Source organism: Anastrepha obliqua, chromosome 2 (genome assembly GCF_027943255.1).
Source record: "Anastrepha obliqua isolate idAnaObli1 chromosome 2, idAnaObli1_1.0, whole genome shotgun sequence".
Lineage (NCBI taxonomy): Eukaryota > Metazoa > Arthropoda > Insecta > Diptera > Tephritidae > Anastrepha > Anastrepha obliqua.
Window position 1 is genome coordinate 110,103,218 of NC_072893.1, and position 144,179 is coordinate 110,247,396.

At 37.1% G+C, this 144,179-nt stretch overlaps 2 protein-coding genes across 2 annotated transcripts; one reads left to right on the forward strand and one right to left on the reverse strand.

The window, feature by feature from the left end:
* Positions 1 to 39,263: 39,263 nt before the first annotated feature.
* On the reverse strand, positions 39,264 to 108,860 carry LOC129238828 (MAP kinase-activating death domain protein). Its single transcript, XM_054874021.1, has 23 exons — positions 108,738 to 108,860; positions 107,612 to 107,985; positions 106,900 to 107,446; positions 106,456 to 106,817; positions 106,264 to 106,390; positions 105,534 to 105,566; positions 98,126 to 98,220; positions 97,879 to 98,062; positions 96,893 to 97,813; positions 96,642 to 96,830; positions 93,234 to 93,299; positions 85,891 to 86,224; positions 85,436 to 85,830; positions 84,885 to 85,370; positions 76,144 to 76,260; positions 75,549 to 75,806; positions 74,276 to 74,515; positions 73,931 to 74,203; positions 73,691 to 73,858; positions 62,638 to 62,646; positions 55,143 to 55,215; positions 48,356 to 48,402; positions 39,264 to 39,841 (listed from the first exon to the last, which is right to left on the reverse strand). Exons 1-23 carry the CDS (start codon positions 108,858 to 108,860, stop codon positions 39,635 to 39,637), a joined length of 5,628 nt encoding a protein of 1,875 aa, XP_054729996.1. The 3' UTR covers positions 39,264 to 39,634.
* Positions 108,861 to 120,688: 11,828 nt separating this feature from the next.
* On the forward strand, positions 120,689 to 121,796 carry LOC129238829 (zinc finger MYM-type protein 5-like). The gene is made up of 3 exons (XM_054874022.1): positions 120,689 to 121,062; positions 121,146 to 121,202; positions 121,269 to 121,796. Exons 1-3 carry the CDS (start codon positions 120,882 to 120,884, stop codon positions 121,736 to 121,738), a joined length of 708 nt encoding a protein of 235 aa, XP_054729997.1. The 5' UTR covers positions 120,689 to 120,881; the 3' UTR covers positions 121,739 to 121,796.
* The last annotated feature ends 22,383 nt before the right edge of the window (positions 121,797 to 144,179 follow it).

Consider the following 144,179-nt stretch of genomic DNA (forward strand, 5'->3'; position numbering starts at 1 on the left):
TTCACCTTCGCTGCGCAGTTGGAATTGAAAGAGCAGATTCCTTTAAAACTTTCACAATTTTTGTACGATTTTCTGTTGCTGGCAAAGAATGAAAAATAAAAATTGGGTTTTAATTTTGATTTCACTACTGGTTAATAGATATCACATTCAATACTTTTCAACTAACCTACCGAAGGTCTTGGGTGACGCGCGTTATCAGATATTGCCTCGTTGTAGATTATGAAATGCACTTTTATTGGCGTAGCTTTGCTTTTCTTTGTTTCTGATACAAAATATCTCACTACGAGTGCAAAATAATAAAATGTATTTTGGCACATACTTGAACCCTGCTTATGCCGAATTTATGATAAGCGTTTTATTGAGGCCAGGCGGCCGCCGTAGCCGAATGGGTTGGTGCGTGATCACCATTCGGAATTCACTGAGAGGTCGTTGGTTCGAATCTCGGTGGAAGCAAAATTAATAAAAACATTTTTCTAATAGCGGTCGCCCATCGGCAGGCAATGGCAAACCTCCGAGTGTATTTCTGCCATGAAAAAGTTCCTCATAAAAATATCTGCCGTTCGGAATCGGCTTGAAACTGTAGGTCCCTCCATTTGTGGAACAACACCAAGACGCACACCACAAATAGGAGGAGGAGCTCGGCCAAACACCTAACAGAAGTGTACGCGCCAATTATTTTTTTTTTTTTTTTATTGAGGCCTCACACTTGGGCGGTTCTACGGTTTATTTTATTTGAAGGTATAAAAATGTATGGAATCTTACAATTTTATGTATAATATTTCGAGGAGCGACCAGCTTTGCTATTTTTGAATGACTGCAATGACATTAAATTTCTATGTAACCGGTTTCAAACTTTTGTGGGAAATTTTTTCGATTTTTTGTGGTTTTGATGAATGTCACAATTTGATGCCATCCACATCTTTCGATTACAGTCAATTACAGATGGCGTTTTGTTTTCGTTTTTTTTTTTTTTAATTTAGGCTCAAGTGCACATGAGCGTAAAAAACACACTCATTATTTCTGTTCATTGCGATCCTGCAGGTATGCAAAATGCTTATGGAACGTGGAAGCGAGGGAGATATTAACATTTTTTCCGATAGTCAAGGCGTGATTAAGGCTCTGATGACGCTATGGTGCAGATCCAAATCCTGTAAGGAGGAGATCAAATATCTTGGGTGTGCAGGTAGCATATTTTTGATCTTGGTTTCAGGACATAGGAACATAGAGGGAAATGAAATTGTTGATGAGCTTGCTAGGAAAGGGACTGAATTGGCCTCAGAGACCTCCTATCCGGTCATCGGCAGTTGTTAAAGGCGCACTACACAAATTATTTCACAGGTAAGCGGGAAAGAGGGGAAATGAAATTGCTGATGAGCTTGTCACAAAGGGTAATGAATTGGTCTCAGATACCTCCTACCCAGTGATCTGGGGGATCTGTTGTTAAAAGGGAATTACGCAACTTATATCTCAGGCAAGCGCAGAAAAGATAGAACTCCACTTTTTCGTGTGCTATTTCGAAAACCCTTAAATATATATTAGGGCGGGTCGATTTAAAAATCGCTCATTGCTTTGTGAAAATTGTATTCTAGGGATCAAAATAAGAAACTTTGCCGAAGAAACCATACCTCTAAAACGAATTCTAATGTCCCCCAATTTGGGTCGAACGTAAAATCCCACTTTGACCCATTTAGAGTGCTCCAATCGAGTCCAAATGTGTGACCGACCCCCACTAACTTTGGACGGCCGATCCACCCATGCCAGTGGCACACCCCGTGGAACTCCCCTGGGGGATTTCCCATACAATAATTTCAAAATATCACCATTTTTGGTCTTTACATGAGAAAAGAAACTAAAAAGTTCGACCCAAATTGGGGGACATCAGAATTCGTTTTAGAGGTATGGTTTCTTCGGCAAAGTTTCTTATTTTGATCCCTAGAATATGATTTTCACAGAGCAATGTTTGGCCGAAGCTCCTCCTCCTATTTGTGGTGTGCGTCTTGATGTTGTTCCACAAATGGAGGGATCTACAGTTTCAAGCCGATTCCGAACGGCAGATATTTTTATGAGGAGCTTTTTCATGACAGAAATACACTCGGAGGTTTGCCATTGCCTGCCGAGGGGCGACCGCTATTAGAAAAAACTTTTCCTGCATTTTGGTCTTTCACCGAGATTCGAACCAACGTTCTCTCTCTGAAATCCGAATGGTAGTCACGCAAAAATCCATTCGGCTACGGCGGCCGCCGGTCGAAAACCCTAGTATAATAGACGGAGGACTCGAAAGTACTGGGGACTCATCGCCATTCAATTTCCAAACTCGTAGCTGTGTTTACCGGTCATTGGACGATTAGCTCTCATGCGCGAAAGATAGTATTACCATTTCACACCCATTGTAGAAAATGTGGGAAGTGTAAATGTCCAGGTTTGCCAGCTAGACAATTAAGGTCACTGGATGCACCTTCCTTCGATAGCTTGGCGCAATGCGTCAACCTAAATCCCATCAATTTTCTCCATTACATCAACAGCTTTGGCTGGCTGTAGATATCTGCCTGTTGGAGGTCTTATAATGGTATCAAAACGGCGCTATGGGGTTACTTGGAGAGGGCCAGAGTGGTACTTCAACCATTTCACCTACCTGCCTACCTATTCCTTTCAATGCAGATTTTAATTAAGGACTTATGTACATGTAGATAGAAGGTGTACGGCACGAGATCCGGCGAACAAGATTATGTTCTAACACTCACTTTAAGCCCATGGCTAGAAGCCTCCTGAAAAATAATGAGAAATAAGCTCTCTCATTAACTTGTTGCCAAACCTATGACTTTTTCCTCCTAGTTCACGTCGTTTAGTCCTTAAAAATTAGAACAACTGATTACCATGTAAAATTAGTCACTAAGTCCGAAAAACACGATCTTTATATCCGCATACTTGGGGAATACCGAATAATATAATTTTGTTCACATAACGGTTGCTGGGTTTCTATGTAACATCATAAAAAATTGAGATAGAGATAAATACAATCAGATTGATGAGAGGAGTCGATTTACTTATGTCTGTCTGTTCGTTTATCAATGTTCATGCTGGGTAGGTAGGTAGCAGTGACAGTCGGTCTTTAACCTTAGATCTCTAAACTGAAATCAGAGTTACTCTGTCCCAGTGGCGTAGATAGCTTTTTGTGATGGGGGGGATATAATTTGACAATATCTTTTTTTTAGATTCAATATATTTTTATCGGTTTTCTTTTTCCATAATCATGGGAATCACTTACCATACTCTATATAAACAAACAAAAAATTACGAATAAATTTTTTCACTTGGATGCCCTCAATATGCAAAAAATGCTTGCATCAATTAAAGAAGAAAATCAAGTTTTCGGGATTTTTTCGATAACTCATCTATGACTTCATCAGCTGTGATTGGAATATCATGATGAATAGCTGGAGCAGTCAATCCGTTCAAGCGATCAGATTCCACCTGTCGATCCACCTAATTCACCCTGATGTTGAAGAAGAGATGAGAATCTCATATGAGTTTTTGATGTAAGATTTTCACATGTGATTCTGGTATGTCGTTCTCATATAAGAATTTCGTGGAATTCTCATGAAAAAATCTCACATGAAAATTTCACATATGAGAATAAAGGACCAAAATTACATGTGAACATCTCGTAAAAGAATCTTTTATGTAATTCTCACTCGTTTCTAAAATTCTGGGTGGTGCTTCTAAAAGTATTTTTAAAAGGTGATAATATCATACAAATAAAATGAAATCGATACGAATTATTTGACTGGGTGAGTTCAAAGAATATTGAAAAGTCATGGATAAACTTATCAATAATTTATGATTGAAAAGACATTATGTATTTTATGCTCGAAACCTGCTTCCTTTGCTTTTTTCCAATTGTCGAATTTCGTTTTCACTAACTGATCCAAATTTTGCGATCCCTTGCCACCACATTTAGCAAATGCTACACACGAAATACAAAATGCTCCTTGGTGTAATTCTGAGTAGGCAAGCCAGGAAAATTCTTCCAGCCATTTATAACAAAACTTTAATCCTCGAGCTTCAAACTTTTGCAGCAACGGAAGCACATAATTTTTAGATGGGACCCAAACATTTTTTAATAAATCGAACCTTTGGGAATCATTGAAACGTGTGTCGACAAAATTTCCGATGTCATTTTTATTTATAACTTCTTGAGGGATGCATTGTTCAACACTATCTCCACTCTCATCGAGAGAATTTTCTTCGACTGTATTTTCACTGCCTGACGCTTCACAACGAAGTTTCTTCGCAGTCGTTTCAGCAGATAATTCTGCATTTTCTTCATTTTCGCTATTCTTAGCAAAGGGTGTTCTTGCCACTAAAAATCTTTTCATCATAAGATGATAAACAAATAACAATGCAAACGTGATTATGGAATAGGTTATAAATCCGCAATATTGACTCTATGTTCGATTATCGAACTTCAATACGTCCTTATCGATGACAGCGCCATTTAATGCCTTTCAATTGGTAAGCCCGTTTAGGCGCGGAAATTCTATTGTGTTCAAATTCAAAACTATAATATTATAAAAAGATTTTTTCTTTCTCTTCTTTCTTTCTTTTAAAGTGGTTTAAATGATGTCATACTGCAAAAAGGTTGAAGACATTTCGAGAAATGGACGCATATACCTGCATGTATAAGTACAATTTTTCAAAAATTTTAGTTTCAATTTCTCATGGGGGGGGATTGATCCCCTTGATCCCCCCCCTATCTACGCCACTGCTCTGTCCCGTAACCATTCGTCTCACAGACTACAAATTAAAACCAAGTACATTTCAAAAACTTTATTGTAAATAAAGAGAAGCATTATATTCTTTCTATTAGACGAATGTTTAGTGATCCAGGTTAACTGTTTATCTGCTACTCCTCGTTAAACCATTTTATTTTAAGTGCAAACCCATTGAACTGACTGACACTTATATCCCTAAGGCCATCAGTATCATACAAGAACGATGAACTAAAGCATCTGAACCTAGTGGCATGCCAGTAACAAAGAAGATGTCTGACAAACTCTTCCTTTTCCTCTCCCTTAGAGTTCTGCAATAGTCGAAATGAGGTACTTTGAGCATGTCGACCTAGAAGGCAGTGGCTTGTAATTCAAGCAACTAACATAGAGACGGTAACGGTACATGCCCAACTCTCAACCCCTCTTGTTTGCTAAAATGACAGTACTATATGATAACTCTAGCAAGAATTAATATATTTCACTTGGAAAACAAATTAGTCTTCGTCCAAGGTAGTTCGGCATTGTAAATGGGCAAAGCCGCTCAATAACCACCCTCTCCCAACATACTATGTATAATATAATCGTTTACTCAGAAAAATGCATGAATTTTTTATTTAAATCGATAGTACAGTCCATATAATTTACCGTTTGAAGAATATTTCATGCAAATGTTGGCCGCGACTGCCCTTCAAATGGTCCATCCGCTTAGTCCAATTTTGGTATACTCCTTCAATGTTTCGGCCGGTATCTCATATATAAATGCTCTAATGTTGTCTTCCAATGCGTTAATTGAAGCAGGCTTGTATGAATTGACATGAGCTTTAACATAGCCCCACAAAAAATAATCTAAAGGCGTTACAGCGCACGATCTGGGTGGCCAATTGATAGGTCCCGAACGTGAAATAAAATGTTTACCGAACTCGCCTCTCAACAAGTCCATTGTTACGCGTGCTGTGTGGCATGTGGCACCGTCTTGCTGAAACCACATGACATGCAAGTCAAGCTCTTGCATTTTGGGCAAAAAAAAGTTTGATATCATTTCAAAGTAGCGCTCATCATTCACAGTTACGTTACGATTCGCAGCTTCTTTAAAGAAGTATGGTCCAATGATACCTCCAGCCCATAAACCGCACCAAACTGTGACCTTTTCTCGATACATTGGTAGCTCTTACAATTCTTCTGGCTGATCTTCACTCCAAAATCGACAATTCTGCTTATTTACGTACTCATTGATCCAAAAATGAGCTTCGTCACTGACCACAATTTTTCGACTTTAAACTTTTTTAACAGAACACGCATTTTTATAACAAAATTCAATGATTTGCAAGCGTTGTTCGTTTGTAAGACGATTCATGGTTAAATTATAGACCAAACTGAAGATTTTTGACAGTGAAACAAAACACGAAACGTGCGTCAGCTGTTTAAACCAACTGTTTAAAAAGATAATAGCTAAAAAATCACCCTTTACTTCTGTTATGAATGAATCGAAATTCCTCAAATTTGTTGGAAATATGAACTAAAAAAAATTAATAAATAAATACTTTGGAAAGAAGCGGTCAAAAATAAACGATGCTTGGCAAAAATATGAAAATTTTTGATTTACGTTGTAAGAAGTACAAACCAAACCTATTTTCGAAAATTTCTTTTTGCTTATTTAGAAAAAAATTAAGATGTAAATAAAAAATTCCTTCAATAGATAGCTGAAGCTACTGTAAAGAAGACTTCACACTAAACAATTTGCCCTGACATTGGTGTTTGGCGCATGCCCCCTACTTCTAAAGCCATGGTGCAAAGATTTTTAGAGGTGTGCTCTTTAGCAGACCGTTTAGGCTCTGAGCGAACTTGGCAGAATTAGGTGATGGGCTGGCGTCACTTGGAATGTGTTTACAAAAATACTGAGATGTGTTGGTGATATACGAAAAAATCAAGATTGCGCCCATAAGAGAGTGCGTGACGTCACGTTTTTCCGAGTTGTGCAGTATTGCCAACCATTTACTCTTCGCAATAAATTTAGTGCTTTTTTATACCGAAAATGCGAAAATTTTGAAGTTTCGTGTTTGTTTCTTTTTTTTTAATTTAAAGGTATCGAAACTTAAAGTTATAAAAAAAGAGGATGTCTGTAAAGTCGGTTTACTGACGATAGTTTAACGTGATAACGTCATAAGAAAATACTGATTGAATGGTTGCATTTTTCAAAAGAAAATTTAAATTTTATTTGTTTGGTAGACATTTTGTATGGATATAGATAACATAACACAACATAACATAACATAACATAACATAACATAACATAACATAACATAACATAACATAACATAACATAACATAACATAACATAACATAACATAACATAACATAACATAACATAACATAACATAACATAACATAACATAACATAACATAACATAACATAACATAACATAACATAACATAACATAACATAACATAACATAACATAACATAACATAACATAACATAACATAACATAACATAACATAACATAACATAACATAACATAACATAACATAACATAACATAACATAACATAACATAACATAACATAACATAACATAACATAACATAACATAACATAACATAACATAACAAAACATAACATAACATAACATAACATAACATAACATAACATAACATAACATAACATAACATAACATAACATAACATGCTGTTCAAGCAAGGTAACGACGCATGAGCAAGATAACGACGAATTTTTTGGTGCGTGCAGCCAGCTACATAGAATTATAAGACGTTATCACGTCAAAAAATAATAATAACACTAAAACAACAGGTATTATTAACAAACTTGGTTTTATTTTAAATTCTTCAAGTAAATCAAATTAATAATAATCAATAAGAAGGCATATGCAAATATAAATACGTGAATTTATATATGTACATATGCGCATATACATACATATATACGCTCACTTAAGTAGGAGAGAGCAAGATGTCGAACGTTGCCGTTCGTTTGCTTTGTTTGCTTTGTCGTTCGTTCCGTTCATTCAAGGTAACGGCAATGAGCAAGGTAACGACACATGAGCAAGGTAACGGCAATGAGCAAGGTAACACTAATGAGCAAGGTAACGACACATTTTTTCGTGCGTGCAGCCTGCTAAATCGAATTATAAGACGTTATCACGTCAAAAACTGTATTATTATACAAAAGAAGGTTAAAAAAGGACACTCTGAAAAGATTTTAGTGCTAATGAAAATTAGTTGGTTTTTATAAAATTTGATATTTTGAAAGTGTAAATTTAATTTTTAACTCCTTTTAAGGTTATGCAAGAATATTAAATGTCCCTCTCTCAACTCTTCTTAAAATTGAAAACCTTTTTACACATTTTAAAAGGCGTTTGAATTTACTGAATGCGAATTAAAACCATAGAGGTGTAATCGTTTCTTCCGGTCATCAATCCTTAGTAGGACATAAGGCATCAAGAGGTGTATTCATTGTAAAAATAAGCCACAAAATACCAGAAAATACTAAGGAAACCATACTGGCATTTTTACAAAAAGAGTACCTTATCTAGTTACATAACCTCAAATATAGCAAATAAGTCGTTCCCTTAGCAAAAAAAGGCTCGCTTAACAAAAAAAAAACTCATAAATTAAATTGTAAATAAGCATAACACATTTATTTAAAAAAACGCACATTCTGAAGACAATTTTTCACGTGTACAAAGTTCTTTAAGTGATTCAATAAAAATTTAGTATTTTATTTTCTTTAACCGTTTGAGTGCGATTCGTCGATATAGCGACGATAACTAATTACTCCAAATTTGCGGCGCGTCGCTATAGCGACGATTGCATTACTGAGCATTTGGCGTTCGGCTAGGAACGTGTTGAATATTATTGTGCGATATTTATCAAAAATTTATGTCATATAAAAGTATAAATTAGTTGAGACCGTTAAAAACAATTTTTATTTTTCGTTCAATATCGATATTTTGAAAATAATTCCTGACCATGTCTAGTAGTGAAGAATTTACTGACGTGGAAGATACGATACCGGATTCCGACAATGAAATGGACTATGATAGTGATTCGAGTTTAAGTGAAATTAGAGTGTTTACTACCCGGAGGATGCGCATTTTTAGTGATAGTTCCGACGAAGACGAGAATAACATGGGGGATGACCTTGAAAATAACATATTTACTACTATATCCTCTATATCTGCGCAATTTTCGTATGTGTTAAAGAAAATCGCTTAGCACTCAAACGGTTAAATGGGCCTTTTAGTGCGTTTTTATATCCAAAGCTAGGCAACACTGCAGTAGCGAGAGAGAGAGAGAGATTTGATTGCCGAAAGCAGAAGAACACCAACAACACCTGCAATCGCGGGCAATGCCACCAGATGTTAAAAAAAAATAAAGCTAAATAAAACTGAGTGAATTATTTAACTAATTATTAAAAAATGTATATTTTATAAAATTATAAACATTAGATTTTAATTAGAATAGGCTAGAAAAATGTCATGAAGAAAGAACTAGAGCTCCGACACTAAATAACAAAAAGAAATGCTAAATCAAGTTACGAAAATGGTAATCTGGCCATACTGGTGCTAAAATCACGTAACTCGTTGTCAAATTCGCTGAGAGCAAAGTAACGGGACCACGATAGGCGCCATCTCATTATTCTTTCCATCATGCGAAAAGATCAACCAATGACGTTTCGTTGCCTTCTGAACAACGACTGATTGGATAAGTGTGTGGATACATGTGATGAGATCGTGCAGAATTCGGCTGCCGAATCTCTCAAGTGTTGAGGTAGCCAAAGTTCCCCTCCCAATTTTCTTTTTCACTGTAGTGTTAAAGAGCAAACTTGTTAAGTGTATTACCTCGCCTTGTTCTAAATCAGCATTGGTTTCCCCACACTTCCTATATATCGAGGGTGTTTTTAAGAACTTGGGAACTTAAAATAATAATGCCAAATAGAAATATTTTTAGAATGCATTTTTTTATTATAATCTGATAGCTAATGGCATATGTCCGCCGCGGCTACGATTTGCATGGTCTATTCGATGAGCCCAATTTTTGACTACTTTTTCCAATAAATCTGGCCGTATGACGTCAATGGTGGCTTGATTATTGCAATAAATTGATTGTTAAGCGCCATGTATGACAAGATGCGCTGTCTTGTTGGAACCAAATGTCGTCGATGTTTAGCTGATTAATTTTTAGAAAAAAAATTCAGTTAGCACGGCTCGATAGCGCTTGCCATTCACTATGACGCCAGGACCGATGATGCCGCTAGCGTGTAAACCGCATGCAAAATGGACAAATTTTATGAACTTATCGAACAGATTTATTTTTTTCGAAGTAAATTTATACAATTTGGTTGCCTTGTTTTGGCGTTAAACGTTTCATGATGACTTGTTAAATCTTTTTTTTTTTTTTTTTGTCGGGACAACTAGCAAGGACTTCACTACCCCTGATGTGGTTGGAGGGCTGTCTAAGGCCATAAGCGCAGCTTGGCTGTCGCTGCAGACACATAGTCTGCCTCTCCATCGTTTTTCCACAACAAAGTTCATCGCTTCTTGAACTGCATACACCTCCGCTTGAAACACAGATGCATGCATTCCAAGAGCAAAGTGCAGTTTTGTCCCGCTGGATGCCACGTAGACCCCAGAGCCAGAGCCATGCTCGGTCCTGGAGCCATCCGTAAAAATGCGTAAACAGTGTTTACCGGGCTCATTTTCTGAATCTCCCCACAACTGAGCCTCTGGTAGCACTACACTGTATCTCTTTTCAAGTACGACTCTTGATGGCATGGAGTCAAGGGGCATGGAGAGAATCGTTGGATCGATGTCCATGCCTTCTCTGTGTTCCAATGCCGGACAAGGGCCGTACCAGTTCCCACTGTGTTTCAGTCTGCAGATGGCCTTCAAGGCCTCTCCTTGGATGAAAGCATCAAGTGGTGGTAAACCAATCAGAGCATCTAGTGCCGGGCCTGAAGTAGTCGGAAAAGCTTCGGTGCAACAGATGGCCACAGTGTGTTGTAGTCTCGATAAGGTCCTCCTGACTCCCACGAGAGATAGTTTACTCATCCAGACCACTGATGCATAGGCGATAATAGGTCTTATGATAGCCGTGTAGATCCATAGGACCTTGCTAGGAGAGAGACCCCACGTTTTCCCAAAGACACCTTTGCACTGCCAGAAAGCTGTCAGTGCTTTGGATGTCTTTGTTTCAACGTGTGATTTCCATAGGAGCTTACTATCGAGGATTGCTCCAAGATATTTAATTTCCTTGGATAGCTGGATTGTGACTCCTTTTAGCTTTGGCAGAACGAGTCCATCAAGCTTCCTCTTTCTGGTAAAGAGGACAATACCAGTCTTGGCGGGATTTGCCGATAGCCCATTCGCACAGCACCAAGTGTCAATCCGATCCAGAATTTTCTGCACTTTCCTGCAGATGTACATAAGCGAAGGGCCTGTTACCAAACAAGCAACATCGTCCGCATATGCTTATGCGTAGACTCCCGAATCGTTTAAGGTGGTGAGTAGAGGATCGATTACCATGCACCAGAGCAATGGAGACAGCACGCTGCCTTGGGGGCAGCCTCTATTAACCCCAGATGACACGAGCAGATCTCCCTCTGCTCTCACCGAAACGATTCTTTGGGCCAGCATCGATCGAATCCAATTTACTAGCACCCGGTCTACGCCGTGCCTACTAGCAGAGTTACACATACTATCAAAAGTGGCATTATCAAACGCCCCCTCTATGTCTAAAAAGATGCCCATAGCGTAGTCCCTCCTGTCGATGGCCAGCTCTACCCTAGCAACAAGGTTTTGCAGTGCCGACTCGCAGGATTTTCCACTCTGATAGGCATGCTGAAATAGAGACAGAGGGTGAGCCTTCAGCGACTTCTGACGTATGCGCAGTTCCACCAGTCCTTACTGAACAATAATGTTAACACGGTTTGCCATTCTCAGCTCCTCAAAAAACACCCGTGTGCTATAGAAATATGTTTAGTAAGAAAACAACGTAGTAATGTCAGAAATATTTATTATACCATTTATCAACCACTGAAACAATTATCCTTCATAAGTTTTAATTTAACAGTTATTTATTGTTACAGTGTAGATGTGTTGTATTGTATACTGTAATTATGATCTTCCAGCTAACAGCATTTCAGCGATATGCTTAATATTTAAAAAAATACTTATAATAGTTTTATGTTTCATGTTGATATTTGAACTCCATTTTCATGAATGCTTTGCGAATTTAGCTTTTGAACTTTTTCTTAAACGTTACAATCGAAACAAATTACGTTCAATAACATTTTTTTTTATTCTGCTAATATTGTTTTTACATACATACATATACGAAATGGATAAATAAAAAACGCATACATATATTTTAATAAGTTTTTTTCTGTAGTGATTTTAAGTCATTCGATTTCTTAATGTTTAGGCAATTATGTGCTTCATACAATGATTTATAAATGAGAATTATTTTGTGTGCAATCTCTGCGATTCCCGCGCTGAGAGCTCATAACTCATCATGCAAATCTTCACTTAAAAATCGTTTACCTTTTTTAATAGTTTACTCAACTCTCTTTTCCAATTATCTGGTATTCCCTGACAATTCCTTTGCAAAGCTTTATGGTTTTATAAAATTATTATTTTCATCGCTAATATACATATAACTTTCATAAATAAATATTTTATTTCTTTTTGCGCAGAAATCGTAACTATAAGAAATTAAAACACATAGACCGCATTTAATTGCAACTACATACATACATAGTACAAGTAGTTCATTACATTACACTACATTCCCTATCTAGATTGCCTTCAATTGCATTTTTCAGTTTGTGCTCTTTTGATTTATAAACTATTTGCTATTATTATCGACTTTCAAATTTTTATTTTTACAATTTTTTTTGTAGGATACTAAGTTTCCGCTTAACATTAAACAACAGAACATATACTTGCCTATACATACAGTTTAGTATTTGTCATTTATGTTTATATTAATATTTATATTTTACAATTTGCATAGAACTTCTCAAGCTTGCGGGAAATGATGATATTTACGTAAAAAAAATTGCAAACAGCAGATATACAGTAGCGGGCATTAAGAATAGGGAATACGTTATACGTTTTCATAACTTCAGTCAGTAAAAATAAGTGAGCACAAATGTAAATCGATAGATAGATATAAAAATAGAGCCATGCCATTCGCTCTTAAGGGGGGCGGGGGGGGGGGGGGGGGGGGGGGTAGGGTCACAAAATCGAAATTTTTTTTTCTTCACTCATCTCATCATTTCAAGAATGTTGTGTCAAAATTTTAAGTGGACCGGAGCAGAACTCTCAAAGTTATAGCCTTTGTAGGCACTCTACCTCGAATGCGGAACATAGATAATTTTTCAGAGTCATTTTTTCAAACGCGTTTTTCCCGAAACGACTTCTTAAAAGTCGGTGCCAATCACAACTCCGAAACTATTCACAAACTATTCCGGTAGGGTCACAAAATCGAAATTTTTTTTTCTTCACTCATCTTATAGTAAATTATTTCAAGAATGTTGTGTCAAAATTTTAAGTGGATCGGAGCAGAACTCTCAAAGTTATAGCCTTTGTAGGCACTCTACCTCGAATGCGGAGCATAGATAATTTTTCAGAGTCATTTTTTCAAACGCGTTTTTCCCGAAACGACTTCTTAAAAGTCGGTGCCAATCACAACTCCGAAACTATTCAACCGATTCTTTTCAAATTTGGCACACGTTTTCTAAATCAAAAATACCTCCCCCCCCCCACACTGTTTTTTTTATTTTTTTTTGTAAGGTTGTTTTTCACTTACAAATATGGCGAAATTTTTCGCCAAAAATGCTCGTTTTACGTTTTTTTGCCACCAAAACTACAAAAATGAAAAAAAAAAATTTTATTCATGTGGGGGGGGGGGAGCATTACGTCATACTTTAACTGAAAAATTCGACTTTTTTGGTTTCAGATAATTCTACGACGAATGCCGATTGGCACCGCAGAGCCCCTCTCGAAAAACATATCTCCAAAAAAACTCTGTCATGGGCTTATTTGTCAATATTTTATTATTAATATTTTTTAAAAACTTATTGAAAAGATGTACAATAACATGCAACTGATTTTATTAAAGTATCTTAAGCCATATTTCTGTAAAAAATTAAAAAAAAAAGTGTTTTTTTTTAGCGCTAACCCCTACCACCCCCTTAAGGCCTACTCTTCACAGTATCTCTTACTCAACTAGTTCTTTTAATAAACTTTAGACGATACTGTGCCGAGCTGATATGTCATCGCCTTTGAGACGAAAGATGCCCATATCGACAACTTTATAATGGATTACGATAAGACAAACTGGAAGATTTATCGATCCTCATTAAAAAATTCTTTACGTACTTGGTCAACCAACCTTGATTTAATTGATTCCACGGAGGATATTGATAAAAACGTAATAATGTTCAGTGAAAAAATAATAGCAGCAGTACGAAGTTCAGTCACACTTAAAACTTTGAAGACCAATTTTCTCAAACTACCCCAATACATTTTAAATTTAATAAAAACTAGAAACTATTTTCGCAGACAATGGAGTCATTACAGACAGCTCTCTGACTACGAAACAGTAAAACATTACTCTGTGCAAATGCGCAAACAGATCTTTCAGTATAGAAATGCCAGCTGGAATAAGAAACTTAGTTCAATTGAAAAGAGAAGTAAGCCATTCTGGAACATTTGTAAAATAATGCGAAGAAAACATTCAGAAATCCCACCTCTGCGTGAGTCAAATAAGACATTAATCTTAAATCGCGAAAAAGCAAATTTGTTTGCATATAACGTTTTAGAAAATCATAAGGTGTCCAATCAACTAGGATCTCCACACGTCTCAAATTTAGTTGATACAGCTATAAACCAACTAAATTCGCAAGAAGTAGACACTCCACTAACTGAATACGTGGATTCAGATTATGTTCAGGATCTTCTGCAGGATGCACCACTGAGGAAATCTGCAGGGCATGATGAAATAAAAAATATTATGCTCAGACACCTACCCAAAGAGGCCGTGATATATTTTACTTTTTTGATAAACTCTTGCATCAAATTGCAATATTTCCCTAATGCGTGGAAAACTGCTAAAATAATTCCAATTCGCAAGCCGGGCAAGCCAGCAAATGCAGCTGTTAGCTATCGCCCTATTAGTCTTCTAAGCAGCTTAAGCAAGGTTTTTGAAAAAATTATCAAAAATAAAATATCCCTGTTCTTAGACACCCATAAGATTATACCAAACGAGCAATTTGGATTTAGACAACATCATAGTACGACTCATCAGATTAAACGAATCTATAATCACGTCAAATCTCACTTCGATCACAAGAAATCAACCGGTTTAATGCTTCTTGACGTTGAGAAAGCTTTTGATTCGATATGGCATGATGGTCTTATTTACAAATTAATAAATTTAAAATTTCCGTTACCACTAGTAAAAATCATACATTGCTTTTTAAAAAATCGTTACTATTGCGTGTCTCTGAATGACGAATACTCTGACATGATCGAATTACCCGCTGGAGTTCCCCAGGGATCGGTACTTGGTCCTTTACTGTACATTATTTATTGCTCTGATTTTCCCAAATTAGCCAATTGTTCATATGCCATGTATGCAGACGACATTGGCATATTTTATTCGCATGCGTTTGGTAACCAAATCGTAACCAAACTTCAAGATGCACTACAAAACATGGCAGACTACTTGTGTACTTCGAAAATAAAATTAAACATTGGTAAGACGCAAGCTATATTTTTCACTAGAAAAAGAAGTCATTGCTTTATACCAAGTACAGGTTTGAAATTAGGTAGTTACGATATCCCGTGGGCCAATACCGTACGATATCTGGGGGTGATTTTTGATAAAAAAGAGGTTGTCTGTAAAGTCGGTTTACTGACGATAGTTTAACTTGATAACGTCATAAGAAAATACTAGTTGAATGGTTGCAAATTTTAATTTTATTTGTTTGATAGATATTTTGTATGGATATAGAGAATGAGTTAACATTAACATAACATAATATACTTTAACATAACATAACATAACATAACATAACATAACATAACATAACATAACATAACATAACATAACATAACATAACATAACATAACATAACATACCATAACATAACATAACATAACATAACATAACATAACATAACATAACATAACATAACATAACATAACATAACATAACATAACATAACATAACATAACATAACATAACATAACATAACATAACATAACATAACATAACATAACATAACATAACATAACATAACATAACATAACATAACATAACATAACATAACATAACATAACATAACATAACATAACATAACATAACATAACATAACATAACATAACATAACATAACATAACATAACATAACATAACATAACATAACATAACATAACATAACATAACATAACATAACATAACATAACATAACATAACATAACATAACATAACATAACATAACATAACATAACATAACATAACATAACATAACATAACATAACATAACATAACATAACATAACATAACATAACATAACATAACATAACATAACATAACATAACATAACATAACATAACATAGCATAACATAACATAATCACGTCAAAAAATAATAATAACATTAAAACAACAGGTATTATTAACATACTTGGTTTTATTTTAAATTCTTCAAGTAAATCAAATTAATAATAATCAATAAGAAGGCATATGCAAATGCAAATACGTGAATTTATATATGTACATATGCGCATATACATACACATATACGCTCACTTAAGTAGGAGAGAGGAAGATGTCGAACGTTGACGTTCGTTTGCTTTGTTTGCTTTGTCGTTCGTTCCGCGCTTTCGCTTGCAGTTCATTCAAGGTAACGGCAATGAGCAAGGTAACGACATATGAGCAAGGTAACGGCAATGAGCAAGGTAACACTAATGAATAAGGTAACGGCAATGAGCAAGGTAACACTAATGAGCAAGGTAACGACACATTTTTTCGTGCGTGCAGTCTGTTAAATCAAATTATAAGACGTTATCACGTCAAAAGTATCTTTTTGCGATTATGTAAAGTACATACAGGAGAAAGTAAATTTGGCGATTAAAATGTTATATCCCCTAATAAATAGACGCTCAGGCTTAAGTGATGAAAATAAGCTAATAATTTATAAGTCTATATTTCAGCCAATAATATCATATGCCTGTCCAGCCTGGAGTAATATCGCAAAGTCACATGTTAAGAAACTGCAAATCTGCCAAAATAAGGTAATGATGCTACGACTCCCATGGCATTTCTCCACCAGAAAGCTTCATGATGAATCAAAAACTAAGATTTTGTCAGATCAAATACAAAATTTGACTAAAAGATTCAAAATTCGTTCCAGTTTTTCGGACAATCTCCTAATAACTGAACTTTCTTAATGTTCAATCAGGCCCTGGTACTTAAATGCGTATAGATTAACCCTAGCTTGTAAGATGTATAGCGGAGGTTTTTCATAGTAGTTTTTTCCTTCGAAAAAAAGAAAAAATCGTTTAAAAAACCAAATCTGTGATAAATATACAAATACAGGGTGGCTGATGAAAGCCGCTACCAAAAAAAAATTGAATAACTTTTTTTCTTTTTAAGTTATCTGTTCCATTTTTGTTTTAATTTCCAGATTGATCTTTAAAATTTATTAAAATGGATAACTGGGACATGCAAACAAGAATTTGGATAGTCCGCCGCTATCACGCACTGGAGTCCGTAGTTTTGGTACAGAGAGAGTACAGGCGGATGTTTGGCGGCGATCCCCCGAGCAGATGGACCATAATGAGACTGGTGAATAATTTTGCTGAGCAAGGAACAGTCCCAAGAAGGCCTTATCATCGAAACCCACCAGTTCGGACGGAGGAAACGATCGCTGCTGTAACTGCAGCTATACAAAGCAATCCAAGGGTTTCAACAAGAAGCTTATTTGCTCAACTTGGTGTCAGCCGACAGTCTTTGCAAACAATAATGCACAAAGATTTAGACTTATTTCTCTACAAAATTCAAATGGTTAACAAACTGAATGCAGCAGACTTGCCGATTCGCTTGGAATTTTGCCAGAAGATCCTGCAAATGGTGGAAGAAGACCAAAACATGTTAAACTGCCTTTTCATGTCTGATGAGGCCCATTTCGATTTAAACGGCAATGTGAACAAACAAAATTGTCGAATATGGCGTACTTCTAACCCACAGATATTCCACGAGACGGAATTGCATCCTCTTCGCGTGACAGTGTGGTGTGCGGTTTCTTCACGCTGTATTGTCGGCCTTATTTTTTTGAAGAAAATGGTCACACCGTTACGGTTACTGGAGACCGTTATTTGAAAATGCTGAAAGAATTTTTCTATCCAGAACTACGCCGAAAGAGAATTCCTTTCAACTCTGTGTGGTTTCAACAAGATGGGGCAACGTCTCACATAGCCCAGACTGTTATGACAGAGTTGCGACGAAAATTTCCCAATAAACTGATTTCAAGAAACTCCGAATTTCGTTGGCCCCCCAGGTCGCCTGACCTTACTGCACCTGACTTTTTCTTGTGGGGTTTATGTAAACAAGAAGTTTATAAAACAAAGCCAACAAATTTGGATGAACTAAAACAATCCATTCGGGCAACAATTGCGGCTATTCCTGTCGCAACTCTCAAAGCAGCAATGAACAACTTTTTACTAAGATGCCGCACTTGTGTCAACGAGCATGGGAGGCATTTAAATTCAATTATTTTTAAAACTAGTTAAGCTACATTTAATAAAATTTAATGACCTTCAACTTGAAAAAAAAAAATAAATGAATTCCATACACTAAAAAGAAAGTTATTTGAGTTTCTTAATGTAGCAAAATTCATCAGCCACCCTGTATAATGATGTAGAATTAAGATTTATATCGTATTCTGTAAATTGTGCGATAACATAAATATTGTAACGTTTTTCTACTTAATAAACTCGTATCTAAGATGCCCATAGAATGGACAAGGAGGAGGAGGAATGTTATAGTGTTAGTGGGAGCATGCCTCACATACCACTGGTGCGATGGCGCCTTTGATGATGTTTCTGACATTTTGATTTTAACCTCCTACCCAAACAACAAAAAAAAAAAAAAAATAAAATAAAAAAAAGGCTGGCTGGAAGGGAACCCGCAGGGCTGGCTTGTAGGGTTAGTAACTCCTATTCACAAAGAGGGAATTGAACTACCGTAGAATCACATTCCTAAACAGTACAAAAAAAAATCTTCTCTTAACTCCGCGCTTCCCGGCTAACTGCCTTTGAGACAAAAGATGCCCATAGAATCGACAAGAGTCAGTTATTATGGAAGGTTATAAGGTCCTGAGCGGATGACTTCGCAGTCTGAAGTGACCGATAGAAGTTCGTTTATGTGGCCCTCCTGGAAAAAATCCCACATAATTCATCATCTTGTTGTCGATTATAGGGCTGTTTTTGATAGCCCGATTAGGGACCGCCTAGATGCTACGATGTCTGAGTTCGGTATTCCGCAAAATGTCACAGGCCACTGTCTCCTAGGTCGACATGCTCAAAAATCGAATGTACCTCATTTCGTCTATTGCAGAGAGAAAGAGTTTGCCAGACACCCCCTTTGTCCCTATACTGGGTGGCATGCCACTAGGTAGGTAGGTATAGTGGTTGTCAGTTGACACACTTAGGTTTGCTGTAGGCTCATTGTGATACCAGCAGGGCTGTCCGTTCCCCTTACTCTACATTGTCCTCATTGAACCAACCTGTGGCTTGTTATTTTTATATTGTCTACTTCTGGAAAGTTATTCGGGGAACATTGTCCTTTCCCGAGAATATTTCTCATGTTCTTTCTGTTCAGTTTCAACAGCCAGTTTGTGCGCCCATGTTCCATTCGGGCCACGTCATTCTACTTGTTGCACAGGTGAGGGACTGGGTCCAAAGCCCATTTTACAAGTTGATAAAGGTATAGGTATGTTCGCTTTATCTGGTTGGATCGGAAATGTGGTATCCAATCTCGTTAGTTCATATGCTTTGCAGTTGCCTTCTATGTCTCTATGACCCGGCACCCAGAGCAGGTTTATTACAAAGTACTGTGATATACCATATATATATATATATATATATATATATATATATTTGGTGCGTGCATCCTTTCATGGGTGTTTGGCAGAGCTCCTCCTCCTATTTGTGGTGTGCGTCTTGATGTTGTTCCACAAATGGAGGGACTTACAATTTCAAGCCGTCTCCGAACGGTAGATATTTTCATGAGGAGCTTTTTCATGACAGAAATACACTCGGTGGCTTGCCATTGCCTGCCGAGTGACAACCGCTATTAGAAAAAACTTGTTCTTAATTTTGGTGTTTCACCGAGATTCGGTCTTACGTTCTCTCTGTGAATTCCGAATGGTAGTCACGCACCAAGTCATTCGGCTACGGCGGCCGTACAAAGTACTGTGATAGTTCTGTCAAAACGTCGACACATTCTTTTACTGTCTTTGAGATAATATTAGGCGATTGTAAAGCTTTCAGGGCCGATTGGCTATCTGAATATATATGTATTTATATCTTTTGTGGTGAGAACACTTTTATTTAGGGACAGGTATCGTGTGTTTTATGGTGAACATGATTAGTTCTGTTTTGTTGGGATTTACCCCAAGACCAGCACACCGGCTTACATCGTTCAAAGTATTTTGCATTATATTGCAGAGCGTATCTGGAAATTTTCCTCTTATTAATATTGTAACATCATCTGCAGAGGTCACTACGTGTATCCCCCTTTCCTCTAGATTCTTTAACAATTGATTCATTGCTAGCAGAGGAGAGAGTACACCGAACTGAGGGGTACCCATCCTGACGGATCTTCGTATCGTCGAGAGGCCCAACGTCGAAATTACGAACCTGCCTAATAGCAACTGTTCTATAAATTTACAAGGCCCTCGGCGACACCCAAATCAGTCGTCGTGCTTGTTATGGCCTCCGGTAAGATGTTGTTGAAAGCGTCTTTATGTCTAGGAAGGCTACCAGAGAATACTCTTTATCAGGCCCGACGAGAGGGGGGAATCGGGTACTTTTTCCCCCGGGCCCGGAGTTTTCAAAGGGGCCCGGACTCGAGAGTAATTCGAATTATATGAATTAGACATAATTTGAAGGGGCCCGAATCTCAAGTTTCCCCCGGGGCCCGAATACTCTCTCCACGGCCCTGTTCTTTATTCTCTATTGATTTCTCTGCCACTGAGTTTACATACTTTGGCTCAGCGTTCTCGAATGATACTGATGATTTTAGGGATATAACAAAATTGTTTAACGAAAAGTACCAGATAAACTGCTTCTGTGGTATCACCACGGATCGACAACGATTTAAGTGAGATGATTTAAAGGCCGACTACCAGTTCTACCTACCTATTTACCTAGTTCTGATGGTAAAAGCTACATTCTGGACATTCTGTCATATTAATATAAGCTTAGTTATTACTTAATCTAAGGCGTCCGCCGTAGCCGAATGACTTGGTGCGTGACTATCATTCAGGTGTGCGTTGGTCACCTTTCCGGAGGCAATGGAAAATCTCCGAGTGTATTTCTGTCATGAAAATGTTCCTCATAAAAAATCGTTTGCCAAACACCTAACAGAAGTGTACGCTCCAATATTTATTTTTATTTTAAGACGGAAGAGCTTTTCGATGCTGGACATTCCAGCTTAAACGTTAAGACGTCAACAACTCTGAGACATATACGTATGTCGCACCTACAAAAATAATTATGACTCTATAAAATCATAACTATAATCGTTGTGGAAAATATACAGAGGTGGCGAATTTTGCGAACCGCTATGCTGCTCTCAGGGGATTTGACAGAATGAGCTGATTTTCTGGCGTATTACTTGCATGCATTTTATTGCTTGTTATTCAAAAGTGAATTTCTCTACTCATACTCATATAGCGCCGTTCTCTTTCTTCCTTACCAATTTGTTACGAAGCTGCCCAAAATTACTCTCAGGGTTGTGGTCATCTTGAAAAGGGTGTTTTAATGTTCATTCTTGACTTATTCTAATTTTTTCATAAAAGAGTCTGGGTGTTGTTTTTACAAGTGTCAAGTGAAGCAATTTTACAATCTCGCACAATATCTTTGTAAGCGGACGCTATTTTTTAAACGCTCTATTGTTCATTAATCTAATTTAGTAGCAAAAATTATAAAATAACTAAGATTCTTTTAAAATTCTCCAAAGTTCACATGTTAAATTTTACGTGTGCAACAACATTCCATATTTTAATGCCCAACACTGTATAGTTGTGTGTATTGAATCTTTTCAACAATTGTTTGCCACTTGCGATGAGCCTTCTTATTCCATGATATCTTAATATACAATTTTTAGTTTTATTAAGTTACTCGCAAGTGCATTTAGATATCTATTAACAGAAAACATTTATACCGATTGATTTTAAAGCTTTTTATGGAACTATTTGGTGATTCATATGAGGATTTTTATTATTTTATTTATTTATAGTTCATTTAAATGTTTCATGTTTTTAAATTTATATGAAGCGTTGGTTATTAAGTTAAATCAAATGTTTTTCAGATAGTTGGCATATACCTATATTGGATAAAGTCCGATTGAAAAATTACCGTATTAATAGCGGTATTTACGATCAAGAGAAGTTGGTCTAACAAAATAGTGGAGAAGTGCTGGATAAATGCGGGGCACATAGTAAACACCCCATGGGGTTATCTTATCAAACTATGAAATCTTATGCCCCTATAGAAGAAGAATTCAGCTTTTCTTGCTAATGCAGCGCTTAAACCTACCCTAAGTTTCTTAGAGCAAAAAAAATAATAATAAATTTGCATTTTTTTGAGCTAAGTGTTTAGCTGTTATACAGCTTCTTTGTCAGACTCCCTGCTCTTGATGGTGAATGCATTGCAGAATTTGTTCACTCTATTGCTTCTGCGGCTCTGATTTTTTGTGATTTTTCTTTTGTAGTTTTTTTATTATTTTAAGACTATATTTGTACCCTCTTTTTAGTAAATGTTGCCCTTTAATCTTGTTAGTGTATTTTTAAGATGATTTTTAAGTAAATTCCAAGAATTTGGTTTGCCATTGTTTGTGCGCGTTTAACTATTATTGTTCTTGCAGTACTATGTTATAGTATAGGAGTTTAGTTCCAAGTTGGGTGTATTACAAATACATATACATTAGGCCGGGTCGATTTGTGGGGAGGCAAAAAAATCGCCCATTGCTCTGTGAAAATCATATTCTAGGGATCAAAATAAGAAACTTTGCCGAAGGAACCATACCTCTAAAACGAATTCTGATGTCCCCAAATTTGGGTCGAACTTTTTAGTTTCTTTTCTATAACTCAATTAAATTAATTTTTTCATTTACATATAATATGTTCTGACTAAATAAATTTCTTAAGAGAAAAAATAGATATTATTATAAATAAATAATAAATATTGTTATACAATAAATAAATAAAAATAAAGAAAAAACATAGCCATTTAGCTGATTTTTTCATATAAAGGCCAAAAATGATGATATTTTGAAATGATTGTATGGGGAACCCCCCAGGGGAGTTCCAGGGGTGTGCCACTGGCATGGGTGGATCGGCCGTCCAAAGTTAGTGGGGGTCGGTCATACATTTGGACTCGATTGGAGCATTCTAAATGGGTCAAAGTGGGATTTTTCGTTCGACCCAAATTGGGGGACATCAGAATTCGTTTTAGAGGTATGGTTTCTTCGGCAAAGTTTCTTATTTTGATCCCTAGAATACGATTTTCACAGAGCAATGAGCGATTTTTAAATCGACCCGTCCTAATACACATGCACATGAATATTTAACTATTTAATTTTTCCAAAATTTGCTTTGAGAGTTTCTTCTAATAAGAGCGATTGCGAGAACATGCAAATGCAAATATTTTCACAGGTATTTTTCTCGTATGCATAGTCGGGGTATTCACAGAAAGGTATAGCAGCAAGTGCTCGGTAGTTTCTTTTGAATTTTTACGTTAATTAAATTAAAATAATATTTAGACAACAGTAAATACAGCTCGTAAATGCAACAGTCTAGTTCTAGGCACAACTGCAACGCGAATAGTTTATGTAGTAACTACAAGCATTAGGCCGGGGCAATTTGGCGACCGATACCGCGCCGTTGAAACTATGTTTCCTCTTGTTAATAGGCACCAAAAGGAATTCTATGACATAGACCTAAAAAGAATTTGAGGCTTCATAATATGATTTAGATGGAGCATGTTTGTGTGGAGCATTTCATAAATACATTTTTCTATGAAATTAAATTTTCTTAAATTTACTGGTACAAACAAGGCACCTCAACAAGGTAACAGCAGTGAATCAGCTAATTGGACTTATTTTAATTTTACGTGCTCTCTAAGCTGTTACATTGTCTTTAACTTTTATTTGGTTATTGTTTACTAAATTCAAACAACATCAAAATAAACGCCACTAAAAAATTTGAAAATTTGAGATTGATATTCTGGAGCTTTCAGCACTCAAGAAAAAAGGTGCAAACCCAATATTAACACATTGGATAAGCCAAATGCTTAATCAGAGGATTATAAAAGCCTCGTTAGGCCAAGTTGAGCTTAATGTCACAACAGTAAAGGGATGTCCGCAAGGAGGAGTTCTTTCTCCACTGCTATGGTCCCTACTAGTTGATGACTTGGTGCAGCACCTAAACAATAAGGGATTTATAACCATTGGTTATGCAGATGACATATCTGTTATAATAAAAGGCAACCATGAAAGGACACTAACAGACTTAATGCAAAATGCCTTGAGTGCAACATGGGAATGGTGTAAAAAGGAGGGGCTGTCGATCAACCCTAACAAAACCACAATAATCCCCTTCACAAGAAAAAAAAGTTCGAGTTTCCTACATTGAAAATAAATGAAACAGTGATAGAACTAAAGGAAGAGGTCAAATATCTAGGTTTAACCTTAGATAAAAAACTCTCTTGGGAATCACATATAAATAATATAACAAAAAAAGCCACGAAATCCTTGTGGACAACCAAACAATTACTAGGGAGATCCTGGGGCCTCAGCCCTAGTATGGGCCTCTGGATATACACCCAAATGGTTAGACCAATCATACTGTATGGGGCACTAGTATGGTGGAGCAAATTTATCCAACAAACAGCGATAACCAAACTGGGAAAAGTACAAAGGCTTGCTTGCCTATGCATCACAGGGGCTATGAGAACTACCCCAGCAGCTGGCATGGAAGCACTCCTTAATCTCCCACCACTTCATATAGCAATCCAAGAGGAAGCAGCTACGCAAGCACTCATGCTACACATGAAAGAAAATTTCAAATTGGGCAGCCTCACCGGTCACCTAAATTTCCTAAATAAAATCAAAAACACCATAAGCATGGCTCAAGTTTCAGACCACATTGACCCAACCCTCTGTTTCACAAAAGGATACACAGTTACCTTTCCTGAGAGAATCGAGTGGAAAACAAACCCGAAATGGATGAATGATGATTCACAAAAATGTTACACTGATGGATCAAAAACACCTTATGGTGTAGGAGCAGGAGTAGTGGGGCCCAGAATCCACAAGTCATTCACTCTCACCAGGAACACCACTATCTTCCAAGCGGAACTATACGCAATAATGGAAGCAGCAAACATCATGCAACGTAGAAACCACAAGAGAGTAAAGATCAAAATACTCTCGGACAGCCAATCAGTTCTAAAAGCTTTAGATAGCTATACCTACAACTCAAAAACCCTCTTAGAATGCCACAAGGCACTCAATAACCTGGCATCCAAAAACAATGTTTCATTAATTTGGGTACCGGGACATGAGGGATATGACGGCAACGAAAAGGCAGACTTTCAAGCCAAAAAAGGGGCAGATGAGAACTTCATCGGACCTAGTCCTATGTTCGGATTCAACAAAAACAACGTGAAACAAAAAGTAAAATACTGGGCTAAAACTCTATTAAATCAGCATTGGAACAACGTAGAGGGTCTTGGACACTCCAAAAAGTTCCTAAGTTTCAACGCTAAAAGAGCTAACATAGCCCTCCCGTTAAACAAAAAGAGCATTCGCACTCTCACAGGCACCCTCACGGGTCACTTCACCTGCAACAAACACTTACATAAATTAGGCATAACTAACACCAGCACCTGCAGATTTCGCTGCGAAGATGAGGAGTCCATTGAACATCTCATTATCGAATGTCCGGGGTTGATGCATAGAAGGAAAATGTTTTTAAACAAGTTCATGCTTACAGATGAAGACCTTCACTCACTCCCTCCTCAGAAGGAGCTGGTACAATTCATAAGCATACTTAACAGTCAATAGACAGCATAGGGTGCACAATAGATCAATATGGTCGCAGCGCTAAAGGGCCATACCTTAACCCTTTACAACCATTAACCATTAACCATCTGGAGCTTTCAAGCAACATCAATATACACGCCATTATTCTTTTGCTCTATTGTTGCTACCCCAGCAATGAGCCTTGAGCTTAGGTAAGTCATCTCTGATATTTAATTTTATTGCAGGTGTCTGTTATGATTCGGCCATCGTAGTAGAATGGGTTGGTGCGTGAGTACCATTGGGAATTCACAGAGAGAACGTAAGATCGAATCTCGGTGAAACACCAAAATTAAGAACAAGTTTATTCTAATAGCAGTCGCCCCTCGGCAGGCAATGGCAAAGCTCCGAGTGTATTACTGCCATAAAAAAGCTCCTCATAAAAAATATCTGCGGTTGCATCCCGGAAGGCTGGCTTGTAGTGTTGGTAACTCCTATTCACAAAAAGGGAGATAAATTGTACTACACATTCCTAAACACTACATATAAAATCTTCTCTCGAATCCGCGCTTCCTGGCTAACTGCCAGCTGAAAAAATCTTGGTTGAATACCAAGACGGCTTTCGCCCAGGTCGATCAATAACAGACCAAATCTTTGTGCTAAAGCAAAATCTTGCTATGAATGCAACCTAGACCTACACATCCTGTTCGTCGATTTCAAGCACGCTTTTGACAGTATTATCCGAGACAAAATTTCAGAAATGTTTGCCGACTCGGGTGCCAACGGAAATCTTATTCAGTTAGTAATAGCAACTCTGACTAACCCTACTGGAAAATTAGTTTTATAAAAAGCAGTGTCAAATCCCTTTGAAATTTCCTGTAGCGTAAAACAAGGCGACTCGCTTTTTACATCTGTCTTTAATCTCCTTCTTCGCTATGTGATAAGAAAGAAATAAAGCCAAGCTTGGAAACTTTCTTAGTCACTCAAGAATCACAAGCGCGTATGCTGATGATATCACAATAGTGACAAGGAATAAAAGGTATCTTTTCGAAACCTTTTGCAACATTGAAAGTCGTGCAAAAGCAGTAGGCCTTAGATAAATGAAGGCGAAATTCAATATCTGAAGATCACGAAATTTGAACATTTGCCTTTGAGGGAGTTCAACACTTCAAATATTTGGGACAATAAAAAATGCTAACAGTCTCTACCAGTCAATAATACTGCCGGCCCTGTCGTACGGCTGCGAGTGCTGGAGAATGACAAGCAAAGACGAAAGAAGCTTAAGGTGTTCGAGCGAAAAGCGCTTCGAAGGGTGTTTGGCTCCATACGCTGCAACGATTGAAAGTACCGAATATGCTACAACGATGAGTTGCTCAACTTATGCTGGGGAGAAGCTGTCGTTTAGCACTTTAAATCCCAAAGGACACATTGTGCGCATGTAAGATAGCCGTCATCAAAAATCCTTTTTAACAACAAACTCCCTAACGCCCGAGGGGGCCGAGGATGCCCAGGGTTAACCTCGCTTGACCAAATCATAGTCGATCTGAAAAAGCTTCGAGTTAGGAGCTGGAAGTCTATTGCTATGAACCGTGCAGATTGGAAGAGAATTTTGGACGAAGCTAAAGCTCACCCTTAGCTGTAATCGCTACATGATGATGGTGATGATCTGTCGCTTTCGAACAATTTTTAATACTCCATACAGTTTTCAGCACTGAATTTGCTTAAAAACACACAACTTCATTCATTTGTTTATGTAATTCACCATATAAAAATATGATATTTTTTCTTGGTCTACATATGAGTTAATTTCTTTCGGCTTTCAGCACAACCGCCATGATACCTCCGCGGATTTTATGAATTTATCGTTTAGCTACGACCGGTTGGTAACCAAATAATAGGGGTAGGGGTGACCAAATATAGATTTCATATTTAAAACACAGTAGCAATTTATTTTGTTGTTTTATTTTTAAACCGTCATTGAGCTCATAAAATAAAATTAGGAGAACTTAGTAAAAAAAAACATTTCGAAAGCGAATGCCTGACGCAACAACAAATATGAAATGAATTCCTTATACCAAAAAAGCCTTGAAAGTTTATTACCATGGGAAAAATAATTAAAAAAAAAATCAAATGCCTTGAAAATTTTAGTTAAACTAAACAGGTACAAATCTAATTATGGAGACTCGAAACTCATTTTAGACCGATGACGCAGACAAATTTTTTGTTCGTATTAATAAGAGGAATCAGAATTTCGGAGGCGCGGTATTAAACTGTATTTCATACAAATCGCCCTGTCCTAACATACAAATTTATATAGATGCACATATATTTGTAGGTATGCGCGTACCCTGTAGGGAATTTCGCTGTTGCGAACTGGTATACTTCGAGTGAACTTTCGTAGAAAAAGTGGCAACGCAGCTGAACCGTCTAAATTTCATAAATTAAATGCACTGACTCAAATTTATTTGAATGTCCTAAGTTTTTATCTCAACTATAAAATGTTTTAGACCGGTTGAAGTGAATATGAACAATTTATATTATTTGATAGCATTATTTTCAGAATTCAATAAAACTCAGATTTATATATTATATAATACTACTGTGGGCAAAAAGTAAGGTGAATTTATATCAGTAATATATTTACGCTTGTGTTTACCAAACGACCAAGAGTGCATTTTTCGATTTTTACAATGTCTGATTTGATTGAGCAGAGAAGTGCCATCAAATTTTGTTTGCGGAATGAAATTTCGGCTGCGGAAACGTTTAGCATGCAGAAGGCATTTGGTGATTCGACCATGTCGCAGAAAAATGTTTATAAGTGGTACAAAGACTTCAAAGAGGAACGAGAACGTGTTGATGACTTGGAGCGCTCCGGACGACCATCGACGTCAACAGATGACCAACACGTCAATAAAGTGAAGGAGTTAGTGCTCAAAAATCGTCGGTTGACTGTTAAAGACCTTACTGATATGATCGGAATATCAGAAGGATCTGTGAAAACCATTTTGAAAGACCATTTGGGCCTACGAAAAGTCAAATCTCGTTTGGTACCGAAAACTCTCAATTTCTCGGAAAAAAGTCGTCGCGTTGATGTGTGTGAAACAATGCTTTCAGACTATCAGGACAAGCTCAAATGCATCATTACGAGAGATGAGACTTGGATTTATGCTTACGACCCTGAAACAACCGACCAATCATGCGAATATCGTGCTAAAGGCGAGGCCAGACCGAAAAGAGCACGTCAAAGTCGTCCAAAAATAAAGCTCATGATGACAGTTTTTTTCGATTTTCGTGGTGTGGTGCACTATGAATTCCTTCCACCTCGCCAAACTGTTAATAAGGAATATTATTTGAGCGTTATGCGTCGTTTACGTGAAGCAATTCGTCTAAAAAGACCAGAATTATGGGCCAACAACTCTTGGTTTTTGCATCACGATAATGCACCGTCTCACACTGCACTCGTTCTTCGAGACCATTTCGCCAAAAATTCCACGCATATCGTTCCGCAACCACCGTATTCGCCTGATTTGGCTCCGTGTGACTTCTGGCTATTCCCCCCCGGAGTGGGCGAACGCGTTTCGAGTCGATTGAGGAGATAAATGCTGAATCGAAGAAGGTGCTGATGGCTATACCAGAAATGGACTATTTGGCATGTTTCGGGGATTGGAAAAATCGTTGGCATAAGTGTATTTCATCGAAAGGGGATTATTTTGAAGTGGATGAAATTGATTTACAGGAATAAATCAAGATTTTTCATTTTACAACCAAATTCACCTTATTTTTTGCCCACAGTAGTATAATATTTAAGCGCGCGCTAAAACTGATTTAAAAAATAAATTACAAGTTAAATTTAGAACACTTTTATAAATTAGTGGCATATTTGTGAGTTATACTGTAATGTGAAGCATAAAAATTACAATCATAATTCAGCAGTAGAAATTTCCTAACCCGGATGAATTAATTCGTCCCCTTAGTATTAAAATAGCCTATAAATTTTTTGATGTTTTGAGAAAATGAATTTCAAACTTTTTGTCGAAAGTAGCTCTCACTCAAATCTCATTATGTCTGTAAATATTTATTATTTTTTGACTGACGTTTTGGTCCACTTTGTGGAACTAGAATTTGACAAAATTTTGACCACATATAAAATCGACGATGGAGAATCCAAAAATTCAATAAAAAAATAATAGCCTATGAGCACATAGGCTTTTGTTATACTAAGGGGGCGAATTAATTTGTAATATTTCTTAGAAGTGTTTAAAATGAAGTCACACTTGTTTTATGAACTAATTTTCTAATTAGAGCAGTGCTGTGAAGTTTCCAGTGAAATTAGCATTTCGAGCTAAATCTAAAGTAAACTTTCTCAAGCTCTAAATCACCAACTTTTACGTGATTGAAAATAATAACAAATCGCCTTGGAAAAAAACCAGAAATATTAGTTAAAATAAGTGAAAAGTGCTTTGGAATTTTGCTAGAACAGCTCACACCGGCTTGCTGATCACCGAATTGCTGGGTGGGATGAATTAAATAATGGAATCTCATATACAACTTTGCTCAGTTTAACTACATTTCTACACCTTTTTAACTGCTTGCAGCCCGTGTGCATTTTTTGCCACTTGTTCATACTTTCTCTGCAGGGTACTTACATGCCTGCGTGCATTGCAATTAAAGCTCAGCTACGTAGTAGAGAAATTCAGCAGCCCAGATTTGCTGCTGCCAGCTTAATTTCTTCCATTTTCGTTTCACCCTTTCAGAGCCACGGAATGCAAATGGTACGACAGATCTCGCGCGAATGTGGTTCGACCCCTGAGTGGCCGCCACCACCGCCAGCACCACCTCCACTAAATCGGAAGAAAGAACTCCTTCGTCAGTGCTTGTTCCCACTACTGATGCTCGGGGACTGCTGCTGCTGCTGTTGTTGTTGTTGTTGTTGTTGTTGTTGGTGGTGTTGCTGATAGTAATGCTGCTGTTGTTGGGACGCACCCATGCTAATAGTACCATAAGATGGACGCTGACTGCCTCCGCTGCCGATTGCACTCGTTGTTTGTGTACCTACTGGCCCCGAGCACGCAACTGATGAGGCACGCGACAAGGAAGTGCGTCGCTTGGGTATAACGAACGGTGGTGGCGGTTGGGGTGTGTACTGTGGAGGTGTCGAACTAGCGGATATCTGACGTACGAAATTCCGTGCGCCCGAAAGGGCGCTGCTGGCCGCCGAGGACGTCGCTGTCGCTGCGGTGTGCACTTGCAGGGAGCCAGCGCGTGCAATGGCGCCGGTTCTTGGTGGAATAACAGGCGGTGGGCCAGTTGGGGGACCACGCGATTTTACGGCTGGTGGAGAAGTGTGCACACTCTCGGTTGAGGTTTGTGAGGGCACGCGTGGTGGTAACTGTGGCAAAGTGCCAGATGCGCTGCCGCTGCTGCTAGTACGACTAACTGGACTGTGAGACACCATATAATGGGGAGGCTGAGTTTGCTGATGCTGCAGCGGTGAAATGGGTGTAATATATTGATAGCTGAATGGTTGTTGTTGTTGTTGGTGGTGTTGCATTATTCCGCTGGTTGTCGTTGTTGCTGTGTGTGGTGTGGCGGTATTTGTGGCTGGCGAAGCCATCGTAGCATGCGGCAATTTCGCTTGGGGCTGCACGGTGGCTGTCGTAACCGTTGGCTTCTGCATTGGCATTGTGTGGCGTATGGTTACTGTTGGGTTTTTCCCGTTCATTTGTGGAGGCGGCAAATGTGTGGACTGTGTTATTTGCTTTGGTGAAGTCATTTGTGGACCTGAACGAGGACTAGTAGCGCCGCCGCTGCTCGGATGGGATTGTTGTTGTTGCTGTTGATGTTGTTGTTGTTGTAATTGCTTTTGCTGTTGAGCATGCTGTTGCTTTTGTTGAGCGTGAATGTCCTGTATTTGTGGTGTGATAACAACAGGATTCTTCTTTTGCTCCTGTCCAGCGGCGACGTAAGAAAAAACGCACAGCACTGCGTAACAAATCTGGTCGGCCTTGTAGATTTGAGTAGAGAATGCAGAAGATTGAGAAAATTTTTAATATTAGCATAATTAATTAATGGTTGCCGTATTAATATTTACATCAATAAAATTATATTGAAAACAATTCTGTTTTTTTGCGTTTATTGCGTTTGGAATTGATATAATTAAGGATTTGGGAAGCTTTTAGTTTATTTGTAATCAATACGCAGTTGATTATTTATGTATCTATTTCATTCTTGAACACATTTTAAATCACTTCTTAGATTAATCGAAACCTAAATAAACTAATCATAAATGCCTCAATAGTGGCTTAATGTGGCCACTTTTGCGGTATCAGAATGCTTATGGAGCAGCTGTTACACAAATTTTAAGCCGACACCCTAGCATTGAACTACAATACACATAAATATGTACACGAGTATTATATACAATATGAATAATTATTAACTGTAGTCAGGTAGAAAACTAGTTTTTGCAAGAATTTGAGCTCTGCTCAGTTGAAGTTCTTAGAAATTGAAAACACCAATTCGGCATGTCGATATCTAATTATGAATAAAATTAGTCCCAAAAAACAAAACACACTTTCAAATATTATTACAACTTTTGCGGCGGCACTTTTCCTTGGCTAAGGTGAACAGTAAGATCACCCAAAAACACTTTTTTCCTTGATGCTCCTCAGCAAATTTATTCTATGGCCAAAAAAATTAGACACCCATTATTGTTTTTATTTAATATTTTTTATTTAATTATTGAACATAAAATATATATATATTTGTTTTTTAATTTTTGTCCTTATTAAAATAGTTTAAATTAGTTTCTTTTAAATAGAATATAGGGTATCACTTTTCGGACTTTTGTGAAGTAAAAGTAAAATAGGAGATTAAATAATATCGGCCTGCAAACATAATACTTATACCAAATTTATGCAAGCGTGCATTTTCTCTTTGGGAATTTAACCCTTTCGCTACATCTTTTAATTGCGCCATCCAAAAAATCCAAATTTTTGTCTGAGTATTTATTTTAGGACCAATAACAATACAAATAAATTTTTTTTTTATTTTTTTGGTTAAGTGGGTTTTTTTTTATGTTGCCATATGGCAACAAATGTTTTGTATTGGTTTCAATCGCAAATAAACTTCTGCAATCTAATGCAAGTTAATACCTTACGAGAAATTTGTTGCCATATGGCAACAAGCTTAGTTTTAAAAATTAGCACAGCTTTTAAAGCTGCGAGCGAAAAAATATTTATATGCCAAATGACAGATTGAACATTTTTCTATATACTTTATTCAAAAATAGTTGAAAACATTTGCCCAAAATGCCTCAAAAATCTAAAAATGCAAAATACAAATTTCAGAGTGAAGTGCTATATGCCAGAAGGCTTTCTTTAAAAATGTTGTATTACCGATATATAATGGGCGGTTATTATTTATTTTATTTCTGTTTCAATTTTTGAAAATATGTAACAAAAAAGTTGATATTTTTTACAAGAGAGTGTTCACGGCCTTTTAAAGTTTACTGTTGCCATATGGCAACAATATCGCGAAAGGGTTAATGGTAATTTTAAATGCTTTGGCAGCACGAACAAATATTATATACACAAAAAAACAAAAAAAAAAAATGAGTGTCTATTTTTTTAGTTATACAACTAAATTAGGATTAACACCAAAAAAAAAATTTTTTTTTGTGTCATCTTAGTGACCCGATTGGGGAATTTCGTATTGAGTAGAAAATCTGTCAAGCGGTTAGTTCTTATTTTTATAATTTCGATAATTGCCCTTTACGCTCTAGTAAAATCTATTAAAACAATGAATCTATTAAAATGCATTTATGAGAGCATTCTTTAAACCTTTAGCGCCTTGGGCAAATATGCATATAAGTCACACATTATAGCAAAATTTTATTTTGCATTCGCTACTCCTTACTGAAAATGTATATTCTTGTGGTTTTAACCCTCTACCGCATATGGGTCCTTGTATGTAATTGCAGTTTTGATTCAATTCTATTTTCATATAAAAAAAATAATTTAAACTATTATCATCATCCATCAATCCATCAAATGTATATTTAGCGATAATAAACCGCAAAAAAATTGTCTATGATTTTATGACAATTGGAATTAATCTCACTTTTGTGCAAATAAGTGAAAAGCAGAATTGAAGTGCACAGATAACAGAGTAAAACGTAAATACTTTTTGACAAAAAGAAATATTTTCATGAGGTCGACATACTCATCTTTTTCTACGAATCATAATATTTCCTCTTTTCAACTGTTTTTTATACTTTACTTCTGCTCAAATATGAACGAGGCGGTATCAATAAAACGGTCCGCGGATGACATATGGCAAAAATAATTTTTTTATTTTTTGGTAGGACTGTTATAAGCTTACATGGCAAATTTCAGCGTGATATGTCACATAGTTTGTTTTCTGTGCTACTGTAAACAAGTCAAGCTCGAGTGTGTTCTTCGAATTCTCTTTTATGACTTCAATTGTCTCAAAATGTTTTCCACGGAGCGGCAACTTGAGCTTGGGAAACAGGAAAAAGTCAAATGGAGCCATATCAGGCGAATACGGTGCTTGCGCTCCGATATTAACATTATTTTTGTTCAAATAATCGCGAACAAGACGTGATGTGTGAGCTGGTGCAATATCGTGATGCAAGAACCATGACTTGTTGTCGCACAATTCCTTCCTTTTAAGACGAATGTTCTCGCGCAAACGCTTTAAAACGTCTAAATAATATTCAGCGTTAACCGATTTTGCGATTTGTGCGATTTTCAAGCACAATTTCCTTTACTTTTCCGATGTTTTCGTCGTTTACTGATGTTGCTGGACGACGTTCATGAGGCAAGTTTTCAACCGATGTACGGCCCTCTTTGAACGATTTGTACCACTGGAAAACACGTGCACGCGATAGAGCAGAGTCCCCATAGGTTGTCTGCAACATTTTTAAGGCGTCTGAAGCCGAAATTTTGTTGGAATAACAAAATTTCAAACAAATTCTTTGTTCAACTTGAATTTCCATCGTTAAATTCGAAGAACACACTCGAGCTTGACTTGTTTACAGTAGCACAGACAAACAAACTATGTGACATATCACGCTGAAATTTGCCATGTAAGCTTATAACAGTCCTACCAAAAAACAAAAAATTTATTTTTGCCATATGTCATCCGCGGACCGTTTTATTGATACCGTCTCGTTCATATTTGAGCAGAAGTTACAACTAATTTTTATATGCAAATGGTTCCGCAAAAAACAAAAACAAATAAATGAAACGTTTTCATTATTTTTCTTTCAATATGTCTTATTGATAATCAAATAAAGTTATTTCCACCGTAAAACAGTTCTTTTTCGAATCTTTATTAATTCATGCAGTAAAGGGTTAAGTTATCTGATTACGAATCTAAATTCAGGTTTTAAAAAATGAAAAATTGTTCAAAATGCAACCAAAGTTTCTAGTGAATTCGCAATTAAAAACATATACAGTGTACTCTCTCCTAACGGTTTCCCCAAAGCGACCAAAGCCAGTAATCGGAATCAGTTCTGCAGGAATCGTGAAGGGGATCAGCGATTATGTATGCAATTTACAAAAAAGAGCGACAGTTCGGTTTGGAACGTTGCAGAACTGCAAAGTGTTGTGTGACAAGCCCGATTTACCTGTCGTGCTTAGAGCTGGCGGATAGCACTGATCATTTTCTCTGTGCGTGTACCACATTTACTAGAGCAAGGCTACGAATTATGGGTTTTGATGTCAAAGAATCTGGAAAACTCTAACAGGTATAGCTACGTCTATGTCTCTATTCTATCTTATCGTTTTCCTTCCATTACTTCTATCCTTCCCTCCTTGATTATCTCTGACTCTTTCACTTTCCAGAGCTTTAAATATAATGGGCTTTTTAGCCTGAGTGTTTTAGGAATTACCAAATCTCTCGGGGCTTCTTGGCTCAACTTTTCAAATTTGAATTACAAGTTGGCTAAAATCTTTGAGCCCTACATTTGTTAGTCAACATAAAGGCACAAAGGAAAAAGCTTAAACAGAAGATTGGTCTAAATTTTTCCATATCGGATAACGGTAATTGCATAGAAAAAAATTCTACCATAAAACAAATAATTGCGTCAAATGAGCTCATACGTAAAACCTTGAATTAATTCGAAAAAAGTTATTGTATTATAATTTTATGCGTATTTATTTACATTTTTTACTCTTCTTTCAAACTAATTCATTTATTTCAGTTCGAGGTGTTAAAAAAATGTGAAATGCGAAAAAGTCTCAATAAACCTGAGTCTGCAAACTAACGGTTGTGGAGACATGTGAAGTTAGAGTTTTTAGCTCCTTTTTACTTGGATATTCTTATCATAGTTATCATACAGTTACTGATAATTTGTGAAATTATTTAGGTTGAATTTGAAGAAAAGTATCTGTACCCAACCTTGTAGTGAGAGGCTTTCACGAGCCATCGAAGTAAGACGTTCCAACTATCAAGGAAGTGCTTTGGAGTTCTTTTATTCTAGAAGCCGTTTATTCACCTTTTCACTCATAATTTCCATGTAAGCAATTTGACTATGGTTATTTATTCGCATGCAGCATTAACAGACATGCATTTCTTGCATCATCGGGCTAAGATCGATGTCGAAGCGTCACGCCTTTATGCTAAAGCATATGTAGATCGCTAAATTTCTTCTTATCGTACATACATATATTCGGAAGAATTCGCGACAGATGGTGTGATATCTGTGCATTGAGCAAACAGTGCTATTTATCCGAAAGATCAAGGTCGGTATCTAAGTGCTCTTAGAGTAGAAGATGAGACTTTAGTACGTACAGAGAATAAACCGTGAATGAATACTTGGAAATTATCAGAATATCTCAGTTAAAGCAGCAGGTGCGAGACGGAAACATGCTCACCCCTGTTGCACAGCCAAAGCAATGTGACCAGTGAGGAACATGGGAAGCTCGTTAGTAGAACTCGAACTATCCATAGCCATAGGATTACTTGCAGGTTGCATTCTAATTGGGAGGGATGTTGTTGTTGTTGTAGCAACAAAACATTGCTCATACATGTACGGGGAGTGCTGCTGGAGTGACAGTCCTTGATCGGATATATAGTAAATCCGGGCCGTTGCGGTAACGTAGAACCGACTGTCGGGGGAACGCACTTTGGGAGGGGTGAAAAAAGGCCTGCCGGGTGCCTGTAATGATTTTTCTAAAAACTGCTTGAGTCAAAAATCATACATCTTTGGGACTGTTTTGGTTTTTCTACGAAGAACAAAATATTCTTGGCTACAGAATTCTTAAGTGATTTTAATGCGACAGCTGAGTTGAAACTATGGCAATGACTTAGGTTACTTGATTTCAAAGACTGACTTGAACATTTTTGGTATCACAGTATAATTGGTATAATTTGAGTTTGTCATTTCCAATTTTAATATTTTCCATGCAGTTTAGGATTTAAACTCCTTGAGACTTTCCATGTGAAAAACTTTCATAAGCTTTCTTTATATGAAAATTGTTGTAGCCGAAGTGAGCGCAGTGACAGTTCTTAAGTTATTCACCTACGCGGATTGACTTGTTTCGGGGATTTGTGGCTGTTTGAGTTTATGCGGTATTAAAAAGAAATTAAAAAACAAAACTTAAGTCCGAATTAAAAATATCGCACTTTACTGGGAATTGACGCTGTGGTCCTTTCTCTACCATTTAATTTTTGACAAAACTTTGGCCTCACAACGTTGGTGAACTGCGTTATTTTGGTAACCTAAATTCGCGATGCAAAACTACGTTCTGACCAAGGCACATCAATAAGGTAGTAGCAGATGCTTTCCATTTCAATTCAACCGGGCTATTCGGGTCATGTTCTTCGATTTCGATGTAACTTAAATATGTTGCTCTCTGGTCAAAATAATGAGACACGTATTTTTTTGTTCGCCCGAAAAAAATTTTTTTCAAGCTTTATCGGCAATTTTGTTTTTCGACTCAAAATCGATTTTTTTTTAATAATATAAGAACATTTTTTTTTAAAAGCTCATAACTTAGTCAAAAATGAACCGATTTTAATAATTTTGGATTCAAAATGATCGTCATTACTTACACGAGCGATTTCATGTAGAAACAGTTGCAAAAAAGTAGTCGAAAATTTTTTATTTTGCAAAAAACAAAAAGTGCGAAACAGGTTTTTTACTCAAAAATTCATTACTCAAAAACAACTCATTTTAGCTACTGGGCATTCAGCTTAATTGAAGTTTGAGGTGTCCTCTTGATTTGGAAAAAGTTATAAAAAAAAAATACATTTTTTGAAATATTGAATTTCGAAAAAATTTCAATTTTCTTTCTTTTTGCTAAATAAAAAAAGGTCAACTATTTTTTTGCAATTGTTTCTACATGAAGTCGCTCGTGTAAGTAATGACGATCATTTTGAACCCAGAATTATTAAAATCGGTTCATTTTTGACTAAGTTATGGGCATTTAAAAAAAAATGTTTTCTTATATAATTAAAAAAAATCGAGTTTGAGCCGAAAAACAAAATTGCCGATAACTCTTGAAAAAATTTTTTTTCGGGCGAACAAAAAAATACGTGTCTCATTATTTTGACCAGAGAGCAACATATTTAAGTTACATCGAAATCGAAGAACATGACCCGAATAGCCCGGTTGAATTGAAATGGAAAGCATCAGCAGTATAGTAAGAACAGCTGCATTCCCCTATATTTTGTTGTCGCTTTAATTCACTATACAACCACAAAGTAAAAAGTAAATAAAGTTTGACAGTTTAGAGCGCACTTCAAGCTAGAAAATAGTCAAATAGTCAACGTGCCTTAGTTCTGATATCGGCCGCCGCCAGAATTGCGAAACAAAAGAAGTTTTGAAAAAATTACTTTGGTGCTCTGTGGAATCTTTCAAAGCAGAAATGCAAATGACGCCTGAAATACTGATATCCTGTCGATAGGTATACATATTTACAAATTTACAAAACATATACACAAAAATGTGTGCACTAACACATATATACACAGTTATGTATGCCCATATTTGCATTTAAAACATTAAAAAAACACATTTGTGGCTTTCTTATGTCGCTTGTGGTTTTAGTTTTTACAAACATTTATTTAATATCAATTCAATCAGCTTAAATATTTATTTACAGAATCTATTGTATAAACAAGGCATGCGAACAGAGTGAAAAGTTGCTGTGTTAAATTATTCCTTACATAACAGTTGGTATTTTTATAAATAGTTTGCAGTATAAAATTTTATTATAAATATGAGTATAAGTAGATTTTTTAGGGATTGTATCGTTTCTTTGTTTGGCATTAAAAGGCAACTACGCTTAATTTATATTAGTTTGATTGAAGATTTTTGTAGAAAGTTAGTTTTAAATAAAATAAAGTCGGCACAAAATTAGGCAGCATTTTCAACTTTACTTATTGATTCTTAATTTAATTTAATTCTTATTATTTGGTTTTACTTTTTTGTGTTAGCGTAAATAGTGGACTGAATGCCTGCCAGTACACTTTGGATTTATCACAGTTGAAATACAAATTTATGTTAAGTAATGATTTCGGCTTCATTTCGTATGAGCGCAGGCCTACTTTGCTTCTCCTCTTCATCTGTCTCAGTAACTCTTGGCTGTTTGGTCGTCTCATTCGTGCTGCTGAGCCTTCGTCTTTCGCGAGCTTCCCGGTCGCGCAGATGAATGTCGTAGGCAATGGAAAGCACGCGTATGAAGTGATGTAGAATATATTCGACAGGTACCTTTTATCCGTGGTGTTGTTGTCATACAAAGTACGAGTAATTGTACGAGGAATATGTGCGTATGTGTAGCGAAATTGTTGAAATATTTACAAACATCGCATTGATTTATGAACAATACATACACACAAACACACAATTGCACATAATAAAATATGCGTATGCCAATATGCAGAATGAGTTCGTTACAATAACGGTTTTTATTTTAAATATGATGTATTTAAGTATGTACGAGTATGATTTTGTTGGTGTTAGTGGTTGTGATGTGGTGGTTGCAGAAGAGGTGTTAGTGAACATATGGACATAAAAAAGAAAAAAAATAATGAAAAAGTACAAATGGATTAATTTGAAAGTACTTGTGATACGACGGAGCTGCTTCAGCAAATCCGAAAAATTTATTAGTCGATTTTTTTGCTAAATAATTATTATCTTGCATTAAAATACAGTATATTATATTCAATTTATTTACTATTTTACCCGGTTTGTAACATCTGTAAAAGAGGAGAAGGTTTAACAGAGAGTAGATATGAAAGAAGCTGAGTAAAGAGAACTTATCGTTTGAGAAACTACAACTGAAACCTCACCGATAATCGTTTATTGGTACAACTTATTCGGAATTCTGGAGCAAACCTCTTCGTGACTCCCGCATCGTGCGACAGTAAAAGTAATTTAAGAAAAACTTCATATACACCTACGTGAAACCATAGATTCTTAATTTTTCATCAACTGAATTCTTTAAAGGATTTTAAAGTTCTAAGAACTGAATTATTGGGAGGTTGAATTAGTTTTAAAGGTTTTTTTCGAAGATTTGGGGCTTTATTGTGAAAAAACGGTACAAAATAAATAAAAAAGAACAATATTGATTTTTAGTTTAAAATTCTAAGCATTGAATTAAAAAATAATGGCGTTAAGTAATTATACTCACTCTTTGATATTAAAATGGATGTCAAACGAAACACATATCCATCCAGCTATTAAAAAAAAGGCATATTTTCCCCAGCACAAATATGGTACAATAATGCCCTTTGGAAAAGGTATCCATAAATATATATATATAAAAATCAATTGCTGTTCGTTAGTCTCGCTAAAACTCGAGAACGGCTGAACGGATTTATCTTATCTTGGTCTTGAATTATTCGTGGAGGTCTAGGGAAGGTTTAAAAGGTGAGAAAAATTCGAATAATTGCCGGGAAAATCCTCAAAACAGCATTTTTGTATTTCCCATACAAACGTTTACTATGCGAGTTAATTACATAAAATATGAGTCGATTTACTTTTGTTTTTTAAGTTGTGAGGAGAAAAAAAATAAAATTTTCTTTGAACAATAAAATAAAATTTTCTTTGAAGAATAAAAGAAAATTTAAGTCGTGCGCGTTGGAGGATCTAATATCGCGTTCTGAAACTCAACAAAAGTGAAAGTGAATCGCGAACGCGACAAAATTGTCATTCGTTCGTCCTGCATATGATAACTCTGAGTAAAAAGACATACTCGACGACAAAACATACAATATAAAATCCATGCCTGCATACATAAGTAAGTACATAATAGTTTTGTTCCCAGATAAGTTGGTTAAAAAATGCGGAATTTAAAGATTTCTACCAGTTTTGATTATGTATTTATTTTTTTAATGTTTTTTTTTTCATAAATAGTGGTCGCATTTCAGAGCACGGAAAAAAGTATTATTACGATATTATATCTATCTTTGTGGCTACGTGCGCGAGAACTTTCTTTACTTTGGTGATCCTTTGTGATAGTGACATTCCAAATAATGTGCTCTTTTTTGTGATAGTGACACTTTACTGCTAAATGAGCGGGAAATTTTCTCATTTTGATTAATTATAATTTACGATTCCGAGGAGAAGACGACCTGACTTAGGTCGTCGTAGTCAATCAAATGTGCGAAGAGCTACCTCACGTGCTAACCGCACTGATGACCAGAGACAGACAGATCAAGAAAATAGTCGCATTGCTATGTTAGAATTGCGTTCTTTAGTGAGTGACAATGTAGGAGATAGGCTTAGAATGCAACGAGTTCGTGCACATCAAACACAACAACAGCAAGCTAGACATAATGAAATTGAGCGAATCCGCAGACGCAGTGCTCCTGTGATTCTTGAACGAGCTGCATTCCACTATAATCCGTCAATTGATTATTGTGCCGACAAATCGGTAACAATTGGGGAAATGAAAACAATTTGTAAATATTGTAAGGCATTAAAATACACTGGTGAATCTACTGGATTATGTTGTGCTGAAGGCAAAGTAAAATTGCCACAATTGGTCCCACCACCAGATCCTTTACGCTCTTTAGTTTCTGGGATTGGAAATGATTCTAAGCACTTCTTGACCAACATTCAGAAATATAACAACTGTTTCCAGATGACATCATTTGGTGCTACACATATTATACAAGACAATTTCATGCCCACTTTCTAGGTATTATACAGTAGGTTCTGTTTTTATGCGGTTTTGAAATAGTGCGGTTTTTTTTTAAATTACAAAATGCATGTCGACCTATCTGGAATTGTACATATAAACAAGATTCTAAACCAGCTAAGCAAAAACTCATCACAGATTACATCAGAAATGCTAACCCTACAAGTATAGAACCGCCTGTATAACTATCTAGATCAGACGTGTACATTTCCTCAAGTGACGAAAGTGATTTTACGCAAAATCCTAAACGAACGCGCAACATGTGGGTATTGTCTGATTCTATTTCTGACTTAAATTTATTTTTCGATTCTGACGTTTCTTAAATAAAGATAAAATTTTCAAAAATACAATATTTTGTTTATGCGATTTAATTTAATTATTTCAGATTCATGCGGTCTATGGAACGTATCTATAGTTATAATATGGGACTAGTGCCCTTTTTTATGCGATTTTATTACATTATTTCAGATTTATGCGGTTTTAGCATTTGAAACGTATCTATAGTTCTACTATAGAACTAGTAGCTTTTTTTATGCTGTTTTTTTTTATGCTGTTTCTTGCGGAACGTATATACCGCATAAAAACAGAACCTACTGTATAAGAATATTTTTTTATATTATTCAAGTTTGTACTAAAATATATATATCGGAAATAATTAATGGACAAATTTTTAAAAATTACAGATACAAGGACAAATTTATCACTTACTGGGAACTCTGTTACCACTACCTGATGCAGATCATCAATTTTTACAAATTTATTTTATGGGCAATTCAGATGCGGAAATTAATAATCGTTGTGCTCACAATCCAACAGTGAAGAGAACCATTGTCCAACAATTACAAATGTTTCTTCATCAGTATAACAATTTACTAAACATGTTCAAAATAGCATTGGATCGGATGCCATCTGATAGCCATAATATTATTATTCGAGCTGACAAAACACCTGCCGGTGAACACACAAGGAGGTTCAATTCACCTACCATTGATGAAGTGGCTGTTGTCATTGTGGGAGAAAATTTACAATCTAGAGATATTGTGCTTCACCGTCGGAATAGTGATTTAAAACGTGTATCTGAAACACATAGGAGTTATGATGCACTACAATATCCTTTGATCTTCTGGCAGGGGGAAGATGGATACCATTTTAATATCAAAATGGTAAATCAAGTAACAGGTAAATGAATTGAACAAGATTAAATAATATTTTTAAATTCAATTCATCTAAGTAACAATTTAAACATTTATCATTTTTGATTGCAGGTGCTGAAACCAACAAAAAAGTTAGTGCTATGAATTTCTATTCATACAGACTCATGATCCGTCAAGGTGAAGTAAATCATATTTTGATGTGTCAACGACTTTTTCATCAGTTTGCAGTTGACATGTATGTCAAAATTGAGACTGACCGATTGACATACATCCGTTTGAACCAACGACGGCTACGGTCAGAGGAATACATCCATCTCCGCGATGCTATAAATGCTGATGGCAATGTGAATAATGTAGGAAGAATGACAATTTTGCCAGCTAATTATATAGGAAGCCCACGCCAAATGCATGAATATGCTCAGGATGCTATGTCATATGTTAGGCATTATGGCCGCCCAGACTTATTTGTTACATTCACATGTAACCCAAAATGGTCCGAAATCGAGAAGGAATTACTACATAGCCAAACACCAGTTGATAGACATGACATAACTGCCAGAGTTTTTAAACAAAAATTAAAATCTCTCATGAATTTCTTAATAAAGCATTGTGTGTATGGCCGAGTCCGTTGTTGGATGTACTCTGTAGAATGGCAAAAGCGTGGATTGCCACATGCGCACATTTTAGTCTGGTTATATATACAAATTCAGCCGTTTTTCGCGTTGTGATGAACTTTACGGAGAGTGGCTCAACCGATTTTAACCAAACTTTGCCACATTGAAGAGACACATGTGGAGAAGGTTTGTGTTTTGAAATTTTAAGAATCAGATACCAGGGTCTCGAGAAATAGGCCAAAACGTGGACCCGGGTAACCCTAGAATGTGTTTGTACAATATGGGTAGCAAATGGAAGCTGTTGGTGATTTCTATAGTATAGAGTATTTTTCATACCGTTCCGTGGCTAGGGTCTCGAGATATAGGCCAAAACGTGGGTCTCGAAATATATGCCAAAACGTGGACCCGCCGTGTCTTTGCACCGAATTAAACCAAACTTACACACATTGTTAAGTAAGTATTGAAAATGGGTTTCGTAAAGTTTGGTTGTAATTCGGAACACCGGCAACGCGTACAGCGTTCTTTTGAACCAGCCATAATGTCGTTTACTTTTTTAACGCTTGGGGCGGAACTGAACTGTCAAATTGACAGTGTGAGTTACAATGTGTCAATATTTCTTTCTGATTTGGACGCCATAAGGAGAAGACGTAGGTGCAAAGTGTAAAAATTTTTTGTGAATTTTTTTGGAGTGGATTTTGGAACAGTGAATAATTTCTTACGAAATTTGAGAATTTAATGTGAAATCCGAATGTTCAAATGAAATTATGTTTTGTGGATTTATTTTTTCGGTCCATATGCGATAAGCTACGATACACCATGAGTGAAAAAAATGGTAAAAAAAAAATGGTAAAAAACAAAAGAAATTGTTAAAGGATGCAAAAGAAGAGCACGAAAAATGCGTAACTTTGATGAAAAAATTAATAGGCTTATCATGCAAATTGTCAACGATTTTCAGAAGAAAAGAGATGATTTAAGAAAATCACAACAAAATAAAATAATCCTGACCATGTGGACTTGGGCTTTTAAACACATATGCATCGAAAATATAATCCACAAAATTGAAAAAAAAACATGTTTTAAAATCTCAGTACACCATAATTACAATCATGTTTATTACAGTACAAATGCCAAGACAATCACGTAATCATATTGGTCGTTCGACAAATAATAATAGGCGCATAAGAAATGACCGGAATAACGCGACATCAGAAGAACGTCAAGAACAAAATGAAGTAGTCAAACGATTGATGAATAATGTCATCCAAGCAACTATTTTAATTGGCAAATTCAAGAATGAAGACGTTCTAATACCAAGAATTCCAATGATTCCACCTGGATTGCCATTTGAATTCAAGTGTTTGCAACTGCCCATTCGTTTAGCATTTGCAATAACTATCAATAAATCACAAGGGCAAACTTTAGAAATATGCGGGATGAATTTAGAAGAACCAGTATTCACCCATGGTCAACTATACGTTGGCTGTTCACGTGTTGGGAAGCCAACAACATTATATATTTACTCAAAAACAAATAGAAAAACAAAAGATATTGTTTATGCCAAAGCGCTTGGATAAAGAATAAAGATATAAATAATATGAAAACCATATCTTTTCTGTTCTAAACCATATCTATTCTATTTTAGTGTGCCCAGCGAAGCGGGCCGGGTTTGCTAGTAAATTATAAATAGAGTGGCGTTCGATATTTTCGGTTGGTAAGTTTAAAATGTTATCTTATTGAAGTGAAAACTTCTTTAGAATCGTTGGGAGTGATTTGAGAAAAAGTGAAACGAAAAAAGCGACACTCTTGGCTACGAATATTACATATAAACGTAGCGACGAACTAAATAACTTTTAGGCCAACGCCGACAGCATGGCGCGATAGCCGAGCGGCTAGCAATGTGAGCTTCCGATCCAAAATTCTTGGTTCGAATCACAAGGAAAAAATTTTTTTTATACAGTTATTTTATTTTATTTTATGATATGTTTATGAGGAGCTTTTTTTCATGGCAGAAATACACTCGGTGTTTTGCCATTGCCTGCTGAGGGGTGAGCGCTATTAGAAAAATAGTTTTCCTTAATTTTGGTGTTTTCACCGAGATTCGAACTGACGTTCTCTCTGTGAATTCTGAATAGTAGTCACGCACCAACCCATTCGGCTACGGCGTTTGTTTAATTTTACTGATGCAAAAATGAGGAAAAATATATTAATAAAGTTTGCTTACTGTTTACACATTTTCCAAAGGTGACGGAGAACCAAAAAAAAAGTCGATTTTCAAACAAATACGAGTGCATATGTGTAATTGTGTTAGAGTTTCGGTCACGCCCCAGCAAAACCTGCGTGCATATGTGTTTGTAACATTCAAAAAAATGTAATTGTGTTAGAGTTTCGGTCACGCAGGTTTTGCTGGGGACGCTCATAATAGCAACCGCGTGTGTATTTTTATATTCGTAAATATTTTCATTTTTAAATATTTACCGTAATTATGCCGAAAAATAATACAGAAAAGTGTCGTGAGTATCGACAGAAAAAAAAATCAATAAATAGCATCACGGAATTCATTCACGAAAATATAATGTAGTATACACCAGAAGTATCGCGGATACTTAGAAAAGTTTACAATAAAGTTCCAATGATTTTAAGTGGCGATTTTAACGTAAATTTTGCATTGGACACAGCGGTTCCTTCAATTGACGTTCTCAATACAACTTTCAATTTAAAAATGTGTAACAATCGCACTGAATCGACAACACGATCAAAAACAACCATTGACGCGGTATTTCAAAGATATGTTGACAACATCGAAACCAAAGCATTTGTATCATATTTTATCTATCATAAGCCACTCGTATCATTTGTTGAAATTGAAAACATTGAGGATGAATAATAATAAAATGAAGAAAATAAAATATGAACTTTACCTATAGCAATATTATAATGAACCTATAATTATCCCGCTCCTAATGCTGCTTTCGTCTTATTCTCTCTCAGTTTGTTTTACGGAAGGTTTCACTTCTATCGCGTCTAACCGTTAGACTGGTATTTTTTTTTTTAACTAACTCTTTTAACAAAAAACAAAAAAAGGCAAGTGCTCTTATTTGCGTAAACTTTTCGTTTTCCCAAACCGTCTCTCTGGGGAAAAAAGGCTGAGTTTACTTGTTTCAGATTGAAATTGCGGCCATAAAGGAATGTATTAGGAGAATACGCGGTGCCGTTACTTATATTTTGTTTTTAATTTTTGTAGTATTGTGCTTTAAAGTTTACTCTCTGCCCTAAACCCGAACAAATGTTGAAATGCTCTACGTTTAGCAGTTTCGTCAAAAAAAAATGTTGTAACCGTCTAATTTTTATTCCTTCAAGATGTTTTTACGCCTTAACGCCGAAAGTGGAAAAGGCGATCGAAAATTATTCCACTTTGAAGCGAAAGAACGAAGAATGGTTGGACAAATCAGTGAAAGTGAACAGTTTAACTATTTTAACGGTTCTTGTTTTACATCAGCTTAAAAATAGGAGTCTGCTGCTAAAAGGGTATGTGATGAAAATAAATTGTATTATACAAATTTAATTTATTTTACAATTTGTGTATGGTTTTTAAAGTGTTAAGTGAATAATACTGAACTAAGTTTATCGGATTTACTAAATCAGCTCGTAATATATGTACGTGTATGTAAAAATGTAATAAAGTTTAAGGGTAAAATATTATACTTAAAATTTAATACCAGCCCTGCTCTGCTTCGAAAACATACATTTTTATTATCGAAAACAACATTTAGACGCTAAGATGTAAGTGGTAACCAAAAATTTTGAAAAAGTTGCAAAAACTGCCGTTTATTCTGACGTGTTTTAGCGCTTACTTATTCGCTAGAATACTGGCTTTTTGTAAAGCAACGTTGTTGGTAACAACATTTTGTTAGACTGCAAAATTGAGCTATATAAAATATATTTATGCAAGCATGTACTGTAGGCCAATTCTTAATTAAGTGCAAACCATCAGGCAATGGCACCACAATAATAAAATGTGCGTATATATGTATGTATATATTTCCTACCATAATTTACGAATGTCGTTTGCATTTAATTGTGAATAGGCTTTATATGAAAAAAAAGGATTGATAAAGCATTGTTCATAAAGAGTGACTTTCGAATTTACATAAATTAAATGAATTAATGAGTTTTTACGCATGCGATTTTAGTAAAAGTACATTACATCTATACCGAGAGGTGACACACTCCTTTCAATGCCCTTCAACAAAGCAGCTTTGAAAACTGAGCTGACTAATGCTAGAAATTAATGTGGCCCACATATTCTACTCACCAATTTAGATTTATATTTTCGCTGGATCAGATGACGCGTTTTAGGATCTGAAATAAAATATAAAAACAAACAACAATTGAATTATGTTTCAACATTTTCACAAAGGGTACATAACATACATTTGTCCTAATATGTATAGATATTGGGCAGTCGAAAATGTCTTTTCGTATTTTGTGAATAGATGTCGTTGGAGTCATCTAACTCCAGTGCTACCAATCACATGTGTCATATCATATGGTGTTAGAAAGGTGACATTTTAAGAAAAAAAATTACATTCGGAGAAGTTGAAAAAAGTTATAGCTCTTCAAAAATGTGTGAAAATAATGAAGAAATTCGCTATATTTTGAAATTTTTGTATAAAAAAGGGAAGAATGCCACGCAAGCCACCAATGAAATTTGTGAAGTTTACGGAGACGGTGCTGTATCAGTTCGTGTAGCACAACAATGGTTCGCTTGCTTCCGTTCTGGAAATTTCGATGTGAAAGATGCACCTCGCTCCGGTCGACCTATCGTTGAAAAAGTCGATGAAATTATGGAAATGATTGACCAGGATCGTCACATAAGCTGCCATAATATCACCAAGGCACTAAACATTCATCATCAAACGGTTTTGAACCATTTAAAAAAGGCTGGTTACAAAAAGGGGCTCGATGTTTGGGTACCACATGAATTGTCTGTGAAAAATTTAATGGACCGAATTAACATTTGCGATTCTTTGCTGAAACGAAATGAAATCGAACCATTTCTGAAGCGAGTGGTAACAGAAGACGAAAAGTGGATCAAATACGACAATAATGTGCGAAAAAGATCATGGTGCAAGGGTGGTGAAGCTCAACAAATGGTCGCAAAGCCAGGATTGACGCCTCGCAAGGTTATTCTGTGTGTTTGGTGGGATTGGAAAGGAATCATCCACTATGAGCTGCTCCAGCCTGCTCGAACCATGGATTCTACACTTTACTGTCAACAACCGATGAGATTGAAGCAAGCAATCGAAAAAAAACGGCCAGAACTGATCAGCAGAAAGGGCGTTGTCTCCCATCAGGACAACGCTAGGTCACACACATCTTTGATGACTCGGCAAAAACTGGGAGAGCTTGGCTGGGAAGTTTTGATGCATCCACCATATAACCCTGACCTTGCACCATCGGACTACCATTTGTTTCGGTCAATGCCGAACTCCCTTAATGGAGTAAAGTTGGCTTCAAGAGAAGCCTGTGAAAATTACTTGTCGCAGTTTTTCGCCGAGAAACCACAAAAATTTTACACTGATGGAATAATGTCTCTAGAAGAAAAATGCCAAAAGGTGGTAGACCAAAATGGTACATATTTGGTTTAATAAAGTTCATTATAAATATAAAAAAAATGAGTTGAAGTTTGATTAGAAATACGAAAAGACTTTTTCGACTACCCAATATATTAAGTATATATTTTTTCCCATGAATACTAGGTGCAACATAGCGTCCCGATGGCTTAAACAATTTTTATTCTTGATTTCTAAATATGTTCTATGTTCAAACAAATTAATCACCCATTTTTTTATTCTATTCGTGTAAAATAAATCCATAATTTCTCGGTAGATAGCTGTAGTGAACGGTATCTCGTAAAGCACCGATCAAGAAAAGTGAAATTTATGCTCGTTATCGAGGTGACATTTCACACTAAATTAATTCTTTTGCTGTTTTTTGTTTGTTCCATTCAGTTGTGGGTTACAGGGTGTTAACAATGGATGTCAACAAAGAGAAAATTCAGTACATTTTACAGTTTTTCTTTGATAAAGGGGAAGAATGCAAGCCGGGCCTTAAAGTTGATGGATGGTGGATGGTGATGTTAAAGAAAATGCCGATAAATCACAGAAATTATCGAAGTTGAACGTCATGTTAGTAGTCGTAGTGTCGCCCAGGAGCTAAAGATCGACCATAAAAAAGTTTCAAACTATTTGCGCAAAATAAAAAATAAAAATAACACTGCGTTACAAAAACGAACTTTTTTTCTGTCCTATGAACCAAATATACTTTTTCGGAAAGGGGAGAAAAAATAAAAATAACGTGTATCGGCGATTTTCATGTACACGTCAGAATTTTTTTTTTTAATGTATAAAATATAGAGCTCGTAGTCCGCCTGTGTGAAAAACTTTGGATCAATTTTTAACCCTTTTTCCGTGATCCAATCGCGCTGAATTTCTGCAGGCAGACTCGTGGAAATGTTTTTATTATGTAAAATTAAAAAAAAAAAGTTTTATCAATTCTCAGATTTTCTTGAATTTTTTTTTCTAAAAAAAAAATTTTTTCTAAATTTTCGGCATAACTTGACTCCAAATTTTTAAACAACTTATTAACCTTTAATTTACTGTTTCATATAACACACTCTGGCACAGTTGCCGTTATTGAGCAGTTTCTTGGCAACAAAAGAGCTGACAATTATAAAAATATTGTTGCAGAAATGATTTCGGCATATGGCGAAATGGGCATATTAATGTCGCCAAAGATCCATTTCCTTCACAATCATTTAGATTGTTTCCCTGGTGATTTAGGAGCTTGTAGCGATGAACATGGCGAAAGGTTCCATCAGGACATTGCGGCTATTGAAAAGCGCTTTAAAGGACAAGACATTACGCATATGCTTGGCGAATACTGTTGGTCTATTTGTCGCGATACTGACACAAATGCTTACAAACGCAAAAATAAAAGACCTAAGTTTCTTTAAAAGCATTAAAATTTTTAATGTAACAATTTTTAATTTTAATATAATAAAATTAATAAAAAAATTCGGGGTTTTATATCTCTATTGTAATGCGGAGTGAAATACCTTTCTTTTGATACCCACATCGGCATATCTCATGCAATTTTTTTTAAATTTCGAACAGGTGGCACCCATGTGAAACATTGTCAGTGGCAACACCTAGGTGAAAAGTCTAGAAATGTGATACACTATCTCTGTGCCCAATTTCATTCAAATCCGTTAAGCTAATCCTGAGATCGTGTGGCTATACAGATATGCATACAAGAATTGCTCGTTTAAAGTTGTAAAATACAAAAAAAAAATTGTGATGTGTACATGAAAATCGCTGATACACGTGTATTTTTATTTTTTTATCCCCTTTCCGAAAAAGTATAGTAACGCGGTGTAATGAATTTCTTTTTCCCCAAACTAATATTTTTTTATCCTTGCCCCAAACGCTATGAAAATTACCATTGAGTTCTCAATGAAAAAATGCACTTTTATACATATGGAGGTTTTTTTTTTGATAATTTTATATTTTTATTTTTGAAGTTTTGTAGTGTCCCTAGAAAAATGGTTTAAATTATATATATATTTTTTAGAGAAGTATAAAGTATCATCAAAACAAAACAAAGACGAGGATTTTTAACTCCGACCTAAAATCAGTACTCCTATATAGCTGTGAAATTAGGTCTGTGGTCGTTGCAACAACAAAAAAGCTTCAGACTTTTCTAAATTGCTGCTTCAGAGTAAATCTGCGCATCTGGTGACCTGAACCCTGGGTGTCAAATAATAAGCCCCTTAGTCGAGGTCAACCTGGAATTGCGAGCGTAAATGGAGATGGATTGATCATAATCTGCGAAAATTTGCGACTGGCATCAACAGAATGTCCTTAGATTGGAATCCACAAGCCTCCCGCCATATAGGTAGACCCAAAGGATCTTGGAGACGAAGCTCGTACGATGAAATCACGAGAGCTGACGACTCGCTGACATGGCCGTAAATAAAGCTCAAAGCCAGGAATCGATCCCAATGGAATTTATTTGTTTCGGTACTCTGCGCCCCCAGTCGGCGCTCTGGCAAATAGTTATAGTAATAGGGTGCCAAATTTACGGGAGAGTGCGTTTTTCCATTGAAACTCAACGATAATTTTCGAAAAGTTCACGGCACGGGTAAATATTATATATTAAAATAAAAATTAGAAAATGTATCTCCTTTGTTTCCTAGTAAAAAACAAATTGTTTTGCTAAGTATACAGAAATTACAAGCTCTTATTTTATGCTGTGTAAAAAATGTATCGGAATTATGCATGAAAATGCATAAAACTATCAAAAAAAGTTATCAAAAATCATCATGCAGAGAGGATATAAAGGAAACTGTAAAGCACCGTCTGCGAATTTGTCCGGCATTATCAAAAACGCGCTCGAAATGCCTGGGAACCCCACACTTTGAGGCTCTCTATGATATCTCAAAAATGGATCTTCCAGCGCTGCGCAGATTTACTAAAGGCGTTGGCATCCTCCCGATGTCTACCTTAAATCTTAAGAGAGGTCAGTAGTCAACTGGTATCGCTGGGGATCAAAGGTTTATGCGTGGCTTAATGCTAGCCGGTTTAACCTAACCCAACTACTCGCATTGTGGTTGGTGAATTGAAACGCAGTTTTTCAAAGGCATACACATATAAGTATAAGTATATTTTCGAATTTCTCTCTTTAAAGTTGTCTTTCATTTTGTTTTTTTGTGAAAATTTCCCAGGCTTGTCATATTTCATACTTTTAGCTGAAAAAACCAAATCTATGTTATTACCCAGACATCCTCCCGATGTAAACTCACCGTTTATAACAGACCAACTGAACAGGCGCTTAAATTTAAATACCTTGGAACGTTAACAACCAGTAATAAAGAAATAAAAAAAAAGAATCAAAAAATCCAAATTACTTCTCGTAATACTAACGTAAGCTTCAGAAGCGAGAGCTGACTGTTGAAATGCTATCGCCGGGCACACTCTGTACGTTAGAAAAACGAATGCCGAGATCTGCGAGTTTTGTGAAATCGAGGATATCAATAAATTCACCAGGAAAATAAAAAAAGAAAGGCGAAATCATGTTGCAAGAATGCACTCTGACAGAATAGCCAAAGTAGTTATGAAAGCTAAACCAAATGTTATAAGGCACAAGGACGACCACCCAGAAGATGGAACGAATACTGGACAGCAAGCCCGCAATCTAATCTAACATCTTTTTACTAACATTATATCTTTTAGAAATATTCATACATATGTATTTACAATCAACTAAGTGTTCATACAAAATATTCGGTCCTATACGATTAGAAGACGGTACGTACCATATACGGTATAACCACGAGCTCAGCATTTTAATCGCGGGACGAAATGTAATGCGATTTATAAAGACTCAAAGCTTACGGTGGTAGGGACACGCCCTAAAAATTATCAGCGAAATAGCGGCCAAAAAAGTTTTAGAATCAAATCCTGTTGGAGCCAGAAGCAGAGGCCGGCCAAGGCGACGATGGTTGCAAGCCGTGGAAGGCGACACACATAAGATGAGAAGCGAGAGCGGGCTGTCGCGAAGAATGGAGACCATATGGTGAAGGAGACAAGAGTCCACCCCGGACTGTAACGCCAATATGAGAAGAGTAAGAAGATATTTTTAGAAATTACCGCTAAAGGTGTTATTGGGTGTGCTTCTTGACGCTGTTCCACAAATGGAGGGACCTACAGTTTCAAGTCGGCTCCAAACGGCAGATATTTTTATGAGGAGCTTTTTCATTGCAGAAATTCACTCGGAGGTTTGCCATTGCCTGCCGAGGGGCGACCGCTATTAGAAAAAACGTTTTCTTAATTTTGGTGTTTCACCGAGCTTCAAACCTACGTTCCCTCTGAATTCCGAATGGTAGTCACACACCAATCCATTCGGCTTTCCACAAATAGATAAAATAAATATGTATTTGGTGCAGTAAAATGTGCTCAAACTTTTTTCACTTTATTTCGATGATGAAACTACATAATACAGGGTTTGATTGAAAAGTAATGAGCCTTTCCCGCGCGGAGCGTCTGCCAAGCGATCAACCGAATCGGCTGGTGGGGGAAAATGATCGTTGGACCTTCCCCTTCCACTAGAAACCGGTACCAGTTCACTGGCAAAAGCGGTGCAGTCAACATCGCTCCGCGCGTGAAAGCTGTTTTAAAAGTGCGTTAGGATTTTGCAGTGGCGAAAATGCAGCGATCGTTGGAGCAACGTTACTCGATCAAATTTTGCGTAAAGCTAAACAAAACGAGTACCGAAACCATTGGGCTACTCAAGGAGGCTTACGGGGACCAATCTCTGTCCAGGGCCCAGGTAAAACGATGGCACAAGTCGTTCAAGGAAGGCCGAGAGGACATCGAAGACGAACAGCGATCTGGAATGCCTTAGACGACGCAAACAGACGAAGATGTGAACCGGGTTCGTGAATTTTGGAACATTGACCGTCGTGCTAGTCTACGTGAGATTAGTGAAGAGTTAAATTTAACTTATTACAATGTGCGGGAAATCGTGACCGGAAAACTTGAAATGCGGTCCGACCTCGTCAACAATTGGACCCTTCATCACGACAATGCGCCGGCGCACACTGCCTTCCTCTGCACCTCTGCATTGGCCAAGATGGGGGTTCCGGTGCTTCTCCACCCTCCCTACTGCCCAGACCTGTCCCCTCCGGACTACTTCTTGTTCCCGCGCCTGAAAAGAAAGCTGTAGGGGAGGCGTTTCGACTCCATCGAGGCGATCCAAAAAACTGTGACAGCCGAATTGAACGCGATTCCGGCGGATGAGTTTAAAAAATGTTTCCTGCAGTGAAAGGACCGCTACCAGCGGTGTATTGACGCTCAAGGGTCCTATTTTGCAGAATATTAGTTGTATAAGCCAAAAGGTTTAATAAAACTGCTTAAAAAAAATAAGGTTCATTACTTTTCAATCAAACTCTGTACATATACTGTAGTTATAACTATCTCAATGCAAATGGCTAAAATAGTCACTCCTTCGCAAATGTTACTCTAAAATATGGTACTTACTGTATTCTTCCAAAACGAAAACGCCACCTTTCTGCGTGAAGCATTTTCGTATGTGGTCCAGACGCACAAAGAACTGAAACGAGGGTAAACAATATGTTTCAGACCATTTACAAAGTTTTTAAATACGTAAAAAATAAGTGATGCTCAGCTGTATTGAATTATTTCTGAAGTTTTAATTTTTTTTTTTTGAAATTGGGTATGTGTTTGTGTACTTATGTGGAATATATTTATTTGCTTAGAAATAGGGCATGCATAGTTAAAATACTGATCAGTGTTATTGCTACATATGTAAAACGCAGAATTTCAAAAATAAGTCACTAAAAAGTAATATAAAACAAAAATCAAAAAACAACCGTTTCTTGTATTTCCAATGAGTTAGACCCACTGTCGCTCTATAAGTACAAAAAAGCGAGACTTCGTACACAGTTTACTTATCTACATTTCAACTCGCCGCAAAGTCATTGGCAAAAGCACAGCTAGTAGCACAGAGGCTACACTAAAATACGGTTATATAAGAATACATGTACATATACATACATACACAAAATATCAAAGGTTGAAGCGAAAGCTAAATCAAAATCAAAAGCACAAGGGAAAGTGGAAGCAAAAGCAAAGCAAAAGTAAAAGCAAAAGCAAAAGCAAAAGCAAAAGCAAAGCAAAGCAAAAGCAAAAGCAAAAGCAAAAGCAAAAGCAAAAGCAAAAGCAAAAGCAAAGCAAAAGCAAAAGCTTACATACGTATTTTAGCAACTGAAAAGCAGAGCAAGAGGCGATTACCAATAAACCAATAAATTTGTGAACAAACGATAATTTGGCCATAGAGACTCGCAATACCACAGCCCTTGGTACGAGTATTAAGCGCGGACATGAGGCATGGCAGTAGGCGTGCAGGTGAATATATAAGGCATGAGCAAAGCGATTATAAATATTCATGTATGTTTCTTGTTAAGTGATTAGGTAAAAAATTTGTTGTATACGGAAAACAGAGAAAATAAATAAAAAATTAACCAGATGAAATTAAAGGGAAAAATCATTGACATAATGAAAAGATTTAAAATTGCTATGCAAAATTATCGAATGATAAATCCAGTTACTTTATAAATTTTATGAGTTTAATTTCATTAAGGAAAAATAATAAGTTAGTAAACGGAACACAAGTGAAAGTTAAGAAAACTCAAAACGAATGTATGTAATTATTGTTAGGTTTCATTGTTGTTTTTGCTTTTTTAATCACAGTACAGGTTTAATTGAATTCTAATTAGCACTTGTGAGATGGTCTTAACTAAAAAATACGTACAATGGCTAATACTTATGTAGCTACATATTGGCTAAGCTATGTTGTATTGTATTGTGGTGGCTAACGCTAACAGCAAAAATAAAATTTTAATTTAATACCATTATTTATTTTATTTTAATTCTTCTTTTGGAATTATAAAAATAATTGGCACTAATAGTAATTTATTTACCATTATTGTTATTAAATTTATTATCATTTTATTTTATAAGATTTTTTTGTGAACAATAAGTTGCTTAACTGCGTTTAGGTGAGAAAAACAGACAGCCGTAGAGAAGCATAGCATATCACAGGGCGTTGAAAGCGATGTAAGGGTAGGTGTTAGAGCAAACCTACAACGCAGTGAAAGTGTTAGTCGATAAACGTATTTAACATTTATTTCAACTGAAACGTATTAGTGATGGAAAGCTGGATGTGGAAGCGGGAGTTAAGCTTAAGTGATTACGAGTATATGGAGGGGATCTTTAGAAGCTCAATATTGTAAAGTAGTATGTAACACCATTACCATGAACTTGTTGTTAAAATTTGTTCTCTATATGTATAAATTTTCACTTGTAAATATACTAATTAACTCGGCATGCAGGCGGTCCTTTTTGAGTATTCCAATTCATACCTTGTTAAATATTTGTTAAACAACTCATAAATAAATATTTAATTAATATTGTGTAAAATGGGTTATAATTCAAATGTCAATTAAAGAATAACTTACAGATTTATAAATTGAAAATTAAGAGATAGTTTCAGAGAAAGAAAAATTGGAAAATTTGATAGAGCGACCATTTTCAGTAATGCAAACTATTTTCTAGTTAATTTGATAAGAATACTTTTCGGTTGAACTGAAGCATGTAAAAAATAAAGAACAAAGTGAGTTTTGCAAATAACTTGTCAAACGTTTCAAATCAATTTCTTAATGTCAACTACGATCTACTTGCTTAAAACTCTCTATACAAACTAAATACACAAGCATAAACAAAAATAATAACACAAATTTTGTTGATAACATTTTTTTTTTACTTATATTCCGCAAAATTTTAAATTGTTTCTACAATATTCTATAAAAAATAAAAACCACTAATTCTAAAAATTTCGTTTTTTGATTCAGTTTTAAGATGAGTATGAATTTGTCATTACACAGTTGCAATAAAGCAGTTATAGGTCACTGAGATTGTTGTAGGGAAGCTATCACTTACACACCTCATTGAATGCATTTCTTAAATTCTGTAATTGTTGACTGTATGTCTGTGTGTTTCTAATTTGGCCATGAAGTTGTAATTTTGCATTGAAATATTGTGTTCGAAATTTTCTCTTTTTTTCGTGTGCTAAAAATATGAAAATACTTAAAAGCATAAAAATAATTTTGTTTCTAATAGTAATGCAATAAAATAATAAAGGGCAATTTGTCAAAAGAAATATCAACCAAATTGCCTATTTAAAAGTTTTAATACCGAAAACTACGTTTAATGTGCATTAACATCAAATACAAATCACACCCACACCTTTTAGTTGCCAAGGTGATCGACGTTTATAAGCTGTCAAATCAAGTAGAATGAAAAGAAGGACTTGAGGTGGGCCAGTTAATGCTTCGTTACTTCATTTTAATGCTTGCTTCAAAGTGGAGTGGATAACAATTGCAAAAAAAAAGGCAAGAACTAAGGATACTATGTAGCTATAGAATAGTATTCAACCTTGATTGTTTGCGCACTTTCATATCCGCAACTCCTTAAATAGTTCAACACAAATCAACTAAACGTAAGGTTTACTTTCTTAATACGAGTAAACATTTCAATTATTATACCAAGATTCCAGTACTTTTAATACAGCCGGATTGTGCGCATAACATCGGTCCAAATAAAGTCTTACGACCTCAAATTACGGCTACGCGGTGGCCAATAAACATCGCCGTGACGGTTGTTAACAAGGTTACCGAGTTTGGCGCTGATGAGCTAGCGAAATTGCGTTTCGAACAGCTATAACTAAGAAAATTGGGCCAATGATGCCACTACTTGAAGATACGCACCAAACGGTCACGCTGGGAGGATGCATTGGCTTCTCGAAAATCACCTGCGAGCTCGAGGTGAGGCAGTTGAAAATGCTCTTAGTCAGAAATGATGAGGCTTGAGCTATTCAGCATGGATATTGGAAATAAGTTTGCAATATTTTCCAACTCTGTTCAACCGTAAGGGTTGTGATACTAACTTTCTGTCATGATTTCCAGCAGGAAAGAAAAGAAAAAATACTACGTAGACAACCCTGTGTATCAGATGTGCTTTTTACGATAATTGCTTCTCTCAATAAATAATTGATTTAACTTTAAGGGGGGGTAAGGGATAAAAATCGATTTTTTTTTTTTGCATGTTATTGTAGTAAAACATTTCAAAAATACCGTGTTAAAATTTTAAGTCAATCCGAGCAAAACTTTTTAAGTTATAGAGCATAAAGCCGAGCCGCCTCAAACATCTGCCGAGACGCAGCAGTTGCGCGCGTAGTCCGTTACAAACTTTAAACACGGTTTTCTCGAACCTTTTTTTTTTAAAGTGCGTAGTCATTGGCATTTAAAAACTACTCAACCGATCCTTTTGAAATTTTGCACACATATTTTACATACAAAAAACCTCCCCCCAACGTTTTTTTTCGCCATTTCTTTTTTATATTAAGGTGGTTTTACACCTACAAAATGGCGGCATTTTTTCGTCAAAAATCACTTTTTACTTCAAACGACTACCAAATGGCTGAAAATGAAAATAAATCATCAAAGTAAACGTTGGGGGGAAGTTTAACTCATACTTTAACTAAATTATTCGATTTTTTTGATTTCAGATGATTCTACGCTGAGATATGCTGACTACTGCAAAATGTATTTTTGAAAAGACGTCTACGTAAATGTGCTCTCATTCGCTCATTTTGCAATATTTTTACACGAAAATTTTATCAAATATTCTTGAAATGTTACTTTATAATCTGCAATAACTTTTAATAAACTGACTTGAACCGTTTCGCTACAATAAATTCATGAAAAAAGTGTTTTTTTTAGCGTTTATCCCTTACCCCCCCCCCCCCCCCCCCCCCCCCCCCCTTAATGTAACTGAAGATTTTTTGGGGGGAAAAAAAAGAATAAAACATCAGTAAAAAAAGTACAGATTCATTTTAGTTTCTAATTATGCAATTAATTACTACGCGCTTCATTTAAATTGATTTTGTAGTAAAACCACTAAAAGTTAACACAGAAGTGCAGGGCCGTGAAGAGAGTATTCGGGCCCCGGGGGAAACTTGCGATGCGGGCCCCTTCAAATTTTTTTTATTTATCAAAATGCGTATTATGTTATAGTGAGCCTCGAGTCCGGGTCCCTCTGAAAACTCCGGGCCCGGGGGAAAAAGTACCCGATCCCCCCCCCCTCTCGTCGGGCCTGCAGAAGTGTAAATAAATTCCGAATCCTAAAAAGGTAAGCGAGCCTACCTGAAGTAGTAACGTCACTTTACTTCCTTGCTGATCTTCTGATTGCGTGAACTATTAAGTCAATTTATGTATTAGCTGAATTTTATTCGCCAATTGTTCATCAAATTTCGATTCGACTATTGAATGCTTTCCTTATAACAACTGCCAATGTAATACGTGACATCAGCCAAAAACTTGAATACCACAAAATTTCCTATTAAAATTAGTACCTAAAAGATGCACATGTCGATTTTGAATTTTTATAAGCACGATAAACTCGTACTCGTATTAGGCTACCCCCAGAAAAATTGACTAAATAAATTTGTTCACAAAATTAAGGCATTTATAATTTTTAATTTTATAGGATAAGTTTCAACTAAAAAGGGGGACTAGACTTCTTTGGCCACCGGTCAAGCAATGCAATAAAATTAAAAAAAAAATTAATATTTCGCAATTCGACGTACGCCGTGATTGAGTGAAAATCAAAAAGTTTTTCTTAAGGGGTCACATCTAGTTAGAATTTTCAAAAAATCGATTTTTTTTTTATTTCATTTTTGTAATGTACATATATTTAAGTAAGCACTATGAAAATTTCAAGTCATTCCAAAGATTATTTTTGAAGTTATACGCATAAATGTAACGACGCGTCAGAGCACTTTAAATTAGCTTTTAAAACTTTAACCTTGTTTTTCTCAAAACTGTGTTTTGAAAGTCGGTGACCACGATTTCTCGGAAACGGCTAAACCGGTTAGTCTGAAATTTTTACACCGGCTTCTGAACTATATTTTCTAGTACTTAATCGAAGCTTTTTTAAAACCGATAAACATTTTTTGTTTATACACAATTTAAGGCCAAAACTATTCCAAAAAATAGATTTTTTTTTTTTTGAGAAGCCGCCATTTTGTCAATAAACTTTTTTTTGCTTATTCCTTCGATTAATTACAAGAATATACAATACTTTAATCAAATCCGTTAGGTTTTTTCATTTCAGATAATCCACTTCGGAGATATAGTGGTCACCGTAAAACGTCTTTTTTTGGAGGGGTTCCTGGAAATCTGCTGTAGCAGCTATAAAAACTGTTATTCTTGCAAATACAATTTTTTTAAATATTATTCAAAGTTACCATAATATGTGTACAAAGGCTTAAAACAATTAATTCAGAAGTTTTCTCAGGAAAATTTTTTTAAAAACCTCATTTTTCAGGGCTTCTAACTAGATGTAACCCCTTAAGAGCGGTTGGAGTGAAATAACTTCTCTTCACAAATCATACAAAAGAACTGAAGATACTTGCAAGTCGCTTAAAAAGATGATCTAAGTAATATGCGCGCTAAAAAATTGTATATTTATTGCTCCTGTTCCGTTGAAACTTAGTCCGACAAAATAACTTTCTATAACACGTTTGGTGCTAAGAAGTTTGTCTATTTTATTAACTTTGCCATATTTGAGATTCTAAAATTCTATGAGACAAATGAAATGACAGTCCTAGTAATTGCTCTGAACATCGATCCTGCAGCCTGTTAACTTACAGCAGTTTAAATGAGCTTCAAAAATACAGCCTTGATCCTTTCTGCTTCCTATGCAACTTCGTTCATAATGACTTTAAAACGATGCAGTTATCCAAGTTAGTTTGCGTGACTTTGGTACTAAAAAAATACTACACATTCTCCGGTAGTTCCTAGTTGGAACTAAGGGCCTCAATAAACAAGTTAAAATTATATTTATTGAAAGCTAAGCGGCTTTGTCGCCAAGTGCGACCTCCTTGCAGCGCAAAAGCGCTAACCCAAACTATGATTCAATTGAAAGGAAATGTTGCCAGAAGAAATGACTAGCTAATTTATCTAAAGCACAACAACACAAATTGCTCAAATGCGAAGTCATGGGAAATATTATTCAAGAGCATGCAGAAGCATAATTTTCAAGTGGCGAATTGTGAGAAGATAGCAAAAATACGTTTGTAAAATTTTCATTTTGGTTATTTTTTTATGAAAGTTAGTTACAACAAATAAGGCAACTGGTTGTACAGATATCATCGGTGGGCGAATAAAATAACACAATTTTGAGCGGCAACTTAAAAAATTGAATAGAGTGCATTTATTGTCAGAAAACATTTGCACATTTAAACAGCTTTTCAACAAATACTTAGTTAACTGGTATGTATATTTTTTACATTTGATAACTTTTGTATGCTAAGGTGCCAATGAAGAAGAAATTGCCCTTGCTCGCAAAAACGGTACTAAATAAAAAAGGAGTACAAATTATAAATAGAAAAGGCATAACAATAGTTTTATTAGTATTTAGTATAGAATCGAATGTAGCTAGCTCTTATGCGATGCTCCAAAAGTTTTCTAATTGTTTATATGTATGTGGGAAAACAACTTAAAAATCCACACAATACTAATTTTTGAAAATTGTAGTGAGTTACAAATACTTAATAAGCGTGTCTGTGATTGAGTGTTTTGAAGATAGGCTTCGTTTTGAGTTTCAATTCTGTTTTCGGGTGGCATTAAATTGACTTGTAGAATGTTAGGCTTTACCGAAATAACCATAAAACAAAAACAAAAACAAAACAAAATGAAAATAAATTTGAAATATAGGTATATTCACGACTACTTTGTTCATTCGAAAGGAAAATAAAAAAAAAATGTATTTAATTTTTGTACGAGTAAATGTGGCTTGTTTTTAGTTTTGTAGTCTATTTTTTTTTTATTTAAATTTATCTTCACTTATATTTTGGTTTTTAAGAAAAATGAAATAATAACACTTTTAGTACCTCGAAATCCTTTTAGAATTGCAAGATTTGTTTGATTGTTTGATTGTTTTGGTTTTGAGCATTGAATGATTCGGATAATTCACCAATCGAACGAATTCGAGTACGAAGTAACGAGTAGAATCGAGTTAATCCAAAAAGAAGAGCGGCAGCGATCCGCATGACATTTCAAAAACGATAGTAATAGTTATAAACAATAAAAAATTTAATTAAACGATTAGATTGCTTAGAATTTTTTTGCTAATTTTCGTTTTTTTGTTTTATATGGCTGACAAACAGAACTAGTATAATTATCTAAAAAATCAATGATTTGCAATCAAAAATATGCAGTGCTAATATTTAAATTCATCACTAGCGAAAACTAAAGAAATGTTTAGAAAAGCGCGTTTAACGGAATATTTAAAAACCATGAAACAAAATTGAAATACACATATGGGAATTATAATGAGTGAAAACTGATCCTGACTTGCCTAATAAAGCTCATAATTTACCAAATAAGTAGTGAATAAATCAAATTAAAAAAATTAGAAAAATAAGAGATTAGATCTCTTATAATAAAATTGATTAGATCAGAAGTTGACTTAACATAGCGAATGTACACAAGGACCATCTCAAAAGATACCAATTTAGAGAATTTCTTATTTGCAGCAAATTTTCAACGTTTTGAACTAAGTATTTAAGCAAGTAAGTATATTTGTGCCATTTGGTATTTTGGCTGTCATTATTTATTTCAACAAAGTTACCGATTTTTCAAAAGGCTAATCCCGAAAAAAATCCATATATAATTTGAGTTTTTATGAAAATAACATTTAATAAGTACAAAAAAGTGATTGAAATAAAATATTTTAGTTTATTTGCTTTTTTATATTTACATGGACACAAGATTTTAAATGAGTACTAAAATATTAATTTAATGTCATCGAAAAAATTAAAATGACATAATGTTTCGACTATCCACTCATCACGAGACATTCTTAAATTTATGTAAATTAATCTAATTATGAACTGAAGAATTACAAGAACAAATTAAGTAGACAAAATCAGTTAAATAGAGATTTATAAATTTAATTACATATTCGAAAAGTTAAAAAAGAAATTCAAATTAGATATTCATTGTACTGAGTGAATGGAATAATAACAATAAAAAGAAAGTGTTATTCAAAATTTCAAATAGAGAAAGAGAGAGAGAGATATAGAGAAAGAGTGGCACAATAGATGGAGCGAAAATATGTACTTTTACACGTTTACATATAATACTGGATAATTTTATAAAATATTTATTATTGCATTGAAAAGCCCTAGGAACTTAATTTGCAGAAACGCTGATTGTTACTCTTTTTTCTCTAACCGAACATACTTTTTCTTTGTGTTCATCAATATCTATATATTATTGATATTAAAAGAACGTGAAATAACAAAAAAAAACAATAATAATAAATATGAATGGTGATAGTAGTAAATAGCAAATATGGTATTGTAGCAGCTGTTAGTAAATTTTAATTAATAAATATGAATTAGTATTTGGCATTCAGTACATTCACAAGCCGTATATGCTGATTTTTTTGTTTTTGCCTTGCATGTAATATACTCGTAAATTTGAAAATGTTAAAAAAATCAGACACAAATTATTTAAAAAAAATATTTTATCAAATGCTGAGAATGAACACTCATAAATTTGAAAATGTTAAAAAACATAATTTAAAAACAAAAAAGGCAAAAATTTATAAATGCTGAGATTGGGGTTTGCGTTTAATGCGTTTACTAAAGCAATCATTTAAGTGAAACGTTTAGAAAAAAATGAAATATCCTTAAAATGACAAGAGGCTAATCTAAATACACAATTTATTGTGTAAGAATGAAGAATACACAAATCCATGAACTTAGATAAAAAGAAGAAAGAATTATGCGCAGATACGTAAACTATTTTAAATTCTTGCTACTAGGATAGGTTAGGTAGTGCTACCTGATCTGTAAAAAGATCTCACTTACACCTATAGGGTCCATTGTGTTGCTAAGGAATATGTACATTTTTTTACTTTGATTGTAATTCAGACTTGGCTTATGACAGGTTTGCTTGCAAATAAGCTGCAAGTTTTTGTCAACAAGTGTTTAAGACGTTTATTGCGGGTTTGGTGGCCCAGAACAATCATCAACAGAGAGCTTTGGGCGAATTGTAAGCAGTTGAAATAAAGCAGAGAGAAAGTGGGGGTGGATTGGCCAAACTCTTCGAAATGATCCTATAGAAATATGCAGGTAAGCACTCGTTTGGAACCCGCAAGGCAGTAGAAAAAATGAACGCCCTAAATGCACTTGGAAGAGAACTCTCGAGAAAGAACTTAAGGTTTCAGGGAAATCTTTCAAAGAAGTCAAAGTCATCGCGAAGCATCACGACCATTGGAAGCGTTTTGTAGCGGCCCTATGTCCCATCAGGGAGGAAAAGGAATTAAGACGGAGAATTCAAAATAGCCTTCGCAGAAATTGATAATTCTTAATTAATTAATTTTTCATAACCCAAGCGTATTCATATACTACTGTGGGCAAAAAGTAAGGTGAATTTATTTGTCAAACTTCGCGGGATTAAAATTTCGCTCTAGTTAATATATTTTTTTCGTGAGTTGACAGCACTGTTAATAACATCTGGACCAACTTTTATGTGAATGTCATTATCAGTAATATATTTACGCTTGTATTTACCAAACGACCAAGAGTGCATTTTTCGATTTTTACACTGACTGATTTCATTGAGCAGAGCAGTGCCATCAAATTTTATTTGCGGAATGAAATTTCGGCTGCGGAAACGTTTAGCATGTTGCAGAAGGCATTTGGTGATTCGACCATGTCGCAGAAAAATGTTTATAAGTGGTACAAAGACTTCAAAGAGGGTCGGGAGAACGTGTTGATGACTTGGAGCGCTCCGGACGACCATCGACGTCAACAGATGACAAACACGTCAATAAAGTGAAGGAGTTAGTGCTCAAAAATCGTCGGTTGACTGTTAAACACCTTACTGATATGATCGGAATATCAGAAGGATTTGTGAAAACCATTTTGAAAGACCATTTGGGCCTACGAAGAGTCAAATCTCGTTTGGTACCGAAAACTCTCAATTTCTTGGAAAAAAGTCGTCGCGTTGATGTGTGTGAAACAATGCTTTCAGACTATCAGGACAAGCTCAAATGCATCATTACGGGAGATGAGACTTGGATTTATGCTTACGACCCTGAAACAACCGACCAATCAAGCGAATACTCGTATCGTGCTAAAGGCGAGGCCAGACCGAAAAGAGCACGTCAAAGTCGTTCAAAAATAAAAGTCATAATGACAGTTTTTTTCGATTTTCGTGGTGTGGTGCACTATGAATTCCTTCCACCTGGCCAAACTGTTAATAAGGAATATTTTTTGAGCGTTATGCGTCGTTTACATGAAGCAATTCGTCCAAAAAAACCAAAATTATGGGCCAACAACTCTTGGTTTTTGCATCACGAGAATGCACCGTCTCACACTGCACTCGTTCTTCGTGACCATTTCGCCAAAAATTCCACGCATATCGTTCCGTAACCACCGTATTCGCCTGACTTGGCTCCGTGTGACTTCTGGCTATTCCCAAAACTCACAAGACCACTCCGGGGAACGCGTTTCGAGTCGATTGAGGAGATAAAAGCTGAATCGAAGAAGGTGCTGATGGGTATACCGGAAATGGACTATTTGGCATGTTTCGGGGATTGGAAAAATCGTTGGCATAAGTGTATTTCATCGAGAGGGGATTATTTTGAAGGGGATGAAATTGATTTCCAAAAATAAATAAAGATTTTTCATTTTACAACCAAATTCACCTTACTTTTTGCCCATAGCATAAGAATAGCTGATTTGCCTTTGGTCTGGCGATTTGCTGGTTTGTTTGCCAAACTGATCTGTTTTTGTTTTTGTTTTTTTTGTCTACCGACTGATTGATTTTCTGTCATTCAAATTATTAAATGTCGAAAAACAATTTTTGTTCTTCCACAAATCCGGGCGTTTCTGGGGCGGATTGCTTCTCACAAATTGCGCACAACTTGTAGGTAATATTCCTTATTGACCGTTTTACCCTGTGGCAAGAACTCATGATGCTCAACGCCCCTGCAATCGAAGAAAACGGAAAGCAAAACTTTTACATTCGACCGAACTTGGTGCGCTTTTTTCGGTTTGGTTCGTGCGGCAGCTTCTATTCAGATGATTGAGCTTTGGTTTCCACGTCATAACCATAAATCCACGATTCGTCACCAGTTATGACCCTCTGAAGCAAATTTGGGTCGTCGCGGACAGAGTCCAACATCTCATTAGCTATGTTCATGCGATGCTGCTTTTAGTCGAAATTGAGCTGTTTTGGTACGAATTTTGCGGCGACCCGTTTCATGCCCAAATCATTGAAAAAATCGAATGGCACGAGCCAATCGATATGTCTAGGACCTCAGCAACTTCTCTAACGGTGATTTAACGATTGGCCAATACCATTTTCTTCCCTTCATCAATTTTTTCGCCTGTTGTTGAAGTGCTCGGGCGTCCGGCACACCGGCACGCTTTTCGTCGTTCACATCTTCTCGGCCTTCTGAGAACATTTTGTACCACCGATAAACGTTGCTTTGGTCCAAAGTAGCTTCTCCGTATGACACAGTCAACATTCGAAATGCATCCGCGCACTAAATTTCGTTTTTCACACAAAATTTGATACAGGTTCTTTGATTCATCTTTTTGAATAGATACAAATCGAAGGCGAGCCGAAACACGTGCAAGCAAAGCAGCTACCAACAATTAACTGAACATTTAAAATGGCCAAACTCGTCGGCATGAGTGAGAGACATAAGTACCAACATATCGCCACAAAAAAATCGAAATTCGAATATATGTAACCTGCGAAAATTTAAAATTTGCAATACTTTTTGAACACACCTCGTATAGTATTTATACAGTTTGTCAAGAAAATGTTTTGACACACTAAAATAGTCAAGTCATTTGCACTTCTTTAACTAAAACCATCGCATCTTATTGAATTTGGAAAGCTTTTCAAAATTATTTCATTAACTTGCATAGCGAAGCCTTGTTCTCCCACAGTTCCACACATTGCCAAAATAATCTCTCCCAAGCAAGGAATGTAAAATATTGGTTGGAGTACTGACGGACCATTTTCTCGCTGCATATCACACAGTTATACTCCACAAGAAGTTAAAGGAAAGCATATACCTAAAATAGGGCTGGTCCAGAAAGAGGCGTGTAATTTAAGCGAACTGTGTAATTTATCCTGCTCTAAGCAGAACGCGTTACAACTGCCTGGGATCGGTATACTTTTCATCTCTGAAGGATATTGCTGACAAAAGTTTTAACTTAACAAAAACAAAACAAATACTTCTCTCAGCTGTCAATGACATATCTACATATCTATTATCGGCATCGATTACTAAGGTGATTCGACATAACGTTACAGCGTTTGATTGAAAAGTATTTTTTTAAGCAGTTTTTTTTAACCTTTTGGCTTATACAACTAATATTCTTCAAAATAGGATCTTTGAGCGTTAATACACCGCTGGTAGCGGACCTTCCACTGCAGGAAACCTTTTTTAAACTCATCCGCCGGAATCGTGTTCAATTCGGCTGTCACAGTTTTTTGGATCGCCTCGATGGAGTCGAAACGCCTCCCCTTCAGCTTTCTTTTTAAGCGCGGGAACAGAAAGAAGTCCGGAGGAAACAGGTCTGGGCTGTAGGGAGGGTGGGAAAGCACCGAAACACACATCTTGGCCAATGCAGAGGTGCAGAGGAAGGAGATGTGCGCCGGCGCATTGTCGTGATGAAGGGTCCAATTGTTGATGAGGTCGGGCCGAGCTCGGGCGACGCGGTTTTTCAGCCGAAGGAGCACTTCTTTGTAAAATGCCCCGTTAACAGTGCTTCCTGGAGGTACAAACTGTTTAGCTTTACGCAAAATTTGATCGAGTAACGTTGCTCCAACGATCGCTGCATTTTCGCCACTGCAAAATCCTAACACACTTTCAAAACAGCTTTCACGCGCGGAGCGATGCTGACTGCACCGCTGTTGCCAGCGAACTGGGACCGGTTTCTAGTGGAAGGGGAAGGTCCAACGATCATTTTCCCCCACCAGCCGATTCGGTTGATCGCTTGGCAGACGCTCCGCGCGGGAAGGCTCATTACTTTTCAATCAAACCCTGTATCTCACTAAGTTGCAACACATGCCTTAGACATCAGTCAGTCATAAAGTGATCGTAAGAGTGATTTGTTGATCAAAATATCGAATCGAACACAAAAATGCCTGGAAAACGGGCATCGTTTGAGGTGACTCAGTTGGTCTATTATAATTATACAATCGGAAAAAATGCACAACAGTTATCAGAAATGTTTTATTTAACCCGACAAACTATTTTTAATATAATAAATTGTGCAAATGTTTGTCCAGCATGAGAAGGGGTGATTTGGTGTTTATACCCGTAGAAGATTAGATGTACGCATGACAATATTTGGATATTCTGCAATGCCATTTGACAAATATATATCTGTAGATCTTCTGGCGAGAGAACGGAGAGGACTATCCAGTCTTTATCAGAATACCTACTTGGACCTTCTCTGTCTTCGATGCGTTCCTATCTATCCTACCGTAGTTCAGAGGAAGGATCCAGGAGAGGAAGAGAAGGGACTGATTTAATGGCACACCGTTCGATGCAGGAGACGTCGGTCGCTGTACGTGCGAAGACATTTTTAACCTTACCTCACCGCCACAAAGAAAAAAATTACAAATAGTGTAAAAAAATTTAGCTTCATTGTTGACAAGAAAACTCAGTTTAAATTCTACCAGGACAACGATCCAAAACATAAAGCTCATATAGTCAGAATGCGACTTATTTTTATTACGGTAAACTTTTCAATTGGCTATTAATCCAATGGAAAATTTGTGGGCATATTTAAAGAAAAAGTTGCAAAAACGCAACACTCCAAAGCGCGAGTAGATCTCAAAAACGTTATTTTTGAGGAATGGTACAGTATGCTCCAGGACTATAATATTCGAAAATTTATTCATGTTATGAGAAGCACACTGCAAGGTGTCATAGATGCTCGGTGTAGTCATACAAAGTACTGATTCACATTTTATTTTTATTTAAATATAATTTACATCTATTTTAGGTTCAGTGCCTCATACCCTTCCTATCGCATGGCGCAGAAGCTTGGACGATGACAACATCCGATGAGGCGTCCGTGGAGAATTTAAGAGAAAGATTCTGCGGAAGATTTTTGGATTTTTGCACGTTAGCGCCGGCGAGTATCGCAGGCGATGGAACGATGAGCTGTATGAGCTTTACGACGACATAGGCATAGTGAAGCGAATAAAGATCCAGCGGCTTCCTTACTGGGTCATGTCGTCCGAATGGATATATGAAAGTATTCGATGCGGTACGAGCTGGTGGTAGCAGAGGAAGAGAAAGGCCTTCACAACAAAAGATCAGGTGGAGAAGGACCTGCTTTCCCTTGGTGTGTCGAAGGTGCGCTGGTTAGCACCCGAAAGAAACGACTGGCACGCTTTGCTTGGTTTAGGGTAAAAAACAAATCGATTTTGGTTTATTTGAGAAAATGAATGTACATAATCTCAAGAATGTTGTGTCCAAATTTGAAGTCAATCGGTGCAAAACTCACAAAGTTAGAGCATTATAACCGTTGGCCGCTCCGACTCGGCTACCTCCAAAGAAAACTTTAAATCGATTTTCTGGAAAACGACGTTTTTCAAGTCGGTGGACACTTTTTCTCTGAATCTACTCGACCGATCTTCCTGAAATTTTGTACACACTTTCTCTACATAATTACCGAGGTAACCCTGGGAGGTTTTTTTTCAATTTTTATTTATTTTACAATGAACAATATAATGTGATTTATCGTCTAAAAATCGCACTTCTACTTCAAATGTTAAAAAAAAAAAAACAAAAAAAAATTTTTTTTTAATAAAAACTCAACAGGGTTACCTCGGACAATTGATTACCTAATGAAAACTCTTTGATTTTTTGATTTCAGATGATCCAATGCTGAGAAAAACTGTCCACGGCAAATTGCCTTTTTTTCGAGACGTCTGCGTAGATCTGCTGTCAATGGCTCAATTTTGTATATTTTCTTGTGAAAATTTTTGAAAATATTTTTGAAATATGAGTTTACCGTACACTAATTGGATAAATAAATTTACATGAATCATCTTTCCAAAAAAAATTCATAAATAAGTGCATATTTTTAGTGGAATTAAGAACCCTAGCCGCCAAAAATTTAAGACGAATTCTTGGAGATTTCACAATCAACTTGAATGCAGACAGTTTAGGGGAATAAATAGGCTTTATTTCAATTTCGGTTCAACTCCGCCTGAGGCAATGACTGTTACCTTTCAGGCGACTGGAATATTCTAACTTCAAATCTCTTCCGCTGAATCGACTTAAGGATAGTTTTGTGTGTATGCGGAGTACCACAAAATACGAAGTTCTGATATTTTGTCAGATTTATTCTAATCGTTGACAAAAAGTGAAAAATTGGCGCGCTGTTTAAAATCTACAAGGGCCGGTGGATGGAAAACGGCTGATTGAGAAAAGTGAAAAGTTATATTTTGACGTCCTGCAGCGGCTGCGCGCATCTTAAGGGTACTCATCAAAGTGGCCAGCAAGAGTAGGTAAGTGAAATGGTTGAAGTACCACTCTGGCACTACCCTAGTAGGACTTAATCCTTTCGATCCGAAAAGCCGTTACCTCAGCGAACTTGTTTTACGTTTTCAATCGTTACAATAGGGGGAATAAAAGCATTCCATCACTTCAGGATTTGAATCGGGTAAAAAGGGGTGGTGGGAGGGGCTGGGACATATTTGTCCCGTCAGTGTTTTTGAATGGGACTTATATGTCCCGATTAGTATTTTATCCTCGAACATATACCGGGACACATAGGTCCCGTTCGGACCGAAAAGGTTAAAGGCCGTTTCTATACCATTATGAGAACTCCGACAGGCCGTTATCTAATGGTAAACCTATCCGCGTATGTGACGATCACCCAATGACCGGTAAACAGAGTTACGAGTTTGGAAATTGAAAGGCATAGAGTTCCCACGACTTTCTGGATCCTCCTTCCATTGCAGTAGGGCTAAAAGGTTTTCGAAAAATAGCACATGCAAAATGGAGCTCCATCTTTTCTACGCTTTCCTGAGAAATAAGTTTTTTCCCCTTTAACAACAGTCAGGGGGCGCCGATGACCGGGTAGGAGGCCTCTGAGACCATTCCAGTCCCCTTCCTGGTAAGCTCATCAGCCATTTCAATACCCTCGAGGTTTCTATGTCCTGGAACCCAGATCAGATATTTAATCTTCTACTTACAGGATTTGACTAGCAGGGATCTGCACTATGACGTCGTCAGAGCCTTGATCGCGGCTTGACTATTGAAGAAAATGTTACTATCTCCCTTGCTTCCTCGTTCCCTAAGCATTTTGCATGCCTGATCACAAAGACTTGATCGCACTAGCAGTATTCGGTAATTTTAAGGAAATAGATAAATTGGCTTATTAGAGAAAACCGCTGCTCTGACTCCCGATTTCATCTTGGAGCTGTTAATGAAGACAGAGGCGCCAGCTTCGGTGCAGATTTTCCGCTCGTTCCAATCTTGCCTACTTGTTGCGTTGGTTACATTCAGACGATTTCTATGGTTGTATATAGAGTTTGGAAACAAGACGGATATTTAGCGTCGCAACAATTATTTCATTTGAACCACAAATTAATCGAGGAGGTAAACATTGTCGGCCGCCGTAGCCGAATGGGTTGGTGCGCGACTACCATTCGGAATTCACAGAGAGAACGTCGGTTCGAATCTCGGTGAAAACACCAAAATTAAGAAAAACATTTTTCTAACAGCGGTCGTCATTACAATTTGTGCTCATAAAGCAGAAGCGCGTTTGCTGAACAGCATTTAAGTTTTTACCGAAATGTTATAAGGTGGTTGGATGACAGATTTGGCAAAAAAAGATATACGAGTATTTTTGAAGGGGAGTTACTTTTACATTTTTTATTTCAATAAACTATTTTTCATAACTCTCAATTATTAAAGAAATATTTTTATATTAAAAAATGCGCATCTAATAGAGCTACACCGGTAAATTCATCCCCCACGCGTTTAAACTTACGCTTGTTGTGGGGAAGGCGGAGTTAGTAAACTACTAAAATTAGAAAAATAGGAAAAAATTATATGAAACATTTTTTTGTAAGCAAAATTAACAAAGGACACTTCTGTCGGTCAATCTAGCATAGTTTATACCAGGGAGCTCTCCTTTTAGTACATATTTTTAAGTTCTGATATTATTCGCTTATTTATTTAGTCGCATTATTTAAGATTTAGAAATAAAATTTGTTGCCCACTTATCAGCCGTTGCAGCATATGTAGTAATATATAGATAAATCTACAAATAAAAATTGTGCAAAATTAAAGTATATATGGAGTTACAAATTAACCCAAACACTACAAAATAATTCAATCTGATTCCAATGGTTGGCGCTAAATCGGTCGAAAGTGCTATTAAAGCCTCAGCATCGCAATGCACGTTTCAACATCTCTTAAACTCTGTTTTTTCTTTTCAATTTTAATTGATTTCTAATAAAAATTGTAATGAAAATTGAGAAGGTCCTTGCTTTTATACATAAATAAGAACTTCGTATGAAAAACTTTACAATGTATGAACTTTTTAAAATAAATAATCTTTATCTTTGGTGAACACAAAACAAAGAAGATATTGAAGTTGAAGAACGGAAAAAAAACAAAAAGAAGTTCGTTGACGTAGCTTTACAATTTCATAATCTCACAGAAACCATAACAATTAAGTAAAATAATATTGAAAACAGGCGTTAAAGATTTTCGGGTTATACTTAAAATTTTAATGATTTTTAACATCTTCCCACAAATACCTAAAATCCTTTTTACACCGTTGATGCATATTTGCATTCTTTATACTATATATTTAAGGAACAAATAATACATGGTATGCACCATAAATATCTATTGAAAATCAATTCACTTACCTTGCTGTTGGAAAACAACAAACCAACCCCCTCTAAGCACACCTGCAAAAGGCCACCCTCGCCAGTATTCATATCCTGCACTGGGAACTCGCCGCCCAACTCAGGCACATTTTTCGGAGTGCCGCTACGTTCCATAGCCTCCTTGATACAGTTGTAAAGTTCTCTACACTGTTTTTGATTAAAAAAAAATCCATAAAAAAATAAAAAAAATTAGGTTAAAGCTAATCAATAGTAAACTACCTTGCGAGTATAGAAACGGTTGAGCTGTATTTGCCCTCCATTACGGCGCCAGAGACAGAGCACTTTAGTTTTGGGCGAATACGTCATGTTAACTAGACGCTCATAGAACCAACGTTCAACGATTGTGCCATCAACAGAGCGTACCACAAGTCCATCGTCACGCACCTCCATGAATAGAAGTGGCCCGCTGGCATCTGAACCCGGATGTATGGTGAAACTCTGACGATGCAGAAGTCTCGAACCGAGCGGTTTCAGGTCGATGTCGTTGCCATTCTGTGAAAATAGAAAGTAATGAAATTATATACGACATCAAAACGTACACAACAAGTAAGCTAGGCAACTCACGAGATTATTTATTTGATCTACAACGTTGTGCACTTCGGTGGAATAAACCAAACCAATGTGACTTTTACCCAGAAGGCGTCGAATTTTTCGGCGTATCTCCTCTTTGTTCACGCCAAGCATTACCAGTATAGCCGTGAGATTGTACAGCATTGTTGAGAGTAGTCGATCCTCGTCGTGTTCCAAACGTTTACGTTCTTCATCGCTAAGTGATTTGTAGCGTTCCATCATCTCTATGGGACCCTGTGGCAGAAGAAATCATTTTAGTGGCTGATGGAATGCTGTCCAAGTAAGTCTAACTCTTATTGGTAATGCGGCGGAAAGGCAGGTTCTTCAACTAAATTCGCACGAAACACATTTCGGTTTTAAATTTATAACTTTCAGCCAAGCATTTTATTTGAAGAACCAATTTCTTGAGATATTTGTATGTGAATACAAATATAGTTGACGCGGACAATTTATGAGGAGCTTTTTTCATGGCAGGAATACATTCGGAGGTTTACCATTACCTATCGCGGGACTTCGGTTATTACAAAAAAATGTTCTATGGTTTGGTGTTTCATGCTCACAGTGGATTTCAAAACCGGTCTCTCTCGAATCGTAGTTACGCAAAAACCCATTCAACTACGATGGTTGTTTCCAAAATAGCGATTGCTTATTTCAAACAGAAGCATTATGAGGCCATATGTGGAAGGGCAAATTGTAAACCGAACCGAAAAACATGACCTCCGCAGATTCTTTTTCGCATTTTAAGCGATTATTTGGGCCACCGAAAAGTGTTTTTCCCACAAGTTCACTGGCACCCAAGTTGACTGACAGCCAACTCCTGGCCTTTTGAAGCGATTGATTTATTGCATTGCTCATAACAGGTGGCGCAAAATTCATCAATTATGGAAAGATTTATAATATTTGCAAATATCGTCATACGGCAATCATATTTGACACTTGTGAGCTAGACAGACAGACAAGCAATGGAGCACGTAAGGGTCACAATAAATATTTCCGTCATTCAAAATAATTTTTGTTTTAGTAAAAAGTTGAACGGTTAATTTTGCGCCACCCGATTAATTTTACGCCACCCTTTATTTGGGCAGAATATCGCACAGAAGGAAGTTGGCGTGTTTTGCACAATAAAATGTGATCTCAAAAAAACGTATACCGACATACTAAAAGACTTCCCAGCCGCTGACATCCATTCCATTGTTTTGACTCAAAACGGGAATATTTGAAATTAAGTGTTTTCAAAAGTCTTATCCAAATTTTAAGTCTCCCTCACCTGGTCCATGCCGATCATATCTCGTTCTTGGCTCACTGCGTCCAAAAACGCATCTTCCCAGAATTGCATTTGATTCCACAAACTTGAACGATCGCGCCCAATCATGCCTTCGAAGAGATACACTCTTGGACTATCTGGCGATGGCGAGGAAGAGGTGTTGATCAAGTGTCCTCCTGTATAGCGAAAACCGGCGCTGAGTGTTGATTTACCCGACCAAATATTTCCAGAGCTTCGTTTGGAATCCTTTGATGTTGTAGTCTAAAAGGCATGCATTACAGATAGTGAGTAAATATTGAGTACATAAATGCATACGAGTATATGGTAATAAAATGAAGAGTAAGTTTCGATATTTATATTGAAAAATACTAAGGACAAGGCAAAGTGGATAGTTTTAAAGTTTCGTGTTCTTTAAATGCAAGATTTATTTCATTTCACACAAATTATAATAGTATCTAAGAGTAGGGCACGCTAGAGCTTTCATTCGAAGTTATTAGTTTTCTTGCATAATCAAATCCAAATAACTTAAAAGAATGGAGAAGTAATTGAAATAATGAGACATTTAAATATCTTACATTACACTTGAAATCATACTTACATTTTCGTATTCGGTATCGGATACCGTTGATCGACAACTAGCGGGCATACGAACATTCAAACTACCAGCAGGTAGGAGATCACTAACAACAGACAGAGCACCTGTGGAGCCGGCACCCTGGGAATGGATACCACAAATCAAGATGCAATTCAATCATTGATCCTCTATCACAACAAGCAACAACAAAACGTGGCACGTATGTATGTACATATGCATATGATTGAACAATTACAAACAAATGACAAGCCGAGAAATTAACTAATCGGCGCAAGGAAACTCAAGTATGTAATACATAGAGGTTAAATTATTTAGTGGTGGGGTTATACGAGTTATATAGTAGGCAGAGTATGCAAGGGATAGGCTGGAAGATTTATTTCTCTACGTCTTTATGTATAATTAAGGATACAGGAGCTATACTTTGGCTTGGAGCAGGTACACTAGGCCGGGTCGATTTGTGGGGAGGCAAAAAAATCGCCCATTGCTCTGTGAAAATCATATTCTAGGGATCAAAATAAGAAACTTTGCCGAAGGAACCTAGAATTTTGATGTCCTCCAATTTGGGTCGAACTTTTTAGTTTCTTTTCTATAACTCACTTAAATTAATTTTTTCATTTACATATGTTCTGACTAAATAAATTTCTTATGAGAAAAAATAGATAATATTATATTGTAAATAAATAATAAATTATAAATTATAAATAAATAAAAATAAAAATAAATAAAAAAACATAGCCATTTAGCTGATTTTTTCATGTAAAGGCCAAAAATGGTGATATTTTTACGATTTTCACAGAGCAATAAGCGATTTTTAAATCGACCCGCCCTAAGGTACACCCAGCCCTTGAGTTCGCGAGCGAGTGCTTGTACACACAAAAGTGAAATAGTGATTTTCTCATAAAATGTGTTAAATTGCTTTTGCAACTGCAACAGAGCACTATTAACGCACAGGGTGTCTTGTTACTGCTACTACTACAAAGACTTTAAGGTTATATTTGATGGTTGAATTCTTGACGAAATAGACCTATAAGTCAGCGTTCAACGCTGGCGCCCTAGATATTTCAGGGGGGGTAAGGGTTTGCACTTTCAAAAACTCGATTTTTGAAGTGAAAACTTCTTTAGAATCGTTGGGAGTGATTTGAGACTCGATGAAACGAAAAAGCGACACTCTTGGCTACGAAGCGTTATATGTTGATATACGTATATGTGTGTGGCTGCGTACTGCTGAGCCACGCTAGTATAGTGAGTATTGTAGTATGTATACTACACTGCCTATTACTTGCTTTGGTGTTTAGTTCAAGCGTCATACGTTTGTATGTTTGTATGTATGCTAGTATGTATGTGTGCGCGCCTGCGTATTACGGAGCCACGGTGAGCGAGAAGGCATTATGTATACCTATACTACACTACCTAATACTTGCTTAGACCAAGCGTCCTACGAATGTTTGTGTGTATGTTAGTACGTCTGTGTAATATACGCGTTACGACGCTCATAATAGCAACCGCGTGTGCTGTATTGCATCCGTATTTTTATATTCGTAAATATTTTCATTTTTAAATATTTACCGCAATTGCAGGCGGTGTTGCAATATACCACAATCAAAATGACGGTGCTTGTATTGTAACTCCACAGATAGATCTGAATGCACAGCAACTAGAATCACTGTCTGTTCAGCTCTCTAAAGTGGGAGAAATATGTGCATGCGAAACCAGATTGAGCAATGGAAAAATAGTTTTAATTGTGTCAATTTATATTTCACCGAATCAATCAATAAATAGCAACACGGAATTAATTCACGAAAATTTAATAAAGTATACACCAGAAGTATCGCGGATACTTAGAAAAGGTTACGATAAAGTTCCAATGATTTTAAGTGGCGATTTTAATGTAAATTTTGCATTGGACACAGCGGTTCCTTTAATTGACTTTCTCAATACAACATTCAATTTAAAAATGTGTAACAATCGCACTGAATCGACAACACGTTCAAAAACAACAATTGACACGGTATTTCAAAGATATGTTGACAACATCGAAAGCAAAGCATTTGTATCATATTTTAGCTATCATAAGCCACTCGTATCATTTGTTGAAATTGAAAACATTGAGGATGAATAATAATAAAATGAAGAAAATAAAATATGAACTTTATAGCAATATTATAATGAACATATAATTATCCCGCCCCTAATGCTGCTTTCGTCTCATTCTCTCTCAGTTTGTTTTACGGAAGGTTTCACTTCTATCGCGTCTAACCGTTAGACTGGTATTTTTTTTTTTGTCTTATCTTATTGTTTAACATTTCAAGAATATATTCCCAAAATTTTAAGCCGATCTGAGCAGAAATTTTGGAATTATTGTCCAATTAGTCTCTCGTCTTAGCTCTGACAGGTGCGAGCGTTCGGGAAGGCAGCGCGGCTGACTCTTAAACTTTTAAACGCGTTTTCCTCAAAACTACTTTTTAAAAGTTGGTGATCACTGCCATTTAACTAAACTACTTGACCGATTCATTCCAAACTTGGCACACATTTTCTTCATTTAAACTGCCTCCCCCAACGTTTAGTTTATATTTTTTTGACATGAAGGAGGTTTCACGCCCACAAAATGGCGGACATTTTCGTTGAAAATAGAAGTTTTCACGTTGGAGCGAAGGTTCAATAATACTTTGATTAAATTTGAATTGGTTTTAGTTTCAGATAATTTCCGACCGAGATACAGTGATCACTGCAAAATGTTATTTTTTTCAAGACTTTCCCGGACATGGTCTGTCACCGGCTTATTTTTAAGTATTTCCGCAAGAAAAAATTACAGAATATAGTTAAAAGTATGCTTAATAATGTACAAAGTTTTAAATAAATTTGCTCAATCCATATTTAAGAAAAAAAATCCCAAAAATAGTGTTTTTTCCGCTGAAACCCTTATTATGAATGTATTCTTTCGTGAATGCATATTTAAATTATACTAAATGGAATTATACTAATGAATCTATATTTAAATTATATTAATTGGGAAAATTTTCGAAAAAAATGTTTTTATGTGACTTTTTTCGTGTCTTTTCATAAGAATTGTATTTTCTACACAAAAACAAAAATAGGTATTTATACCTTTCCAACGAGGTCAAAAAATGGTCAAGTAGTTTTCTAGATATTGCGGTTTTTGAAATGCATAAAATTGGTCTTTGACCTTCAGTATCTCCTCCATTGTTATTTTCCGAAATTCTTTGCACCATTGTAGTCAGCAGTCAGCATAAAAACTTCTACCTCGTTTGATTTTTTTCTAGCGAATCGGTGCATATTCCTTACTTGTTACTCCACTTATACTGAACGCATTCGCAAAAATTGCATACATTAATGTTGGGCATGTGAATACACATTTTTTTTTGGCGGATAAAGTGGTTTAGAAGGCCTAATGCATCATCAAAGCTGACGTCGCAGCAATGGTATATCCGGAGACTAAACAACTTTCCATCGTGTGCAACCGTCGCCCACCCTGGACACAACACAAGGTCCCACTTTTTCAACCGGAAATATTAGAAAATGCACGTCAAGTACGTAGTGCTATTCAGAGTAGTTCGTAGGCTTTAAAATCAGATAGAACACGAGTATTATAGCAACTGGAAAATTTTATGTAAAAATGCAAACATATTCCATCCACGTACTTCTGCTGCTATCGTTCAGTGGTTGAGGCCGATGCAAATGTTCATGAATATATAGGGCGGTCCATGTAGCTAGCGAGACCAAATACCTAGATAGTGACAGCTATTATGGGAACAATCCATTAAAGATTCAGGCGCTTAAGTTGATATTCACCATTCGTTAGATAGAATCAGAAACCTTCACCAAAGACTTGAAAAACAGGGTTAACACGATGCGCTCCTGCGAAGCCAGCGAAGGCAGCCACGTGTACCGTAAATAATGTGAATGTTTGTTCTTTCGAATAAACCAATATTATATCGTAAAAAATGAATTGTTTTTGACGTGATAACGTCTTATAATTCGATTTAGCCGGCTGCACGCACGAAAAAATGTGTCGTTATCTTGCTCAATCGTCGATATCTTGCTCATGGTCGTTACCTTGCATGAACTGCAAGCGAAAGCGCGGAACGAACGACAAAGAGCACAATCGGCCCCCGCATTCGGCAACGTTCGACATCTTGCTCTCTCCTACTTAAGGGGGGACTCTACTGTAAAACTTAAAAAAAATCGATTTTTTACTTTTTGTTGAAACATACTCAGAAACAACTCCAGAATGTTCCATGAAAATCTTAAAAAGAAATCTTGAATAGTTTTCAAGTTATAAAAATTTTAGCAAAGCAGGTATAAACTGAGCGCTCGAGCGGTTTACGGTCATATGCGTGTTTTTCTCGAAACCACGTTTTCAAAATTGCCCACATCACAGCTCCGTGAAAAATTAACATATCAAGCTCAAACTTTGATAGTATATTTTTAACAATATTTACTAGTTTTTAAAGCTATGGTGGGAAAAAATTTATTATTTATAACCCCTTTTTTAATAACAAAATGACAACAAAAAAATGTCGATTTTTTAAAAAACTTCAAAAATTTTACAAAAAAATTTTTTTTTTTGCAAGTAATAGGCTTAACAACTAAAAATAATGATATATAATAAAAAAAATTTGGTTTTTTCATTTCAGATTTTTTTTAAATGCGCGACAGTGTGGGCAGATTTCAAAAGGCGTTTCGGGGGAGCGGCTGTACAGCTGCCATTTTGAAATGAAAATAAATTAAAAAAATTTTTTTGTACACTCAAGACCTGTGTTTATGTAACCCTAAACTTTTTTTTACTAAATAAATTAATACAAGTATGAAAACAAAATCCATAAAAATTTGATTTTTACAGTAGAATCCCCCCTTAAGTGAGCGTATATATGTATGTATATGCGCATATGTATATAAATCAGTGCTGTCCATCCCATACATCAATTGATCACACGTATTCTTACTCTCCATCGTTCAGTCGTTAGCAAACCAGCAACGAATAAACACCGAGTTTGTCCGCGGCGCTTAGTGTATGCAATATAATGCCCTGTGAGAACTTTTTTATGCTAGAAAATGCCTTTGGCGACTTGCAATGCCTTTTATGTTACAAGTCGTTCAAAGGAAGCTATAGATGTAATATCAAAAGGCATTCCGATTCCTCCCACAAAAATTTTCTACTCCAATCCAATATTTATTTATTTTGGTTTAAATTTCCCACTGGGCTGCTCCCATTCTCTCGTCCTCACTTATACACTCACATTTTTCATTTTGGACAGCACTGATATAAATTCACATATTTGTATTTGCATATGCCCTCTTCCTGTGTGCATGGTAATGAACCATTTCTCTGTGGAGAATAGGACGATGATAGGAAAAGTAGGAAATGAAAGGTGGTGTTTCGGGTGTAAAGTGTCTTGAAAAAGGCAAATCGATGATGTTGCCTCTTAGTGTTGTTGACTTATTAACGTCTGATGCACAATCGAAATTGAACATATCTTTCATGAATTTGATAAATGTTTCGTCATTTTTCACGTTTGGGTAAATGTAACTTGACCTATTCCATTGCGATTCCATTTACCTCCTTCCCTATATCCATACAAAATATCTATCAAACAAATAAAATTAAAATTTTGTTTTGAAAATTGCAACCATTACATCAGTATTTTCTTATGACGTTGTCGCGTTAAGGGGGGAGCCTGGTTTATGAGGTCTAAAAATTGCATCTCTTCGCAATTTTTTTTTTTTAAGGAAAAAATTAATTTAGCACTGCAAAGTTTTTTCTATCTTTTAATGAACATTTAAAAAGTATAAAAAATTTTTGTACTGGTTAAAATAAGTTAAAAAAATGTTTAACATAGAAATTAGTAGAGCGCTGCAACGCTGGAGTTTCCAACTGGCGTACAAGATACAGCTCGTAATTATTATCTAAAGCAAAAAATTCAAATGAATTTCTAATTATCATGATTTTTTATTCTAGATGAACTAAGAAAACTGAGAGAAATTCCAAAATTTCAACTTTCTGGAGGGTTCAAAGAAAAAAATGTGGGCTATAAAAAAAAATTCACTTCAACTTGGTATAAAAATCTTGAAAAATGTTTTTTTTATCTATTTTGTTAGTTCAAATAGAAGATAATTTAATACTGAAGGGAACAAGCTATGATAGTTTTTTTTTCATTCATGTACGCCAATTCAAAGAAATCATAAAAATGAAAAGTAGAGAAAAGAAGATAAAGTTTGTACTATAGCTGTCCGGTCACAGCGTAACTACCTAACGCTCGCCTACCTTTGGCTTTGTATCTACGGAAATATTAAGAAGCAGGCTCTGTAACTTTGTGTGAATATTCTGAAATATATTAGGAATCGCTTAAAACGAAAAAAAAGGATTTTTTTGACCTTATAAACCCCTTAAACTATCATCAGTAAACCGACTTTACAGACAACCTCTTTTTGTTTGAATTTTTACAAAGAAAACACTTAATGGCGCACCCTTAAAATATAAATTAATTTTTGTCATGTTCTAGATTTGATCTTTAAAAAGAAACGAACCCTAAGATATCCATTTCTTTACGTAATATTTCGATGAAACAGCATTGGTACAGACACCATAACCATATAATTAGCGCGTACATGCATCCCATGTTAAATGCTTGACCGAGCCCTGCCCCAATTCAGAGTGTGTCGCCGTTGTCCTACAATTTTATGTCCCATAGAAGGGACTATTAGAAACGACATTGTCTATAATTTGACCAGCCAAGACAAGCCAAATTCACCTTAGGAAAAATAATTCAAATTAAAGTAAAAAATACCAAAAAAGTACAAGTGATAATTTAAGAGTTCATTTTTGTCGGTCAGTGTTCTTAGTAGTTTCAGATACCTGCCTGCACTTAAGTATGCAATAATTACAAACCTTCGCTAATTAATATCCCAACCCTTCTCGAACACGCTGTTCTGATTCATTTGATTGTGCTTCATAAATTTTGCTCCGTTGTTACCATATAATATTTTTTTTGTATTTAATTAAGTGCCCCTAAATACATATTTGAAGTTACGGAAAAATATTACTGGTACTTTACATCTATTAACCCTTTTATCCTGGCTTTGGTGAAAACTCATCTTTCTGTGTTAAACGTGAAATAGTGAGACGTGGCATTTAAAGCAAGTTCATCGTTGAATTTTACTGAGATTGGATTTGAGCATGGATCTCGCTACTATCCTCGACTTTTGGATGGGTTCTTACAGAAGCACAGGCGGGGGAGACGGCTTTGCATTGGTTGTAAATAAGTGTCAATCTGTCATGCTTTTGTAAACTATTTTATTTTACGAAATTCCATTAGTAAATAAGAAACGTTTATAATTCAATATCATAGTTTAGAAAGAGGAAGCAAGTCAACTTTCAATGCAGCACTTTTCGCAAAACCCTAATCGATTTCGTTACATGCGTGTCATGCATTAATTTTGTAATACTTCAAAAAATAAGAACATGTGCAACTAACAATATGAATGATTCTATAAAACAACTCTACTGCAACATGCTAATATATATACATATAACGGGTGATCAATTAAGAGGAGTTTTTTTCATTTGCGTTTTTTTTACAGATCGCGCGAAACACTATTCGACATACCATCAACAAATTTGAATCCGAATATTCATTGGTGGATAATTCTCGACCGAATAGACCACGTCCAGCAAGAAGCATTGAGAATATAGCGGCAGTAGCAGAGAGTGTACGTGAAAACCGCGATGAATCGATTCGGCACCGTTCTCAGCAACTTGGACTGTCGTATGGAACAACTTGGTCAATTTTACGGAAGGATCTTCATTTAAAAGCATACAAAATACAGCTCGTACAAGAACTAAAGCCAAATGACCTTCCTGCACGTCACCGTTTTGCTGATTGGGCTCTTGAAAAGATTGAAGAAGATCCGCTGTTTTCGAGCAAAATTTTGTTCAGCGATGAGGCGCATTTCTGGCTCAATGGTTACGTCAATAAGCAAAATTGCCGTATTTGGGATGAAGAGCAACCAGAACAGGTTCAAGAGCTACCTTTACACCCAGAGAAAACAACGGTCTGGGGTGGTTTATGGGCTGGTGGAATCATCGGTCCATATTTTTTCAAAAATGATGATGGCCGCAACGTAACTGTGAATGGTGCTCGCTACCGTACCATGATATCGGACTTTTTGCTACCTGAAATTGAATCTAATGATCTCTACGACATTTGGTTTCAACAAGACGGAGCCACTTGCCATACAGCTCGTGAAACAATGACTTTATTGAGAAGTCATTTCGGAGAGCAGCTGATTTCACGTTTAGGACCTGTGAGTTGGCCACCAAGATCTTGTGATATCACACCTTTGGACTTTTTTCTTTGGGGATTCGTGAAGTCCAAGGTCTATGCTGATAAACCAGCTACGATTGAAGCTCTGGAAGCCAACATTACGCGTGTTATTCACGACATACCAGTCGAAATGCTCGAGCGAGTGATTGAAAATTGGACCTTCAGAATGGACCACCTTAAGCGTAGTTGCGGCCAACATTTGAATGAAGTCATATTCAAAAAGTAAATGTCAAAGAATGTCCTTTCAAATGATAAATAAAGGTTTTGAACATAATTTACATTTTTGTTTTTTTTTAACTATTGAAAAAAGCACCTCATGATTGATCACCCGTTATATGCACACGTCCATAAACATAAATTCGCACACTTCTACTGTTTGCGAACCATTGTCACATTACTTACATCTGAGTCGAATGAAGTGAGTTTGCTCAACAGCGCTGTGCGCTTTTGCGCCAGCATGTCCTTAAACATCTCTGTCGTGGACTGCCCATCCTGACTGTCGGCAGATGACATGCGCCTTGTGGAAGCAGAGTTTGCTGCTCCCCCAACCATTGGTCCGGCACGATCAGTTTGTGAAGAACTTTTACGCGATTCTTGTGGCGAAGCCCACTCACTGCCCAAGCCTGAATGCGAATCCATGGGACTGGAGGGCGAACGCAGATTTTCCCGACTTCCCATGGGGCTTGTGGCATGACTGGATAGTAGGCTTGAAGACATGTCGGTAGTTTCGTTAAGTTCTTTACTCCAATAATGAGTGTGCGCGATCTCCATCATTTGAAATATAGAAGCCATGCCACCAAGACCGAAATTTGAGTAACTAGCCTCAAAACCAGCCGTGAGAGCTTGCAGACATTTTAACATGCCTTTCCACACTGGTTTAGGTACACACTATGAGAATATTATTAACAAAAATTAGCACATTAGGGGTAAGTTAAAAGAAAACGCTAACTTACCACATCATCAATATGATCATCAGGCATAATTTTCCTATCCAAAGTTTTGTTAAGTTTACTAAGTACCAAGGTGCGATAGGATTCGTCTTCCATGAGCTTTTTGAACCTATTCATCTTTAACCAACCGACACCTTCTCCAGCCAATACTTGTGTGGTGACATCCCTTAGGAAGGCTTGGTTTTCGGAATTACTATGCGAACGTTCTTGATTTTGCTGGCGTGTGATGTCTTCTTGAGTCTGCCCGGGACCGGAATGTTTGATGAGAGGTGTGCGTTCTACCAGACCTTTTCGACTTGGAAATGGATCGAAATTAATGCCCGCCTTTGATTTATGTTGCATGTTGCCACCGCCCTGATACTGATGTGCTGGTTGTTGTTGTTGCTTCTGCTGGTTTTCTGCGTGTACATGTAGCGCAATTAGGTTTGGAAATTTATAGTTAGCACACGCGAACTTACTTTTGCCACCAAACATGCCCGAAAACATGGTGGACGTCGAAGAGGCAAGCCCATTGAAGTCGCTGCCTATCGATGAAAAAAAATTGCCACCGGGACTTTGCATTTGTTTCTGTGTGGCAACCTGCTGTCCCGAGGAATGACTATGCTCATCCACTTTAATGATGCCCTTCTTGGTCGCAGCTTCTTTGGCAGTTTTCGTCAAATCGCCAATCGTAGATTTACTCACATAGGTGAGATCATCGAAGGTGTGCTTACTCACACCAGCCGCCTGCTTGGAAACCTCTAAGGCTTGCTTCGACGCCTCTCCAGCAGCTTTCTTGGCGTGCAATGTAAACTATTGAATAACAGAAATCAAAAGTTTAAAGTTGCAAGAAAATATAAATACTCGTAATTCCTATATTTTACTTTTGTTGGAAAAAAGGAAGGTGAAATGGAAGTTACTGCAAATGTGTTATAAGGAGGGTATAAAATTATAGGATTTACCATAGTTGTGTTGAGAAATTCTTGAAAAAATGTGATAATATTACCAAGTCAAGTGAATTTTGGTAGATAAGCTAAGATTGATTTATTGATAATTTTTTCTGGCTGTATGTTGCTTGAAAGTGATTTTTGTGAGTTATGTGCGTGATTAAATGTGAAAAGTGCCATACGAAATGCTTTTATACGTTTCTAATTAACTATTAAAGTAAACTACTCGTATAATATTTAAATGCGCATGTACAAGGCGTGCTCCACTGCAAACAGGACTTTTCGGAAAGTAATATTATTATTGCTGTCGATGGGTGATTTAGATCGTCCATAGAATACTTTTGGACGGCTGCCATGGAAAATGTATTTTTAAGATAAATGTCGAACGGTACTAGAAGAGGCGAATGTTGAGTCAAAAAAATTTTCGCAGTAGTCGATCGATTCTATGCAGAAAAAACAGTTCATTCATTTTTAGTATTAGAAAAATCATGCTCTCCCTTTCGTAAGCCCGATTGTACTGCCACAACCTCCCGAACAATTTTAGTTAAATATTTTAAATAAATAATACAGAAAGTAGTATACAGATAGTAAATAAGAAAAGAGGGTAAAATATTTAAGGAGGTAATAGTACGGATCAAGAGAAGAGTCAAAGCCTTAATAAGGCTTACGCTAACGCTTTAGGAGATATGCCAAGTTATTCTACTTTCTGCCTTTTATATTTCGGGATTTGGCAACCCTGGTGTTGCAATCTGGCAACTAACAGCTGTATCGCAAAGTTCGACATTTTTGGCTTTTACGTACTCAGAATGTTTTGAAAAACCAGCGCTATTTGTGTTGTTTACAGTAACTTAAAAGATTCATCTCGGTCCAAAAATGAAATTAAATCGTCAACATTTTCGTGCGATTATTTTTTACAACTTTCGACGTGGATTAACTTAGCAACATTGCATGGATGAACTTAATTCATTTTTTGGCGATGAAGCTCCATCAAGGATCAGTGTTTATCGATGGTATGGTGAATTCAATCGTGGTCGTAGTTCACTCCAAGACGAATTTCGTGAAGGTCGTCCAAAATCAGTTGTTGTGCCGAAAACCATTGATGCTGTGCGCGACCTGATATTGCAAGATCGTCATGTGACCTATCGTGAGATTGAGACAATCTTAGGTATTAGTGGGAACAGCATACATTCAATATTGCATAAACATTTGACGGTCAAAAAAATTTTTTCGCGTTGGATCCCACACAATTTGTCAATCGCTCAAAAAAACGCTCCTGTCGATTGGTCGAAGGAAATGCTCAAAAAATACGATCGCGGGGCTTCGAAACACGTCTATGACATCGGACATCGTGGCAGGTGATGAATCATGGATTTACGCGTATGAGCCCGAAAGTAAACAGCAGTCGACTGTATGGGTGTTTCAAGATGAGCCAAATCCAACAAAAGTTGTTCGCGCACGAAGCACTTCCAAGCAAATGGTCGCCTGTTTTTTCGGAAAAACTGGTCATGTCGCAACCGTACCACTAGAACAACACAGAACAGTAAATTCTGAGTGGTACACAACCATTTGTTTGCTAGTTATCTTCCAAGAAATTAGGAAAACCAATCGCCAAAGACGGATCACTCTTCACCAGGACAATGCGAGCTCTCACACATCGGCTCAAACAAGTGCATTTTTGAGCACCCAAAACTTCGAATTAATGGGTCATCCGCCGTATAGTCCTGACTTGGCACCGAATGACTTCTTTTTATTCCCGTACGTAAAAAACAGACTGAGAGGTCAACGTTTTTCGACACCTGAAGAAGCGATTGCGGCATTCAGAATGCATGTTTTGGAGGTACCTCATTCAGAGTGGCAAAAGTGCTTCGACAATTGGTTCAAACGCATGCAAAAGTGTATAGATCTTCATGGAGAATATTTTGAAAAACAATAAAGTGATTTTCGATGATTAAAATTTGTTTTTGTTCTCTAATCCCGACATATAAAAGGCACCCCTCCTATTGTGGGATCTTCTACAAAGATCTCTCAACAGATTGTCTATTTGGTGTAACAGGCGAGTATTAGGAGTGAATGCGAAGAAAACGGATCTGATACTCTTAAAACAGAGGCATTAAAGACCTGTTCTTAAAAAGATGTTCATAGCGGGGAAACCGCTTATAGTAAGAAAATGGTAAACTATTTAGGACTTGTAATGGATGGGAAGCTAAATTGGGCACTCACAGTCGCAGATAGAGTACGCAAAATCAAGACAACCTCGTACTACTGTAGTAAGTCAATCGGGAAAAAATGAGGAATGGAACCTAAACATAACCCAACAAAACTAACACTTTACAAGGCTCTCAACATGCCTGTCCTAATATATGCGCAGAAGCGTGGACGAATACAATATCCGATGAAGCGTCGCTTGGAGTGTTTGAGAGAGAGATTCTATGGAAAATTTTTGGATCTTTGCACGTTGATGACGGCGTATATCGCAGGCGATGGAACGATGAGCTGTATGAGCTTTACGACGACATAGACATAGTGCAGAGAATAATGTCGTTCGAATGGATACAAACGCTCCGGCTCTGAAAGTATTCGATGCGGTAGCAGCTGGTGGTAGCAGAAGAAGAAAAAGGCAACAAAAGGGCACAAAACATCAGATAGAGAAGGACTTGGTTTCACTTGGTGTGTGCAACTGGCACGGTTAGTACGAAAAGGAAACGACTGACGCGCTTTGTTGAACTCGGCCAAAATCGTGTAAGCGGTTATTGCACAGATCAAGAAGAAGAAGATATATCCTCTAAGGTAGTCTTTGCGTCCAAATGTAACATGATAAATTTGTAAGTATATCGCAACAATCGCAGTCGACACTCAATGTTCTTCATTCCTTTTGGGAACATGGAACTTCAACAAAACATTTATATCTTATTCCATTAACTGTTGCTCTTCCTGCGACATCCAACGTATGGCTAACTGTTTCTAAATGAACGTATCCAGGTATTCCGTAGACAACCGGGTCGTCTGTGACTTTGAGAGTTCCATTCCAATGCTGTTCTACTTTACCTGTCCTTTCTAAGAGTGTGCCCGATCCATCGCCATTTACGGTATTTTATCATCTTTTGCATTGGTTTTTGCTTGTTGATCTGGCACAAGTCCGCATTTCGGATAGTTAGGTTAGGTTAGGTAGTGATGGTTGCCCAGAGAGTAGGGCCCACTTGGACGAAATAGTTTGGTTCATCCTTTGTGATACCATTGAAGGAAAAAAGGGGAGATAGGGAAGGGATGGGGAGTGGTGAGTGTTTGTGGACTACGAACGGTGACTAGTTTGCGGTTGTGTTAACCTCATTATGCTGCTGATGAAGCTCATCAGATTTTTGTTATCAACACCTGCTATATCAGCAGGCGCAGAAAAGAAGTGAGAACCAAGATACTTGAATCTTAGTCTCGCGAAGGCTGGGCAGCTAAGGAGCAGGTGCTGTGGATAGTGTTATTCCAAAAAATTTTACACAAATCCGAAGGCATTTGCATATAAAGCTTTGTAATTTCTGCGTAATACTTCTCGAAACTAGCCACCTTTCACTGCCATATAAGAGTGTGGTTTTTTCACATGCGTTAAATATTCTTATTTAAGCTTTTTGTGGCTGTTACCGTCCAAAGATGGACCTACCTTTGCGCAGACGATTTTCTGTGTCTTCCTCAGCTCCTCCGTTAATCGATACTATGCTATCCAAATAGTAGAAACTTTCAACATACTGCACCGCTTCCCCCTCGTTTACAATATTGTTGGCATTTCTATTATTGAGCCGCATTGCTAGCGCTATTTGCTGTTTATTTCCAGCCGACGTATCGTGCAGCAATGGCTAGAAGATCTATTTTGGTCTGCATGTAAAAATGTCTAAGTGAAAGCAGGCAAGTAGTTGGAGGGACAGCATCCAAGTGATGTCATGGCTCCTTTTTTCCACTTTCAGCATTACTTCTTCCTGATCAGCGAAGAGAAGCATAGCCTTAGAACACCAATTATAACGGAGCACCTTACAGGCAGACACGTACGATGGCTAGGCGTGTAGAGGTTTATAGCGAGTTGGATATTTCACGTAATTTTTATGAGCTTTATGGCCGTAAATCTATGATTGGGCTTCAAGGGTTAAATGGATGAACACTCAGTTCAAATTATACGAATTCTATGAAGAATTTGGCTACTGATTTGTGAAATCACACATCGTTCAGATAGAATCATAAACTCCTCATACCACCTCAACCACTTGGTCTCACTATGGATCAATTTCTGGTCTATGTGCGATCTACAGGTTCAGCCAAATCCAACCTAACCCAATCTGTATAGAATTTGTTTGGATCACAGATTTCGGTGTAGATTATCATATACCACTAACGGTATTAAAATGTATCCCACCCAAAAATTTAAGCGTTTTTGCAAATCTTATCCCATCAGCTCGGTAATGCAGAATAACATTTCAGCTCTGTTTAAAGTAAGTGCGGCGTTTGCTCACTGTTGACCACAAACAAGCATGAGTAATGGTCAAACTACATGAATTCGAACTTTGAATTGCTCTTACATCCACTAATCTCAGCAACTACTGGCTGTTCGCAGACCTAAAAAAATGCTCGCCGGTAGGAAATTTCGCTCGAATGAAGAGGTTATCGCTGAAACTGAAGTCTATTTTGAAGCAAAATGATTGCGTTGTTCTTGATGGAAATTTCGTTGATGAATAATGCTAATTTTAAACAAAAAAAAAAAACGGTCCGGGACTTTTCAGCATGCGTTATGTACATAACAGGTGGCGCAAAATTAATCAATTATGGAAAGATTTATAATATTCGCAAATATCGTCCTAGGGCAATCATATTTGACACTTGTGAGCTAGACAGCTGCAGCATACAAACAGACAAGCAATGGAGCGCGTAAGGGTCAAAATAAAGATTTCCGTCATTCAAAATAATTTTTTTTTTGTTTAGTAAAAAGTTGAATGGTTAATTTTGCGCCACCCGAATGTACTTGAAAATGGTTACAAAAAAACAAAAAAACACAAATTTTGTAAAACAAATTTCAGAACCGTGCCATATATTCAATTTTCAATATGTTTGAGATTTAATAGTTCATTCGGTGTATTAAGCCTGGCTCATTAAAATGTTTTTAAATTTTTTGGTTTCAGAGGATTTGAACTCTTTCTACAGGTATAGTGACAGTTAATTTGTGTGTGCGTTTTTTTTTTTTTTTTTGTTCTTTATAGGCGCAGATTTATTGTTAAAAAAATATTTGATAATAGATAATAAAATGGAATAGAAAATAAAATATTCATTGTTCTAGTTTTTTTTTTTTTTTTTTTTTTTTTTTTTTTTATTATTGAGCCTTCGCTTCCATTTTGTATTATCGTTAAGAATCAAGGCTTCATTGTTCACATGCTTGCTTAGTCGCTCTGCGTGCGACTTTGCAAATTTCTTTATGGTTGCCGTAACCGAATCAATATTGAGGTCACGTTCTAGATCTTGCGTCCTAATATACCATGGAGCACAAACTGCATGCTTGAGTGCCTTAGTCTGAAATCTTTGTATATGCGCTGTGTTACTATAGCTGGTGCAACCCCATAGCTGAATCCCATAGGTCCAGACAGGTTTGAGAATTTGTTTGTAAAGCAGTATCTTGTTGGGTGCGGATAACGCTAATTGCTTACCCATTAGCCAATGGATATTTTGGAATTTTAGGTCCAGTTCTTCTCTTTTCTTTTTCACGTGCGCACTCCACCTAAGTTTCGTATCGAGCGTCATACCTAGATACTTTGCTGTATTAGCGTATGGTACTTTAATGCTGTTTATGTATATTGGCAGGTAGTTGATCTTTTTTTTTGTAAAGTTGATGTGTACAGACTTTGTTTCGTTCAGTTTAATGTGCCATTTATCTGTCCAATTGTATATTTTATTGATAGCAAGCTGCAGTTGTGTAGTAGACTCTATTTCTGTCTTTCCGACGGTTAATATTGCAGTATCATCAGCAAATGTTGCTATAAAGCAATTTCTGCTGTTTGGCAAGTCGTGGGTAAAAAGTAGATAGAGAAGAGCTCCAAGCACACTTCCTTGCGGCACACCAGCTTTTATCTCTTTCAGTTCAGAGAACTCATCTTCGTACCTGACGCGAAAATAGCGCTCAGACAGGTAGGTTTTTAGGATATTAAAACATTTTGTTGGCAATACATTCTTTATTATTATTATAGTTCTAGTAGGTAGAAATTCTAAGCTCAGTATTTCCAACAAACTTTTAATAGACAAGGCGGTCATTAAACCAATCACAAAAAATTATGTCATTCATACAACGTTCAATATACCATTAATTGACGAAGAAACAAAAGCGATATCAATAAGATATTTGAAAGAAATAAGCCAGCACACAAACAAAGAAGTCAATACACTCTCACAACTTGAAAGAAGAACTTTAGGAAGTCTGAAGAGAAACCGACCAATTGACCTATTAAATCATATATGAATTCTCGTATGCTAAAATAACTGTTCTGTGTGAAATGCAATCGCTGTATTCGTCTTGGCACTGGCCATGATGAAATACATTTAATAATTTTCCTAATTAATTGTTAAAAAATGTACTAGATGTCAGTATGATAGAAGTATAATTAATGTAGAAAATAAACATAAAAAAAAAAAAAAAATAGTTGTAACCGAAACCTAATACTCATATTAACTCGTACACTCGTAGTTACAAAAGATCTGTTTCCTGTGGAGCACACCTTCTATGTGTAGTGATATTTTATTGAAATTCGTGACAATGTTTATTTTTTTAAGTGAATTTTCCAATACTTTTTTGCGAAATTCGAAGCTCTGATCTTTTGCTGTGTTTTATATCAAAGATGGCACTTTAAGTTACAAACCTTTTCAAAGGTGTGTCGCACTTTCTCATCTAACTCTTCGGGTATACTACCTTCCATAGAATGTTGCTAACAATAATTGTTTCAGAAACCAAAGATTTTGTAAATTGAATACCGAAATAACAAAGTCAATGAAATAAAATTTAATATTGTGGAAACCTTAGACCGATGTTTTTAAATGCTCTGCACTTATTCGCACGAGAAAGGAAATGGTTACAAAGGAAGTTTAATTAATATACCATAATTGCATTAAGCTTATTGATTTCAGTAGATGGGTAGCTTAAGAGGTGCTTTTTCATGGAACTTTTTTAAGGAGCAACTATAGGGAGGGCCATGTTAAATTTGCTTTTTGAATCGGCTATAAAAAAAAACGAATCAATATTTTTTCAAACTTTTTTTTATTTTGAAGATTGAACATTGTCATTTATGAATGAAAAATAATATCGTTCAAATTACTGCCATGACTGGCTTTACAGTAGGCTATTCGATCAACTCAATTTTTAAGCACATTTTCGATTGTTTGGGCTCCAATTTCATGAATGGCAACTTCGATTTCGTGTTTTAAAGCATCAATCGTCTCTGGATGGTTCGCATAGCATTTGTCCTTAACGGCTCCCCACAAAAAATAGTCCAACGGGCTTAAATCACAGTTCCGGGGCGGCCAATTGATATCGGAATTTCGGCTGATTATTCGGTTTTCAAAAACGGTAGCCAAAAGTTCGAGTGTAACTTTGGCAGTGTGACAAGTTGCACCGTCCTGTTGAAACCAAATGTCGTCCATGTCATCCTCTTCAATTTTTGGAAACAAAAACTCGTTGAGCATGTCACGGTAACGCTCGCCATTTACTGTAACCGCGGCTCCTCGCTCATTTTCGAAAAAAAATGGTCCGATGACGCCGCCAGACCAAAAACCGCACCAAACAGTGACTCGTTGTGGATGCATTTGCTTCTCTACATTACGTGTGGATTTTCTGAGCCCCAAATTCGACAATTTTGCTTATTGACGTAGCCACCGATGTGAAAATCAGAAAAGAAGAAGAAGACTCACCACTTTGGAAATAGGTTTTCAATATTTTCCAATTTTGTTCAAGCGTATAGCGTCCCATTTCGTAAATGTCAAACCTTTAAGTAAATTATGAACACATTTGACATGTCATTTGTGTTACCATTCTCAAAAAAATAGGTGGTTCAAAAAGCAAACGCTATATGGCCCACCCTGTACTATTAAAAATTAAACTTTTTTATCATTTGGTGTTTCTTGATCTAGGATGCGATACTCTACTGATTGCAACAATTAAATGAAACAAGAATTTGTTGTTATTTTTGTAGCAAATTACCGAACCCTGTTTAGATCGGCTCTATCATCAATCGTCAGCGTGGATGTCAACAAACGCTACACCCATGAAACGAACTACTCGTATTTCGACGTTGTGGGACCGAATCGAGTGTACTTAAGTGGATATTTGAAAATACGGTTAGCACCATGCGCAATTCTGGAACGTGCTGGTCTTACTCGAAGAATAACGAGGTGTGGATTTTGCGCTTCGACAGTGCCCGTATATAAAAGATAACCAAGGATTGTGATAGGATTGCATTGACAGTATACAGAGTATGAGAGTTTGGGAAGGACAAATACCTAGTCTCTCGGTGTAAGTCGTTTGAGATCCGCTATTATTATTTGCTATGGTTCCAGGGAGGAACAAAGGGCCACAAAGGTTCGTTAGTCGAGTGGTATATAGTATTTAATGCAGGTCTGGATCTCGTTAATTAGTTTGAATGCATGGCCTCTAACCATGCTCGGATTGCAGCGAATGCAGTTACTTCTCTTAAATGTATGTCGTAATATTTGAATTAAATTTTATATTTTTTTTGCTTTGCTTCAAATATTCATTTTGTTTAAAATGGTTGTACTATGCATACAAGCTGGTTTATCAAGAATAAAATTTAGGCAATGTAACAAACAAGTCATTTCTTGGAGCCCTTGATTATTTGTTTAGTTTCGTAAAAATGATTAAGAGAACATTCATCGATTGCTCCTTGCACAGTTCTAAGTCTCAGTTGATAATGAGCGAATTTACTAACGAAATACCATTAAGGCCAGTATTTATATATATTTTTTTCTTGATACATTGTTAAAAAATAACTTTTTTTTGGCCATACGAGGTTCGTTTAAAAAGTTGTCAACCTTCAAAAAATGGTCTTCACATGGACAATGGACACAGATGAAGCCGGTTATACCGAACCGATTTTAATCAAATAAAATTTAAATCTCGAAGCATTGATATCATTATCATCATATGAACTACGACCATTGAGGGAGAAAAATTTGTAGTATTTTTTTTTGGACCATGAAAGTTAAAAAAGAGTCAAAAAACGGGTTATCATCTTTGAGCGTCCATCATTTCGGCAAATTTATTTTTTTAAAGATCGTAGTTCACACAATAACGATGTTCATATTGAACAAGGACCTTTTTGTCTTTTTGTTTTCAGACACCTGTGAGTACCGGAATCCGTGACTATTTTTTAAAGTCTGACAACTTTTCGAACGAACTTCGTATGGCCAAAAAAACATTTGTATTTTTTAACAAAGCATCAAAAAATGCTGAAAACAAAAATAAAAAACCTTTTTTCGTTTTCGTTTTACACGCTTATGCACCCACAAAACACCATTTCAAATGAGGCCAAATACTATAAAGCGAAACACTCCGCTTAGATACTTCTTATCTGACCAATGCAACTCGCCTTCAAAACTAATGTATCAACCCTCATGAAAGACACGGAAATTTTGGAGATTAAACCTATAGAAAAAAAGCTTCATTATGAATAGTCGGACTGCTTTAAGAGCTCTAAAGTTTTCTCAAGCAAAGAAGGAAAGGTGTGCATGAAGTCCGCTCCTTTAATATAAAAATTAGCGTCGCATAAAAAAGTTCTGATACCCTTAACTAAGCAGATTGGGTTTTGCTTGAACAAATGCGTGTGTATTGTTCTCTCGGCCGCCGTAGCCGAATGCGTTGGTGCGTGATTACCATTCGGAATTCACAGAGCGAACGTAGATTCGAATCTCGGTGAAACACCAAAATTAAGAAAAACATTTTTCTAATAGCGATCGCCCCTCGGCAGGCAATGGCAAAGCTCCGAGTGTATTTCTGTCATGAAAAAGCTCCTCATAAAAATATCTGCCGTTCGGAGTCGGCTTGAAACTGTAGGTCCCTCCATTTGTGGAACAACATCCCTCCATTTGTGGAACAAAATCCCTCCATTTGTGGAACGACATCAATACGCACACCACAAATAGGAGGAGGAGCTCGGCCAAACACCCAAAAAGTGTGTACGCCGCCATCGGTCCAAGGATAATGTACAAATATTATAGTCAATTATTTAAAATGAACACTAGGTAATAGCCATGCTTACCTTATCCACTTGGGCCAACAATCCTTCCTGGCTGCTTTGCCGTGTTGTCTCACGCACCAGCTCCTTTGCATGGGAGGCGAAGTTTTCAAAGAGAGATCCCTGTGATCCTTGCCGTCCAGGACTGCTTGAGCTTGAACCGGAGCTACCAGTGCGGGCGAGGATATTGGAGACGGGGGGTATTATTGGAGGCTTTACATGTATAAAAATTAAATATTAATCAAGGAAATTTATAAAAATTTTAGTTACAATACCGGACGCTTCTTTTCAACACCAACATGCTCCATTTCACCCGTATGCCGCTGCTGGTGGTGTTGTTGTTGCTGTTTTTGTGACAATACTGGTGATTTCTTTAGTTCTCCCATATCGGTCCCTTCGTTCTCAATACTGGCAGCCCGTATAGTTGCCTCCAAGCGAATTGCTGCCGGTGCTGCCAAATCGAAAGGTCCCGCTGCTTTAGCTGGAAACTCAAATTCAGAATCACGGCTGGGAGAACTTAAATCGGAACGACTTGATGATGACGAGAGTGGTGATTCAGCACGTTGGTCCTCCTCATCTTCGTTGACCTCTATTTTATGAGACATGCTTTCCGGATACTGCAGAGTGCTAGGCGGATGATAAACTAAAGCTGGATCTAGATTGGATGAAAGCGTTTGTGGCACATTGTGAGGCCGATTGTGTGCACCGAAAACATCGTGTATACTCGGCGATAGATCTGAAGACACCATTTCCGAGACAAAGTCACTGAGCGAGGAATATGAGGAACTTGAACTCTCCGCACCCTCCGAGTCGGAACCACTCTCATCTGTTGGTTGGCACTCTAGTTGTTTGAGAGAACGCAATGCACCATTTAGTGAACTGCCGTCATCCCACACAGAGAACCGTATAGGTGTAAGCTGGTGAGCGAACCACTTTGGTTTATCACCAACTTGAGCTGGATCCATTACGCCGGTTTGTACGCGCAGGAAGGCAACATTAGTTGGGGTTAATGACCACTCCGCGAGGAACTCTACAGCTTGTGTGCGTGCAAATTGATTGAGGAACTGTGAAGCACGTGGACGTGAACGTAGGAAACTGTTAATCTGAAACGCTACCACGGGGCGTGGGTAGAGCCGTAATGTGCGAGTATGCTCGGCGAAATTCGCTAGAGTATTTTGAGCGTTAAAAAATCGAACCTGCAAAGAATGGTAAGCATAGTTGGGAAACTGAAGTGTTTTGTATGCTAACACACGTATCGTACCATTGCAACGCGTGTGGCGACATCTACTGAATCTACATCCGTACCAAAGATAAATGGATTCAAAGCGGGCGAATTCATCGGACTCGGTTGCCTTGAATGAGTGCCCTGTGCCGACATTGAGCTGCGTTGACTTGTGTACGCGGACTGCGTGGGCGACTGTAGCGGCAAACGGACTTGAGATACCCTTTAATAATTTAATTGATGTAGTATTTTAATAAATAGATTTTGATTGGCGAAATGAACTCACCCCAGTAGAGTTGGCTCTGTAAGACTGTCGCGAACCGACGGCATAAGCTGTTGTGCGGATATGGCCTGATTGGAAGCCGACATAGAGGATAACGCCTAGTATCGGAATGAAAAAGCTTTAGTAATCAATTAATTTATGCAATAACTATAAGATGTGTGTATTAGTAGGATTGAGTAGTGTTGGGAAATTATAGACTTTTGACCGATGGTGGAACTCAATAAAATGGAGCAACAAGAACATTACGAAATAAAAAATCTATGTTTCTTCTTAAATATGCCTAGATTCACATGCAATCGCGCATGTTAACGGGGTTGATTATGAAACGGAATGGTAGTGTACGGATGGATGATGGAGAAAAGGTTGAGGAGTTATTTTTCGAGACGACTGTTTTTGATTTGGAATTTTAGAAAGGAATTGCAAAGTTTTCAAACGGGAGGTACAAGTATGCTTTACAATAAAGAGAGGCGGAAACGAAAGCGGCAACAACACATACACAATAAGGCAACAAAATAAAACACATCAACATTTCAAGGAATATTTATAATTTATGAACTAAAAATATTTTTTAATTCTCTACATCGTTGCTAGCAGATTCGGACTCTATAAAAAATTATAGAAAAAATTTTTAATAGAGCACTCAAATTCGAACTCAATTTCGAGCCCCCAAAAGAAACTGCCTATAATTAACATTTTAATTATTTATTTGGTGGCTCAGTAGGCCAGTGTTTTTCGGCGTGACATACCGGAAATGGGCTCTGGCTTCGATATCAGTACAGATATTGCAAGATATTATATCAAAAAGTTTTTTTGTACCGAAAAACTAAAACAAAGCAAAAAAAAATCGGGCCGTAAGTTCGTATGAAAATTGAGCGGGGTTATCGGTGAAATTGAGTTTGTTTTAATTGGCCTTGGTAGTAAACGACACTGCGAGCTCAGCAAAAATCATTTTCATTAAATAATGGAAGTACTTGCTTTTTCTAATAAGGCCCAAAACGTATCGAAAAAATTTTGCTTTTGCTTCTAGCCTAAGAACAGAATTCAGAACTACGATTTCTGCACTACTAGGCGATAAGTAATTTCTGTGCTTTTAAGATAAAATAAATATTTATTGTAGAAACTTAATTTAGCACAGCTGAAAATATTATTTATTGCGCAAGTTACACCAACAACGTGGAATCCTAGAAGATGTTTAACATGGCTGACCTTCAGAGTTGATTTGGACCGAAACATATACAGGTGTATAAGCTTAAATCCGCTGTTTTTTAGTAAAAAAAACCCATTTTTTTTATAGAAAGCAAAGAAATAATTTATTCAAAGTATTTGCCCTCGCTAGCTATACATTTTTCCCATCTCTCGGGCAATTTGTGTATACCACGCCAAAAGAATTCTTCATCTTTCGGGGCGAACCACTCGTCAAGCCATTTCCGGACGTCTTCGTACGAATCGCAAAGCACGGCGCAATTTGATGAGTTGTTGGTGGTAGCGATGAGAATTAACAGTTTCACCAGGTTTCAACAGCTCATAGTAAACGACACCCTGCTGATCCCACCAAACGCACAGCATCGTCTTGCGTCCAAAGCGATTAGGTCTTCATGAAGAAGTTGATGGTTGGCCGGGATCGATCCATGATTTTTTTCGTTTAGGATTCTCAAAGCATATCCACTTTTCATCGCTAGTCACCACAAGATGCAGGAACGACTTTCTTTTATGCCTAGCCAGCAAGATTTCGCATGTGTTTTGGCGTCGCTCCATCTGTCTATCGTTCAATTCATGGGGTACCCATTTTCCGACTTTTTGGACCTTTCCCATGGCACGTAAACGCATGGAAATGGCTGGTTGAGTGACACCTAACTGCTTGGCAAGCATTTTTTGCGATTGGGTAACGTCCTCATCCAAAAGAGCCTGCAATTCATGGTCCTCAACTTTTCTGGGCCGATTTTCACGCTTCTTGTCACTCAAGTCGAAATGGCCGTCTTTGAACCGACGAAACCAGTCTCTGCAAGTTGTTTCCGATAATGCACTGTCACCATAGGCCTCCACAAGCATTCGATGCGATTCGGCAGCCGATTTCTTCAAATTAAAGCAAAAAAGTAGAGCTTCCCGCATATGCTCTTTTTTTGGCACAAAATTAGACATGATTACGCAAGGAAAAAAGTGTGTTGCTGTATGAAATCACTGATGATGTGCAGTGATTGATGTAAACAGGTGTCGAACCCATGCAAAAAAAAATATGGCATTTCTATGGTAACTTGATATGCTCACTAACGCCATCTACGAGCAATCAGCGGATTTAAGCTTATACACCGTAAATATGATTATATTTTTAAGAGTAAACCATGAAGGCAAATTGATAATATTTAAATTGATTAACTCATGAAAACGCCTATTTTCAGTTCAAAAATAGTTTCTTAAAAATGTGCATTATTTACGGGTGTTTTATCTTCAATGCTGTTATGCTCCAAGCAGCAAATGTTGGGGAGGGTACATCCTCATACGAGTATAATTTTATTTATTATTACTACCAAAACTGACATTTTATATCAAATACACTACTCATAAAAATAATCCAAATCGATTCATGCAAATATTGAGCTGGAATGGGACATTGAGTTGGACAACCCAAGAAATCAATCAAATATTATAAAGCAGAAGATCATTAAGAGAATAATCGGATTTTATAATAAAGCGTTTTTCAGTAAGAGCGCTTCAACTTTTTTTTTGAATAAAACACAAACGGTTTGACTTTTTTAACTATTTTTTTTTTTTATTGCCGAGTTTGAACATATACATTTAAGTATGAAATTCGATTTCTTTTGCATGACCACCGCGTGCACGTTTTACGAAGTCCAATCGTTGAACCCAATTTTCGACCACTCTTTTGCATAAATCGGCCGAAATTCCAGCAATTTCGCGTTCAATATTGGCTCTGAGCTCACAAATCGTCGCCGGCTTGTTACTGTAGACCAATGACTTCACATAACCCCAAAGAAAATAGTCTAGAGGCGTCAAATCACACGAGTGCGGCGGCCATTCGACCGGTCCATTTCTGGAAATAATGCGCTCATCGAACTTACTCTTCAACAAATCAATTGTAGCGTGTGCTGTGTGGCTTGTGGCCCCGTCCTGTTGAAACCACATGTCGTCTAAGTCCATACCATTCAATTGCGGCCAAAAATAATCGTTTATCATGTCGCGGTATCGATTTCCAATCACAGTAACGTGGCGATCGTTCTCGTCAACGAAAAAATATGGGCCAATTACGCCGCCGGCATGTAAACCGCACCAAACAGTGATTTTTTCGGGATGCAACGGTGCCTCATGAATCACGTGTGGATTGCTTTCTGCCCAGTAACGCATATTTTACTTGTTGACAAAGCCATTGAGCCAAAAGTGAGCTTCATCACTGAAGATGATTTTTTGGAACGATTATTTTCATAAAAAATTTGCACGATTTGCAATCTTTGCTCAAGTATGTAGCGTTCCATGATGAAATGTATACTAATGAAGTTTACAAATGACAAGCGAAAAATAAAAAATATTGCGTCGTTCGCCGTCCCTATCGGAAAAAAGTTGAAGCGCACCTATTGAAAAACGCTGTATGTACTCGTATTAACCCGATATCAACAATAGTTTTTCAAATTGATATGTTTCAGCAGCTGTAAAATTTACCAATTATGTATATCCAGGTTTCAAATTATTTATGAAGGTTTATCATTTCATTATACTTCATTTCACGCTGGCTAAACGTGTGGCAATTATTAAAAAATATTATCGAAATTACGGCTCAGTTGCAAATACGCAAATACGTAAATACGATCACACACCAGCAAGTAGAAGTTTAGGAGTGAGGAGCTAATGTTAAGTGAGGTTTCCTGGCACCAAACTATAGGGCTACGCCAGGCGAATTCCAGGGTACTACCAAAAAAAGGTTTAGAAAACTCATAACACTCCCCACGGATAAACTGAAAATGTTAATGGGCATTCTCTCAGGTCACTGCACACTGTGTAGTAGGCCGGGTCGACTTGTGGGGAGGCAAAAAAATCGCCCATTGCTCTGTGAAAATCATATTCTAGGGATCAAAATAAGAAACTTTGCCGAAGGAACCATACCTCTAAAACGAATTCTGATGTCCCCCAATTTGGGTTAGTTGGTCGTGCTTAACTATGTTGAGCGATAAACAGAGATTGAGTCGCTTAAAATTCGATTAAACGAAGCATCTACATTAATCCAAAAAATATCGATCTCGGAAGTCAAATTCACGCAATTAAAAAAAAACGACCTTGGAACAAATCGTAGTACCTGCATATAGTTGCAAACCTATCAAGCAAAATCGCATTGCAAGTAAAGGAATTGCTTCTAGAGCCATTCCGCGATCAAAAGTATAACAAATTGAAACCACAACTCATGTCAATTGAGAAGACTGACGAAAACAAAACGAACGGCACGGATCATGAATTGAATCAGACCTCTATCAGGATCACATCGTTGTTCTTGTGGCATTGTAACTCAGCTATTTTAGACTATTGAGAACTATTGATATTTTATCGATTACATGTAAAAAAGAGGTTGTCTGTAAAGTCGGTTTACTGATGATAGTTTAACGTGACAACGTCATAAGAAAATACTGATATAATGGGTGCAATTTTCAAAACAAAAATTTAATTTTATTTGTTTGATAGATATTTTGTATGGGTATAGAGAAGGAGGTAAATGGAATCGCAATGGAATATAGTAGGTCAAGGTACATTTACACAAACGTGAAAAATGACGAAACATTTATCAAATTCATGAAAGATACAGTGAGTCACAGTCAAAGTGAGCCACACTTCCTAGTCATCAGATTTAGTAGAAATTTGTTTAAAAATACCACAGATTGGAAAAAAGATTTATGTGTTTTTATTGTTTGAATATTAGCTTCAATAATTTATCGCTTACATGAAGAACTTTCTTTGTTTATTATAAAAAAATGAACAAAAACTAAAATAATTCACAAATCTATCTCACAGTAAAAGTGAGCCACTTTAGCTGAACTGAACTTGAATAACAAATTAATACTTTGTTGGGCCACCTTTGGCGGAAATAACGGCTTTTAGACGTCGGGGCATTGATTCTAATAACTTACAGGTATATGTGGAAAGAATTGCACGCCACTCGTCTTGTAAGGCATCTAAAAGACTTTGTTTTGAAGAAATGCTATGTTTCCGCAGGTTTTGGTCAAGACGGAACCATAAGATTTCAATTATATTTATATATGGAGACTGCGGTGGTACTTCCAATACGTGGGGGCAGTTATATAATAGATATTCCCGCGCAACAAACGACTTGTGCTTAGGATCATTGTCCTGGTAAAAATAGAAGTCGCCTTCGATCCCTAGTTTTTCGACACTTGCTTCAAAACGTCTATATAAACGTATTTATCCATTATGTCTGGAATATGTTGAAGATATCCAGTTCCACCACCTGCCATGCAGCCCTAAACCATGACGGAGCCACCGCCGTACTTCATACTGGGATTTAGGTTTTTCAGCTGAAAGTCAGTGTTTTTTTGTCGCCATACCATCTTCTTACCGTCAGAGCCAAATAAGTTAAATTTACATTCGTCTGTAAAGAGAACCTACAAAAATATTATTATAGCCTCTACGGTGCATTATACCGTTATGAACCTTTTGCCAGAAACTCATATCCTTGTAGACATATTTCAGCGCGAACTCCAACCTTTTTTTTCGATTTTTGCTGCTAATAAATGGCTTGTTTCTGGCCGTACGACCATTATAACCATGCTTTCTGAGAACTCTTCTTACAGTTTCGGGGTTAACGTGGGTATTTAGCTGCTTCTCAACCATCTTCGTTAATTTTGGAGCACTAAGATGAGGATTTTTTTTCACTTCCCGCAAAATAAATGCATCGTCCCTTTCTGAAAACGCCTTTTTTTTTGCTTTCTTTCTGCTTGTTTCCTACTCTTCCTCCTCTAGTAAAGCGATGTATGATGTGCTGGACAGTTCCTCGACTTTTATTCACATATTCCGCAATTTTTCTTTGGGATTTTCCTTTTTTAAAAAGATCAATTACTAACTGTCTAATTTCAACACTTGTTTGTCGACCCATCTTTATAAGCCGCTTGATAATAAACAACTAAAACTCTAAGAATAAGATGCAAGCGAAAATTAATATCCAAAAATACATATCCCGTTATTTTAAAAGAAATAATGTTAGGTGGCTCACTTTGAGTGTGACGTTACTTTGTGCGTTTGTTTTTGTTCTTCATTATTACTCTTACTTCGGCAGCAAACAAACAGAAAAAATACAGTAAGATTACACAAGCATGCTCACTTGATAAAGTTGACAAAAAATAATGGGTGTTTGAAAGTATTTACAAAAGTTTTTTAAACAAATATCTTCAAGGAATTGGTGGCTCACTTTGACTGTAACTCACTGTATGTTCAATTTCGAGTGTGCATCAGACGTTTATAAGTGAACAACACTAAGAGGCAACCTCATCGATTTGCCTTTTTCAAGACACATTACACTCGAAACACTCCATTTCATTTCCTACTTTTTCTATCATCGTCCTATTCTCAACAGAGAAATGGTTCATTACAATGCACACAGGAAGAATGTATATACAAATACAAATATGTGAATTTATATACATATGCGCATATACATAGGTACATATATACGCTCACTTAAGTAGGAGAGAGCAAGATGTCGAGCGTTGCCGAACGCGGGGACAGATTGAGTCTTTGTCGTTCGTTCCGCGCTCTCGCTTGCAGTTTAAGCAAGGTAACGACGAATGAGCAAGATAACGACGATTGAGCAAGATAACGACGCATTTTTTCGTGCGTGCAGCCGACTAAATCGAATTATAAGACGTTATCTCGTCAAAAAAATATTGGTAGTCATCGATATTTCCCATTTTTCGTTAGTTTCTGACCACTAACTTTTCACATTCAGTATAAAATATTGAAAAATCTACATTTCCCTACGAGCTCATGGTTTTCATTCACAAATGATATTAAAATAAAATATCCCATAAGTCTCTGGTGTATGACATAAACAGACCAAATGCTATTTAATTATCTTGGTTGCAAACAAAACTGAAGTTCCCGCCTTTGGGTGCTACGAGTATGACGTCGCTATAAAAAGAGCTGTACAGTAGGCACATATACAAATGCATATGTACACACATATGTAACACAACACATAAAAATTACTTCAAACTAACTTCATCGAAGGCACAACACATCTACAAATTTTAACAAAATAAAGGGGATTCACAATAAATATACTTATTTTAATTAAATGGAAACTCGTGCCAACTCAATAGTAACTCAGATATAGTAGTTAGTTTAGGAAATGAATGACACATTTTTTGTAAGTGTTAGATGACAAATAAAAGATATTTACACCGAGTCCAGCTTCATCCATAAGTTGCATAGCCTGTGTTCATGTAATAAAATTTCGAAAAGAAAACAGTTTGTATAAGAATAAACAACGTAGTAACTGTACATGTATGTAATGAATGAGAAAGTAAACAGTAGTAGTAGCAGCTTGGTGAAATGGGAAGAGAGCAGCAAAAGTCCGGTAAGCCTTGTGTGTATAGTAGGAGTCTTGGAGAGCTCCAAGTGTGTTCATACTATTTATTGAGATACCATAACGGTTTTAAGTATATATGTATGTATGCAAAATAGGAGGTTAAAACTTAACAATTAAATTTCAAGGTAAAGCGTTGAAGATGAAAATTATTTGAAGTTGCATTTATAAAATGAATTTAATGAAATGTAATGAATAAAACAAATAATCGGCAACACTAAATAGTTAAAATAGTAAAATTATGATATACAAAAAATGTGATATAAAAGTTCGTAATTAGATATGTACAGACATAAATAAAATGGTATAAAACTGAAGAAAATAAATTTTGTACAAACATGTAACCAAATTTTAATAGAAATTTTTTTTTACACTTAAGCATAATAAATATAATATTTTTCACTGAACTGTCACAAAAACCGTTTAAATTATTTAGTTAATAAACTCCTTTTGTGAGTAGTTTAGAAGAGGTCCAATAATTTGTAGCAATAGTTAGCTTTTGTGGTTTGCTATTGTCAGCTTGCAACGAGTTTTATTCACTTACCTGCTTCAGGTGATTTTTAAGTATGGTACCCTCAGGTTCTGGCAATGGTGGAATCTCCTCATAGCCACCAGTTGGCGGTGTCAATTTGGTTGAGTCCAGATCCACCACCCAGATATCATCCGGTAGCCTAGTGATTTGCGTTTCAAAGTTAAATACTATTCGCCTTCGATTGTCTAGCTAACAATAACTTACCGGAAATTCTTTTTGTACATTAGGAATGTGCCTGGAACACCAATCACGAAAGGTGTTGGTGCCAGCAGCAATTGTTCAGCGCAACTCAAACATGTCGGCAACAGCGGTATCACGGGGAACATATACTCCAACGGATAGAGCATTGTGACGAATGCCATTACCGACATGGAGAGCGCATTGTAGTCCCGTGACTGAAAGAGTACTTTGTTTTCCAACATTATCAGCGTCCACACTTTCAGACAAGTTTCCACGCCCAACAGCTCAAGCGGCAAATGCAATGGGAAGTCCACCAGCGAGAAACGTGTGTGGTCTGGCAGGGCGAAGAGCAGAGGTTCATGTACGGTTGGAGACAGTACCTCGACCTGTAGGTGGTGAAAGATAAAAAGTTGCACACACAACAATAATGTTGATTTGAGCAAGATCTTATGCTACATATATAAATACCTCAACACGCGTGGAGCCAGGTACAGGTACTGGTGTGGATAATAGCCGCAAGATCCATGTTTCGATCTCGCGTACATCGTGCAACACAATGGACGAGGTAGCTTCGGTAGCATGACCAGTGAGCACCGTCCACACATTGTCACGATTTAGCTTTTGTGAAGCGCCCAAACGCTTTGGCGATGAGGACTCATTGCAGGCATCGATCAGCTTCTTAAGTATAAACAAACACTCGCGAAACGTTGAGAAAAATGGATGATGTGAGATAATGCAGAGCGAGGTAAGCGACTGATTACGCAGTTTAGTGCGTTTTCGTGAGGCGCGTGGTGATGGCGAATGACTGCCGCCTGACTCTGAGTCCGCGGATGGTGCCATCAGTCCCAGCTTTGGTATTTGTTGTTGATGACTCTGTTGCTGCTGCTGCTGCAGTTGTTGTTGTATATGACCGTGCGCCCCATGTGATAAGTGGTGTTGATTCGGTGGATCCGAATCACGACGCGATGTCATTTCACGATCCGAATCACTAGGAGCGACGTTACTTCTGTAGTCGCTAGAAGAAGTTAAGAGGCCGTAACTATTACAAAAAATACGTCGTTTAGCATCATGTGATATAATGATTAACGAATTTGGATTGAGTTGGTTTTTATTGCTTTTGTTGTTGTATTTGGTTGTGCTGGGATGAGTTTGTAAGTGAGAGACTTTAGAATCAACTTGCCTACTAAATGCCGAATCCGAGCTACGCTCCATGCTCTTGCGCCAGGATTCGCGTCGAAAAGCGGAGCTGCGACGTCCACGGGTGCTTTGTCCAAGACTAACAGCACCATGATTTCCACCAGCTGCACCACGTTCTAAATTAGTCGAATGTCGTTCAATCGGTCGATAGAAATTAACACAGATGCCATATCGAGTTTTGCCCGAATCCTTGTCGGTGAGCGCAAATACAAAGGATGTCATGTCGCGAATGGCAGACCCAGTTCGGCGTGGTCCTACGCTGGTACAACCTTCAGGTTGGCAGAAGTATACCATGTCAAGGGGAAGAGGGAAATCTGAATGGTCCGATGGTGGATATCGACGCAACAGCTCAGGGATCTGAAATTGGAAAAAATAAACTTTTCTTAGCGTCTCGTGGCAAAGGTAAATTTCGAAATTGCATTGCTTAGTACACTCTCTAATCTATTTTTTAAAATATCACTTCGAAAACGAGCAGGTGGGTCTTGGTGGGAGCATCGACGTATGCAGCCAAGGAACCAACAGTGTATGTTCACCATAAATTGCGACTGCTAGCGTTCGCCTTTCGAAATGCAAGCCCTTATTAATTTATCTTCACCACAATGCATTTGCTTGAGCTGTAAGCTTTGGAGCCGTCACGTAAAAATACTTCCAATGAAAAACTAATGTAAGGCCGCAAAAATAAAAGAATGAAACTTTGGAAGATCAAGCTTATTTAGGTCGTTATTGCACTAATCAAGAAGAAGCAGAGGAACCTCAGACCAAGCTTTGATTTACTGCACTCGCTCTAGAGGATAATTTTTTTGAGCATCCGAAGATGGGAAACGTTTCGTTCGAGGAGGACATGCGGAAATGCTGTCGTTGAACTAAGCTCTTGGTTGCCACAAACGCGTTGAGGGATTTTTAGCAAGAATTTTTCATATTGCTTGTCTTTTTAGAGCGTAAAATGCGTAATGGCATGAAGTCGGAGTTATTTAACGGAACTAAACTCTCTTTAACTTAGCCAGGATTACTAACATAAATAAAATTTTTAAAATATATGCAGTTTCACTTACCTTGGGGAGGTTCACAAAATAAATAGGAAATAAAAAAGATTACCCATTTTCACTCACCTGCACAGGTGGCGTTTTATTGCCGGGTAGTCCTTTTGGCATGGGCGGAGTAGTACGGGCTCCTACAATTGCCATGTAGTCGACAAGACGAGGACATAGCGAAAGTTTTTGCTGATCGGCCATTTTTTAAGTTCTTTCGATCTATGACCTCTTCAAATAGAGAATACCGCTCCTTTTCTGTTAGTAGCTTCAAACGCTTCAAAGATTGAATTATTTTCGTTTTACTTATTTGCCGCCTAGTACCTTAAGTAAAGCTGGAAATAGAACACAAAGAATATTGAATGCTTAGTTTAGAAGAAGTTTACTCGATAAATATTAATCTGTAGTTTGTAGGCTGCAGTATTTTGGTCTTTGGCCTAGAAAAATTGATAATATTTTTTGCTCTTGGTAGATAACAAAGGTAGGTTAGTATGAGTTTTAGTTAATTTGACAAGATTAAGGACAAAATAACTATTCAAACTTTTTGTTCTTAGTTGAGGTTGAGGGATATCTTAACGTAGTTGTTAGATGGGCAACGGATTGCGGCCTGTCGGTGAATCCTCTTAAGACGGAGCTCGTCTTATTTACGAGGAAACGTAAAATACCCAGAGCTCAACTTCCCTCACTAGGGGACGCTCCTCTGATGCTTTCTGACAAGGTAAAGTACCTAGGTATTATCCTTGACAGCAAGCTTACATGGAAGCCCAATATTGAGAAAAGAGTGAGGAAGGCAACAATCGCCTTGTATGGATGCAAGGGCGCAATTGGTAAAAGATGGGGCCTATCGCCTAGAGTTGTTTTCTGGCTATATAATACTATTGTAAAGCCTATCTTGTTATATGGAGTCATAGTCTGGTGGAACTCACTAGAGAAGTCGACATTGGTGAAGAAACTGGAGAGAGTTCAGAGGTCGGCACTCATTGGAATCAAAGGGGCGCTTCGAACGACTCCTACTCTGGCGCTCAACGCAATGTTAAATGTGGTACCCGTAGACATCGCAGGCAGAATTGCCGCTTCGCGTACCGCAATCAGACTGAGGGGCTGGAGCTATAAGCTTAATCTCACTTATGGGCTCAGAAACTTCGAGTTCATCCCTCTGTCAACGGATCAGTATATACCCTCGTTTAGTCCAACCGGAACCTTCTCCACTTATATTCCGTCAAGGGAAGAGTGGACGGAGGGCTACACTTGGGGGCAGGGCCTGGTGAACTTGTTCACGAATGGATCGAGGTTGGAAGGAAAGGTTGGTGGAGGAGTATTTTGCGAGGAGCTCCCCATCAGACTCAAATTCAGGCTACCGGACCACTGCAGTGCGTTCCAGGCAGAGGTAGCCGCAATCAAGGAGGCAGCCGATTGGCTGCTCAAATGCGTATTAACGGTCAAGAAAGTAAATATTTACTCCGACAGCCAAGCGGCAATAAAGGCCCTCAGGTCTATGACGGTGCATTCGGAATTGGTCAAGGAATGCTTGACCTCGCTTTCGACTGCGTCCGAATTCTTTAACATCAGCCTCATCTGGGTTCCTGGTCACAGCGACATTGCTGGAAACTGTGAGGCAGATGAGCTGGCCAGACAAGGGACATGCGAGGTGATTTCCCCGCGAAGGGAGAGAATCGGGATCCCCCTGACTACCAGCGGTCTGCTTCTGGAAAGATGGGCATCGCACCAACTTAGCGAGCGCTTGGGAAAGTCCACAAAAGTGTAAGGTCGCGAAATCCTTCTGGCCACGTGTGGACCGGAGGCGCTCGGGCGAGCTTCTGAGGCTGACAAAATATCAGCTCTCTAATCTCGTGGGCTCTCTCGAAGGACACAATGCGCGAGGAATGCATGCTGTGAGACTTGGAATCACCTCGAGCCCTTTCTGCGCTGATCTAGGCATCTTGGCTCCTACTTTTTTGCCTCGCCTGCCAATATAGCTGGTGCTGACATTAAAAATCTGATAAACTTCATCAGCAGCATTAAGCGGTCGACGCAAACATAGTCATCGTTCGTAATCCGCACGCTCCTAACCATCCCAGCACCATCTCTCCCCGCCCTCTCCCTGTATCCCATCGGTCTTTCTCTCCCGCCTCACCCCTCTTAAATGGCATCACAAAGGACGAATCCTTCTTCGTCCAAGTGTGCCCATTCCCTGGGCAACCATATCAACCTAACAAACCTAGTTGAGGTTATTTTTGTAAGTATGTTTTTAGATATGGATTTTCAGTGAAAAAATATTAAGTCTTAAGAAACGTTTATAGTACATCTTCTGAATCCTTATCAGGAAAAGACAGATCGATTACCCACCTAATATTTCCAATTTTCTTTACCTGTTGCGTATTTACTAGCTGCATGAGAACTATCGATAACGAAAACTAGGGTTTGACAGCTGAAAATGGCAGACTATGTTGATATTTCTGATCAGTAAGTTTGGATTCGAAATCGTTTAACGCCAGAACAACGCTTCCAAATTGTGGAAAATTACTTAAAAAAATAAACAATAGATCTATTCTCGAATCTGTTCATAGAGCACTCTCGGCATCATCGGCTTTGATTTCTTTCGAAATGAAGAAGACACTGCCGTTACTGTAAATGGCGAGAGCTATCGAGCCCTGGACTGGTCGAATGGACCATGTAATATAACTCGTAGCCACGGCGGATATGTGCCGAATATCATATTAAAAAAATAAATACCATGAAATTATCTACCAAATTATATTTAAAAAATTCATTTCAACATTATTCCGGCTTCAGTTATCATTTTAAGTTCTCAAGCTTTAAAAACAAAATCCATATATAATATATTTCATTGTATGGCTCACTGATCACTTTCCTTTGATTTGGTCAGGAACATTATAAGGAAGCTAATTTCGTTTAGTCTAAGCACAGTTCGTCTGAAAATCTTTATAGGATGTGCGCTAACAGCTACTCAAGTGGACTTATAATTGAGATGAAGCTATTCATAGTCATTTAACATACCACAAAACCTGTGTTAGATTTTACTTATAATTTTCATTGGAAATTAACGATTGTTACTCTGCACGTCATCACGTTTGCATCAGCCATATTAGTTTTTCATTCTACATGTTTTCAATGTTTGGTTTTATTAGGTAAAAAAATAATATGGCAGCATGGCTGCTTTTGCACTTAGAAACCTAACCTAAACAGAAACCCGAAACCAACAACTCTTTTTGCTTTCTAAGTTTAGGTTATGCTAACAAGAAACATGCTTTGCTGGTACGGTGGGTTTGCCTAAGTTTTGTAAAATTATGTCTAATAGTGTAGGTACTCTAAAATTAACTTAAGAGTAACCTGAAAATGGGAAACATGTATAAATTGATTGATTTTTTTAATTCAATAAGTCTTCAAAAATTGGTTTGGGATATTAATATTTAGCATATACAGGACCCGCCATCTATCGTTACGGATTTGAACTAGGTATTATTTGAAGAATGGTAACACTTAGCTGTCATCTGATTTGACAGAAAATTAGTTTTATTCTTCCGCTGAACGAAAATGGTTGTGTATACGCTCAAAGGACCGACCACCCAATGCGTTTTCGCTTCGCTTCAAGGGCTTGGGATCGACTTGAAGAAGATAAAGACTTTTACCGAAAAATCATCTTTTCGGATGAAGCTCATTTCCATCTCGGCGGGTATGTTAACAAGCAAAATTGCCGCATTTGGGGCTCAGAAAACCCGCACGCACTCGAAGAAAAGCCGATGCATTCACAACGAGTCACTGTTTGGTGCGGATTTTGGTCGAGAGGCATCATTGGTCCATTTCTCTTTGAAAATGAGCGAGGAGTGGCCGTAACCGTCAATGGAGAGCGTTACCGGGCCATGTTGAACGAATTTTTGTTCCGAGAAATTAAAGAGGAGGATATTGGTGGCATTTATTGTAGTTCCAACAAGATGGCGCTACTTGCCATACAGCGAATGCTACGATCAATCTTTTGCGCACTGTCTTCGAAGATCGCATTATCAGCCGAAATTCTGATATCGTTTGGTCGCCTCGGAGCTACGATTTGACGCCGTTGAATTATTATCTTTGGAGTGCCGTCAAAGACCAGTGTTATGCCAACAAACCAGCAACAATTGATGCACTGAAGACCAACATACGCGATGTCATAGCTGAAATACAGCCGCATACAATCGAAAATGTGTTGAAAAATTGGACCGATCGTATGGGATGGTGCATGGCTAGCCGAGGCAGCCATATGAATGAAGTTGTATTCCATTATTAACCGGAAGGATTGTACTTCAAAATAAAAAAAAAAACAGTTTGGAAAAATATTGAGTAGTTTCTTTTTTATATATTAGCATTTTTAATTCCGTAAAGTTATATGGCGGACCCTTTATTTATTTGATGTGGCATCTTTAAAAACTACAAATGCAGTTTGTTTGTTGCTGTGTAACTTAAGGTCAGTTTACATCTGGAATAATCATAATATAAGTCATAGCCAACAGAGCTCTTCCACTGCAAGAATTTTCTCTCAACGAACAATTCAATTCAGGGTATATTGAGAAGTAATAAAGATTTCTAAGCATTATTAACTCAAAATACTTAGTACTCGTATTGTAAGAGAACACAATTCCTCATGACGGCCAATGTAAACTGTATATATATGATGAATGACTACCATTCGTTAAGACCCGTGTTCGAAGCCCACTGCGGGCATGAAACACCAAATGATGGAAAAAGTTTTTTCTGCTAGCGGTCGCCCCTCGATAGATAACCTCCGAGAGTATTTCTCTCATGAAAAAACTCCTCATAAAAAGCACTTGCGGTTCGGAGGCGGCATGAAACTGTAGGTCACCTCATTTCTGGAATAACTTCAAGCCGCACACTTCAATTTATTTAAACCCTTTCTTTTAGTGTACCGTTCGCCCGATTTCAATCAAACGTGCATCGGTTCAAAGGAAATAACTTCCTTTCGTGCATAAATATTAGCCCTAAAAATAAATAAATAGACTTAAGATAGAACTTAAACTTAAAAAAGCCTAAACAAATTATAGCCTTTGGAGTTTGATATTACATTATGGACCCTTTTGGTGATGAATTTATATTTAGAATTACATTTTTTCAAACCTAGATAGCGACACCTAAAAGTTACTTTAAGATATTTAAATTTTTGTACACATCTTTATTTTGTGCTTAGAACAGACTAAAGAAGTCTCCTATACATAATATAGATTTTCATATTTTGTTTTTATTTATTTATTCTGAAATCAAAAAAAAACATATGTCTTACTGACTGCTTACTACAAAAATATATTTATCAAAAAGTTTTATTGCATTAAACAACTCATTTAAACAATGGGCAGAAAAATATGGTTAAGATAAAGTAAACCTGAGTTCAATACAATTCGAAATTTCATTGAGTTCATGAAGAGCGCGAGTAACAGGAGCATTGCAAGACAATATTTGTTCTGAAGCCAATCAAATGGAATGAATATTTATTACGTTAAAGCCTGGTAGGAACCGAATCAATCGGTTCCCCCTTGATAATATTAAACAAAATATACAGCCACAAAATTGATCTTCAACATTCTCGCTGTTTGAGAATAATTAGAGCATGCGGGATTTATATGATGGGACATACTTTTAGCATACTTAAGAAAACCTTTTAGCATACTTGAAAAAAACTTTTCGAACTCGTTGAATTCTGTCAACAGAGAATTGGTGGTAAGGTCTCCAAATAAACAAAGCATATGGTAATGTATATCGAAGGAATGCTGTAAATAGCAACCTACGAGTATAAGGGTCTGCAAAATTCCAAACTGTTCCTTCTTATATGATATAATCAAGTATAGAGTGCGCTTTAGATATAATAAAATCTGGATTATTAAGAAATGGCCTCTAGGCCTTTGATTTCTTCAATTGAAGTATGTCATCGCCGCTGTTATAAAAAGTAGGAATGACGAAGCACCATTTTCGTATAGCCAGAAGTCTATTTTAAGTATAACCTTCTATGTACCATATACTGTACACATTGAGTATACTTAAGTAGATTTTTTATTGTTGCTCAGCTAGCGTGAGAGAATAGTTAATTTGCAGAAGTACTTCGTATGCGCTCAGTACACACAGTATAACTCACTGCCCATTTGGTTCTCATGGTATCAAGTTTTTTGAGGGCACACTTGCTTTGATATCTTCTTCTTCTTAATTGGCGCGATAACCGCTTACGCGATTTTGACCGAGTTTAACAAAGCGCGCCAGTCGTTTCTTTCTCGTGCTGACCGGCGCCAATTGGACACACCAAGTGAATCCAAGTCCTTCTCCACCTGATCTTTCCAACGCAGAGGAGGCCTTCCTCTTCCTCTACTACCACCAGCTGGTATCGCATCGAATACTTTCAAAGCCGGAGCGTTTGTATCCATTCGGACGACATGACCCAGCCAACGTAGCCGCTGGATCTTTATTCGCTGCGCTATGTCTATGTCGTCGTAAAGCTCATACAACTCATCGTTCCATCGTCTGCGATATTCGCCATTGCCAACGTGCAAAGGTCCAAAAATCTTACTCAGAATCTTTCTCTCAAACACTCCAAGCGTCGCTTCATCGGATGTTGTCATCGTCCAAGCTTCTGCGCCATACGTTAGGACGGGCATGATGAGAGTCTTGTAGAGTGTTAGTTTTGTTCGTCGAGAGAGGACTTTACTGCTCAGTTGCCTACTTAGTCCAAAGTAGCACTTGTTGGCAAGAGAGATTCTACGTTGGATTTCAAGGCTGACATTATTATCGGTGTTAATGCTGGTTCCTAAATAAACGAAGTCTTTTACAACCTCGAAATTATAACTGTCTACAGTACCGTGGGTGCCGATACGGGAGTGCGCCGACTGTTTGTTTGAAGACAGGAGGTACTTCGTTTTGTCCTCGTTCACCACCAGACCCATTCGCTTTGCCTCTTTATCCAGTTTGGAGAAGGCAGATCTAACAGCGCGGTTGTTAAGGCCGATGATGTCAATATTATCGGCATATGCCAACAATTGTACGCTCTTATAAAAAATTGTGCCTGAGCGTTTAAGTTCTGCGGCTCGTATGATGCTCTCCAACATCAGGTTAAAGAAGTCACACGACAGCGAGTCACCTTGTCTGAAACCTCGTTTGGTATCAAACGGCTCGAAGAGGTCCTTCCCAATTCTGACGGCGCTGCTGGTGTTGAGCATCGTTGCAAAGCCATATTAGTTTTGTGGGGATACCAAATTCAGACATCGCGGCATACAGATAACTCCTCTTCGTACTGTCGAATGCAGCTTTGAAATCGACGAAAAGATGGTGTGTGTCGACTCTCCTTTCGTGGGTCTTTTCCAAGATTTGGCGTATTGTAAATATTTGGTCGATGGTAGACTTTCCAGGTCTAAAGCCACACTGATAAGGTCCAATCAGTTGGTTGACGGTGGGCTTCACCCTTTCACACAATACGCTCGCTAGAACCTTATAGGCGATATTTAGAAGACTAATCCCGCGATAATTGGGACAGATTGCAGGATCGCCCTTCTTATGGATTGGGCAGAGCACACTTAAATTCCAATCGGCAGGCATGCTTTCATCCGACCATATTTTGCATAGGAGCTGATGCATGCACCTTACCAGCTCCCCGCAGCCATGTTTGAATAGCTCAGCCGGCAGTCCGTCGGCGCCCGCGACTTTGTTGTTCTTTAACCGCGTTATCGCTATTCTCACCTCGTCATGGTCGGGTAGCAGACCGTCGATTCTGTCGTCGTCGATTGGGGTATCGGGATCTTCACATTCTCTGTGACATGCGCAGCTGTTTAACAGGTTCGAGAAGTGTTCCCTCCATAATTTAAGTATGCTCTGGATGTCAGTCACCAGTTCGCCGTCTTTGTTCTTACAGGAAAACGGCCCGGTCTTAAAACCTTCTGTAATCCGCCGAACTTTCTGATAGAATTTTCGGGCGTTGTTCCTGTTGGCCAGCATCTCAAGCTCTTCGCACTCACGTATTTCGGCCTCTCGTTTCTTCTTTCGGATAATACGTCTCTCTTCCTTTTTCAGCTCTCTGTAGAATTATTACAGAAACTTTTCATCCCAATCCCACAGTTTTAGAATTACTTAATACTTCTAGCAACGGTTTTGGTACGCAGTTTTATTGCTCATTCAATTTTAGTATAAAAAAGTGATAGTTTGAGTTAGTTGAGAAATCCGGTAGATTTTGGTCCCCCCTTGGCGTTATTATGCATTTTCTCCATATAACAAATACACGAATTTTTTTTTTTTTTAAGAAAGTCCAATTAAAATCTGTGGAATTTGAATAAAAAGATTGCGGAATTTTTGAAATCTTTGTATAAATTTTGAAACTTGTATTTATATGACCTTTATTAGGCAAGGAACTTTATTTTTATAAAATAATAAGAATATTTAAACACGGAAAATACAAAAAATAAAGATAAAAAGTCAAAACATGTCAACATTTTGACTTGCTACCCTCCGTCACGAGCTGTATATGCGACACACCCGAATACGCCTATCGCGGATCTTAATTTGCCACTGTTTAACGAAACAGAATGTGAAAAATCTCTGAAACTCATATTTTGTTCATTTGAATTTTGCAAGTATCATAATTAGCGATTTGTGGAAAAAATGAAAATTGTTTGGCTTTCGACACCAGACGAAGTCGTAGGCATTGTTAAATTTAATATACGTATGTATGTATTGTATATAATTATATATATATATATATATATATGTATATATGTATGTATGTATGTAAAAATACTTTCATATATGTACTTAACATTGTCCAGAATGGCAAATGCAAAGCAAATGAACTGTTGGGACACTCTGCTCCCAGGTGTCATTATGTTGCCTTTGGCGCTTAAATACTCGTACAAAAGTAATGACCCAGCTTTTGTGTAACAGTAAAATGAGAATTGCTTTGTTGCTGAAAAATTGCGTAGATTGTGCAAATAATAACATTCACGCGCTCACAAACGCCACACTCTTGCACTGTTGCGTATCCTGCGTAGTATTCAATTACGGAGTTTGTTGACCGTTTGTCTGATTGCACGCGGAGAACCGCCAGCAGGTGAATTACTAAGGACACACTGAAGCAGGTGAAAAAGAATGTGAATTTATTGAACTCGTCATGCTTTATGGCTTTTTAATGGCGCAATATAATGGCATCTAAAAAAATTTATTTGTGTCTGGTTGCCTTAAGGGATCCCATTCGCCTAAACTGACTGATGTGATATTTTTCCATTAATGGCTAATGAGCATGTGACAAATTGTTTTTAGATTAGATTTTATATTGAAGATGTGTGTGAGTACTGCTGAATTGCTATGCAATTTGGGAAAAATCTTTAATTACATTAACCTGTAGCCAATACAGTGAGAAAGAACGATTTATTTTAAAAAATATAGAAAACTAATTAATTGCTTTTATTTTTTTAACTTAATACAAGCAGTTAAGGGGTAACGCCACTGTACACGCGTAAAGTAAACACGGTTTTTAAAGAATTTTTTTGTATAAAAGGAAAGGGAAAACAATCACTCTGATTTGGGAAGTTATTACTTATAAACTAAAATACAAAACTACAAAGTTTGATCGAAAAATTTTACAAAATGGCAGCATTGGAGACATTTTTGTAATGTGGTTTCTCTTGAAGGAGCTCCGCGGCACGCAGCACAGAGGGTGCAAATTTTATTGTAATCTGGAACAAAGAAACATTTTTTTTCTTAATCTAGATAAGAATAGCTAGAGAAACACGTAGGGGATTTAAAAAATATAATATTTATTTTTGTGGAATTAGCAAGCATTTGAAGGAAAAAACTCTATTTCGGACTAAAAAAACAGCACTTAAATAATTATAACAATCGTTTAAATTAATCTATCGAAAATCTCCTACGCTCTTCTCTTAAGAAGGTTATTATATAGACGTAGTGAAAAACCTGATTAAAAATATTTAAAATTGTTTGAGTTATGCTGCGTGCCAATTTCAGAAAACGTGTTTTGCGAAAAACGCGTTTAAAGTTTGGAAATGTGTAATACATACGAAAAAATTAAAAGTGTTAATATTAAAAATTTTTTACGATTAATCTGCAATTCCTGCACCGTAAAAAAGTCCTTCTGTATTAATATATTCTTCTTCTTTTTCTTTTCTGGACGAATGAAGGTTGGAACGCGCCTCTTTTGCTCTATCCGTCAGTGACTGCTCAGCGTGCTGAATGCGCTTATCATCGTTTTCAAGACAAAAATTGTAGGACTGTAACCCAATTTCCATTTCTAAAACCTTCATAATTCGTAATATATTTTGGAGTTCATCATTGAAATTGCATACGGCGATATCCGTTGCAATATTTAAGACTGTTTTGCCACTAGAATAAGCTTTTGGAGCTAAACTCCACACAGCTGCGTTAAAGCTTTCATTACTATTTTGCGTAAATCCTCCCAAGCAACGGTTTAATAAATCGTCTCTAGTAAGGCTGTCATAAATGGGTTTAATAACATTAAAAATTTGTTGTGAAAGAGGTAACTTATGATGGTAATCGGCTACAGAGCCTGCGGCTTACGCTTTTTTCCAGCCTCATATCTGTTCAACGGTCGTTTCGTTGCAGTGATTCGACGCCGCGTTGGATACGATTTTTTCGTACCTTTTTTGCCTAAATACACTTTTTTATTTTCCATTTTTACTTCAAATCACTACCAAAACACAAAAAACCTGTTCACAAACTACACAAAAGCGTATGTAAACTGGGAAACAAGTTTCCGTCGAATAATTTAAAAGTAATTGTAAGTTGTACACGATAAACGTAGTTGTACTAACGTGAGTTGCTAAAATGTACTAAAGAATTCCTAACATTTGTAACCTTAAAATTAAAATTACATTTGTTTACTATTAGGTTATTACCATTAGAATGTTAGTCATTAGGCTATAACCGCCCAGGAGATGATTCACTGCGCGAAGTCGTTAGATAGCAGTCACTAACGCTTGGTTAAAAGCATAAAATATTTATGAAATAAACTTCGGTAACGTATAAAACTTTTTGTTCTGTATGTATTTAAAAGGTTCAAAGAATTGTTTAAGCTTATAAAAAAAAAATCAAATTTTTGAAATTCCTAGAGTGGTGTTACCCCTTAAACAACTTTTCCGGTCCTCCTATTTGGGTAGCAAATGAAGAATATATCTGGAGTGCCAAGTGTGGAGAAAGCTGTATTTAGCTGGCTATGGGAAAATCGTTTTTTTTTTTTCAAGTTCAATCTAACCACATTTAGAGGAAGTTTATTTACTGTACTGCAAATGCAAGGCGCTCAGGAACTCATTATTACTTGCAATCGAATGGCAATTCAATTCTTTTTTACTTACTGCCAATTACACCGTGCTACAAAAATCCTAGACAATTTTTTAAGTTTCACTATTTTTATTCTAAGCACGGCTTTTAACAATTATATTAGGAAAACTGCATCATTACAGGTAAACTACGCCAAACAGTCCATTCTTGAATGCCTAAGTGTTAAGACCATCGAGTTGAAAGTTGTTCAGCAACACTTTGCGCTACAGCAGCGATATTCTTAAAATGTTCTATACTCGACAGAACTAGTTGGTTGAAAGTTTTTCAACAACCTTTGAATAGTCGACGCAGTCGCTCGATTATTTGCATCAAAAATAACGAATTTTGCTATATGGTCAGTGGCGGATTTACACTAAGTGCCAACGGTGCCTGCGCACAGGGCGGCAGATTCTACAAGGGCGGCAAAATTTGGAGAAGAAAAAAAAAATATACTCGAGGAGCGGCGGGTATTAGGGGCCACCTCAGGGAAAACGTTTATGGAGAAAATAAGAAGCTGATCTCGGATTAGTTTCTAACTGTTCATGTCACAACATATGATAAAATTATCTCCTCTGAACGAGATGTGGTAAAATGTGAACGAGGTTTAATATTGAACCGCAGCTAACTTATGTTAGCTAAAATAAACTGATTCATTTTTAAACATAGTTACGCTCAGTTTTAAATTAGGTCCGGCGCTAAAGTTTCAATTCAATTCAAACGCAGTTTGCAACGCCCTCTCATTCTATAGCAAGCTACTGTCAGCTGTGATCAGCTGTTCGGTTTATTCGCTATTAAGTCAACATACTATCTTGATATATTTAACGTTTTTCCAATTAATCTGGATTGTTTTTGATTCTTCCGGAGATAATAATTCTATATATATGTACGGAAAATATGAGTGACGGGGGCCAAAGGCTAAGTGGGCACGCATATAAAAAGCGTGCTCTCGAGAAAAATAATAAGGAGAAGGAAGTTTTGAACAAGACTCCAAAATTACATAATTGTTTCACGAAAAAACATGGTACAGAAGAGAAAGCTGGTCCGGAAAAAGATTGTTTAGTCTTAGAGAACAAAGGTACGTCTCATAAGGATTAATATTAATTGCATGTCCAGAGGAAAATATGTATTTTAATTTAAACTTTAATTCTTCGTTTGCAGATGACAACGATGTGACTGTTAAATTTTTAAGTAACATATCACTATTTCACCCTGATGGTATGGGCTCACTTCCGACAACGAATAATGATGTCGATGTTCTCAGTACGACTTCTTGTTTTCTAGCTTCTACAAAAGAGAAAGAAGAAATTAAAAATCTAGCTACGAGCGACGAAACAACAGATATCAAGTCGAACGAGAAAATGATGAATGACGATCCAGGAACCTGGATAATTAGTGACTTTATCAGAGATTACGTAGCGGAAAATGGATGCAGTCAGAACAAAAACCTCGATTTTTCTATCACAGAAAGAGTTTATAGCGATGGAAAGGCTCGCAAGTTGACTGAAACATTATTCGAGAGAAAACTGCTCAATGGTGAAAAAGTCCAACGCCCTTGGCTTAGTTATTCAGCAAGTAAGAAGTCTGTTTATTGCGTTACCTGTCTTCTGTTTGATGCAGATTGGAGGCATGGAGGAGCTCGTTTAGCAGAGCATGGGAATTCGAAAAATCACATAAAAAATATGACGATCCTCAAGTACGAAAAGTCAGACGTGATCGCATTTAAGGTGATGTGTAAAAACTTCATCTCATAAAAGCAATCATTCCTTTTTTTGCTCATCTAATAAAGATTGATAATATGTTTAGGTAAGTATGCTGCTCTGTAGGTTCAATTGGATTCTATTTTTCAAGATGTGCTACTATATTTTATGCTATTTATTACATTTTCTCAGCACTTAATTTATAATTAAACAATAAAACTTTTGCTCAACAATAAATTTGTTTGTTACACCTGTTTATTGTGTAGTCGACGATTTTCTGCACTACAATACAAACACGCACACACAAATTTAAAAAAATTAGGGCGGCATTCTTCATGGTGCACAGGGCGGCATTTTCTGTAAATCCGGCACTGTATATGGTGTTCTTAAAGATCGACCGCTTTAAGTTCCAATAATTTTAACGCCTTGTTCTATTGCTTAGAATTGTACATTTTGTACAAAAAAAAAGAGGTTGTCTGCAAAGTCGGTTTACTGACGATAGTTTAACGTGATAAGGTCATAAGAAAATACTGATTGAATGGTTGCATTTTTCAAAAGAAAATTTTAATTTTATTTGTTTGATACATATTTTGTATGGATATAGAGAATGAGTTAACATTAACATAACATATACTTTAACATAACATAACATAACATAACATAACATAACATAACATGACATAACACAACACAACACAACACAACACAACATAACATAACATAACATAACACAACATAACATAACATAACATAACATAACATAACATAACATAACATAACATAACATAACATAACATAACATAACATAACATAACATAACATAACATAACATAAAATAACATAACATAACATAACATAACATAACATAACATAACATAACATAACATAACATAACATAACATAACATAACATAACATAACATAACATAACATAACATAACATAACATAACATAACATAACATAACATAACAAATTACCGCGTATTAAAGCACTTATCAAAAGCTTTCATTTGATACCCATATTGTACATACACAACCAAAGGTTACCCGGGTCCACGTTTTGACCTATATCTCGAGACCCCAGTCACGGGGCAGATGGAAATACTCTGAACTAAAGCATTCACCAACAGCTTCCATTTGATACCCATATTGTACATACACATCCGAAGGTTACCCGGGTCAACGTTTTGACCTATATCTCGAGACCCTATCTACCAATAGGTATTCAAACTATACGGAAATCATCTTCAATACCTACTTAACAATGTGTGTAAGTTTGGTTTAATTCGGTGCAAAGACACGGCGGGTCCACGTTTTGGCATATATTTCCAGACCCTAGTCATCAATAGGTATGAAAATTACCCCGTATTAAAGCACTTATCAACAGCTTTTATTTGATACCCATATTGTACATACACATCCGAAGGTTACCCGGGTCCACGTTTTGACCTATATCTCGAGCCCTATTTCCAAAATAAAATATAATCCATGTTACTCGTGATGTAGCTTTCGAATGGTGAAAGAATTTTTAAAATCGGTCCAGTAGTTTTTGAGCCTATTCATTACAACCAAACAAACAAAGTTTTCCTCTTTATAATATTATATTAGTATAGATATGGTAAATATTACCATACATTTTTTCCTTCAGATATAATAAAAAAATAATAATAATAACATTAAAACAACAGGTATTATTAACAAACTTGGTTTTATTTGAAATTCTTCAAGTAAATCAAAATAATAATAATCAATAAGAAGGCATATGCCAATACAAATACGTGAATTTATATATGTACATATGCGCATATACATACATACATATATACGCTCACTTAAGTAGGGGAGAGCAAGATGTCGAATGTTGCCGTTCGTTTGGTTTGTTTGCTTTGTCGTTCCTTCCGCTCTTTCGCTTGCAGTTCATTCAATGCAATGAGCAAGGTAACTACATATGAGCAAGGTAACACTAATATGAGCAAGGTAACTACATATGAGCAAGGTAACTACATATGAGCAAGGTAACTACATATGAGCAAGGTAACTACATATGAGCAAGGTAACACTAATATGAGCAAGGTAACTACATATGAGAAAGGTAACTACATATGAGCAAGGTAACTACATATGAGCAAGGTAACTACATATGAGCAAGGTAACTACATATGAGCAAGGTAACACTAATATGAGCAAGGTAACTACATATGAGCAAGGTAACTACATATGAACAGTAATGAGCAAGGTAACACTAATATGAGCAAGGTAACTACATATGAACAGTAATGAGCAAGGTAACGACACATTTTTTCGTGCGTGCAGCCTGTTAAATCGAATTATAAGACGTTATCACGTCAAAATTGACCAATGTCAAACAGACATATAAAAAGGTAGGCGTCACTTTTGAAAGGTGGCCCTGTATATGGAGTATTGCAGTTATTTATTTTTTCTTAATTGATGAAATTTTTTTTTTCTTCACAAAATTGTTTTAAATACTTTCATTCAAAGAGTACGATAGATTAAATATGCATCCAGCTATTAAAAAAAATTGTGTTTACATATCCTCAGGACAAATATATAAGTTGTATGGTGTCCATCGCGTATACCTTACTTCATAGGACCTTCATAGGGCGTTCATAAGAACATTTGTTTAATTTTTTTATAAAACAGCAATAAATAAGAGGTTGAGAAGGAAACACAATTTTCTTTAATTGCTGGATATATACCCTTTCATTCGATATTCATGCTAATATCACAAAAGGAGAATAATTACTTAAAATTATTTGTTAAAAACTTATTTCTTCGAAAGTTTAAAAAGCTTTAAATAATGCTCTATGCATATGAAAATTTCACTAAATAAATTTTAATGTCGCACTATGTAATAGTTTCCTAAATACAATTCTGCATTCGTTTTTAACTGCAAGTTTCGAAAATATATTATTACAAAACCTGCTTTTAAAAATGTGTATACAGTGGCATTCTAACAGGTGGCGCTAAAGTAATCCTCCTATCAGAAATTGCTATAAATTTAGCGATTGGCCCCTAATGTCAGTTCTGATTTGACATTTGTCTAGTAAACACATGCGAAATACACGTTAATAAACAATGTTACGCTACACTGCTCCAGAACGCGGAATATTGCTGACTATTCATTTGACCAATAATCGGTCGGTGACCTTGGCAAAACGTGAATTTCGTCGCAGATTTCCTCGCCGTCCAACGCCTACTGGTGAAACACTGCGACGTTTAGCCGCTCGTCTGGCAGCATCTCGTGTGCGCCAGTCTCGGCAGACCCCGGAGTAGCCGTTCTGCAGAGAATATTACTGCTGTAACCGAGGATGTCATGGAAGCGCCATCGACATCGACCAGACGACGTGCCACGCAATTGAGTATCAGTCGACGGTCTTTACAGCGAATTTTGGTACAAGATTTGAAGATGTTTCCGTACAAAGTCCAGACGGTGCATCAGCTGTTAGCTGCTGACCGCCAATCGCGTCTAACATACGCTCAAGCCATCCTTAATCACCACCAAGAGGAAGATGATTTTTCATCAAAAATAATCATGAGTGATGAGGCCCATTTCCATCTTAGCGGGTAGGGGAGATCGGGGGGTCGTGAGACACGGGGGGTCATGAGACACGCTCACAGCCCTGAACTGAAGAGCGCGGCATCTGTCTGGTATCTGCGTAACTTCTTGCTAGCTTTCAATCATAATATTTACATGACAAATATTTTGTTCATGCAGGTTATTTGTGTGTCCTCATACCGCGACTCCACTTGTGTGATTGAAAGTTTTGCTGATAATCGTTTTTGTTGTTTCTTACACTTTGTTGAACAAGCTAATTATAAAAGTGCATGCATCAAAACCTTCCTTGGTGAGTAGCCTTTTGACCCACAACAAGAGTTTTGCGTAAATATTAAATGCATCCATAAAACAGTGGCCACATTGAAAATAAAGCAATTGGGGGGTCGTGAGACAGCGTATTCGGGGGGTCATGAGACATGCTATTTCCGTAATCTAGGAACATTTAATAGTATTCTACAGCCGTATCTCGCATTTTGTATTATCTGCAAAGGTGTAATGCCCAAAAAATTAAACCGAAACAATTCGATTCACTGTAATACTTGCGATAGACCTGTTCACTTGAAATGTGCAAATTTAACAGCCGGCTATTACACCTGCATCCATTGTGAATCTGATTAATCTAATATTTTCTTTTTCGGATATTCATTGACTTGATTGATTAGGTATATTATTCATATTGTTCATATCAATTATATTGTAGAAGCCAATATATGCCTTTTTAACGATTGAAATAAAAAATTTTTATAAAATCAGGCCGTTTTCTTTCTGATGAAATTTGTGTCTCACAACCCCCCGAACATGCGAAAATCCGAAAAAAATGATTTTTGAGCAGGCAGGCAAAACTTAGAGATTTTTCTATAATTTTAAGAAATTAATCTTTTGTCAAAGTGTTGTTATACTTAATCACAATTAAAAAATTTTAATGTGCAGAAAAATGGATAGGTTATATTATGTTTATGGTCAAAAAACAAAACCCGTCTCATAACCCCCCGATCTCCCCTACGTAAATGAGCAAAATTTACGCTACTGGGGCACTAAAAATCCGCGTGTAATCCACGAAAAGCCATTACACTCGCTTAAAGTCACTGTATGGTGTGCTGTTTTCGCTGGAGGAGTCATCGGACCTTTTTTCTTCGAAGACGTCGCGGGCCAAACGGTTACTGTGAATGGTGAGCGCTACAGAGCAATGATCAACGAGTTCTTTTTGCTGCAACTTGATGAATTGGGATTGGAAAACATGTGGTTCCAACAGGACGGTGCAACGGCACACACTGCACGTGGCCAAAGTGATGGAAAATGCCATAAAAAGGGCTCAAATGGCAATCAATGGTGACATGACATCATATTTTTGACTTGATGTAAAAAAAACTAAAACACCAAATAAAAATAATCCACAAGAAGAATCAAAGTTTTTCATTTTTTTTTTAAATTACAGCCAAAAAACATCGCAAGGTTACTTTTGCGCCACCTTGTAAAAGGTTCAAAAGCGCATAAATGAATGATTATGCCAGTTATTGTTGTGTTGACACATTTACATACTTTCAGATAGTCAGGCGGCTTTGAAAGCCATTCTATCAACCAAAATCAAAAAAATGGCACAAGATTGCTTGAAGCTTCTCAACATGTTAGGGAGCTTCAACACATTATTATTAGGCTGGGTTCTTGAACACGAAAGACATGAGGGAAATGAAATACTATAAGGTTCGCTAGCTAAAAGAGGGCAAACTTGCCCCTAATTTGTCTTAACTTTTTCTGGGGAAGGTGGGAGGAGAAGAAGTTCATTAAACAATTCCTAACGCCGGACAGTCACTTAGCAGAGTAGACTTAAGTATTCTAAATGGTTACTTTACAGGCCACTGTAGCCAAAGATAAAATAGGTCTCTCTGCTGAATTGGTCTCTAAACTGATACTGTATTAGACCAGCTATGCGTGCGAATACGTGGTGCGCATAGTTTTCTTTATATTTGTGTGTCTTATATTCCACCCTTAAGTAATGAGTACTTGTATAAGTCGCATGTAAACAACATTTTAGCCCTTCAAGATGTTATTGGGAATAACCAATTATGTGTCTTTGGGGATTTTAACTTAAGCAATATAAATTGGGTATATTTAGACAATAACATATATCTAACGCCTTCAAACGTCAATAGTCCACCGGAATCTTTTTTTATTGATAATTTACTGGGCATGAGTCTCACTCAGATTAATGGGTTAACTAATAGTATGAGTCGTTTATTAGATTTGATTTTTATAAGCGACAACATTAATTCTGTGCTAACGCAGCCATTTTCTTCTATATCGCCGATCAACGTTCACCATATTCCTTTAAAGCTAGACTTGGAATTTTTAGAATTTTTTGAATCCAGGCCCGATAGTGCTCATCCTTCCTTTAATTTTGCCAATTGTGATTTCCAAACTCTTGATAATGCCTTACGTGAAATTGATTGGGAAGTATCTCTAGGCAATATCGAAGTTGCTGAATGCTTTGAGATTTTTAAAACTTTAGTCCTTGATATATGTTCTCAACATGTTCCAATTTTTAAGCGTGTAAATTATAAGATTCCTTGGTGCACGAAAGAACTTAAACATCATAAAAATTTGAGAAATAAGTTTTTTAAGAAGTTCAAGTTAACTAACGAAACCCGCTATTATGATTTTTTTATTCTCCACAGGAATAAGTTTCGTACTTTAAATAAGTCTTTGTATAAGGAATTCATTCACAAATTTGAGCTTAGTATAAAAAGTAATCCGAAGAATTTTTGGCGATATATTAAATCGATTAAAAAGGCCTCTTCTATTCCTAATTCTGTTTTTTATAGGGCCGTAACTGCCTGCTCTGTCAGCGATGCAGCGAATTTATTTGCTGATTTCTTTTCATCTAACTTCGTGTCTGATGAAGATATTCAGGAAGAACATTTGGCAGCCATTCGCCATAATTTCTTGGGGAAAGTGTCTTCTTCAGTTGACTTTGGTTCGCTTGTTCTATCAGATGATGATGTTATTGAGGGATTGTTAAAGATTAAAAACTCGGCTCATTCGGATGTAGACGGGCTTTCTGTAACTTTGTTTAAAAATTGTCGCTCTTTGGTTCATCCTCTTAAACTAATTTTTAACAAATCCTTGGCCGAAGGAATATTTATCGATGATTGGAAGCGGGAATAAAAGCGATATTATAAATTACAGACCAATTTCCAAATTATCTGCTGTATCCAAACTCTTTGAATGCGTTGTTAAAGTTATATTTTAGTGTTAAACGTCTAATTAGTCAGTATGGTTAGTCAGTATGGTTTTGTAGCCTTATCTAACTTATCCGTTTTTTCTGATGATTGCCAAGCAGGCTTCCAGAATGGTTTCCAAATTGACGCGATATACACGGATTTCTCTAAAGCCTTTGATAAAATCTCCCATCCGATTTTAGTAACTAAATTGGCTTGTCTCGGTTTTCATTCTACTTTCCTTGATTGGATTCGGTCCTATTTAATAAAGAGATGCTGCTGCCACCTCTGGTGTGCCTCAGGGTAGTATTTTAGGACCTTTGTTATTTGTTTTGTTTATTAATGATATTTATTCGTGTCTTTCCTTCGCTAATTTTCTTCTCTATGCTGATGATCTAAAAGGGTACGCTGAAATAAGAAATTCTAGTGATTCAGCCGCCCTACAGTCCGAGTTGAATAATTTATATTCCTGGTGCCTTATAAATCGTATATTTCCTAATATTGAAAAATGTCATAAAATCACATTTTCTAAGCTTCAAAACCCCCTCAACACCTCTTATCATATCAATTATACATATCTTGCTACGTCTGATGTGATACAAGATTTAGGGGTTTTCTTTGATTCAAAGCTTAATTTTATCACGCACCTAAATTATGCCGTTTCCAATTCTCTTGCTGTGCTCGCTTTTGTTAGACGTCACTCATCGCAATTCACTGATCCATATACTCTTAAGATTTTATACTCTGCGTTTGTGCGGTCCAAATTAGATTATGCCTCTTTTATTTGGAGACCTTATCATGCAGTTCATATAAATCGAGTGGAGAGGGTTCAAAAAATTTTTGTGCGTTTCGCGCTACATTCACTCAATTTCTCAGACCCCAAACCATCATACGAATCACGCTGTCATTTGATTAGTATCTGCCCATTAAGTGACAGAGGTACGTTTCAGGCAGTTTCTTTTATTTTCGATCTCGTTAATGGACTAATTGACTGCCCGTTTCTTCTAGAAAGAATACATTTTAATGTTCCTTGCAGGAACTTTCGCCGTGTCAAAATTTTTCATGTTGGCGTTAAGAGGACATTGTAAAGTGCCAAAGCGCCTCTTGTTAGAACGCTGTCTGACATTAACTATCTAGCCTCCCTTTTGGATCTACACTTTTCCAGGGCGAAACATGTATTTAATACCCAATTAAAAAATTTCTTCCTTTGTAAGAATTCTAAATAATTACCAAGTATATTTTGTTAATTTAGTTTCCTAAGCTTTAATTTTGTTAATCACTTCTATATAAATACTCTTAGCTCTATGTAGTCTGTAAGAAACTTTGTATTTCTTGACTTACTAAAATGAATAATCCTCCTCTGTAAGTTATAAGAAATTTTATCTTTTTCTTTTACTCTTTACAATTGAAGCTAGTTAATTATAAGTTTAATTTTACTTTGATTAATTAATTTAGCATTAATCTGTTTTCATAGTCTGTAAGAAATACTGTATTTTTTAGACTATTAATTGAATTAAATGGGCACTGAAAATTCCGAACATTTCCTTTGTAAATGTCCTGCACTAGGCGCTACAGCACTTATGTGGCACTACCGTGCCTCCATATAAATTATGGAACAATAAGCCCCTTAAAAAGCCTTAATATAACTTAGCCTAATAATAATTTAAAGATATTTAATTGGCGCTTACAACCATTTTTGGATCTTTGGCTGAGTTGTGCCACAAATGAAGGGACCTACAGTTTTAAGGCAACACCGACACCAGATACTTTTTAAGAAGAGCTTTTTCATGGCAGAAGTACCATATTGTTTTTGTGTTTCACGTCCGAAGATTCCAACCAACGCACTTTCGAGTGGTAGTCACGCACCACACCAACCCATTCGGATGAGGTGGCCGCCCTCAGGAACCGTTAGAGGTAGGAAAAAGGAGTATATATAGCTAAAAATATTACTCTTCTCATTTGAAGAGATATCTGAAGCAGGTTGTTCTTAAATACACTAGGTTTAACGTCCATATTGCTGAGATCTATTCCGCAAATTGCGTTGGGAAAAGGTCTGATGAACCGATTATTCGGTCGCATAAAAGCACGCGTATTATTTCATAAGAGGTCTTATTTCAAGGCGATATATAAAATTATAATCAATAATGAGCATTTACAATTTCCGATACTCTTTTGTTAGAAGTAAATTCGTTTTATTGGATAATAGAAGCAGTATACATTTCCCCAGTGCTTAAATGGTGGCGCAACGTAATAAATTGTACTTATAGAAATTGCTCTTAAATACTTATACAACCTTTATGCATTCATGCATAAATACGCATGCATATAAACGAAGTTACAAAGGACAAAAAGGTTAGCAACGCAATTCAAAAAGAAGAAAAAAAGCGAAAGACACCCACATTAACATATGTGAGCGTCAAATCCGCTACCACATGGCTTATACGCAACGGGGCACACAAGAGTCGCGCTGAATGTCATCGTTGACATTCTTACTACCGGCTATGTAGACATGCTTGCGAGGAATCAAATAATGCACGTACATATATAGGTAGTTATGCATGCGCTGGAGTGCGCTTCTTATTGAGATTCGTGCGTGTGGGAGTCGCAGACACTCGTAAGCAGCACGTGATGTTGGACAGACTATATGCATGCTTACTTGTGTGGGTTCAGCTGCTGAAAAATCTGGCATATCCGCTTACTCCTCCATGTACATAAACTTTGAGCTTCACTACAAAGCGCACTCGTGACGTTTTAACTAAAGTAGAAGTTGAATAAATGTTTAAAGGGCATTCAACTTGCAGCGGGTCTCAGCTTTGACTTGGATTTTCGAACGCGTGGTACGTCATTAAATTCGAGTTCGTTGTCACAAGCAGCCATGCCACACGCTGGCTAATTGACTAGTGAGTGGGCCACAAGTTTTTCGATAATACTTTGATGTCCATTTGATTGACAACTTAGATTTAACTATTTGCACACAAGTGCATACATATATTTATAAGCATCAATTTCATCAAATTTGCCATGCGACTATGAGAAATTTCATCAAAATTATATTAAGTTGCTCTTTGGTTCTTAGAAAATGAAGTACTCATATACTTTCATGTTGTAATATGTTTGATTTAATGGAAATACCCACACATACAAATATCTTTATAGTATTTGAAGTATTCTTTCAAAACAGTTTCTTTATTTATGGCTTTCTTTTGTTTCTGTTTTTGTGGAAGTACGATATGTGTACATCTAATTTAAGCTTCTATGTATTAACATTTGAAGTACATTTGATTTTGTGTAATCCATTTATTTATTCCAATCGGTTTTTTAACATTCTCCAATACTTGTACTTAAAGCTAAGGGATTATACTAGCCATGTATTCTTTTTTTGTGGTGTGGCCACTAAGAGATCCCTCGTCTCCTTCTGGAGAGACACCCATCCCGGAACTGCTTTCTAAAGGGTGATTTTTTAACTATTATCTTCTTAAACAGTTGGTTTAAACAGCTGACGACGTTTCGTGTTTTGTTTCACTGTCAAACATCTTCAGTTTGGTCTATAATTTATCCATGAATCGTCTTACAAACGAACAACGCTTGCAAATCATTGAATTTTATTATAAAAATGCGTGTTCTGTTAAGAAAATTTATCGCGCGCTTCTTCCATTTTATGGTCAGTTAAGCGGCTATTCGAGCTATTTTGACTAAACTTAGAAATTTACATTATTGGACATCAAACCTCCAACACGCTTACGTAGAGTGGGAACTGAAGAAAATATCGCAGCTGCATCGGCCAGTGTTAATGATGACCATCAATTATCGATTCGTCACCGTTCGCAGCAATTGGGCCTCGTTACTCAACAACGTGGAAAATTTTGCAAAAGGATTTAGGTGTGAAGCCTTTCAAAATACAGCTGGTGCAAGAATTGAAGCCGAACGACCTACCGCAACGCAGAATTTTTGGTGAATGGGCTCTTGGAAAGTTGGCCGAAGATCCACTTTTTTATCGAAAAATTATGTTCAGCGACAAAGCTCATTTTTGGATCAATGGATACATAAATAAGCAGAATTGTCGATTTTGGAGTGAAGATCAGCCAGAAGAATTGCAAGAGCTAGCAATGTATCCAGAAAACGTCACAGTTTGGTGCGGTTTATGGGCTGGAGGTATGATTGGACCGTACTTATTCAAAGATGCTGCGAATCGTAACGTAACTGTGAATGGTGAGCGCTACTATGAAATGATGTCCAACTTTTTTTTGCCCAAAATGCAAGAGCTTGACTTGCATGACATGCGGTTTCAGCAAGACGGTGCCACATGCCACAAAGCACGCGTAACAATGGACTTGTTGAGAGACGACCTGTCAATTGGCCACCCAGATCGTGCGATATAACGCCTTTAGATTATTTTTGTGGGGCTATGTTAAAGCGACCGCCGTAGCCGAATGGGTTGGTGCGTGACTACCATTCGGAATTCACAGAGAGAACGTAGGTTCGAATTTCGGTGAAACACCAAAATTAAGAAAAAACATTTTTCTAATAGCGGTCGCCCCTCGTCAGGCAATGGCATACCTCCGAGTGTATTTCTGGCATGAAAAAGCTCCTCATAAAACAAAATATCTGCCGTTCGCAATCGGCTTAAAACTGTAGGTCCCTGCACTTGTGGAACAACATCAAGACGCACACGACAAATAAAAGGAGGAGCTCGGCCAAACACCCAAAAAGGGTGTACGTGCCAGTTATATACATATATATATGTTAAAGCTCATGAGCTCTAGACAAGCCTGCTTCAATTAACGCATTGGAAGACAATATTAAAGCATTTATATGTGAGATACCGGCCGAAACATTGAAGGAGTATGCCAAAATTGGACTAAGCGGATGGACCATTTGAAGCCCAGTCACGGTCAACATTTGCATGAAATAATCTTCAAACGTTAAATTATATGGACTGCACTGTCGATTTAAATAAAAATTTCATGCATTTTTCTGAATTTTACGTGTGGTTTTTTGAAAAACTTTCCTATAGCTCTTAAAAAATCACCCTTTATATTACTTCGGGAGGGCCAGAACGGCATCCATAAAGGACCAATTCTATTCCCCTACGTCTGGGTCCACCATATTTGTAGCCAGCTTTCATGCTATAGGCCTGTCTTCTTGTGTCTCTATCTGTGCGGCTTCGTTTTGTTGCACTGTGTCGAGGTTAATCTTTTTTTTTTCGTAGTACGTTGTCGATGTATTTCTTTACCGCGTTCGATCATTTTGCTGATTATGTTGCTCGGTGCGATGTCGCCAATCTGCTCCAGAGCATTTCTCACCGCCCGCCATCTGTCACAACTAAAAAACGTGTGTTCAGCGTCATCGCTCGGTGCTTCGCAGTATATGCACTTGGCATCGGTTACCTTGACCATACGGTATAGGTAACTCCTGAAGTATCCGTGGCCCGAGAGGAACTGCGTTAAGAAGTAGTTCACTTTTCCGAAGCTCTTTTGGACCCATTTGTCAATTGATGAAATAAGTTTCGACGTCCATCTACCACTCGGTTCAGTGTCTCATCGGCTTTGCCACCCCAGCATGGTTTGGCGTGTTTGGCGTCTCCATTCTGGAAAGCTAGTGATTACGTGTTTCTTCTTGGAGTCCCACGCATCCATTCGTTCCCGGACCATGAAGTCGATGGGTATCTGACCGCTGATCACGAAAATTGCAGCGCCTGAGACAGTGTGGTAGGCTGAGGAAACTCTGAGTGGCGCTGTTCGTTGCACAGCCTCCAGTGCTTTCCGCTTGACTTTGCAGTGTAGCATAATTCCCCATACTTCGCTGCCGTACAGGAGAATTGAGCTTGTGGCCGCCATAATTAGCTTTATTTTACTCTGTGTTGGCCCACCGATGTTTGCCATTAATCTACTTAGCATACCCGTGACCTTTGCTTCTTTGACCTTTCCTTGACCGTGACCTTTCGCATATTTGCATGCTGACCTCGAGTGGCATGTAAACTCGTGTCCCATGTATGGAGATGGGTTTGGGCGTTTGTGATAAAATATGGTACACTTGTAATTTTAAACGTTTTCGATTAGAATCTTTGGAGCATTTCAATGTTAGAGTTGGCTGCAATGCCTTACAGCTGCATGCCGTAGGTCCATATTGGTTTTAATATGGCTGTCTAGAGTAAAAGCTTGGTTTTGAGAGGAACATGAGAATTGCGATTAAGTAACCAGTATAGATTTCGAAGTTTGATTCCAAGTACCTTTCGTTTAGTAAAAATATGTGTTTTCCATTTAACCTTGCTATTAAGATGCATACCAAGACATTTTGTTACATTATTTTAGGATTTGATTACATTATTGAATTCCACAGGAGGGCAAGTGCTTCGATTGAGTGTAAAAGTTACTTCAACTGATTTTGTCGCATTGAATTTAATTCACCAATCTTTTGACTATTCTTCTTCTTAATTGGCGCGATAACCGCTTTCGCGATTTTGGCCGAGTTTAACAAAGTGTGCCAGTCGTTTCTTTCTCGTGCTGACCGGCGCCAATTGGACACACCAAGTGAAACCAAGTCCTTCTCCACCTGGTCTTTCCAACGCAGAGGAGGCCTTCCTCTTCCTCTGCTACCACCAGCTGGTACCGCATCAAATACTTTCAAAGCCGGAGCGTTTATATCCATTCGGACGACATGACCCAGCCAACATAGCCGCTGGATCTTTATGCGCTGAGCTATGTTTATGTCGTCGTAAAGCTCATACAGTTCATCGTTCCATCGTCTGCGATATTCGCCGTTGCCAACGTGCAAAGGTCCAAAAATCTTACACAGAATCTTTCTCTCAAACACTCTAAGCGTCGCTTCATCGGATGTTGTCATCGTCCAAGCTTCTGCGCCATACATTAGGACAGGCATGACGAGAGTCTTGTAGAGTGTTAGTTTTGTTCATCGAGAGAGGACTTTACTGCTCAGTTGCCTACTTAGTCCAAAGTAGCACTTGTTGGCAAGAGAGATTCTGCGTTGGATTTCAAGACTGACATTATTATCGGTGTTAATGCTGGTTCCTAAATAAACGAAATCCTTTACAACCTCGAAATTATAACTGTCTACAGTGACGTGGGTGCCGATACGCGAGTGCGCCGACTGTTTGTTTGAAGACAGGAGGTACTTCGTTTTGTCCTCGTTCACCACCAGACCCATTCGCTTTGCCTCTTTATCCAGTTTGGAGAAGGCAGAACTAACAGCGCGGTTGTTAAGGCCGATGATGTCAATATTATCGGCATACGCCAACAATTGTACGCTCTTATTAAATATTGTGCCTGAGCGATTAAGTTCTGCGGCTCATACGATTCTCTCCAACATCAGGTTAAAGAAGTCACACGACAGCGAGTCACCCTGTCTGAAACCTCGTTTGGTATCAAACGGCTCGGAGAGGTCCTTCCCAATTCTGATGGCGCTGCTGGTTTTGAGCATCGTTGCAAAGCCGTATTAGTTTTGTGGGGATACCAAATTCAGACATCGCGGCATACAGTTAACTCCTTTTCGTACTGTCGAATGCAGCTTTGAAATCAACGAAAAGGTGGTGTGTGTCGATTCTACTTTCATAGGTCTTTTCCAAGATTTGGCGTATTGCGAATATTTGGTCGATGGTAGACTTTCCAGGTCTAAAGCCACACTGATAACGTCCAATCAGTTGGTTGACGGTGGGCTTCAGCCATTCACACAATACGCTCGCTAGAACCTTATAGGCGATATTTAGAAGACTAATCCCGCGATAATTGGGACAGATTGCAGGATCGCCCTTCTTATGGATTGGGCAGAGCACACTTAAATTCCAATCGGCAGGCATGCTTTCATCCGACCATATTTTGCATAGGAGCTGATGCATGCACCTTACCAGCTCCTCGCCGCTATTTTTGAATAGCTCAGCCGGCAGCCCGTCGGCGCCCTCGGCTTTGTTGTTCTTTAACCGCGTTATCGCTATTCTCACCTCGTCATGATCGGGTAGCGGACCGACCATTCCTGCGTCAACGATTGGAGTATCGGGATCTTTACATTCTCTGTGACATACGCAGCTGTCACTGTTTAACAGGTTCGAGAAGTGTTCTCTCCGTAATTTAAGTATGCTCTGGATGTCAGTCACGAGACCGCCGTCTTTGTTCTTACAGGAAAACGCCCCGGTCTTGAAACCTTCTGTAAGCTGCCGAGCTCTCTGGTAGAATTTTCGGGCGTTGTTCCTATTGGCCAGCATCTCAAGCTCCTCGCACTCACGTCTTTCGGCCTCTCGTTTCTTCTGTCGGATAATACGTCTCTCTTCCTTTTTTAGCTCTCTGTAGCGATCCCACATGTCTCGCGTCGCGCCCGATCGCAGCGTGGCTCTATAGGCGGGGCATTCTTTCTTTCTGCGGCAGCATGATATTCCTCGTCGTACCAACTGTTTTTTCGGGCTCGCCGACGATACTCGTAGTTTCCATAACTTTAGAAGTAATGGGCAATAAGCTGATGGGGTGATAAGACTCCACTTTCTCGCCTCATTTTCCGCTTTTATATATGCGAGAGCTTTCTTTGTTTTATATTAAGATTTTTTATTGCCATTTCTACTTCTTTTTTCGAAAACTTTTTTATGGCCGGGTCCATTTGTCTTTGACTCTTTGAGCAGTACTTAGAGAGGATTCTATTTCATGTGGTGTAAAAACTCTGTTTTTAAATGAAAACGTGAAATGTCCAAGCTCTTGTGGAACCAAACTGTAGATACGAGGGGTGGCAATTAAGTTCCACGAATTTTATAAATAATTTTGAAGTAAATTAAGTAAGTCTCCCTCTAATCCAATCCAGTGATTTAAATGTTGTTTCATTTCTTGCTAACTCTCTGAAGTTAAACTATTGGGCACCGCGATTATTGCTAGTTTGGTTTCCTCTGCACCACAATGATGAGTTCTCTTGAGATGTCAATTAATCTTAGGGAAAAAGAAAATATACAAGAAGGCGATATCAGATTTAAAGGTTTGGAAATCCCTTTTTTGTCAAAAACTTTTACAAAATGAACGAAGAATGAGCCGACCATTGACGTGGTGCAAAATCTAACTACTTGAGGCGAAACGGAAGATTTATCTAAGACGCTAACGTAAAACTGCTCAGTCGCTGTCTGATTACAAGCAACATATTCAAGATAAATTATTGAAAAAATAATCCGCATTGCCTTCAGGGCCCATTCGCACAATATAATGCAATATTTACCTTCAGAAGCGCTGTGATTCTTTCTCTGCATTCAGTTTACCAAGTTTTTTGTTGAACGATTTGGAACAATTTTTATCGCAAATAGTGCATTTATTCATTATGAAACCTACAAATAATTTCCTCAATTTGTATTAAACGTTCCGTGGAATTACTGGTAGCATTTAAAAACCCAACTAAACTGACTGCACATGAGCTCTAAATACCCGTGTATTGAGCAACGTGAACAGCTCTATACTCACTCGAATTCTATTCATTGCTCAACTGCTCAAATATTTGTTAGAAACTAAACTAAAATTTTCAATTTTATTTCTTTGCATTTTTTTAGCTTACCAACAACGTTAGCACTGCATGTATATGAATAGTTTGTGAAACTTAAACAAAGTGCTGATAAAAGTCGATATACTTGGGCTCACGATCGGAGATTTTCGAATAGTGAGTATCGAACACAAATGCGGATACTCGTTGCTCATACGCCCGGGCATTTCTAAAAAGTGTGCATACAAAACTGAGGGCTCTAAAAGGTATACACAAGAACCTCTATGACGGTGCATAGTTATGATTCTTAGAGAGTATGAAAACTTTTTTATATTATTTTAAACTAACATAAGAACAGTTCATATATTGCAAGCAATAATTCTTAATTCGACGCGGCCGCCGTAGCCAAATTGGTTGGTGCGTGACTACCATTCGGAATTCACAGAGAGAACGACGGTTCGAATCTCGGTGAAACACCAAAATTAAGAAAAATATTTTTCTAATAGCGGTGGCCCCTTGGCAGGCAATGGCAAACCTCCGAGTGTATTTCTGCCATGAAAAAGCTCCTCATAAAAATATCTGCCGTTTGGAGTCGGCTTGAAACTGTACGTCCCTCCATTTGTGGGACAACATCAAGACGCACACCACAAATAGGAGGAGGAGCTCGGCCAAACACCCAAAAAGGGTGCACGCGCCAATTATATATATATAATAATTCTTAAATTACAAGAACATTTTCTGACGTTTGTGAATATTGGGAGACAATTTAATAAATAAATTCGATTATTCTGCGAAAAGTTTCTTTGAATGTAAAGCTGCATTTATGCCTAAAAAAATGCCTGACAAGAGGAAACGTGGAGTATAGGTTCGTCAGCGTGAATTGTTAGGCGCTGCTGATGATTTGTGCAAACGTAAACAAAGCTGAATATTCAATAAATCACTAGTAGAGTAGAATGTGGTAAGATAGGTCATTTTTTTTTGGAGAGCTCTTGCTACGGTGTTTTTGCATTGATTTTGAAAAACAAGCAAGATTTTGAAAGGTTATTTATCTGCTAACATTTTGGTTATACTGACTTATGTTTGGCTAAATATTTTGGAAGCTGCATTCAATAAGACAAAGGTACTTTTTTTCGATATTTTCAAAATCGGGGAGCACGATAGGTCACTATATGTGAGGGGAAAAGAACAATGTACATGGCTTGGAAATTTACGTTTTAACTTTTATTTATAGAGTATGAACACTGCACATATTATAAAAGTTAGGAATTTTTCTTTAATTCATTTTTCTTCTCTTCTTTGGTCAATTTTTGGCGTTTTTGGATGAGCTTCTGCCTCTTTGCAGCCGCTCTTTCTTTTTTTCTTTCGACGGCAAATTGTTTTTTTGCTTCCGTGTCCGATTTCTTCTGAGCTGCAGCTGCTTGCTCAGCGCATAATGATTCTAGCATCACTGCATCTGTGAGAAGTGCAGCTTTACGTCGCTTCCACCCTCGATTTGATGGTTTGCGCAGTGGAGCTTTAGGAAACGGCCGAATGCCCTCAACTGGAATTAATAGGTCGAGATTCGATCGATCTGGCTCTCGATCGGCATTCGATGGACCAGTCTCTTGATGAGCACTCGATGGACCAGCATCTTGATCTGGTTCGACCTCGTACGGACGATCAGTTACGAATGCTGGCGTGAAATCATCTTCCGAAAAAATGTCGCGAGTAAATGACCAAATGCCAGTTGATCTGAATGCAGCGATGATATTCATGCTGGAAGCACCTTTCAACAAGGGTTCAGCTACCAGTTCAGCTATTCGGTCGATGGTAATAGGAATGCCGGAATGATTTAACATCCACGCCTTGCAGGAATGGTCAAAATAAGTTGTGAGCGGCCCAAATACTCCTCTATCGAGAGGCTGCAAACGATGGCTGGTGTGCGGAGGTAGAGTTAATACTTCAATATTATTATTCTTACAAAAGTCTAATCCAGCAATTGTCATGTGAGATTTCTGACATGCTTCTATTGATGACGAGCACTTTCCTATCACGCGAGCACGTAATGTTTTGAACGGAATTTTAAATTGTTTAGAGGCTGATCGAACACTAGCGCCATCTCAGACTGCCGCGATTGCGTTTTTTACGTCCTCTTCACTTCGTTTCGGCGTTTTTCGCACATAATTACACACCATTTTGCTGCAAAAATAATTAAAATTTATTTTATTCAATTAAAAGTAGTGACCTATAATGCCCCCAGACGGCTGACCTATAGTGCCCCCAAGCACATGTTTTATGTTAGTGTCGATATTTTTTTTTAAAACAAAAATATCAAAAAACTAACACATTATTCGTGTTCAGCATTATTTTCTACGTAAAATAAAACTCACCTGACAAATATTTACATACATTAAATGCACTGCACCGTAGAATAAAAAAAATGCTATGTCGGAGAAAAGCTCACAAAAAACTAAACGACGCCAGAACTAGGATAACTAATCAATGGTGACGGCCGAAATGACAGTCGCGAACGTTGTTCCCCGTATTTAATTCCCCCACGTATTTAATTCACATAAGACGAGTGACCTCTGCAAAAACAGTGCGACGAAAACCTCACTTACCTATTGTGCCCCATACCTATCTTACCCCATTCTACTCTATACTTTAGGGCAAGTGATTTTATCACTTTCTAGAAAACTGAAACACAATTCATACTGACGATTTGGTTCACGGCAATATTGAATCGCTTAGAAATATTAATTTGGGGAAAAATAAATTCATTGTCTTCTCTTGATACCAATTTCTTATAACTGAAAAAGTTTTGCAATGAGAGAAAATGGTGGTAATCGCCATCTGCCAGATCCGGACTATGTGGTGGATACATTAAAACATCCCAACAAAGCTCCCGGAGCTTTTGGAGAGTGACTACCGACGTGTGTGGTCTTGCGTTATCCTAACGTTGTCCTAATGGAATACAATACCTCTTCCGTTGATCTGGCCGTTCCTGGTCACTCGCTAGCTTCAAACGGTCCAGTTGTTAACAGTAGAGATCTGAATTTAGTGTTTGGCCATATAGAAGCAACACATAATAAATGATTTCTTTCAATTCCACCAAATGCACAGTAGAACCTTCCGCGCCTTTAGTCCTGGTTTGGGCCCCCTTTGAGCTGCTTCATCACGCTTTGACCACGATCGTTTTCGCACAATACTGCCGTATGGGTTGATTTCAAGGGTTTGCAGATAGAAATTTTATTAATTATGTTTTTGGTGTTAATTGGTGTGGCATCAAATATCGAGCTTCTTTTTAAATCCAGAAGGTGTGTAATTTTTTGCAGATTATAATAAATTTTTCCTAAACTATAAGAAATAATCGATGTGAACTTAAAGAATGTTTTTTTTAGAAATTACTATTTCAGTACATAAATTTTAATATTTATCTCGACTGTTACAACACCACTTTAGTCTTCCAGTGCGCAGTGGTGCAGTGTGGAGTAAATTTAAGAATAAATTACTTTCCCAAATGGAAAATAGCATTTTTTGCCTTGTTCACTCTACTCGGGAGCATAGGGCCTCGACAAGACTCAGTCTTGTGTTGGTTTCGTTAATCTATTTGATTTCTGACAGGGTAGGTGATTAGCATACCTTCCACTTTCAATGTGTGGAAACATACAAAGTCATTTTCATATGTACAAATAAGCACAATACACGTTTTTTACTTTGCTGGAATATACATTTCCACAGACGTCTATCTGTCTGTTAGATGGAGAAATCATTTTATTTGCCCATTATACGAATACATACTTTTGCCACACGCGAGCATGCAAGTATTAACACAATTACGGCGGGTTTGAAAAAGACAAAGGGACACATAAACAAAATGCAATTATTTATTAACTCATAGAGCAAAATGAAAGCAGTGTTGGCGAGCAAAGCAAAGTTAAATTAGAATAATTAAGTAGAGACAAATGAAGAATAGATTGCGCACTAGCTTGGGCTTGTTTTATAGTAGACTGTATGCGTACATCTGCGGCCGCCGTAGCCGAATGGGTTGGTGCGTGATTACCATTCGGAATTCACAGAGAGAACGTCGGTTCGAATCTCGGTGAAACACCAAAATTAAAAAAAAACATTTTTCAAATAGCGGTCGCCCCTCGGCAGGCAACGGCAAACCTCCGAGTGTATTTATGCCATGAAAAAGCTCCTCATAAAAATATCTGCCGTTCGGAGTCGGCTTGAAACTGTAGGTCCCTCCATTTGTGGAACAACATCAAGACGCACATCACAAATAGGAGGAGGAGCTCGGCCAAACACCCAAAAAGAGTGTACGCGCTAATTATATATATATATATGCGTACATCTGTATATAAATTAGTATTAGTATATTATAACAAAGGGCTTCGGGTCCAAATATCTCCACAATGTAAGGAGGACTGCGACTGTTTTTGGTGAGGCAGTTAAAGGCTCCCCGTTTATTACTGTAATGCCGGAAGGTGGATGCGGTTCGGCAGATAACCATTGCAGAACTAAAATAATGGCCAACTCGTCTGAAGTATCATTGAAGTCGAGACTGTAGTGTGATGATGCACCGCGGAGCAGTTCAGAGATTTAATGTAAAAAATCTTTTTGAATGACAAATGTGCAAGATATTTCAAACATAATCTTGTTTATCAATAGGCGACATTTGATTTTTTGGAATATACATTTTAGGCGCTTTGGCAATTGTTACAATTAATTAAATTTCGTTTGCAAAACGCATCAAAATAATAAAAATTCACTGAAAATTTTGTGGGTCTATAAAAGCGATATTTTTGTGATATTTTCAACATTCAAAAATCTGGTAGGAATCTGGTTACGGTCATTGGATTACGTCGCTGAGAGATGGTAAAAAGTGGATTTTGTGCTATTATTGCTAATATGGATATCACTGATACATGGTTTCAACATGACACATTTCAACAGGTGTCACGTGTAATATAACCAATAATTTAACGAGATTGAACTGTTAATTGGCCACCCTGATCATACGATTTACCACCATTGAACTATGTTTTGTGAGGCTAATGCAAAGACTCAATGTCTATACGGATCCGAATGAATCGATTGCAGTCAACAAATTTAAAACCTGCGACCTTTGCGCATTCCTTTGCTTTCCTGTTTGTATCTGCAGCTGTCTAGCTCACAAGTGACAAATATTATTGACGTACAACACCGTTAGCAAAAAATGATACATTTTCTGATAAGATCATTAATTTTATGCCATCTTGTGTTTATAAAAAAATATCTACGCTACGTGCTATGCTACGTTTAGTTAAATGAAGTAAAAACTACTAATTAGAAAAGTATTTAAAAAAATTGTTTTTATTAGATGCAAGCAGACAAACTACATTTTTGGTTTTCCCATTTGCCGCATAAATGAACGACTTATACGGAGCATCAAGTTTGGAGCAAGCTACATAGTTAGCCATGGGAGGACATGGATTTTCCAAACATAAATTAAAATGTGTATTAATGACTATAAAGCCTGTATCAAAGAATTTGTGAATAGTTTTTGTTCGATAAGTTTTTCCTCATTTAATTTTTAATTACTCGTCTTTTGGATAAGGGGCAACCTTTAAAAATAAATGTTTAATATGTGCTTTTCAAACATTTATCGCTAGGTGCCAATTCTATAATAATTCTGTCAAATAACTTTTTTTAGTTTTAACTTATAGGTAGGTGGCAATCCTTTTCAAAAATATTTGAAAATCAATCAATATTTTGAAAATCAGATATTTTTCGAATACCTTAGTTAGATACGCATATTGTAATAACTACTTATTTCATTATTTGCTGGAAAGCCTACCTTTTGGATCCTCCGATGTCATATTTTCACCTATATTTTGGAAACTGTTAAAGATACCAAAATGAGGTATTATAGCTCTACACATTTTGACTTTCCTGGTAACGCTGTATTTACTGGTTATTGACGACGAATGAAACCACCACTTTTTATATATAAATTCACAGATAGAATAAAATGGAATAAATTTTCTTTCCTCGATAGAGTTTCCACTGTAACCAAGTAGTTTTATTTACGATTTCAGTACAGGTTTGACCAACAAAAATTATTGCCTTGAAATACATATTACATTTAAATTTGTTTACATAAGAAATAACAATATATCTTATACAATGTATATATGGTCTATGGATAAGTTCGTGCGGTTTTACAACAGATGGCGTAACTTGATTATTATTCCATCGATCCACATTTCCAAACATTCATTGGA

Coding starts and splice junctions, on each gene's coding strand:
- LOC129238828 (XM_054874021.1), bottom strand. CDS start 108,860: ATGGCCGATCAGCAAAAACTTTCGCTATGTCCTCGTCTTGTCGACTAC. Junction 86,225..93,233: donor TGCGACACACCTTTGAAAAG/GTTTGTAACTTA, acceptor GTTATTCAATAG/TTTACATTGCACGCCAAGAA. Junction 76,261..84,884: donor TCACTTCATTCGACTCAGAT/GTAAGTAATGTG, acceptor ATCCATTCCCAG/GGTGCCGGCTCCACAGGTGC.
- LOC129238829 (XM_054874022.1), top strand. CDS start 120,882: ATGAGTGACGGGGGCCAAAGGCTAAGTGGGCACGCATATAAAAAGCGT. Junction 121,063..121,145: donor TTTAGTCTTAGAGAACAAAG/GTACGTCTCATA, acceptor CTTCGTTTGCAG/ATGACAACGATGTGACTGTT. Junction 121,203..121,268: donor ATCACTATTTCACCCTGATG/GTATGGGCTCAC, acceptor CTTGTTTTCTAG/CTTCTACAAAAGAGAAAGAA.